General features: G+C 37.5%; 9 protein-coding genes across 10 annotated transcripts in view; 2 read left to right on the forward strand and 7 right to left on the reverse strand.

Moving 5' to 3' along the window:
- Positions 1-2,221, reverse strand: part of LOC105445179 — a 3,523-nt gene extending 1,302 nt beyond the window's left edge. The window contains exons 1-3 of the mRNA XM_030991162.1: positions 2,218-2,221; positions 1,578-1,630; positions 989-1,339 (exon numbers count right to left, since the gene is read on the reverse strand). Coding sequence (XP_030847022.1) covers positions 989-1,339; positions 1,578-1,630; positions 2,218-2,221 — 408 coding nt within the window. The remainder of the gene's footprint in view (positions 1-988; positions 1,340-1,577; positions 1,631-2,217) is intronic.
- A 13,762-nt stretch (positions 2,222-15,983) lies between these two features.
- On the forward strand, positions 15,984-46,724 carry LOC105442119 (mitochondrial sodium/calcium exchanger protein). Its single transcript, XM_030991163.1, has 17 exons — positions 15,984-16,391; positions 17,636-17,788; positions 20,895-20,947; positions 23,106-23,163; positions 26,488-26,599; positions 27,539-27,706; positions 28,961-29,137; positions 31,801-31,947; positions 33,029-33,205; positions 35,165-35,298; positions 37,862-37,994; positions 39,766-39,887; positions 40,836-40,913; positions 42,060-42,135; positions 43,854-43,934; positions 45,188-45,252; positions 46,246-46,724. Exons 1-17 carry the CDS (start codon positions 16,191-16,193, stop codon positions 46,429-46,431), a joined length of 2,121 nt encoding a protein of 706 aa, XP_030847023.1. The 5' UTR covers positions 15,984-16,190; the 3' UTR covers positions 46,432-46,724.
- A 17,580-nt stretch (positions 46,725-64,304) lies between these two features.
- On the reverse strand, positions 64,305-79,372 carry LOC100892190 (mitochondrial sodium/calcium exchanger protein). The gene is made up of 9 exons (XM_030992056.1): positions 79,052-79,372; positions 77,836-77,969; positions 77,027-77,159; positions 74,885-75,006; positions 72,661-72,738; positions 71,165-71,240; positions 70,100-70,180; positions 68,992-69,056; positions 64,305-64,744 (listed from the first exon to the last, which is right to left on the reverse strand). Exons 1-9 carry the CDS (start codon positions 79,176-79,178, stop codon positions 64,553-64,555), a joined length of 1,008 nt encoding a protein of 335 aa, XP_030847916.1. The 5' UTR covers positions 79,179-79,372; the 3' UTR covers positions 64,305-64,552.
- Positions 79,373-80,203: 831 nt separating this feature from the next.
- On the reverse strand, positions 80,204-88,936 carry LOC115926775. The gene is made up of 4 exons (XM_030992058.1): positions 88,831-88,936; positions 86,553-86,720; positions 85,989-86,129; positions 80,204-80,346 (listed from the first exon to the last, which is right to left on the reverse strand). Exons 2-4 carry the CDS (start codon positions 86,656-86,658, stop codon positions 80,213-80,215), a joined length of 381 nt encoding a protein of 126 aa, XP_030847918.1. The 5' UTR covers positions 86,659-86,720; positions 88,831-88,936; the 3' UTR covers positions 80,204-80,212.
- Positions 88,937-95,621: 6,685 nt separating this feature from the next.
- On the reverse strand, positions 95,622-111,687 carry LOC115926447 (mitochondrial sodium/calcium exchanger protein-like). The gene is made up of 4 exons (XM_030991164.1): positions 111,493-111,687; positions 110,947-111,099; positions 107,965-108,017; positions 95,622-96,021 (listed from the first exon to the last, which is right to left on the reverse strand). Exons 1-4 carry the CDS (start codon positions 111,685-111,687, stop codon positions 95,946-95,948), a joined length of 477 nt encoding a protein of 158 aa, XP_030847024.1. The 3' UTR covers positions 95,622-95,945.
- LOC115926774 lies at positions 96,976-107,091 on the forward strand. 2 transcript variants are annotated; one of them, XR_004065259.1, is made up of 2 exons: positions 96,976-105,795; positions 106,770-107,091. XR_004065259.1 is itself a non-coding variant. In XM_030992057.1 (2 exons), the coding sequence occupies exon 2, from the start codon at positions 98,731-98,733 to the stop codon at positions 104,716-104,718; it is 5,988 nt and encodes a 1,995-aa protein (XP_030847917.1). In that variant the 5' UTR covers positions 96,976-97,149; positions 98,124-98,730; the 3' UTR covers positions 104,719-107,091. The 2 variants fall into 2 exon arrangements, 1 of the variants encoding a protein (XP_030847917.1); XM_030992057.1 differs by having other exon boundaries at positions 96,976-97,149; positions 98,124-107,091.
- Positions 111,688-116,191: 4,504 nt separating the features above from the next.
- Positions 116,192-127,149, reverse strand: LOC756370 (uncharacterized protein CXorf65 homolog). Its single transcript, XM_001194759.4, has 5 exons — positions 125,960-127,149; positions 122,857-122,946; positions 119,541-119,663; positions 118,698-118,775; positions 116,192-117,988 (listed from the first exon to the last, which is right to left on the reverse strand). Exons 1-5 carry the CDS (start codon positions 126,003-126,005, stop codon positions 117,843-117,845), a joined length of 483 nt encoding a protein of 160 aa, XP_001194759.2. The 5' UTR covers positions 126,006-127,149; the 3' UTR covers positions 116,192-117,842.
- A 4,443-nt stretch (positions 127,150-131,592) lies between these two features.
- On the reverse strand, positions 131,593-132,470 carry LOC115926448 (vegetative cell wall protein gp1-like). Its single transcript, XM_030991165.1, has 2 exons — positions 132,244-132,470; positions 131,593-132,211 (listed from the first exon to the last, which is right to left on the reverse strand). The coding sequence occupies exons 1-2, from the start codon at positions 132,468-132,470 to the stop codon at positions 131,593-131,595; spliced, it is 846 nt and encodes a 281-aa protein (XP_030847025.1).
- Positions 132,471-136,823: 4,353 nt separating this feature from the next.
- LOC585680 (interstitial collagenase) overlaps positions 136,824-144,179 on the reverse strand; it is an 18,512-nt gene continuing 11,156 nt past the window's right edge. Inside the window, exons 5-9 of the mRNA XM_003726184.3 lie at positions 140,887-141,045; positions 139,717-139,854; positions 138,760-138,923; positions 137,995-138,166; positions 136,824-137,227 (exon numbers count right to left, since the gene is read on the reverse strand). Of these exons, the coding sequence (XP_003726232.2) occupies positions 136,995-137,227; positions 137,995-138,166; positions 138,760-138,923; positions 139,717-139,854; positions 140,887-141,045 (866 nt within the window). The 3' untranslated portion in view covers positions 136,824-136,994. The remainder of the gene's footprint in view (positions 137,228-137,994; positions 138,167-138,759; positions 138,924-139,716; positions 139,855-140,886; positions 141,046-144,179) is intronic.

The raw sequence follows: 144,179 nt of genomic DNA on the forward strand, positions 1-144,179 counted from the left end.
CCCTTTGGACGAGGGAAAGCATTATGTCGTCATATCTAATTAACGCTTGTCAGAATGCGCAGCCTTTGGGTGCAGGAGATCATTGTGATGTCACATTTTTAAAACGCCTGTAAAGATAGCTCTTCGCTCTGTAGGCAATAGCGCCGTTTTTTATTTTTCTAGAGGGGGGGGGGGGGGGGCTGCAGGTGGGACTAATGGGGCGGGTTTGGACAGTTCATGCTTCTGACTGAAAAAAAAACTGTTTTTAATGCTGGTAAAGATAAAGCATTTCCAGATCACTAGGGGAGGGGGGGAGGTGTGTTGGCATTGTGGAGATTTGAAATGATAAAGATTACAACATGCATGTGCGCTCCTTAACTCGCTTAGATATTGCATTCGGATAGAGCAGAATGAGCCGAATAAGTTTCATTTGGTGACCGATTTGGTCTTTAGCAAAGCGCCATCTTATTAGATCATCATGGCTTGATCTGGTAGCCAGGCCCAGTTTGGCCTTCTCACTTCTTTAAAGTGCACTGTAGCAAAGATGGGCCGCAGATCATGTAGTCCCTTTGAAATAAATCAACGTGATCAAGGCACAAAAAATACAACCAGAGCGAAAAATCTTAAAGAGTGCGACGTCCAAACAGTATCTGCTATTTCATAGATTTACAGCAGGCAATATTCGTTTTTATTAAGTCATTTTTAGATAGGCTACAATTACGTCATTTTACATACGCCTGTCCGGCATGCAACATCAGCGGATGGTTATTTCCCATCAATATCTATAACTGGTTTGAATACCGTCGTATTGTCATTGTGTTTCGTGATTACCATCGTGTAGAACTTTTTTTTTGTTTTTTTGTTTTTCATTCTCTTATCAGGAGAGGAGAGTAAAAACATTCTTCTCTTACACTTGAGACTACAAAAATTCAAGAGAATAAATGAACGAACACACAAGCCTTTTGTCATTCTCAAGTCACTTTTTATTTCTTTATTCAGGAAATCATACGATTTCGTAAAGCAACTGCTCGAGGAGCATTTGGGCGATGGTATAATTATCAACACCGTCGTCATCCACTGCGCAGAACGACAAGTCCATTGTGCTGACGTTGGTCTCTTCGAAGAGATCCCACGTAAAGTTCGATAGTTCAGAGACTGTGGTAAAACTCGACATATCGTCATCATCGTCGCTCTCATCGAATAGCGAAGACCAGTCAGAGATTGAACTCAAGTTGTCGTCATCATCACCGTCATCATCAGACACGGCTGAAGGAACGACCAATTGTGGTTTGGTGTCAATATTGCAATTCTCTTCAACTTTAGTAATTTCGTAGTTGGATGCTCCACTAACAAGGTGGAACTGCAAGATAAAAAAAGGGAAAGAGAGTGAAGAGCTGAATTATGCTTGAGAATGAACCACTTGATTTCCAGTCAAAATAGCAAAGGGAACTCAAAAGTCATCTCTAGTCTAGAATCAACACCCCCAAAATGTGCAGTTTGTTCTGTCTATTAAATACACTACTAGGCGTGGCATTGATTATTGATACAATTTTAGAAGAGGATTCGACTTTTGTTATTGTTTGAAGCGATTTACTTACCAATGCAATATCATCAACTGTCACTGCGACTGGACGTTCGTCATCAATAGATGCTGTAAACAATAATGAGAATATAGTAATGTCAATCTGTTAGCCGCACATCGCTTTTCGCTCATTCTTTTGTTTTCGTACAAAATCATCGTTTCTTGGTTTTAAAATGACAAGACCTCCATCTCGTTTGAGTGGGTATATACTTACAAGCTTTCGTTAAACACCGATTCCACCCGCCCCCCCCCCCCCCCATTATTTGTTGAGAATACATCTTTATATTTTAGAATGCCATCTATCCCCTCTAACTCATTCTTTTATTTACCTCGAACGCAGCAGCATAATTTTCGAAAACCTTTGGTCACTGTCTTTCTGAATCGACCAAAGAATCGACGCCTTCTCATAGATTGATTTGGCATTGTGAAGCAAGCAAGATGTACAGACATCTGGATGCGAGGGGAGTTCAATAAAGAATGAAGCATTAGCAACACATTTTCTTGAAATGTAAACATACCGGCGCGCAACGCATTATGATGTCACGCGAGTCCAGAGATTGCTTGGTTACTGCGCGCTGATTGGATCAAAGTTTGCGCGGCGCGCCAGTATCATTGTGAAGTCACATCTTTAATGCTTGGACAGTTTACGCATTGACCCATATTAGTGGGGGCGCGGCCCTTTGGACGAGGGAAAGCATTATGTCGTCATATCTAATTAACGCTTGTCAGAATGCGCATCCTTTGGGTGCAGGAGATCATTGTGATGTCACATTTTTTAAAACGCCTGTAAAGATAGCTCTTCGCTCTGTAGGCAATAGCGCCGTTTTTTATTTTTCTAGAGGGGGGGGGGGGCTGCAGGTGGGACTAATGGGGGCGGGTTTGGACAGTTCATGCTTCTGACTGAAAAAAAAACTGTTTTTAATGCTGGTAAAGATAAAGCATTTCCAGATCACTAGGGGAGGGGGGGAGGTGTGTTGGCATTGTGGAGATTTGAAATGATAAAGATTACAACATGCATGTGCGCTCCTTAACTCGCTTAGATATTGCATTCGGATAGAGCAGAATGAGCCGAATAAGTTTCATTTGGTGACCGATTTGGTCTTTAGCAAAGCGCCATCTTATTAGATCATCATGGCTGATCTGGTAGCCAGGCCCAGTTTGGCCTTCTCACTTCTTTAAAGTGCACTGTAGCAAAGATGGGCCGCAGATCATGTAGTCCCTTTGAAATAAATCAACGTGATCAAGGCACAAAAAATACAACCAGAGCGAAAAATCTTAAAGAGTGCGACGTCCAAACAGTATCTGCTATTTCATAGATTTACAGCAGGCAATATTCTTTTTATTAAGTCATTTTTAGATAGGCTACAATTACGTCATTTTACATACGCCTGTCCGGCATGCAACATCAGCGGATGGTTATTTCCATCAATATCTATAACTGGTTTGAATACCGTCGTATTGTCATTGTGTTTCGTGATTATCATCGTGTAGAACTTTTTTTTTTTTTTTTTTTTTTCATTCTCTTATCAGGAGAGGAGAGTAAAAACATTCTTCTCTTACACTTGAGACTACAATGATTCAAGAGAATAAATGAACGAACACACGAGCCTTTTGTCATTCTCAAGTCACTTTTTATTTCTTTATTCAGGAAATCATACGATTTCGTAAAGCAACTGCTCGAGGAGCATTTGGGCGATGGTATAATTATCAACACCGTCGTCATCCACTGCGCAGAACGACAAGTCCTTTGTGCTGACGTTGGTCTCTTCGAAGAGATCCCACGTAAAGTTCGATAGTTCAGAGACTGTGGTAAAACTCGACATATCGTCATCATCGTCGCTCTCATCGAATAGCGAAGACCAGTCAGAGATTGAACTCAAGTTGTCGTCATCATCACCGTCATCATCAGACACGGCTGAAGGAACGACCAATTGTGGTTTGGTGTCAATGTTGCAATTCTCTTCAACTTTAGTAATTTCGTAGTTGGATGCTCCACTAACAAGGTGGAACTGCAAGATAAAAAAAGGGAAAGAGAGTGAAGAGCTGAATTATGCTTGAGAATGAACCACTTGATTTCCAGTCAAAATAGCAAAGGGAACTCAAAAGTCATCTCTAGTCTAGAATCAACACCTCCCAAAATGTGCAGTTTGTTCTGTCTATTAAATACACTACTAGGCGTGGCATTGATTATTGATACAATTTTAGAAGAGGATTCGACTTTTGTTATTGTTTGAAGCGATTTACTTACCAATGCAATATCATCAACTGTCACTGCGACTGGACGTTCGTCATCAATAGATGCTGTAAACAATAATGAGAATATAGTAATGTCAATCTGTTAGCCGCACATCGCTTTTCGCTCATTCTTTTGTTTTCGTACAAAATCATCGTTTCTTGGTTTTAAAATGACAAGACCTCCATCTCGTTTGAGTGGGTATATACTTACAAGCTTTCGTTAAACACCGATTCCACCCGCCCCCCCCCCCTATTATTTGTTGAGAATACATCTTTATATTTTAGAATGCCATCTATCCCCTCTAACTCATTCTTTTATTTACCTCGAACGCAGCAGCATAATTTTCGAAAACCTTTGGTCACTGTCTTTCTGAATCGACCAAAGAATCGACGCCTTCTCATAGATTGATTTGGCATTGTGAAGCAAGCAAGATGTACAGACATCTGGATGCGAGGGGAGTTCAATAAAGAATGAAGCATTAGCAACACATTTTCTTGAAATGTAAACATACCGGCGCGCAACGCATTATGATGTCACGCGAGTCCAGAGATTGCTTGGTTACTGCGCGCTGATTGGATCAAAGTTTGCGCGGCGCGCCAGTATCATTGTGAAGTCACATCTTTAATGCTTGGACAGTTTACGCATTGACCCATATTAGTGGGGGCGCGGCCCTTTGGACGAGGGAAAGCATTATGTCGTCATATCTAATTAACGCTTGTCAGAATGCGCATCCTTTGGGTGCAGGAGATCATTGTGATGTCACATTTTTTAAAACGCCTGTAAAGATAGCTCTTCGCTCTGTAGGCAATAGCGCCGTTTTTTTTTTTCTAGAGGGGGGGGGGGGCTGCAGGTGGGACTAATGGGGGCGGGTTTGGACAGTTCATGCTTCTGACTGAAAAAAAAAACTGTTTTTAATGCTGGTAAAGATAAAGCATTTCCAGATCACTAGGGGAGGGGGGGAGGTGTGTTGGCATTGTGGAGATTTGAAATGATAAAGATTACAACATGCATGTGCGCTCCTTAACTCGCTTAGATATTGCATTCGGATAGAGCAGAATGAGCCGAATAAGTTTCATTTGGTGACCGATTTGGTCTTTAGCAAAGCGCCATCTTATTAGATCATCATGGCTTGATCTGGTAGCCAGGCCCAGTTTGGCCTTCTCACTTCTTTAAAGTGCACTGTAGCAAAGATGGGCCGCAGATCATGTAGTCCCTTTGAAATAAATCAACGTGATCAAGGCACAAAAAATACAACCAGAGCGAAAAATCTTAAAGAGTGCGACGTCCAAACAGTATCTGCTATTTCATAGATTTACAGCAGGCAATATTCGTTTTTATTAAGTCATTTTTAGATAGGCTACAATTACGTCATTTTACATACGCCTGTCCGGCATGCAACATCAGCGGATGGTTATTTCCCATCAATATCTATAACTGGTTTGAATACCGTCGTATTGTCATTGTGTTTCGTGATTACCATCGTGTAGAACTTTTTTTTTTTTTTTTTTTTTTTCATTCTCTTATCAGGAGAGGAGAGTAAAAACATTCTTCTCTTACACTTGAGACTACAATGATTCAAGAGAATAAATGAACGAACACACAAGCCTTTTGTCATTCTCAAGTCACTTTTTATTTCTTTATTCAGGAAATCATACGATTTCGTAAAGCAACTGCTCGAGGAGCATTTGGGCGATGGTATAATTATCAACACCGTCGTCATCCACTGCGCAGAACGACAAGTCCTTTGTGCTGACGTTGGTCTCTTCGAAGAGATCCCACGTAAAGTTCGATAGTTCAGAGACTGTGGTAAAACTCGACATATCGTCATCATCGTCGCTCTCATCGAATAGCGAAGACCAGTCAGAGATTGAACTCAAGTTGTCGTCATCATCACCGTCATCATCAGACACGGCTGAAGGAACGACCAATTGTGGTTTGGTGTCAATATTGCAATTCTCTTCAACTTTAGTAATTTCGTAGTTGGATGCTCCACTAACAAGGTGGAACTGCAAGATAAAAAAAGGGAAAGAGAGTGAAGAGCTGAATTATGCTTGAGAATGAACCACTTGATTTCCAGTCAAAATAGCAAAGGGAACTCAAAAGTCATCTCTAGTCTAGAATCAACACCTCCCAAAATGTGCAGTTTGTTCTGTCTATTAAATACACTACTAGGCGTGGCATTGATTATTGATACAATTTTAGAAGAGGATTCGACTTTTGTTATTGTTTGAAGCGATTTACTTACCAATGCAATATCATCAACTGTCACTGCGACTGGACGTTCGTCATCAATAGATGCTGTAAACAATAATGAGAATATAGTAATGTCAATCTGTTAGCCGCACATCGCTTTTCGCTCATTCTTTTGTTTTCGTACAAAATCATCGTTTCTTGGTTTTAAAATGACAAGACCTCCATCTCGTTTGAGTGGGTATATACTTACAAGCTTTCGTTAAACACCGATTCCACCCGCCCCCCCCCCTATTATTTGTTGAGAATACATCTTTATATTTTAGAATGCCATCTATCCCCTCTAACTCATTCTTTTATTTACCTCGAACGCAGCAGCATAATTTTCGAAAACCTTTGGTCACTGTCTTTCTGAATCGACCAAAGAATCGACGCCTTCTCATAGATTGATTTGGCATTGTGAAGCAAGCAAGATGTACAGACATCTGGATGCGAGGGGAGTTCAATAAAGAATGAAGCATTAGCAACACATTTTCTTGAAATGTAAACATACCGGCGCGCAACGCATTATGATGTCACGCGCGTCCAGAGATTGCTTGGTTACTGCGCGCTGATTGGATCAAAGTTTGCGCGGCGCGCCAGTATCATTGTGAAGTCACATCTTTAATGCTTGGACAGTTTACGCATTGACCCATATTAGTGGGGGCGCGGCCCTTTGGACGAGGGAAAGCATTATGTCGTCATATCTAATTAACGCTTGTCAGAATGCGCATCCTTTGGGTGCAGGAGATCATTGTGATGTCACATTTTTTAAAACGCCTGTAAAGATAGCTCTTCGCTCTGTAGGCAATAGCGCTGTTTTTTATTTTTCTAGAGGGGGGGGGGGGGCTGCAGGTGGGACTAATGGGGGCGGGTTTGGACAGTTCATGCTTCTGACTGAAAAAAAAACTGTTTTTAATGCTGGTAAAGATAAAGCATTTCCAGATCACTAGGGGGGGGGGGGGGAGGTGTGTTGGCATTGTGGAGATTTGAAATGATAAAGATTACAACATGCATGTGCGCTCCTTAACTCGCTTAGATATTGCATTCGGATAGAGCAGAATGAGCCGAATAAGTTTCATTTGGTGACCGATTTGGTCTTTAGCAAAGCGCCATCTTATTAGATCATCATGGCTTGATCTGGTAGCCAGGCCCAGTTTGGCCTTCTCACTTCTTTAAAGTGCACTGTAGCAAAGATGGGCCGCAGATCATGTAGTCCCTTTGAAATAAATCAACGTGATCAAGGCACAAAAAATACAACCAGAGCGAAAAATCTTAAAGAGTGCGACGTCCAAACAGTATCTGCTATTTCATAGATTTACAGCAGGCAATATTCGTTTTTATTAAGTCATTTTTAGATAGGCTACAATTACGTCATTTTACATACGCCTGTCCGGCATGCAACATCAGCGGATGGTTATTTCCATCAATATCTATAACTGGTTTGAATACCGTCGTATTGTCATTGTGTTTCGTGATTATCATCGTGTAGAACTTTTTTTTTTTTTTTTTTTTTTCATTCTCTTATCAGGAGAGGAGAGTAAAAACATTCTTCTCTTACACTTGAGACTACAATGATTCAAGAGAATAAATGAACGAACACACAAGCCTTTTGTCATTCTCAAGTCACTTTTTATTTCTTTATTCAGGAAATCATACGATTTCGTAAAGCAACTGCTCGAGGAGCATTTGGGCGATGGTATAATTATCAACACCGTCGTCATCCACTGCGCAGAACGACAAGTCCTTTGTGCTGACGTTGGTCTCTTCGAAGAGATCCCACGTAAAGTTCGATAGTTCAGAGACTGTGGTAAAACTCGACATATCGTCATCATCGTCGCTCTCATCGAATAGCGAAGACCAGTCAGAGATTGAACTCAAGTTGTCGTCATCATCACCGTCATCATCAGACACGGCTGAAGGAACGACCAATTGTGGTTTGGTGTCAATATTGCAATTCTCTTCAACTTTAGTAATTTCGTAGTTGGATGCTCCACTAACAAGGTGGAACTGCAAGATAAAAAAAGGGAAAGAGAGTGAAGAGCTGAATTATGCTTGAGAATGAACCACTTGATTTCCAGTCAAAATAGCAAAGGGAACTCAAAAGTCATCTCTAGTCTAGAATCAACACCTCCCAAAATGTGCAGTTTGTTCTGTTTATTAAATACACTACTAGGCGTGGCATTGATTATTGATACAATTTTAGAAGAGGATTCGACTTTTGTTATTGTTTGAAGCGATTTACTTACCAATGCAATATCATCAACTGTCACTGCGACTGGACGTTCGTCATCAATAGATGCTGTAAACAATAATGAGAATATAGTAATGTCAATCTGTTAGCCGCACATCGCTTTTCGCTCATTCTTTTGTTTTCGTACAAAATCATCGTTTCTTGGTTTTAAAATGACAAGACCTCCATCTCGTTTGAGTGGGTATATACTTACAAGCTTTCGTTAAACACCGATTCCACCCGCCCCCCCCCTATTATTTGTTGAGAATACATCTTTATATTTTAGAATGCCATCTATCCCCTCTAACTCATTCTTTTATTTACCTCGAACGCAGCAGCATAATTTTCGAAAACCTTTGGTCACTGTCTTTCTGAATCGACCAAAGAATCGACGCCTTCTCATAGATTGATTTGGCATTGTGAAGCAAGCAAGATGTACAGACATCTGGATGCGAGGGGAGTTCAATAAAGAATGAAGCATTAGCAACACATTTTCTTGAAATGTAAACATACCGGCGCGCACAACGCATTATGATGTCACGCGCGTCCAGAGATTGCTTGGTTACTGCGCGCTGATTGGATCAAAGTTTGCGCGGCGCGCCAGTATCATTGTGAAGTCACATCTTTAATGCTTGGACAGTTTACGCATTGACCCATATTAGTGGGGGCGCGGCCCTTTGGACGAGGGAAAGCATTATGTCGTCATATCTAATTAACGCTTGTCAGAATGCGCATCCTTTGGGTGCAGGAGATCATTGTGATGTCACATTTTTTAAAACGCCTGTAAAGATAGCTCTTCGCTCTGTAGGCAATAGCGCCGTTTTTTTATTTTTCTAGAGGGGGGGGGGGGGGCTGCAGGTGGGACTAATGGGGGCGGGTTTGGACAGTTCATGCTTCTGACTGAAAAAAAAAACTGTTTTTAATGCTGGTAAAGATAAAGCATTTCCAGATGACTAGGGGAGGGGGGGGGGGGGGAGGTGTGTTGGCATTGTGGAGATTTGAAATGATAAAGATTATACTACATGCATGTGCGCTCCTTAACTCGCTTAGATATTGCATTCGGATAGAGCAGAATGAGCCGAATAAGTTTCATTTGGTGACCGATTTGGTCTTTAGCAAAGCGCCATCTTATTAGATCATCATGGCTCGATCTGGTAGCCAGGCCCAGTTTGGCCTTCTCACTTCTTTAAAGTGCACTGTAGCAAAGATGGGCCGCAGATCATGTAGTCCCTTTGAAATAAATCAACGTGATCAAGGCACAAAAAATACAACCAGAGCGAAAAATCTTAAAGAGTGCGACGTCCAAACAGTATCTGCTATTTCATAGATTTACAGCAGGCAATATTCGTTTTTATTAAGTCATTTTTAGATAGGCTACAATTACGTCATTTTACATACGCCTGTCCGGCATGCAACATCAGCGGATGGTTATTTCCATCAATATCTATAACTGGTTTGAATACCGTCGTATTGTCATTGTGTTTCGTGATTATCATCGTGTAGAACTTTTTTTTTTTTTTTTTTTTTTCATTCTCTTATCAGGAGAGGAGAGTAAAAACATTCTTCTCTTACACTTGAGACTACAATGATTCAAGAGAATAAATGAACGAACACACAAGCCTTTTGTCATTCTCAAGTCACTTTTTATTTCTTTATTCAGGAAATCATACGATTTCGTAAAGCAACTGCTCGAGGAGCATTTGGGCGATGGTATAATTATCAACACCGTCGTCATCCACTGCGCAGAACGACAAGTCCTTTGTGCTGACGTTGGTCTCTTCGAAGAGATCCCACGTAAAGTTCGATAGTTCAGAGACTGTGGTAAAACTCGACATATCGTCATCATCGTCGCTCTCATCGAATAGCGAAGACCAGTCAGAGATTGAACTCAAGTTGTCGTCATCATCACCGTCATCATCAGACACGGCTGAAGGAACGACCAATTGTGGTTTGGTGTCAATATTGCAATTCTCTTCAACTTTAGTAATTTCGTAGTTGGATGCTCCACTAACAAGGTGGAACTGCAAGATAAAAAAAGGGAAAGAGAGTGAAGAGCTGAATTATGCTTGAGAATGAACCACTTGATTTCCAGTCAAAATAGCAAAGGGAACTCAAAAGTCATCTCTAGTCTAGAATCAACACCTCCCAAAATGTGCAGTTTGTTCTGTTTATTAAATACACTACTAGGCGTGGCATTGATTATTGATACAATTTTAGAAGAGGATTCGACTTTTGTTATTGTTTGAAGCGATTTACTTACCAATGCAATATCATCAACTGTCACTGCGACTGGACGTTCGTCATCAATAGATGCTGTAAACAATAATGAGAATATAGTAATGTCAATCTGTTAGCCGCACATCGCTTTTCGCTCATTCTTTTGCTTTCGTACAAAATCATCGTTTCTTGGTTTTAAAATGACAAGACCTCCATCTCGTTTGAGTGGGTATATACTTACAAGCTTTCGTTAAACACCGATTCCACCCGCCCCCCCCCCCCTATTATTTGTTGAGAATACATCTTTATATTTTAGAATGCCATCTATCCCCTCTAACTCATTCTTTTATTTACCTCGAACGCAGCAGCATAATTTTCGAAAACCTTTGGTCACTGTCTTTCTGAATCGACCAAAGAATCGACGCCTTCTCATAGATTGATTTGGCATTGTGAAGCAAGCAAGATGTACAGACATCTGGATGCGAGGGGAGTTCAATAAAGAATGAAGCATTAGCAACACATTTTCTTGAAATGTAAACATACCGGCGCACAACGCATTATGATGTCACGCGCGTCCAGAGATTGCTTGGTTACTGCGCGCTGATTGGATCAAAGTTTGCGCGGCGCGCCAGTATCATTGTGAAGTCACATCTTTAATGCTTGGACAGTTTACGCATTGACCCATATTAGTGGGGGCGCGGCCCTTTGGACGAGGGAAAGCATTATGTCGTCATATCTAATTAACGCTTGTCAGAATGCGCATCCTTTGGGTGCAGGAGATCATTGTGATGTCACATTTTTTAAAACGCCTGTAAACATAGCTCTTCGCTCTGTAGGCAATAGCGCCGTTTTTTTATTTTTCTAGAGGGGGGGGGGGCTGCAGGTGGGACTAATGGGGGCGGGTTTGGACAGTTCATGATTCTGACTGAAAAAAAAAACTGTTTTTAATGCTGGTAAAGATAAAGCATTTCCAGATGACTAGGGGAGGGGGGGGGGGGGGGGAGGTGTGTTGGCATTGTGGAGATTTGAAATGATAAAGATTATACTACATGCATGTGCGCTCCTTAACTCGCTTAGATATTGCATTCGGATAGAGCAGAATGAGCCGAATAAGTTTCATTTGGTGACCGATTTGGTCTTTAGCAAAGCGCCATCTTATTAGATCATCATGGCTCGATCTGGTAGCCAGGCCCAGTTTGGCCTTCTCACTTCTTTAAAGTGCACTGTAGCAAAGATGGGCCGCAGATCATGTAGTCCCTTTGAAATAAATCAACGTGATCAAGGCACAAAAAATACAACCAGAGCGAAAAATCTTAAAGAGTGCGACGTCCAAACAGTATCTGCTATTTCATAGATTTACAGCAGGCAATATTCGTTTTTATTAAGTCATTTTTAGATAGGCTACAATTACGTCATTTTACATACGCCTGTCCGGCATGCAACATCAGCGGATGGTTATTTCCCATCAATATCTATAACTGGTTTGAATACCGTCGTATTGTCATTGTGTTTCGTGATTACCATCGTGTAGAACTTTTTTTTTTTTTTTTTTTTTTTCATTCTCTTATCAGGAGAGGAGAGTAAAAACATTCTTCTCTTACACTTGAGACTACAATGATTCAAGAGAATAAATGAACGAACACACAAGCCTTTTGTCATTCTCAAGTCACTTTTTATTTCTTTATTCAGGAAATCATACGATTTCGTAAAGCAACTGCTCGAGGAGCATTTGGGCGATGGTATAATTATCAACACCGTCGTCATCCACTGCGCAGAACGACAAGTCCTTTGTGCTGACGTTGGTCTCTTCGAAGAGATCCCACGTAAAGTTCGATAGTTCAGAGACTGTGGTAAAACTCGACATATCGTCATCATCGTCGCTCTCATCGAATAGCGAAGACCAGTCAGAGATTGAACTCAAGTTGTCGTCATCATCACCGTCATCATCAGACACGGCTGAAGGAACGACCAATTGTGGTTTGGTGTCAATATTGCAATTCTCTTCAACTTTAGTAATTTCGTAGTTGGATGCTCCACTAACAAGGTGGAACTGCAAGATAAAAAAAAGGGAAAGAGAGTGAAGAGCTGAATTATGCTTGAGAATGAACCACTTGATTTCCAGTCAAAATAGCAAAGGGAACTCAAAAGTCATCTCTAGTCTAGAATCAACACCTCCCAAAATGTGCAGTTTGTTCTGTTTATTAAATACACTACTAGGCGTGGCATTGATTATTGATACAATTTTAGAAGAGGATTCGACTTTTGTTATTGTTTGAAGCGATTTACTTACCAATGCAATATCATCAACTGTCACTGCGACTGGACGTTCGTCATCAATAGATGCTGTAAACAATAATGAGAATATAGTAATGTCAATCTGTTAGCCGCACATCGCTTTTCGCTCATTCTTTTGCTTTCGTACAAAATCATCGTTTCTTGGTTTTAAAATGACAAGACCTCCATCTCGTTTGAGTGGGTATATACTTACAAGCTTTCGTTAAACACCGATTCCACCCGCCCCCCCCCTATTATTTGTTGAGAATACATCTTTATATTTTAGAATGCCATCTATCCCCTCTAACTCATTCTTTTATTTACCTCGAACGCAGCAGCATAATTTTCGAAAACCTTTGGTCACTGTCTTTCTGAATCGACCAAAGAATCGACGCCTTCTCATAGATTGATTTGGCATTGTGAAGCAAGCAAGATGTACAGACATCTGGATGCGAGGGGAGTTCAATAAAGAATGAAGCATTAGCAACACATTTTCTTGAAATGTAAACATACCGGCGCACAACGCATTATGATGTCACGCGCGTCCAGAGATTGCTTGGTTACTGCGCGCTGATTGGATCAAAGTTTGCGCGGCGCGCCAGTATCATTGTGAAGTCACATCTTTAATGCTTGGACAGTTTACGCATTGACCCATATTAGTGGGGGCGCGGCCCTTTGGACGAGGGAAAGCATTATGTCGTCATATCTAATTAACGCTTGTCAGAATGCGCATCCTTTGGGTGCAGGAGATCATTGTGATGTCACATTTTTTAAAACGCCTGTAAACATAGCTCTTCGCTCTGTAGGCAATAGCGCCGTTTTTTTATTTTTCTAGAGGGGGGGGGGGGGGGGGGGCTGCAGGTGGGACTAATGGGGGCGGGTTTGGACAGTTCATGATTCTGACTGAAAAAAAAAACTGTTTTTAATGCTGGTAAAGATAAAGCATTTCCAGATGACTAGGGGAGGGGGGGGGGGGGGAGGTGTGTTGGCATTGTGGAGATTTGAAATGATAAAGATTATACTACATGCATGTGCGCTCCTTAACTCGCTTAGATATTGCATTCGGATAGAGCAGAATGAGCCGAATAAGTTTCATTTGGTGACCGATTTGGTCTTTAGCAAAGCGCCATCTTATTAGATCATCATGGCTCGATCTGGTAGCCAGGCCCAGTTTGGCCTTCTCACTTCTTTAAAGTGCACTGTAGCAAAGATGGGCCGCAGATCATGTAGTCCCTTTGAAATAAATCAACGTGATCAAGGCACAAAAAATACAACCAGAGCGAAAAATCTTAAAGAGTGCGACGTCCAAACAGTATCTGCTATTTTATAGATTTACAGCAGGCAATATTCTTTTTTATTAAGTCATTTTTAGATAGGCTACAATTACGTCATTTTACATACGCCTGTCCGGCATGCAACATCAGCGGATGGTTATTTCTCATCAATATCTATAACTGGTTTGAATACCGTCGTATTGTCATTGTGTTTCGTGATTATCATCGTGTAGAACTTTTTTTGTTTTTTTGTTTTTCATTCTCTTATCAGGAGAGGAGAGTAAAAACATTCTTCTCTTACACTTGAGACTACAATGATTCAAGAGAATAAATGAACGAACACACAAGCCTTTTGTCATTCTCAAGTCACTTTTTATTTCTTTATTCAGGAAATCATACGATTTCGTAAAGCAACTGCTCGAGGAGCATTTGGGCGATGGTATAATTATCAACACCGTCGTCATCCACTGCGCAGAACGACAAGTCCTTTGTACTGACGTTGGTCTCTTCGAAGAGATCCCACGTGAATTACGATAATTTAGATCTAGGCCTATAGGAGAAAAACATATTAATTACCAACACTCCCGGTCAGTGGCGTACGCAGGATATTTTCAAGGGGGGGGGGGGGTTTAAAATCGGGTCCAAAATTTCGCAACGCCTCAGGAAAATTTGAAAATCGCGCCGGCCAAAATGTCGGTCAGTGGGGGGGGGGGGGGGGGGGGGGGGGGGGGGGTGGGTAAGCGGACTCTTTTTCTTTTCTTTTTTGGGAGCCCAAAAAAAATCGCAACGACTCAGCCAGCCGAAAAGTCGCTCAGTGGGGGGGGGGTAAGCGGACACTTTTTTTTTTTTTTATGTCTCAAAAAAATCGCAACGACTCTACCGACCGCTGAATAAGCGGGGGGGGGGGGGTGTAAGAGGACACTTTTTTTTTTTTTTTGTCTCAAAATTTGAAAATTTGACATTTTGCTCCTTTGGGGGGGGGGGGTAAGGTCAACTTTCTTAGGTCAGCCATGGGGATAATTATTATTATTTTTTTATATTTTTTTTTAATAATTTAAAAAAAAAAAAATCCAAAGGGGGGGGGGGTTTAGGGATTTAAGGCTTGTTCAATAATGGCGCGGTAGAATGTCGTGTTTTTTTTTCGTGTAAAAATATGAACGAATTTTGAGCTTTATCTGAACGAGCTGTATTCCCAGCACGTCCAGCGACGTGAACGTTTCACACGGTTTCATGGTTTGAGTTTGAGTTTGATATTCCTTAGTTTTATTACTTTTGTTTTATTTTGATAAAGTGTGAAGGTTCAACTCCCACTATATCGGAAAATACAGAAAGATCTTTTCACATCTTTTCTTTGCTCCTTTAAAAAATATTACAATCACTACAATTTATCCAGCAACTGTGTCCCCGAATCCTTACCTAGGGTCATATATTTTGTTGATGAGCTCTCAACAATTCTGTTCAACAGAATTATTGCTTGTCTTCAGAAATGATTATGTTCAACAGAACAGTTAGAACTCATCTTATTTCAGAAATATTCACAGTGATCAAACATTAAAACATTAAACTTTACATTCATATTTGTTTTTTTGTAAAGCACTCATCATTCCAGAATAATGTTGAATTCCATAATGTTTAAAAGAATAAAGCAGTTCTTATATTTCGTTGGTTCCTACGTCCTAACTGAATAAAGTTTCCACCAAACATATGTTTGGTGGATATAATCTCAATGGAAGATTTGGTGAATTGAATTATTCATATTCGATAGAGCAAAGCAAGTGGGTTTAGAAAAAAATGTCGTAGGCCTATTTTTTTAATTGAAAAAAGCAGCTCTACTTTTTTGGGTAAATCGTATATTTTGCCGGCATTTTCATTGACATGTGTTTGTTCTACCAATGAAGTTTCAAATCTACCGACAACTCCCCACGCATGCCGCTAATGTGCATCAGCTTTCCATACTAGTGTGTGGCACCCCATAACTTACACAATAATACCGGTGTTCACAACTCTTCAAAATAGATCAGATTATGATGCCGGGAAGTCATTCTCAGTTTCAGATAATAAAAGCAAGTCATTACATTGGCATGGAAAAAGTCAAGTGCTGCAAATATTCTGAAAGACTAGCTCGTGCAAAGGAGCATATCAGATAAGAGAAACAGTTTTTGTGCGATGAACCACCGACTCGTTTTACTGTTCGCATTTCTGGGCGGTGTGCTCAGCTCTCCTACCGGAGAAGTTCAGGGAGACTTGAGCGAAGACGTCTCGTTCCTTTTTCCGAGTTCGCGTATTGCAGGGGATTCTCGATTGACCGGTCTCCAGTTCAATGTGACGACACCTGTACCTGATGCTGCTCCTGGCCATAATACGCCTGTAAGATTCATTTTATGTTCGTTTGAAATTTGGTTATTCGAGCTAGATCTATTTACCATAATGTATAATTGAAAATAGAATTATTAAATAGTCAAAAGGAACAAACAAAAAAGTTACAAACACTCACACCAAAAAAAAATGAAAGTGACAAGTCAAAAGACAATAAGCAACAAAATATTCGGATAAAACAAAAACAGCATAATGATACAAACATTTCAACAATGTTACCCACGATTTATTCAATAAACATATCAAAGTAAATTATAGCTTCTTAAAAGTATGTTGTTTTATTGCTCTAGACTCTACTGAATGTTAATAGTAGATTTGAAGTTTGAATAAAGAGAGCAGTTCTCTGTAGTGTTTAAAAAATAGACTCAATATTTCAGGTGGGGGGGATGGCCTGTACAATCATCCCCCCCAATAATTCACCATCACAAAAAACAAAAAAAATTAATGATGAGAGCCCGATGAGAGTACATGTAATAGTTATTATACTCGTCTTTGTCTTCTTTCTCTAATAATTCAATGAAACATCAAAGCTTTCGCGCGGAGGAAGGGGAACTTGATTCAAACAAGGATTAATAGTCGAGAACGGTACAATGAATCGTCTTCTTTCTCTCATAATTTAATGAAACGTCAGAGCTTCCGCGCTTCGAGCGGGAGGGGGGGGGGGGAACTGAATTCAGACAAGGATTAAGAGTCGAGAATGGTACAACGAATCGTCTTCTTTCTTTGATAATTTAATGAAACGTCAGAGCTTCCGCACTATGCGCGGAGAAAGGGGAACTTGATTCAAACAAGGATTAATAGTCGAGAACGGTACAACGAATCGTCTTCTTTCTCTCATAATTTAATGAAACGTCAGAGCTTCCGCGCTTCGAGCGGGAGGGGGGGGGGAACTGAATTCAGACAAGGATTAAGAGTCGAGAATGGTACAACGAATCGTCATCTTTCTTTAATAATTTAATGAATTGTCAGAGCTCACTACCACCCCCTAAAATAAAATCCTGGTAATTACGCGCTTGAGAGGATAATGAAATCTTTATTGAGGGTGACTTGAAAAAGTTAATAACTTGGTAGGGAGGGGTGCAACCTGCCACACGCTTCTACCTCTTGGTTGCTTTGATCTATTGCTGAAAATATTTTGGCCCCTTTCATCCCCCCCAACCACGGATACAAATCGACACCCTGAATAGACTCGAACTCGGATGGCAATGAATAATTTTTATATTTTTATTCTGTAGTGTGAGGATTACCACAAACTCAATTCTTCAGCGGAGAAATGTGACTTCATCCGGACAGCTGATGATTGTCAGAACTCAGATGGTTTTATCAACTACCTCAAGGTGATCTACTGCTCCTTCCCAAATGTACGACCTCTTGGATTTGTTTGCCTGGTAAGTTTCTAAATGATAGCTGGGGCGTGTTTCACAAAGATCCTAAGTTGAACTTATCTCCAAGTTGCACTTAATAATTATGGAAAGCCGTTAGCATCCTTGAAAATATTTTGTAAAAGTTATTCTAAAAGCTTAGGCATATTACATGTTGATTCAAATCATTCATATTTTCTATTATCTTGGGAAATTTCATGTTCTTGATGTGGAATTTATCAATAGTTTTAAATACTTGAATTTTTGCTTTTGAATATATTTCATTATAAGGCTACAATTGGCTCTCCATAATATTTAAGTCCCACTAAGAGTTAAGTTCGGCTTAGAATCTTTGTGAAATACCCCACTGTATGGTATTCTGAGATTCATTTTATTTTTAGTAAAAATCTGTCATTTTATCTCGGTGAGATATCTTAGCCTTTGAAGTTATAAATCAGTATTCTGAGATTCATAGCAATATTTTATCTCATCTAAGACACACCCACACGAATTCCTCTGAAAGAAAGCAGAACAAAATCACTGAAATAGATCTGGAAGTTTTAATGATATATGCTAAACAATTAAAAAGTTTTGATTATACAGAAATGTAATATAATGTCACTGTGACATGTTGCATAAATATCCATTTTGATCATACTAACAAATTTACTAATTTACCTCTTTTCTAAGTTTTATTGTGCACATGCCAGTTTGAGCATAATCTCAACAACAAAAAATATAGTTTTCCTATTTTAATGATCCATTATTTTCTACCAACTTTCACCAAATTTGTCTCTGCTTTGCCAACTTTTATGCAATTCAATTTATTACAATCCCTTTTTTTTCTTCCTCCAACTTCATCTAATTACCACATCATCTATTTAAAGACCTCTGCTCAAATGAAGAAAAAAAATTGTTTACATGTATGTCAACGAACTGGAACTGAATGGTCAACACGATAGCAAACAATAACTACGTAAAAGCTGATTATCAAATTTCTTAGCTTTTTAGCAATCTTAGTGACCAGTAGAAGAAGAAGAGGAAAATAAAGAGAAGATATACATGTACTGTATGTGCGAAAAGTTAAGATTAGAGAGAGTGAAATTTTTTTATGTGGGGGGGGGGGGGGGGGGGGGAGGGGGAGAAGGGGGAGGGGGGATCAAATGATTTTGTAGGTCAAACGTAAAACTGCTGGCTTCTGAACTCATTGATTACCGAATCTTGTCATTCCCATAGGCTTAATTAACCCTGGTACCACTCGGTACCTGTAGGCAATGAGTTAAAACTTGAACATGATAGAATTAGTTACTGGATACATAAAAGTTTGTAATCAAACGTTTTCCTGATTTGTATACAAATATACATGTACCGTATGTATGTGAGTCATAATTTTTGAGAATTTATTGCCCAATGAACTGCGAAAGGCCTACATTGTTGCCGTCACATGCCTTGTTGTGGAAGAATTGCTAATTTGCTATGGAGTCCTGAGTTATATAAATAGACCTGTGTTGACACAGTGCTGTACCAGTGCAGTAGTAATAATGCTGGACTCTGGTATTGTAAGTAACCAAATAAGAGAGAGAGAGAGAGAGAGAGAGAGAGAGAGAGAGAGATAACGACAGAAGCAGACAAAGACACACAGAGAGAGGGGGAGACAGGGAGAGAGAGAGAGAGAGGGGGGGGCGAGGCAGAGGGAGAGAGAGACAGACAGAGAGAGACAGAGACAGAGAGACAGAGAGACAGAGAGATACATACAGAGGCAGACAGAGAGTGAGAGGGAGGGGAATACAGGGAGAGAGAGGGGAAAGGCAGAGGGAGAGAGAGAGAGAGAGAGAGAGAGAGAGAGAGAGAGAGATGTGGAGAGAATGAGGAACACACAGATTTATAGAAGAGCTGGGAGAGACAGATCCAGAGAGTAGATCATGTAAAACATTTAAAAGGGACAACAAATCCATTCAAACAAACATAGCATCTTCTGCATTGCTTGAAACAACAATGTACAATGCTTAAAATGATGCTCACATTTTCATTGTGGTAGCATCCATTTATAGTGTCAGTATTCAGACTGCCAGCATTTGATCTAGGATATATTGTAATATAATTTTTTATTCTAATTCAGTTAATTCAAAGAAAAGGAGGTGTAATATTTAATATGCAGAGTTTGCAGACATAAAATAAACTTCTTTTGTTTGGTTTGTCTGATTTTCTGCATCTATTGAAAGTAAGTTATTTTTGGAGTGGACTTGTACTTTAAGGGTTGAATACTTGATGAACTTGAGACCACAATTTTCATGTTTAAGTACTTGTCTGATTTTCTGCTTCTATTGAAAGTAAGTTATTTTTGGAGTAGACTTGTACTTTAAGGGTTGAATACTTGATGAACTTGAGACCACAATTTTCATGTTTGAGTACTTGTCTGATTTTCTGCTTCAGTTGAAAGTAAGTTATTTTTGGAGTAGACTTGTACTTTAAGGGTTGAATACTTGATGAACTTGAGACCACAATTTTCATGTTTGCGTACTTGTGTAAGAAATTGTATAATTTGTTGTGATTTCAGCCATTTATATTGTTATTCACATTATTCTTTACATTACTATCTATAGTTAATACTCTGTTATTCCTCTTATTATTTTTGTCTCCATTGAAATTGAAAGCAAATAAAGTTATCTGGCTTTGTTTAAAAACTACATATATTGTTGATACTCGGTTATTTCTTATATTATTTTTACCTCCATTGAAATTAAAAGCAAATGAAGTAACTGAATCTGGCTTCTTCTAAAAACTACATGCCAGAATAATCTGTGGTTAGCACTTCCTTACTGTTTTCCGTAACATTACAATGTTGCAAAAAACCTGAGAATGGATCAAGAACTTCCTTGATATTCTAAATCTAAGAGGTAGTTGATTATCATAATTTGTGCCTAACCTAAAAATGAAACCTAAACTCCATCCCTTTATTCTTGAATTTCCTGTTCCAAAAATAACATAAATAAAGTTTTTGTATAAAGTTTTGAATGTATACTTAAAAATCAAGACGGCTATTAGTAAAATCTTCTTTATTATTAAAAAAAATAATGTAATGTACTATTTATATATGTAATTGATATTGAGTTGTTTTATTTTCTTCACAAAGGGGCTCTGGTTGATCTATCTCTTGATTACCCTAGGAGTAACTGCAGAAGACTTGTAAGTGTTATCTTTTATTTCTTTTATCTTTACAGGGGGGCAGGTAGTAAATAAAGTTCTTACATAATTGTTTACATTCAATCCTACATGTTCATGATGTGGGAGTATGATAAAGGACTCGCTAGATATTCTAGGTATTTTCAGTAAAAAACATTCCATTGAAATTTTAAATATAATTTAAATTGTGGACAAATTTAGATAATTTCAATGTAGTAGAGATTCATGTAATGTTAAAGCCCCACTGTACTACTTGTAGCTACTTGCTCCCTCTATATATAAAACAAATCCTAAGCGGTGCCCATTGGTCCCCCATGATCCTCTTTTTCTTATGTTAATTAAGAGCTGAGTTGATGAGAATTCCACCTGTCAGTGACCATGCTGGGTGGTCTAATCCCTTCTGGCCAAACTAGTACAGACGGGCTTTAAGAGATACAAACAGTAACAAAGAGACATTTTAAATATTTTAGAGGGAATTGAAAGAATTGAAAGAATATATCATGGTTATATTTTTGAAAAATTTGCCCTTTACTATAAACCTCAAATTACTTGACTTCAAAATAAACTTGTTGAAAATACAAAACTAATCTGTAGCCCCTCCTCTTTTGATAGTTCTAAATATATATGTACACAAATATGAACAGATTTAAGTACTATTAAAGAACAATACTGCCCTACCAAATGAAATAGCGAGTTTGTACTGTTGTAGTTCTCCGAAAATGATATATATTAAGATTTAAAAAACATTAAAGCACATAAAAGTTTTGGTGTGACCACTGCCCACTTATACTTTATTTTCTTCAGTCAGATTTCACTGCTAGTTGATAATAGCAAGAATCAATATTAAGGTTTTCTTGTATAACCTTCCTCACAAATGATTTGTTTTGTTTTTTATTTAAGCGGCCCTGGAAAAATGAAATATTCTATGTGTAAAATCACTTAAATGAATGTCAATCAGGGATGAAAGAAATGTAGCTGTACACAATATAAACCCCTAATTATTTTGTATTTTGTAGGTTGATTTGCACTTTTTAGTTTTGTTTAATATGTAATTGTATATCAGTCTATTTTGTGTGTTAAAGCGCTTAGAGACTTCGGTGGTAAGCGCTTTATAAGTAACGTTTTTATTATTATTATTATTATTTATTGTGTAAACATGCTTATAAGATACAGAAATGTGAAGAACGCTTGGCTTCTTTTATTCTTTCTGCCGTGGCCTTTTATCTTTTAAGTGGGTTATCCAAGTCATGTGTGAATGATGTTTAGGTCTGTAAATGATGTAATAAGTATTTCTACTTCTGGTTTTATCTTTTATTTTATCTGCCGTGGCCTTTTATTTTTTAAGTGGGTTTTCCAAGTCATGTGTATATGATGTTTAGGTCTATAAATGATGTAATTTTCTATTTATACTCACATGTCGTAATATATTGCATGTTTATTAATAATTATCTCATACTGCCTTCAATAGGTATTCATATTTCATACATACTGCACTGAGTGCACTCATATTTAGGTTTCATTTATAGGGACAATAATTGTTGTGGATCTATCAGAATATCAGGATATATACATGGTTATTTTTTCCACCATATAGACAGTAATTATGATAAATCTTTTTGATTGTTGAACTGTTTGTGGTTTATGTTTGTCTTTTTTAATTTTATTATCATAATGATAATGAGTCAAACTAATAATAATAACAATACAATTAATAATAATAATAATAGTAATAGTCATATTGATAATGATAATAGTAATAATAATTACAATGTTATATTGTTTTGGTAATTATTCTGGATACATGAACAAATATTGAATATAATGTAAGTTCAGAGAAAATATCTATATAATGTGAATGTTAAGGTGCTATATGTTTATTCTCTCTATATACTCGTTTTATGTTGTATGTATCATGTCACATGTACATTTATTTATTTTTCTCTGTGAACAATGCATAACGAAACGAATTTCCTTTTGGACCAATAAACTTGAATTGAATTGAATTGAATAAGTAGTTCTACTTCTGGTTACGATTGTGAAGTGTAGAATGATACTTATCTCCATCTGTGAGTACCCAGTAGTACGTACATGTTATACCATCAAGATATGTTTGTTTTGACTATCTTTGTTCTTCCTATGTTTTTTCCCTTTTTTATTACAGCTTTTGTCCTAATCTGGATGTGATGGCTAGGACACTGAAACTGAGTCAAAACATCGCAATATCCTTGTCTAAATAATTCATGATAGAAACTTGTTTTTCTTAATGCATCTTGGTTTCTTATCATGTACACATATATACATGTAGATTAGACAGTATAGATATTAAAAATGAATCTAGAGATAAAGTTGTATATCAGTTGTGTTGATTTAAAGTTTAGAAAATCTTTTCTTAAAAATAATCTTGTTAGATCTTGAGGAAAATGCTCCAGTTTTATGCTCTGTTAAGGTTTTAGGTCCTGAATTGTTACAAGAAATTATTATTTGATTTATCTGTGCAGTAAATGATATTATATTTCCATTATTAATTCCTTCAACGAAAACACACAAAAAAGGAAATAAAAGAAGAGAAGAAGAACCACAAGCTTGTGGCTGAGGATTACAAAGAAGAAAGAAAAACAAATCTTTAGGCTAGATAATATATATAACGTTGTATATTAATGCTTTAAAACATTAAAGAACAGTGTGCAAACTAACTATCCCAGCCCAGGTAGCAGGTTTAAATTCAACATTAATCTGAAATAATGCCAAAATAATGCATATACGGTAGTACTGTGTGTATGGGAAGTATAATTTTATTCATCTGCTGCTACATGTAGTGCTCTATGCAGTTGACTCAGTAAGATTCTTTTATCAATTGCGTATAAAATGTCACCTACATAAGTCCTACAGAGTACTCATTTCCATTACATCAATGATTGAATGGATGGGTTTTTTTCTCATTTTTTTTAGAATGAAAGAAATTAGAAATAGCACCCATAATTTATGAGTTTTACAACGCCAGTGGTTGATTGGATTTTTCCTTCCTTCCTTCCTTCCTTCCTTTCCTGGATTATTGGTGACAGGTTTTACATGTGTGATAGAACAAAATCAAGTGATTGAAACTCTTTATTATGATAAAAAAAAACACATTGGGAATAATGCTTAAGAAATGCAAATATTCACAAATCAAGATGAAAAATCAAGAAGAACCAAATCATCAGGTCGTCGGGTCGGTCGGGTGGTCGTGGTACATGTACCTGACCTTTTGTGAAACATGCCCCTTTATTCACAAAGTGTTGGGGTTATAATTGTCAATAAACCCCCTCTCATCTACAAATGGTCCAGTTCAATTTAACCAACACTTTGTGAAAATTATACCGCAAAATCGCAAATATATGAAAGATATGAGAGGTTGTGTAACGCGACCACCAGACATCACGCGACCACCCAATGTTTTGAAGTAAACCTTCAATTTGATGTCATCAGAAGTAAGAAGGAAAGGGAGAGAGGAATGGAGAGAAAGAAAGAAAGAACAAGATACAGATAGAGAAAGAAAGAAAGAGGAAATAGAGAGGAAAGATGAGAAAATAGAGCAAGAGGAGACAGGTGAATACTTGTGCTTGTGTGTATTTACATTTCCTAAAATATTTGACCCTGCCAAGAGCTCTTGAAGTTTGAAATATTCTTGAGCTTAAAGGTAAAGACCAGTATTGGAAACGCCCCAATTTCAAAAAATGAAATGGAAGCTCTTATTACCAATCATGTGAAAGAATATGTTTTGACTATTAAATACATGATGATAAAAATTTTGTCGGGAAACCGCCTACTAATTGATATATTTGGTAAATTAGTTTATCTATTGGTCTGTGAGAGATAAACGCACATGTCACGCACGTGTGCGTATAGTCCCATATACATCTTTCTGTGTACAGTGCTTGTAACTTTACGAAGACTGGGTCAAATTTCTTATCATTTTGATGATTCCGGAACCTTGCAGTACACACCAATACTTATATGCTAGATGATCAACCTTTTCTGAACCATTCCACAACGTTTCTTTCACAATGCAATCGCATGACCATAACAGGTCTTTACCTTTTTAGCAAATAATTGGCATTGAATGAACAATACAAAAACTTTAACAAAAATAGAGGGAAAAAAATGAAAGACATATCATGGGATGGAAAAACACCTGTAAATTAATCATGCTTTGCATTACAAAACAGGAATGCTAAAATAAGTTCGGAAGCAATGTAATATAATCAATGTTATATATCACTTAACATTTTGCCAGTCAAAACAATAGCCGTAGATTGTGATTTGAAGGGGAGGATATCCTAGACCAGTTACTTTTATCACAACTTAATTGTAAACACTTGATATCTTATCTTGTGGAATTCAAATTACACCCTAGTTTGATATTAACCCATAAGCATTTGGTTGTAATGCAAATTACTTGTAGTATTAAGGTGGCTTTAATAGTTAAATGCACAATATTATTGCTTCAATAGTTTGAATAATCTTATCATAAAAAGATGAAGAAACTCTGAAGTCAAGGGCTGGTCCCATTAGACTAATAGTTGTAACTATGATTAATTGTATTGTTCCAAATGACATATTTCCCAATAAAATATGTGTTCAAAGTAATGAAAACCAAATGTTGCTTTCTTAAGTATATGAATATCTATTTTCAAACTTCCTCTAGCCCAATACCTTAAGCAAGCTGTAATTGTTATGAATGTTTTAATTATGATTTGCTGGCTATAACAACTGTTATTTGATTCCATGGTGATTATTTTAATTACCTTTAATTATTTATTATACATATATTTCTACCCATACGGTGATGTGAAACTGTTCTAGCTAATACCCTGCCATCAATATGATCTGCATATAAAACTAAAAGCAGTCTGATAATGCTGGAATTGAATAGTGTTTAAGTTTTATCATAAACACAATCTTTTAATTGTGGTTTTAATGTGTTCACTTTCAATTTTATTTTTTAATTAATAAACAAAAGTGTTCTGAACACAGTTTAACCGTTCTACTTCTTAACAGGATATGTACTATAAGCTAATAAAAAAATTGGACGGGAAACACTTTATATGACAAATATACACGTTTTTATATATATATATAAATATATATAATATGTATTTATTGTGTTTTTGTGTGGGTGTGTTTGTACTTAAGATGCAGATCCAGCATGTGTATGATCATAAAATTACTGATAACAGTGTTTTTGTACAAGATTTAACTTCGTAGTTATGTTAATCTTTTCCAAGTAATTTGTTTTTAGTGTGAAAAGAATCAGATGCATAAATTCCAATGTTGAAAGCCTCTTGAAATACCCTATGAGAATCAGGGAAAAAATTATTAAACTTTTCAAGCTTGCTTGCATGAAAATAACACTCTTTAATTTGTTTTTGCATCGAACTCTATGCAAATTCTGGGGGCTCTTTTATGACTTTCGGGGGCTCTTTTGGCATTTCGGGGGATTATTGCCCCGAGCCCCCATGTATTTTTTTCCCTGATGAGAATCCTTAACTCCCTATTATTGATACGGAGTGACACTGTTAGCATTTGGCAATGGAGCACCAGATATCTTTAGTGCCATAGCAGCAATCACAAACTCAAGAAATGGAGAGGCAGGCCTTGCAATCGGAGCTTTATTTGGTAAGTTATTTTTCTTCAGAAATGTATAACATGCATCTTGGTTGGTGTTCCATACATTGATTGGCAAAGTATTTTAAAGGGCAAGTCCACTCCAAAAATGACTTATTTTCAGAAGCAGAAAATCAGACAAACTAACTAAAAAAAAGTTTGAGCAAAATTTCATATCTAATATTAGAAAGTTATGAACTTTTAATGACATGAAAAACTTTGTAAATACAAGACAAATTGGCAACTTACTCATGAGTCTGTGATGTCATTCCCTCACTATCCAATAATTGTTTTCTTTAAATTGATAATATACATTTCCAATTTTCTCCGTAAAAATCTGATTTCTTTACACCAGTATCCAAGATATATCGATAGGAATATGTTTTTGTGTGGATGCACTATTAATATAGAGATTTTTTTTCTTTAGTTAAATCATGAAAAACTCCGAATTTTGATAAACTATTTATATAAAAATCAATGATTATGAATACATAATATTCAGAAAATAGTATAAATTCTTCAAAGTTCATAACAAATTTTGTGAAATGTAATGCACGCAATACAATACAAATCATATAAAATGGGCAAAGGCATGGGGAAATTAAGTTTCTGGGGATAAAAAGGGAAATTAATGGGATCAAAATAAATAAAGCAATTGATAAATAGTGAGGCAATGACATCACAAACTGATAACCAAATTGGCAATTTGTGTAGTTATTTTATAAGTTCCATAGTTGTTCATGCTTTTAAATAAATTTGTAACTTCCTTATAAATTATTCTATGATTTTGCTCAATTTTTTTTGGCTTGTCAGTACCCTTTTAAATGATGTCCAGATTACTCAATACAAGTAGTTCATTGTCAATGTCATAAGGTGATTCACAGGACTATTGTAATTGCCTTTCGTTGATTTTTTAAAGAAGTCATTGATATCATTTTTTCTATACATCAGGAGCTGGTATATTTGTGACGACGGTGGTGGCTGGATCCATTGCCATGTCTAGACCATTTAAGATGGTTGAGCGTCCTTTCTTAAGGGATGCTATCTTCTACCTGGTAGCAGCCTTCTGGACCTTCTATATCCTCTATAAAGGCAGCATTGTATTCCTGGAAGCCGTAGGTGAGTCCTGTTAAGCTATGGTCACAACTCAGAGCGGTGACCAACCGCTTGGTAGCCTGCTCGGTCGCCACTGGAATTTAGGCATCGCCCAACGATTTTTTGGAGAAGTCGAGCAGGCTGTAGATGCCTGGGCGATGCCCTGTCGAATTTTCCTGTTGATCGCCGGTCGATTTCAGGTCAAAACTGGGCAAAATCGGGGAGCTTCTCCTTGCGGCATTCCAGCAGTGACCACCTGATGACCTACCGATTCCAGAGCGGTCTCCCACCAAGCGTATTTTGGGCGGAAAGTGAATAGTGAGCAGCACCGCCGAATTTGAACTCTGCTAAAACTTTAGCGGCGACCGAGGGATGCCCTAAAAACAAGCGTTGCCGGGCGAAATTGGCTAAAAACTCGCCGCCCGGCCGCCGAGCAGGCTACTTTGGGGGGTTGTGACCATGGCTTTACTCTGTACCCCTGCACAGTCCAACACCTCAGTCACACCGCCAGACTGTCTCAACTCTGTGCATTCCTCTCACAAAATAATCATTTTGTTTAAAATGCGGAGAGAGAAGGATCTGCAAAAGTTATTATTTTCTACCTGTCTGGGTAATGGGTGCATCTAATTAAGTTGTCAGCATATTGTTAGACCTATAATTGGGATTATAGAGCAGGTAAAAATAAATAACATATTGTGTACTAGGTGTTCTGCTGCTCAATATATCCAGCAATGGACACATAGGGCTTTACAAAATGAGAAAACCTGAAACCTTTGATGATAGAGAAAGTCTGTGAAGACAAACTACGAAAGGATGTAATTTATCAAAATTTATAAACAAGCTATGCCAGAAAGGAAGTACTTCATCCAAATGCATAAACTGATTATGAAAGAATGTACTTTATCTGAATGTATAAACTGATTATGAAAGAATGTACTTTATCCAAATGTATAAACAAATAATGAATGGAAATACTTCATCCAAATTCATGAACAAATTATGAAATTATGTACTTTATCCAAATTTATAAACAAGCTAGGAAAGGATGTACTTTATCCAAATATTGATTACAATCATGACAATGTAGGGTACATACAATTGTCTATTTTTTTCTTCTTTTTGACTTTGAAGTTACCCTTAGTAGGTATCATGTTTAAGGTAGGGATCGAGGGAGGTAGAGGAGAGAGAGAGAGAGAGAGAGAGAGCATGAATAAGATGAAAACGTTTGAAAGGTAGTTGTTGTTTAATAATAAATGATTGGATTGCTTTTGTCCACAGGTTACATAATGCTGTATCTCTTGTATGTGAGTGTGGTGATCGTGGGACGCAGAATATACCAACATCAGAAACGTAGAAGACAGGAGCAGGAACAAGCTGTAGAAACATACACTCCTGAAACTCAGGAACGTATCCAAGCACCAGGAGGTATGGTATCAGAAAGAATGAAAAGAGATTAGAAAGAGAGTACAGAGACATTGTCATAGGCAAACAGAGGAGAGGAGAGGGAGGGAGGGAGGGAGGGAGGGAGGGAGGGAGGGAGGGAGGGAGGGAGGGAGGGAGGGAGGGAGGGAGGGAGCGAGCAAGGGAGGGAGGGAGAGAGGGAGGGAGGGAGGGAGGGGGAGGGAGGGAGGGAGGGAGGGAGGGAGGGAGGGAGGGAGGGAGGGAGCGAGGGAGCGAGCGAGCGAGGGAGGGAGGGAGAGAGGGAGGGAGGGAGAGGGAGGGAGGGAGGGGGAGCGAGGGAGGGAGGGAGCGAGCGAGGGAGGGAGGGAGGAGGGAGGGAGGGAGGGAGGGAGGGAGGGAGAGAGGGAGGGAAGGGGAAAGAGATCAAGAAGAAGATCACACAGATTCAAGATGGTTTCCTTCCTTTGTACAGAGATATATACAAACAGAGGAGAGGAGAGGAGATGGGAGGAGAAGAGAATCAAAGAGAGAGGGAGGAAGGGGGAGAGAGTAGGAGATGAAGATCACAAATATTTGAGATGTTTTCATGGAATAGAGGTTGTATGATCTTCTCTTCTGTCCCCCCCCCCCTGTGTACAAAGACATAAACAAACAGAGGAGAGGGGGAGGGAGGGAGAGAGGGAGGGAGGGGGAAGATAATGAGAGAAGGAGATGAAGATCAATAAGCTTCAAGATATTTTGAAGTCTTAGAGGATATACTCCTCTCTGTGTTCCTCCTTTCCTTGAATTCTTCCTCTTGTTTGCATACATGTATAGACTTCATATCATATTTGTGATTTTGTAATTCATGAATTAGTAATCTTATTTCCTGTGTGTGTTTGAAAATAGCCTTAGTTGCAATACTCTGCTTGTCAGACCTTGCTCCTTTTCACCCCCTCAGCAGCCTCTCACTACTTCTTGTTTTTAATACATACTTGTTTTTCTCTTATAAAAGTGATCCCTTTAGAATTGTATTCTTCCTAAGCAATAGAATAAGTTCACATTCAAATTTGTATACTTTACTAATGATAGGTTTGCTAACATATTCAAATGTATGGATGTTTCTTTCCTGTGGACCTAGTGACAAGATATTCCTTTATTTAACCTGTTATTAATGAATGAACTACAATATTCTGAATCCACCACCGGTGTGCATAATATTACCTGCTGCTATGCTTTGGGGTTTTCGAGAACAATCTCTCTCTCTCTCTCTCTCTCCCTCCCTCTCCCCCCCTCCCCCCCCCCCCCCCCCCTCTCCCTCTCCCTCTCTTTCCAAAAAGTATGCATACAATTTGAATATGTTAGTAAACCTGTCTATCGAATAGCGAGGAGAAATGGGAAATTTTACAGCACAAAATGACAATTTTCTCCATATCACTATTTTAATTTGCTTCTCAGAATGTTATCATTACTGTTAAACCAAAGTGTTTTTGTTTGTTTTTTGTTTTGCAGTGAATATCCATTATTTCACATAGTGTTAATGAAAGATTTAATCTTGATAGTCGCCATACTAATACGCCATACTTATACTTATTATGATCTGTAGTTATAAAATGACATTAAGAAGTCATTCTGTTACTGCAGTAAATCAAAACTGTAACAAATATGGCAGCCATTGAAATATAATCTTTAGTGGATAGTTGACTTGTTCATTTACTTGCTATTGAGTTCATTTTTCCCAGTATCTGACAAAATAATTACAGGAAGATGGCATCTCAAGTTGCTCTCCAAACAATGCAAAACATCAAGCAACAATTCAAATGATCAGCATCACAAAAAAGAGTTGATGTTAGGATCACTTTCTAGGTTTCTATTGCCCTCGTAATCCAAAATATTGGTCGTTATAATGATTCAGTCACTAAGCCAAGGAATCGGTTCTGTTTTGTTTTCATTTTTGTTTATATCCACTCATTGCTATTTATAAAAGTTGATGTTAGGATAATTTTTTAGGTTTCTATTGCCCTCGTAATCCAAAATATTGATCTTTATAATGATTAAGTCACTAAGCCAAGGAATCGGTTCTGTTTTGTTTTCATTTTCGTTTATATCTACTCACTGCTATTTATAAAAGTTGATGTTAGGATCATTTTTTAGGCCTTTATTATCCACGTAATCCAAAAGGGTTGTTTTTATGATTCAGACACTGAGCCAAGGAATCGGTTTTGTTTTGTTTTCATTTTTGTGTATATCCACTCACAGTTGGTGATAAAAGCTGATGTTAGGATCACGTTCTAGATTTTTATTACCCTCGTAATCCAAAAGGGTTGTTTAATGATTCAGTCACCAAGCCACGGTATAGTTCTGGGGGGTGTTTCACAAAGATCCTAAGTTGAACTTAACTCTAACTTGGACTTAAATATTATGGAGAGCCATTTGTAGCCTTATAATGAATTATATTCAAAAGCAAAAATTCAAGTATTTTAGACTTTTCATAAATTCACATCAAGAACTTGAAATCTGCCATGATAATAGGAAATATGAATGATTTATATCAACATTTTATGCCTTTTAAAATGACTCGTACAAAATATTTTTGAAGATACTAATGGCTTTCCATAACTATTAAGTTACTTAGAGATAAGATCAACTTAGGATCTTTGTGAAACACCCACCTGTTTTGTTTTCATTTTCGTTTGTATATCCCCTCACTCTGTTACTGTTGTTTTCACACCTCGTAGTTCCTACCACTGCTCTTCATCCAAGCATCAATTCTTCACTTCACTTCCCTAGTCTCGGTACAAGCATAAATTCCACCCATGTTGTACCTAGTATTAACAGTCACCTCGACGATGTAGTTCCCGTCAATGGTGCTATTCTCAGGAGAGGTTTGTACCCCCCAAATATCAATGTCTATCATGTTGCAATAATAACGTTTTATTTATAAAGCGTCTTTTCAGGAGAAAAATAGAGGATACAGAGAATATACTTGGAAATAAAGCAAAAAATGTTAACATATGAAGCTTGCATTGACTACATTGATAGACAACATAGCACAGCCTCAACCAATTCTATATTGAATTCAATATTTTGTGCATTATTTGGTTTACCATTTACATGATAGTAACTCATACTATCATGTAAGTGGTTTGATTGTTTGAATGTGTTATTTGATGGCTTAATTAGTTTTTATAATATTTTTAAAGCATGTATAGAACCTGGTAGAATTTATTCATTTGATTTCTTTCATTGATTGGCACACCCAGCAATATTATATTGACCATACAAGATCCATTGACTGTAATGAGATGTATGTATGTAGATGTATATAATGTTCTTTGTTTCCTCCTCATAAAAAGTCCCTGTTTCATTTGTTACATCATGTGAATATTCCAAAGTGTTGTAAAAAATCCCATTGAACATTTATATTACATGAAACTGCTTCTTTCTCAAGTGTGTCATGGAAAATTTATAGACACAAGAAACTATTCTCCCAAAGTTTGATAAGGAGAACAGAATACCAAACTCCATGCTCGTTGAGAGTTACTAAACAGACAGAGAAACTAGGATCAGGCAAAGTAGTGTTAAAGCAGCATGAATATGTTTTCTCCTATTTTGCGTAATTTTAACCATATATTTGCCGCCTGCTGTACTGTAGTCTGAAACTTGATATGCTTTAAGAGATCTTGAAAGTATGATTCCAATTTCGGGGATTGTGAAAAAAATACCAATCAGAATCATTTGGGAAATAAAGATAACCAATAGAAAATTCCAAAATATGATACTTGTAAATAATTTGACATTTTCTCCTCATTGCATATAAATGAAATGATGAGACAGCTATAACAAAAAAAATATTTAAAAAAATACTAAAGAGGCAAATTTCTGTTTGAATTTAATGTGGACGATCTTTTTTAATTGAATTTTTTTATTGCAGTTTATTGTAGATCTGTGCATGATTTGATTCAGTTGATAGTGCCATTGTAATTCTTATTATCGGTGAATTCCTACTTTCATGCATGACAGGCGACCTTTCTGCCACGGAGAGGTTAGCTGTGGCTAGTATACTAGGAGTAGACGGAGACGTTGTTCGTAGCATCACACCTCTACCTCATCATACCAGTGACCATGATAGTAATGATTATGGTAGGTGCTTCTTTGTATCTAGACTGTCTCCTAGATAGGTGCGCTCTAGTAGCAGCTAAAAATAAGTGTTGTAACCTACTTTAAAGGTAATACAAAGTTTTGGTATGGGGTCATGAATTCAGTTCCAATGAACGTATTGGAAGCATATGCGACTTTACAATATTCAATGATCGTTGTCGCGGTTAAAAGTCAAGTCTAAAGTGATGAAATTGTAAATAATAAACTCTTTAAGTTGTATAGCTCCCTCTCAGGACTGATATTACTTTACCGGTAGCTTTAAAACAATGTTTGTTGACTACAAATGACCGATTAGCTATTCCTGTTTGGAAATTATATATCAGAACTGCATATTCTGAGATTTTCATGGTCCCAGCTACCATGGAATATCCTTAGGTGCTATTTAAAATATTTCAAATTAATGATTACTGGTATTCAGTTTTCTCAAAAGCAGAGTGTTTTAGGGGCTAAATTTTCTAGTGCTTTTAAAGATAAAGACCAGTTCTGGTCATGCGAGTGCATTGTGAAAGAAACGTTTTGGAATTGATTAGAAAAGGTTGATCATCTAGCATATAAGTATTGGTGTGTACTACAAGGTTCTGGAATCATCAAAATGATAAGAAATTTGGCCCAGTCTTCGTAAAGTTACAAGCACTGTATACAGAAAGATGTATATGGGACTACGCACCTGTGCACGACACGTGCGTTTATCTCTCACAGTCCAATAGATAAACTAATTTACCAAATATATCAATTAGTAGGCGGTTTCCCAGCAAAATTTTTATCATCATGTATTAGTCAAAACATATTCTTTCACATGATTCGTAATAAGAGCTTCCATTTCATTTTTTGAAATTGGGGCGTTTCCAATACTGGTCTTTACCTTTAATACATCCACAGGGGCATCCGATTATATCAAAATTTGCAAGAATTACTATCCATCCTAATTTCAAAATTTCCCAAAACTTTGCATTACCTGACTCGTACAGTTATGACACAGCAAAACCGAGTTGGTTTGTTATGCTGATGTTCAGTGTATTACGCTTCACCTTTCTGAATCTTATAACACAAAACTCGAGTTCTTTGTTGCCGGCAGTTGGCATTCATTTTACAAGCTTAACAAAAAATTGCAGCATTTTTGTTTGTTGTTTTTAGAAATTGATACCAAAATATGATGCAATGATCCAAATGTAAGGGATATTATTTTGTTTATACTTTCATTTCTCTCGGTATTCACCTATTTTTCTTGGCTTAAACAAATCTTTTAGGATAAGTGGTTCATTACAAAAACACTAAAGCTATTTTTATACTGTTATTACTACAATCCACTCATATGCTAATTCATTAGCACCAACTATCCTTGTATAGCCTGCAGGATAAGATCAAATAGAAAAAGCAAAACTATGAAATGATTTAAGATTTCAGATTAAACTGGTTTAAGGCAGTTCGTTGAGATTTGAAATGTTCTTATTTTGTATGAAACATTTCAAGAGATAACACATGCAGAATTACTACTCACTGGATTATTGGACAAGTGCTTTTTCTCACTATTATGAACAACATATTTAAAAAAATGTATATACCTTACAGCGTCATTAGACGGATATATGTAGTGAAAAATGAGTCATTAAGTAGACATGGTCATTAGCAGGACATTTTCATGTCCTGTTAACGATGGAACAGTAGAATTAATGTGCCGTTTAGGGTTATATATAGATGTCCTGTTAATACAGCATGTAATGTTATATATGTATTTATATATATATAAATATATATTTATATAAATAAAATTGTAAAGTACAGCTATGTCACACGCTCTTAGACCATTTTCTTCACGCCTACATATTCTGGCACACCCGTTGTCATGTCAGAGTTGAGAATTCTCGCACTTTTATATTTATATATATGTATATATCATTTTTGTTATTGAAACCTATCTTCCAATTTTGTTCACTGTTGCAGAGTCTCAACCCCTCGTGAGAAGTGAAGCCCCTCCCCCTGGTCAAGTGAAGGAATTCTTTATTGGTCTTTGTCCTGTCGATCTGAAGGAATGGAAGGAGCTTGCCTGCTATTTAAAGATATGGGAGCTAATAAAGGTATGGTAAATATTTGTTAATGATGGATATTCTTCGTTTGGAATAGTAGTTTTAAAGCCCCACTGTCCTACTTGTAGCTACTTGCTCCCTCTATATAGAAAACTTACCCAACCGGTGCCTGTTGGTCCCCCATGATCTTCTTTTTCTTATGTTAGTTGAGAGCTGAGTTAATGAGATAGCCACCTGTCAGTGACCTCGCTGTGTGGTCTAATCCCTTCTGGCCCAGTAGTATTGACGGTCTTTAAATGACGTTTATTTTTAGGTTATAGTAATGATAATAATAGCTAAATTTGTTATTGCATACATATCCATCCCAGGGGATGCTCAAGGGTCCTACAAAGTACAATCATTACCTAGTTGCCCTAATGTGCTAAAAGTATTTCAGGAATTAATTCCTACCACGTATCCATTTACTACACCTGGATGGAGGGTGGCAAATGTGGATTAATGTCCTGCAAATGGACATTAGTGCCATGGGGGGACTTCAACCATGTGATCCACAGTCTGATGATGTATCACCTAGACCACAACACCTTTACCTCTCTGGCCGGGTGTAGAGATTTCATCAATGCATATATAAATCATCATTAAAGGAATTTGATTTGTTTTATCATTTTTTCTTTTATAGATTAAAGCTAATCTTGAGCTCTGGTATGGGAATTGTATTTTGAGAGAAAATTGCTCTGATTTATTTTGGATTGTTTATTCTGCAGTAGACTGGTTGTTTGAACCAGTGAAATAAAAACAAATGCACAAAAATAACTGGGAATTATCTTTGATAAAAATCACAGCTCCTATTAGCACAAAGTGACCTGTGTAAAGCACATGGTACGTGTCGGGCGCACTTACCAAGATTTCCTCATCATTCTCTGCTCATTACTCGGCCACTATACATTTTCTACCAAAATTGTTTGGCACAAGTCATTTATTTGTAATCTTGAACATTCAGTGTTAGTTTCGTTGTATTCTGTGAGAATTTATTTTCTATATCTACAAGAACTCAAGTTTATCTTTAAAGGGATAGTTGAGTTCTGTTTTCAGAAGTTTTCATGCCTTTCAAAGTGCATGGTTATTGCTCTTATTCATATCTATGACATTTCGAGTGCCCTTTTAGAACCTAAAATTGCTATGAGGGTAACTTTAGACCCCAAAATATGTGAAATTTAGCCAATACGATCATACCAATTCAGCTCCACTTTGAAAAAATATGGTGACCGTTAATTAATTATTTAATTAAAAGTAACAATACATGGGCTTGCTAGTTGTGCATAATATAACCAACATGAAAATGCCTACAAAAAAGTGCCCCTTCATTATTTCGTTTTTTCAATGTTTTTTTCTTCAAATTATCTAATATTTGTGGTGGTACACAAGTATTAGAAATCGTTATATTTATGGATATTTCAGCTGTCTCTGAACCGTTTTTTATCAAACAAAGATGATTTTGTCATTTAAATTGTATGTTCTTTCAAACTTGACACTCAGTTTTTCATTATCTCACAAAAAATTATTTTGTGTAGTGCCCTCTGCAACAGAACTCAACTATCCCTTTAAGATTGTGACATGCTCATAATATATGATTCCATAATTTTAGTTGAAGAATTAAAACTGTACAATTCTCCTCATATTTCTTCTGTCTCTTCGCATTTCTTCTTTCTCTTCTTCTCATAATTTCTTTTATCAATTTAATTACTGGATGTTTTACTTTCATATTTGCCTATTTTATATTGTACTATTTGCATGTATGTTATATGTTGCAGTTTTATTTGCTGATTCAACATGTGTCAGCTTTTGGCTGGGGCTTTAAATGTTTATAAATAACCTTTTCAATTTAATCTAATCTCTTATACTAAATTTGTTCAAATATTTATTGCATAACCTTTCATGAAAGATTTGTAATTTCAAATCAGTATTTTGTTACAGCAATTTTACTTTCCAGTTCCATGCATTTAGTTTTCGCATTTTGATTTGCATTTTGATTTGCATTTTGATTTGCATGAAACATTTTATGCAGTAGGCTTACGGTTGCACTATGTGAGAGAGGGGGAGCATTGAGGAGTCCTGAAAAGGACTGTCACTGAAAAGGACCGTCGGTAATCTTTCTTTCTTGAGAGTGTGTGTGGTGCTGAAAAGGAGACCCCAGCCCAGACGGAAACGTAGCTCACCCACGTCCGCAACCCGGTGACCCAAGCCCACACAGACACAAAGCACGCCCACATCTGCAACCCGGTGACTTGAGCCCCCGCACGCCAGCTATTCCCCACTCCTGACGACGGATAGTCAACCTGTTTGAAACGTTGAGCCTCTCCAACTACCTAACCGCTCCAACCGGCGCTATAGTTCTGTTTAGAACTATAAGCTCAAAGATAGATTACCAACAGTCCTTTTTAGGACTATAGACACACACTCAAGAAAGAAAGATTGCTGACAGTCATTTTCAGGACTTCCCAATCCTCCCCTCTCTCTCACATGCTGCAACCGTCAGCCTACTGTATATCTACATCATGATGCAAGCAGATACTTATAAGCAGCATGAAACATTTTGTTTTTCCCATCTTTTCAGTGCCCCATGCTATTATGTTTAAAAGCGACGGTTCCAGTGGTGGACTACAACGAACCAAAGCATAACTGGAATAGATTATTAAACACTCTTAATCTTTTCTTAGCACCAGTATTCTGTGCGTTTGTTACCAAAGGTAGGTGCATATTTTCCCCACTCTTATATTACGTTAAAGGCATCGTTCTCAATGTTAAATCTGAGATGCACGGCCCTACATGTTATCAGTGTCTATGATATGGTGTAATATTGAAGCCCTAAAAAAATTGCGACTCTAAATGTTCAAGAAGTGCCTCAAAAAAGTAAAAATCTTTGAGTGACCGGTTTACCTCACTCGTTTTCCCCAATACACCAGTGTAATGAAAACCGCAAAATTTGGTTTCGATTTCCAATCATAAATATCTTGATAATCAGACAGGGGATCGTCTTGTAAAAGTAATGGGGTTCCTGATTGACCTAAAGGTTTATAGTTATCATTGCAGCATGAGCTAAATCCAGGATTTTGTTTCAGAATCTGAGACAAAGATACCCAATCCCTTTAACAGGGAATTTAATGTCTCCAAACCCTCCCTGTACATTTCTGTGAATAGCAATTATGAAATTGACATCGTAGTAAAAAATTGCCAAAGTTGTTGGAAACAAGTATGTGTGCTTGCCCAAAATTTGATTTTACTATCTAATATTACAACCATCAAGCTACGTGTATCTGTGCCAAAGTTTTCAGTTGGAACATAACTTAGCATTTGACCTATATTATAAAATACCGGTACATATATATACCGCATGTAACATATCTAGCGTCCCTTCTGTATTTAGGTAGATTGTTTGTGGGTGTATGAGACAGTTGTACTGTTTTACTGCTTTAACCTGTACAGATCCATTGCCTGCTTGTCATTTATCGATGCTACTGTTCACATGTTGGAGAACCAACCCAAAAAATATTAATAACTTTACAAATTGTATACTAATAGAATGTCTTTTTCTGCAGGTGATAAACACTTACCTCGTTTTGTAGAACATTTTTTCCACATTCTATATTGATCAATTCTGCCATATTATTGTTGCCATATTTTTACAATTAAACATGTGAAAGTCTTTTTGATGGAGAAATTCATTGTGTAAATACCCGGTACATTGATTGTAATAAAGACTGGAAAAGTGTGGAAACAAGAAAGTTAGATTCTGAGAAGAAAAAAAAAGAAACAGGATAAGGATGTTATTCATTTTTAAAGTTGCATTTTGATGACACAAAAATTGTGAACATTTGTAATGTGGCTCATGGTTACTACTCTCGTTTGCTTGCAATTGAAAATTCCATTAGTTTCAAATTTCATGTTTTTTGGTGAAGAAAATGATAATTCTCGTGGAAATGATGTGTAAGAACGTGTGTCCCAGCATTACTTACATGTATCTTGGAGACAGAACCCTGTATAATGAAATATTTTCTGACATGACAACAACAAAAATTGAAATTTTTAGTTGAGAACAAATGAAAGAGGTGCCAGGTACATGTATGTCAATGAGTTACAAATGTATATTTGATCGATAACAAATTAATTATTTTTTCTATCCCTCTTCAAATTTTCCCCAAACTTCCATTGATCTGTTTCTTTATATATAAAACCAACTTATTTGAAGGATAGACTTTCCTTTTAGAGCAGACATACTGCATATTGAAATAGGGAATATGTAAAATGTGTAGACAATGAGATCATAAATTTATTGTTGATTTGACGATACCTTTTCCTTTCTTACTTTCTCATTCTTCCTCTATCCCTCCCTCTCTCTCTGTCTCTCTCTGTCTCTCTCCCTCTCCCTCCCCTCTCTCTCTCTCTCTCTCTCTCCCTCTCTCTTTCTCCCTCCCTCTCTCTCTCTCTCTCTCTCTCTCTCTATTTCACCTTATACTCCAGGTTTAACCCAAACTATAACTGGTGGTTTTGTGGTATGGTACCTTGTTCTGCCTATATCATTCTTGTTAGCCGCTGCAGTATTCTTGACATCTAAACCAAAGAAACAGCCAGTCTATCACGCAGTAAGTAGACACAAAGATTTGATTTTTATTTGAAACCATCAAGCAATTCAAAATAAGAAAGATTTCCTATTTGAAAAACCACCCAAAGTCAGGGGAAACCAGTATGTTATGCCCACACCTCTAACCAGAGAAACGAATTCACAATACACTTTGTTATGCTAGGCTCCCTAATATGTAATACTTTTCACATTTTTTTGTATTCTACTACCGGTATGCAATGTGACAAGCTTCTTGAGTGGAAGAAAATGTTTGAATATAGATATAACTTGTTAGAAATTATGAATTACTTGCCATTGGTGGCGGAGGCATAATGCTTTGGGATTGTTTGTCCGTCTGCCCCGCTTTTCGTTACTGGGATTACTTGAGAAACCATATTGCAGATTTTAACCAAATTTTGATGAAGTATGTATGAGCATGCAAGGATGAGTGATTAGATTTTGGGTGGGAGAGGTCACGGGTCAAAGGTTGCAGGTTCACAAAAGTGTTTAAAATACCAGATAAAAATCTTTTTACTACAATAACTTACAATGAAACCCATCAAATCAAACCTGGTTATTGTATGTATGAGTATGTACATTGTAATAAAGAGCTATTGAGAATGAATTGATACATGAAGGTGTAAGAGATTTAAGGATTATGAATCCTAGAAAATATTGTAATACTGTGATAACTCAACAAAAATTGAACCATTTTATACCAAACTGGGCTTAAGTTTGTTTGAGTACTAAAAGATTAAGTAAAAATGACTTTGGGTTCCATGAGATCAGATGACTTACTGGTAGATGTTAAAGAGTTGTCGATCAATTAACAGACTACAAGGCGATTGCATATTGGAGACGCAGTCGCATTCATTCTATTTGTATTTGGGTTATGTACCATTTTTCTTGTGGGTGTATATTGTCTATGTAAAACATAGATATATACTTTAATTTTTTTTTTACTCCTCAGGTATTTTCATATGTAGGTTTCGTTGTAGCTGTGCTATGGATTTATTCTACTGCAAATGAAATTGTCAACATTCTACAGGTTGGTAATGTTTTCTTTGATAAAATAGAAAATAGTTATTCTATTAGTAGCCATACATACATTTTTATTTTATGGATGTAAAAACTTCTGATTTGATGAATAAATACATTGGTAATAATGATATGACTTTGCCGTATATGCCAACAGAGGGCGTTTTTAGTCTACTGTAAAACCTGAAAGTTTCACATTCATTACATTTTCATAAAAGCTTCATGCTGTGGAATAATTAGCTAACGGCATGACGTGCATTCAAATTTTGCAATTTGAGAAAGCTTTTTGCATTGAAAAGGTCCATTACAATAGGTCATTTTTGTAATTAATCAAATGTAATGCACAAATCTTTGTAAAAGGCCTTGTTACAAATTATTTCATTCAACTGTTACAAATAATTGCATTTTAATAGTCGGAATTCAAATTCATACCTTGCATGTTTTGGGGTAGGACAAACCATAATGTTTGTAACATCTAGCAACAATAGGTCAAATGTGTCTCATTCCCTAAATGAAATAAGTTTTGGGGCTTTTGATTTTGCTTAAAACTATCTTAAATAACCCAACTTGTTGCTCTGGAATTGACTAGCAACCAAAAATATTTAAATTCTGTAGATAACTGAGCTCATTCAGTCTTTAGATATATGCCCAGGCGCATACGCAGGGGGGGGGGGGGGTTTGGGGGTCGAACCCCCCCCCCCCCTCAATTTTTTTTTATGTATGTGTTTTGGAGGAAAACCCCCTCCCCCTTATTGTTTTTAATAACGAAATTAAAAAATTAAAAATTAAAAAAAAATGTGCTAAAGGGTGACCAGAATATGATGACCTTACCCCATCCTCCCCCCCCCCTCCCCAACTGAACGAAATATCAGTCGGCCAAATTTTCGGGACAAAAATTTTTGTTGCGAAATTTTTCAACAAATTCTGGACCCCCCCCCCCCCCCTAAAAAAATCCTGCGTTCGCCACTGTATATGCCAAAGGGCACAGAACATCAGTTGTGAAATAGGTTTCAGGACTTTTTATTTTCACCTACTTAGGTCTTATTTTTAATAAGTAATTGCCAACTATGGATAAAAGATTGCTTGCTACTACATAAAAGAAACCATTATGGTTTAAAGGATGTGCTACTAATGTGTTTCTATCAATACGTTATAGATGTTTGGTGTGGAATTCTTCATCAATGATGCTATCCTTGGTCTTACGGTCCTAGCTTGGGGAAACAGCATTGGAGGTATGTCAAAACTGTGTGTTAGATATACAGTGCGTCGCAGAAGAAACAAAACCGAGAATTATCGATGTTTTATCATAACTCAATTACAATTATAATTAATTAATGACACATATTTGTAAAGCTTAGATCATCCACTTTAATTTGCTGCAACTCATATGATGCATATTTCACGCATGAGTGATTGAAATCTATTTGAAGAAAGGGTACTAAAATGTCATGGACGAAAGACTTCATGCATGGCTGATTGTCAACGAAACGGAGTTAAATCTGTTGTCAATTCTGTTTGTTGCTACGGCTGTACAGCAGGCAGCCGGTGAAAACCAATTTGTTTAATAAACTGATTGAAATGCAAGCATTTCTTTAAACAAACAGAACTTTGTTTTTCCTAGCTCATTTTTCCTGATTGAGGTGTCATATGAAAGGGCAGAAAATGAACTTTCTAGAAATGTGATTTTCTCTTTGAAATTCAGATACCGTCCGCCAAATGAATTTTTGGTACCCTTTCTTCAATTTAATTTTAATCACTCATGCATGAAATATGCATCATATGAGTTGCATCAAATGAAAGAGGAGGATCTAAGCTTAACAAATATGTGTCATTTATGAATTATAATCATAAGTTATGATAAAACATGGAAAATTCTCGGTTTCGTTTCTTCTGGGAAGCACTGTATAGAGGCTCTTAATTGCAGATAAATATCTAACATCAGTAAAAGTGTCTCATTGAATTTATCCTTTTTGACACATGAAGAAGTTTTTCTTCTTTTCTGTCTTCTTCTTTTCCTCCTTTATCTTCTCCTCTTTCTTTTCCTTCTTCTCTTTCTCCTTCTTCTTCTTCTCCTCTTTCTCATTCTTCTCCTTCTTCTCCTCCTTCTTCTTCTACTTCTTCTTCTTCTTCTTCTTCTTCTTCTTCTTCTTCTTCTTCCTCTTCTTCTTCTTCTTCTTCTTCTTCTTCTTCTTCTTCTTCTTCTTCTTCTTCTTCTTCTCCTTCTTCTCCTCCTTCTTCTTCTTCTCCTCCCCCTTCTTCTTCTTCTCCTTTTTGTAGTTCAGAGTCAAGAGTTTGTAGATAGCCCTGTGCACTGGACTGGGAAATCAGGATGAGAGGAGGGATAGGCTATGTGTTCAAGACCTTGTGATACATTTTGACATTCAGAGGAGAAACTAGTCATTCTCCTGGGAAGCTAGGCTTAGTGTGATAAAAAAAAAGTTGTCTACAAATCCTATCTTGGGCGCTAGGTACATTGAGGGTTCATGCCTTATTCTTAGCTGGGCAATTTTTGCTTTGATGTGGCTCTTCACTTTGACCACATGGACCTAGTGGTAGATTAGCCTTGTTGCTAAACAAGTTATCCAATAGAGTCTACTACTACTACTACTACTACTACTACTACTACTACTACTACTACTACTACTACTGCTACTACTACTACTACTACTACTACTACCTCTACCACTAATACCACTACAACTACTACCACTACTACCACTACTACTACCACCTCTACTACTACTACTACTACTACTACTACTTCTACTACTACCACTACTACTACTTCTACTTCTACCACTACTACCACCACCACTAAGGTTGGATTGCTCTTTAACCTTCCATTCGATTTTGCAAAGACGATGTCTGAATATCTGGAGAATTTGGGGTTCAGCACTCATTTGTGATAATATATGCAATGTTATTAATCCTTACATTTCTCTGTTTTCAGATCTAGTAGCTGATGTTGCAATGGCCAGGCAAGGATTCCCCACAATGGGCATGTCAGCTTGCTTTGGAGGACCTATGTTCAGTATCTTTTACAAATTTTATTCATAGACCTGGTGGGTGTTTCACAAAGACTAAGATCAACTTTAAGTTGGACTCGACTATTGCACGCCGTTCATGCCACTATTTGCTCTCACCATTTACTGGCATTGGTCTCTCAAGAGACGTACAAATCATGGTCACATAACTACAGAATTTACATTTTTTGACAATTCAGTATTGAAGGAAAAAATATTATTTAAAAATAATAATGGGCAGAGCAAACAGTGGCTTGAACAGCGTGCCATAGTTAAGTCCAAGTTAAAGTCCATCTTAGTCTTTGTGAGACACCCCCAGTTCGCGGTTAGCACATGTCCAAAATGACCCCGAATATCCACAGATCTTCAAAACATGAAGAGGTCCCACTTTGTACATTTTGAAATAAACAGCGATGGAGGTGCTACATAAATAGCCTTTGTTTCCCCTTTTCAAAGAATACTTCCATCTGTGGATAATGGAGTGCACTGCTTGTGAATAAATTATTAATGATAAAAAAACTTTCATGAGCACCTATATCCAGTATTTTGTCTCTGTGTATTTCACAATTTGTTCTGCAATGACCTTTATCTGCTCATGCTCGGAGTGCAACCGTGAACTGGCTTATTCATGACATAAGAGAGATTATTCAAGACAGTTTTAAACAAATTTAAGAGTTTTTAAAACATATTTCACTCAGTGATTCAGACACATTTGACTATCAGTCTCATACATATACAAATTCAGAGTATTCCACCGAATATTTCAAAAGAAAATAAATTTAGGCCCGAATTCACAAAGGAGATTTAAATTAAACCCATGATTTAAACCCCTCATTTACATAAATGAAGATTTAAACCATGGGTTAAATTTAAACCTCCTTTGTGAATTCGGGCCATAGTGACTGTTAAAACGGACATGACACCGAATGAACAAGGAAATAATATTTGTTGAGTGATTGCCAAATTTATGATTTTGGGCTAGTGAACATTTTCCATGGGATTGGCCATGTCTACTCCTAACCGTTATGAAGACAGTTTCTTTGTATAACATCTGTTGAAGTAGTTTTTGAAGGTTTATTTGTTAGAATGGTATTCTTTATCAATATATTGTTATTATATTGTGAATTGCTTCTTTTCTTTTTCTAAGTTTCAAGGTGATTTAATATATATTCATTATAGGAAATATATGTGATGGGCCTCTAAAAAATATGAAATGCCTTGCTTGATTTCAGTTTCTTTCTTAACCCTTTGCGCTGCCCAGATATGCTGCTAGGTATTGGTATATCATGTACCATTGTCACAGTCCGAGATGGGGGGACATTTGTGGTAAGTCGTCTTTAAGGCATCGTTTTTACAATGTTAAATCTGAGATGCACGGCCCTAGGTACATGTTATTAGTGTTTGTGATATGGTGTAAGACTGAAGCGCTTTAAAAATTGCGCTTCAAAATATCAAAAAATGCCTCAAAAAAGTAAAAATCTTTGAGTGACGGGTTTTAACATACTCGTTTTCCCCAATAGACTGCAGTGTTATGAAAACCGTTAATTTCCAATCATAAATATCTTGATAATCAGACAGGCGATCGGCTTGTAAAAGTCATGGGGTTCCTGACTGACCTAAAGGTTTATCATTATCATTGCAGCTTGAGCTAAATCCAGGATTTTGTTTCAGAATCTGAGACAAAGATCCCTTTAATTGTGGTCGGGGTGCATTCTCGACATGCAATCTTTCAAATTGTTGTTGTTGTCTTCCCTCCATTCATAATTATGACATTGATACATTTTTTATACTCCAAGGCCCCATCTTATAAAGAGTTGAAATTATTTGCAACCTATTTGCAATTGATATCAATCGATAACACGCAATGATAATGGTTGTTGTCAGTATTAGGTTAGGACTTGAAAGAAATATTCTCTGTTCTTGGAGACTGGGCAATAAAATGTGATAAAAACAGAATGTAGGATTGTAGCTGTATTTGGGGTCCTCTAATTATGAGCCTTACTGCTCCAAATTGGATGTTCATCCATTCTGAATATATTCCTGCACGATACAAATTGTTTCATTTACCTGTTAAGAATAATTGTATTTCAATGGTCAGAATGTAAATTACATATATTGTGTGTTGCTAGGTAGGGCATGCCATAATGATTTTCCTACTTAGCAACAAATAATGAATGCAATTTGAATTCTGGCTATTGAAATACATTTATTCGGAACAGGTGAATTCAATAATTTATATGAGGTGCTTCACAAAGGCATATGCATAAATTTGGTTTAATACATTACTAAAAAGCCCTATTGCCATGTTTTTTTTAACAGCTCCACACAGACCATGTCCAGTTAGTTCTTGCCCTGGGTTTAGCGGTGAGTCTTCTATCGTCCATGTTCATCATGGTGATCACCAGGTTCCAAGCTGCGAGGTTTTATGGTATCTATCTCTATATCCTCTATGGAGTAATACTGGTTGTAGCTCTATTAATAGAGCTTCAAGTGATACCATGGTGATGACCAGGTTTCAAGCTGCGAGGTTTTATAGTTTCTATCTTTTTATCCTCTATGTTACAATTTATGTTGAAGCTCTATTAAAGGGACTTGGTAACATTGTTCAGATGAGAGAAAATGGTGCTTAGGTAGTGACTACGTTGCTTGATGTACAATTAAAGATAGTCTGAAAGTTTGAGTGAAAACAGACCATTATTGATTTTTTTTTTGAAAAACTGAAGTTATCAATTCTTTAATTCTCCTAACTATATTATTGCAATTTAATTACATTTTATGTGAATGTAAATCGTCACAAAGCAGTGAATTGGCTCTATATACCATTCCAGACATTTTAGTGTTAAAAGATTTTTTAAAAGCCTGTCACGTGTCTTATTTTCATGGAAAAACGGTTGGGAAAATTCAAAAATGGTTGGGAGAATTTACTGTAAGATGGTGTCGCACAGTGACACCTTAAAAAAATATGTGGTTTGAGAATTTTTCAGGATTTTTAGCATGTTAGAGGGTTACTACAGTAAAAGGAATATAATAAGTAAAATTTTATACAAAAATTCTGTTTTTTTCATCAACCTTCAACAATGCTTTTTTCAAGGCAGGGGGGGGGGGGGGGGGGGGTGGGCGGTGTTCAAAGGGAAAATGGCAAATATTCTAATTGAAATTCCATAAGACCTGCTATTAAATACTACCTACATGTAGAATAGCATTTGACATAATTTTCAGAAAGCTTAGATTGGCAACAAACTGTAGGTTTTCATCTTGTGAGAAGAAGAATCATGTCTTTATTCAAAGCTATTTTTTGACGTTTGAGACTTGGAGTACTCATTAATGTTTCAGTGACGTGATCACATATTGCTTCTTTTCTCATGAAGACTTGTATGAACATATTTCATGATGTATGTTTATTAATCAGATGTCTTGATATGGGATTGATCATCAGGTATGAATGTATTGGAAACTAATGTCCCCCTTCCCCCCCCCCCCCCCCCCCTCCCCCCATCCAGAAACATGAACCACAAATCCTCACTTCTTTGCTGCAAAAAATGCCACCAGGTAAAAAAAAATATACCTCTTTCTTTTTACGGTGTTACAATATCTGTAGGTTTAAAAACTATGCATTTTGTAAAGGTGAGTCAATTTGTATGCATCTTGGTGGGAAGGAATGCATAGTTCTATCACTTGAGTGTTATTCTAGAATCAATATTTTGAAAATGCCTTCTTGGTGAAAAAATTTTGTGCCATGAACACCAGTTACAGTCAAACCTGCTTTAGTGACCACCTGTATAGAAAGACCACCTGTCTACAAAGACCACATTTTGGTTTCCCTTGATAATGGTTTCTCATTGAAACATGTACTAAAAGAACCTGTACTTAAAGACAACCTGCCCATAAAGACCACTTTTCTTTTCTCCCCTGGGTGGTCTTTATAGACAGGTCTCACTGTATTTATGAACCAAGTGAGACATTTCCTGTGCATTTTCATTTGAACTTTATGTAATCAGGCATATTTGTTAATGCACCTTTTATGTTTACCAGTACTTATAGAGTTTGATAAATGGGCATTCATTCAAAGGCCATTTTTCTTTGTGAAAAAAGGACCAAAGGATTATTCAGCAATACTCAAGCTGTTGTGTGTATGAGAAAGTGAAAAGTGAGAAAAAGAGATTGAGAGAGAGAGAGAGAGAGATAGAGAGAGAGAGGGAGAAAGAGAAAGATATAGAGATATAGATAGAGAATCAGAGAGAGAGATAGAGAAACAGAGAAAGAGAACGAGAGAAAGAGAGAAAAAGAGAGAAAGTGAGAATGGAAAAAATATGATTTATTACAAAATGATGAATTTTTGAAATTGTTGGGGCAATACAAGTTCATGAGGAATTTATAATATTGAAAAACATGATGTTTACTGTATTGTTACACTCAGTACTTGATTTTGTAACTTCATTCTAGATGCAATCTTGAACATCACATATATTGTGAAGAATTCAAAACAGTATACCGGTTAATGTGATAAAGTGTGTGCCTAGATATATATGTGAATACTTAAAGTAAAGCTATATATTTTGTAAGACGGTACATGTATATATACAAGCAAATATTATATTTTCTTTCTGTTATATGACCTCTTGCAAGAAAAAAGAATAAAATTGTATATGCTAGCACCTTATGATAAGGGCAATGATGATTATTTCTATGTTCGTTGTTCTTTATTGAATCACTACACAAACCTTGTTTGTAAGTGTATATGTTCATGTGTGATTTTGAATGGATTAAAGGGAATTCCACGCTGATAATAAGTTGGTATTAACAAAAGTAGCATAATTAGACAAACAGGTCAGTGAAAATTTAGTGAGCAATATCCAATTAAAAACAGTTACCATCTTGAATGGTAATTTTGTATTTTCAAGTATTTGTCAAAATTCGATTGGCAGTTTCAAAGCCAGGTAAAAACAACTTACCTAATACTAAATGTTTGTTTGTTTGATTGTTTGCATTTATTCATCTTCCATGCAAAATTATCAAAACATAATACATTTTACAAATTTGTTTTTAGAGTGATATGGAAATAAATAATCCTGAATCCTAGTAATTTATGACTTGAAAAAGTGTTCTGTAAATCATGAAATACGGAAATGAAAATTGAACCTACTTAAGAGGCTAGGCTTGTTGCATGTAATAGTTTCGCTGATTTAAACTTCAGACCACATTATACAGAAGAAAAAACAAACAGAATACACATGCACTAGACTGAAAGAAAACTAGAATTAAAGGTAAAGACCAGTTATGGTCATGCGATTGCATTGTGAAAGAAACGTTGTGGAATCAATCAGAAAAGGTTGATCATCTAGCATCTGCAAGGTTCTGGAATCATCAAAATGATAAGAAATTTGGCCCATCCTTCGTAAAGTTACAAGCACTATACACAGAAAGATGTATATGGGACTATCCTATATCTCTCACAGACCATGAGAGAAACAAATTTACCAAATATATGAATTAGTAGGCGGTTTTCCCGGCAAATTTTTTATCATCATGTATTGGTCAAAACATATTCTTTCACATGATTGGTAATGAGAGCTTCCATTTCATTTTTTGAAATTGGGGTGTTTCCAATACTGGTCTTTACCTTTAAACAAAATACAACCTGGTACGGCATAAAGTGAAAGCGAGAGAGAGGGAGAGGGAGTGAGAGAGAAAGCGAGAGAGAGAGAGAGAGAGAGAGAGAGAGAGAGAGAGAGAGAGAGAGAGAGAGAGAGATAGAAGCTGTAGAACTCGACTCGTTTTGAATAGGAGACTAAAATATTATTTTCTAATGGTTACATGAAAGCTAAGCTATTCATTACTAAATGCAAACACTAACAGAAAGCTACATTTTGCTAATACGTGTAAGTTTTGTTCATGAAATAAAGAATAGGTTAATTCTTGATCATTTCGGTAGTAGAACATCCTTGGTATCTTTCATACAAGGTTATCGCTTCCCTTTAAGTATGCATCCATTCTTTGACAAATCAAGAAAAGTGTAATATATATATCATATTTATTTTCATAACCTTTATGTACAGACAGATCCATTTGTCAAAAATAATGCTAAAAAATATCAAACCTTTAAATAACCTAAGGATGATAATGAACTACGAAAGAACTTTAGATGAAAAGTAGCAAAATATTGTATAGTTGAGAAAATATGTGATTTCTATGCGTCAATTATATTTGTTCTCACAACTTTATTTTGATGTTGGATGGTAAATTAACACGTCATTAGAGGCACAGCAAAAAATAATTTCAGTGCAAGCTGTTCTTGGAGGATTTCATCCAAATCTGAGCATTTTGACACAGGCATGTTGTATAAAGGTCGAGAGATTACAAATATATACACCAGAATACTTTTAATTTGCATCATTATTTTGAATGCAATGTCACTTGATACAGTGATATAGGAGGTAGCACTTTGGAGAGCACTTTAAAGTGTGAATTTTGGCCGGGTTGCGGTATGAGTGACCTATGTAAAAAAAAAAATTATCAACAGAGAGAAGTAACACAAGGTTTATTCAGTATAATCCGACTATCACATCTTTTAAAAAAATATTCAATTTTTTTTTTAAAATACCAGCAAATTTGAACTATACAATATATAATCAGAATACGCATTTAATTTAGACCTACATGTACATTGCAGCTCACACTGGATCAAGAGAAGAATGATTACGTATTCCCTCTGAGATTAAAGCCCCCATATATTTTCCTAATGTAGTGGAGCCGACAGTTCACTAATAGATGGAGTCTCATGATGACAGGCAAAATCAAATGTTTACTCAGCTAGTAAAAGTTTAACCGAACGGTAGTTGGATGTGTTCTTTATACAATCGGTACATCATCTTTTCCCCTTGCCAGATGCATTTCTTGGTGACTTGCCCAAGTTGAGGGACGATTTGGTTTTGTTGAGTTTCTTGCGGACGTTGGTCCAAGATTCCTTGCCTTTGGGCATAGAGGGCGGACGAGATAAGTCTTTCAGGCGACCTGTCAGAGTTGATCAAACGATATGCATCAGAAAAGGGGTTCAATAATACGACAAATTGGAAAACAATACATAACATTGATTCAATAATGGTCATTTTGTAAGCAAGTAATGGGCAACCAAAAGGCAGATTTATTCGGTCGTATTCGACTTTACGCATTTAATGTATACATGTATACATATGACAACAAATTTGAATATACTTTTAAAACAAAGGTTGCCCTGCTGCGAGCCTCCACGTTTAAGTCGCAATACGCCATTTTTGTAATGTAACCAAAATTATACTTCGTAAGCGCCTCGTTACGAATGATTTTATTAACCTGTTAAGAATTATTGTATTTAAATAATCAAAATGCATATTGCATATATTACGTGTTGTTAGGTAGGGCAAGCCATAATGTTTGTTCTACCTAGCAACAACTTATGCCTAATGAGATACATTTATCCGTAACCTGTGATTGAAATAATACGTATCGAGGCACTTCACAATGGCATATGCATAAATTTGATTCTTTACAAAATGGTCTATTACTCGTAATATATTCTGTCCTTATAAGCTGATTCAAATACTACGCTTATTAAACATAAAACAAATCGAATCAACATACTTTGTAGTTCTGGACAGGTTTCTTCTGGGTTACTGATAAGGAGTGAATACACGGTGGGTTCTAGGTTGGTTGCGCCTTCTGTAAGGAATGAAGAATAATTGAAACAATGAATGGTGTTCAGTTGAGTCATTCAGATTAGTAAAGGATGGTACTTCCGAAAAATTGCTCAGAAGGCGGAATGGAAAATGGGGTAAGCGGACACTATTTTTTTTTTTTGGTCTCGAAATTTGAAAATTTGACATTTTTCTTTGTTAGGGGGGGTGAGGTCACCTTTTTTAGGTCAGTAATGGGCATAATTTTTTTTTTTTATATAATTAAAAAAAATAAAAAAATAAAAAAAAAACAAAGGGGGAAGGGGGGTTTAATGGGGGTTGTAAGAGGGTTTACACACATAAAAATACCAAAGGGGGGGGTTAACCCCACCCCCCCCCCCCCCCCTGCGTACGCCCCTGCGTCTCACGCCCCTCCAAAACTGTTGGCATACGACCGTGGTTGTTAGCAGAATGAAGGTTCTTCACGTTTCCTGAACCGTCCGACAGATCGAGTGTATAGTCGAATATAGGATCGAATACATCTGCCTTTTGGCTGCCCATTGCTTACAAAATGACCCATAATTGATGTATTCCACTTTATCGTATTATTGGGCCCTATTTTCTGATGCATATTATTGTTTTATCAACTCTGACAGGTCGCCTGAAAGACTTATCTCGCCCGCCCTCTAAGCCAAAGGGCAAGGAATCTTGGACCAACGTCCGCAAGAAACTCAACAAAACCAAATCGTCCTTCAGTTTGGGCAAGTCACCAAGAAATGCATCTGGCAAGGGGAAAAGATGATGTACCGTTATATCATGAACACATCCAAACGCCGTTTGGTTAAACTTTTACTAGCTGAGTAATCATTTGATTTTGCCTGTCATCATGAGCCTAATATGTCTCCATCTATTATGCTGAACTGTCGGCTCCATTATATATCTGGAAAATAAATGGACGCTCTTATCTTTAGAGGGAATGCGTAATCATTATCCTCTTGATCCAGTGTGAGCTGCAATGTAGGCCTAAATTAAAAGCGTATTCAAATTACATTTAAGAGTATAGTTTCTTCTTTTTAAATTTGCTTTTAAGTAAATAAGTAAGGGGGGGGGGGGTAAGAGGTCACTTTTTTTTCTTTTTTTTTTGTCTCGAAATTTGAAAATTTGACATTTTGCTCCGTTGGGGGGAGGGGGGTAAGCTCAGCTTTTTTAGGTCAACCATTGGATTTTTTTTTTTTTTTTTTTAAATCCAAAAGGGGGGGGGGGGTTTTAGAGAAATTTAGGGTTTTTTTTCACACATAAAATTACCAAAGGGGGGGTTTAACCCCCCAAACACCCCCCCTGTGTACGCGCCTGGTCGGTTTACTTAATGAGTTAGTTAGACTGAATAAACCTTGTGTTACTTTATATTCGTTGATAATTTTGGTATCATTTAGTATAGGTCACTCATACCGCAACCCGACCAAATTTCATACTTCAAAGTGCTCTCCAAACCGTTACCTCCTCAATCAGTCGCTCATGTAATTGTATGCAAGTGACATCCGTTCTGTCATTTCCAGTTTATGTTTTGCCTCATCTTTACATTGCATTCCAATTATGCAAATTAAAAGTATTCTGGTGTATATTTCAAAAATGGCAAGTCCATTCCAAAAATAACTTACTTTCAATAGAAGCAGAAAAAGCAGACAAACCAATCGGAAAAAAAGTTTGAGCAAAATCGGATAACTAATAAGAAAGTTATGAATTTTTAATGACATGAAAAACTTTGAAAATCACAAGACAAATTGGCAATTCACTCATGAGTCTGTGACGTCATTGTCTTACTATCCACTAATTGTTTTCTTTATATTAATACTACAAATTTCAAATTTTCCCCCAAAAAATCATCGACTGTATTTATCAAAATTCACATTTAGTTCATTATTTAACTGAGAAAATAATGACTCTATATTAATGCATCCACACAAAAACATATTACAATCATTGTAATATGTTTTTGTGTAGATGCACTAATATAGAGTAATTATTTTTCAGTTAGATCATGAAAAATGTGAATTTCGATAAACTTTTTATGTAAAAAATCGGATTTTGAATATACAATATTCAGAAAATAGTATCGAAGTCACAAGATTTTGTGAAATGTCATGCACGCAATATGATACAAATCATATAACCTGGGCAAAGGCATGGGGAAATCAAGTTCTGGGGATAAAAAGGGAAATTAATGGGATAAAAAATATATAAAGCAATTGATCAATAGCGAGGCAATGACGTCACAAACTGATAACCAATTTGTGTAGTGATTCTCGGCTTGTGGACTTGTGAAGTTCCATAGTTTTTCTTACTTAAAAAAAAGAAGATCAGAACTTCTTTATTGGTCATCCGATTTTACTCATTTTTTGTCCTTCTCTGTTTCTCTTGTTTTCTGCATCTATTAAGAGCAAATTATTTTGGGATTAGACTTAGCCTTTAATCTCTCGGTCTATATACAACATGCCTGTGGCAAAATGTTCAGATTTGGATGAAATCCATTATTTTTTTTGTTTTTGTGTGCCTCTAATGAGGTGTTTATTTACATTCAAACATCAAAATAAAGTTGTGAGAACAACATAATTGACGTACAATATTATCAATAGAAATCATATATTTTCTCAACTACACAATATTTTGCTACTTTTCATCTTAAGTGCTTTTAACAGTTCTTTCGTAGTTCATTATCATCCTTAGGTTATTCAAATGTTAGAAATTTGTTAGCATTATTTTTGACGTACAAATGGCTCTGTCTGTACATAAAGGTTATGACAATGAATATGATATATATAATCCACTTTTATTGATTTGTTGAAGAATCGATGCATACTTAAAGGGAAGCATCACCTTGTATCAAAGTCACCAATAATGTTCTGTGTCATCTACTACTGAAATGATCAAGAATTAACACATTCTTCATTTTGAGAACAAAACATGTATTAGTAGGTATAGCACACCAAAAATAATTACAACAAACACATGTTATTTGATGGTTGTAAATGATCAAGCTTTATGAAAGCTTCAAAAAACAAAAAACAGAATTGAAATCGGTCAATGCGTTGTGATTTTATACCATTTTTTTGATATCGCAAAATTACCGAAAAACCTGCCAGAAATGGTCAAATTGGCAAAAATGGCATAATTCGACAAAGTTGACAACTTAATTCATCACTTTCTTGGACACAAATAATAAATTAAATTATCAGACACTAAAATATCATCTTTGTGGTAAAAAATACAAAAAAGAAAATTCATATATCTATTTCCGTTTTGAAAACAGAAGCCAACACAATAAGTCATTTTTGCCATTTTTGCGAATCTGCAGATATAAAAAGGTTGTGAAAATAACTCCGCCTAATTAATATGCGCATATGTAATCGAATCAAAACCGAACATGATACATCAGTGAAACCTATGTATATCAGACAGGTATGGAAATATATTTCATTTGAAGAAAAAAAATTCGCGCACTCATTATGCAAATTAGGAAAGTCAAACTGTTCATTTTTGGGGGCATTTTTTAAATCATATATTCATAGATCATATTTACACAAAATATTAACCTTAAATTCCAAATATTTTTGCAATGCCAATAAAATATGGCGATGGAAATTACTTGGATCACCATCACAGCTTTTTCCTCATGTGTTTCACAAATTATTCAGAAAAACCGATCATATGATAAGAATTTGTAGACTTTCAGCTACATTACAGTATATTTGCCTATTTAAAAGATGTCAGATTTGAGGATTTATGACGATTTTCCGAGAAACCATTCAACAGGCCATAACATTCTACAGGGAGTGAATTTCAGAGTAGCAAAAACTTTGGTGATCCCAGTACAGCTGTGGCTACCTTGAGTGTAAATAACAAATTGATTTAATGAGTGAAACACATGAGGATATTGCATTTTTGTAGGGGAGTTTTATACATTGAGGTGCATTTTTTCACCACGCAGAATAGCAGCGCGAGTCAATGGGCGATCAGCGGGCCATGTCCCACATGGCTGAAAAGACAATATTCTAATTAAATAATTAACATATTTTCCACATGTCTATAACAATGAAACTACATAGAATTGTAGTTAAAGGTAAGCTTGAAATATATGTGAAATAAAAATTTAAAAATGTTGTTTAGTTTTTTTTAAATACATTTACAAAAATTGCTATTTCTACCAACTGACTGCTGTTGTGTGTGTGTGTGTGTGTGTGTGTGTGTGTGTGCGTGTGCGTGTGTGTGTGTTCGCGGGGCAGACTGTTTGCACAGGCAGTGTGATCACCCTAGTATTAGCAAAATGTAGTTTTCTGTTAGTGTTTGCATGTAATACATGGTAATGAATAGTTAAGCTTTCATGTAAACATTACAAAATAATATTTTAGTCTCCTATTCTGAACGAGTCGAGTTCTACAGCTTATTTCTCTTTCTATCTGCCTCTCTTTCGCTCTGCATGTATCTCTCTCCTCTCTCTTTCACTTTATGCCCTACTGTGTTGTATTTTGTTTATTTCTAGTTTTCTCTCAGTTTAGTATATGTGTATTCTGTTTGTTTTTTCTTCTTCTATATATTTTTTTCAAAGTTTAATTTAATGAACCTATACACGCAACAAGCCTAGCCTAGGTTCAATTTTCATTTCCGTATTTCATGATTTACAGAACATTTTTTCATGTCATTATTTACCAGGATTCAGGATTATTTATTTCCATATTTTTTTTAATGTTAATTTTTTGTAAAATGTATTATGTTTTGATAATTTTACATGGAATATGAATAAATGCAACCAATCAAACAAACAAACACATTTAGTATTTAGCAAGTTGTATTTTTCTGGCTTTGAAACTGCCAATAAAATGTTGACAAATACTTAAAAATACAAAATTACTATTCAAGATGGTAACTGCCCTTTCTGGGTTTCTTGTGTAGGAGGGGGGAGGGGGGGGGGGTGCACAAGAATGAACCTGGACCGGATGATCCATATTTGTAGGTATTATTCACAAGGCCCTGATATAGTTATTTAACCGAAAGCAGTGGCGTAATGAGCAAAAACGTTTGGGGGGGGGGGGGCTGACAAAAAAAAATCTGAATCACCCCACTACAACATGCAGGCCCCGCTGAATGTACTCAAAGTGGGGTCTTGGGGCAAAGCCCCGGCGGGGTTCAAGGGGCGAAGCCCCCGGAGTTCAAGGGGTATGGGTATCAGTGGCGGATCCAGGAATTTCTTACCGGGGGGGGGCACAACATGGCATGAGGTGAAATATATGTAAAACGATGAAGCCGACAGAACGAGGCTTTAACGGCGAGGGAGCGGAGCGACCAAGCAGGGGGTGGGTTTGGGAGGGGGTTCTGGCCCCCTCCCAGAGTAAGAAGCATTTGCAATTTTAGAACCAAATTAGACGCGATTTCAGGCACTTCCTGGAGTAATATGACGTAAAATTGCTTTCTCCTACCCCTTCCAAGAGTAGGGATCTTTTGCAATTTGAGAACCACATTTGGCGCATTAATGTCCACCGGCACTTCATGAAAAAAAAGAGACCTTCTGATTGGTTAGAAGTTAGAGAAAAGTGATCTGTCACGTCGTGAGACGTTGTATAAATTATGCTTTGATGCCGCACAATGCACAAAGACGGTGGTCCGGTACTTCACCAGTAGTACTTGCAAAAATTATCTCGAGTGTATAAACTGTGTCGTTATCAGGGGCGTCGCTAGATCTTTTTCAGTGGGGGGGGGGGGGGGGTAGAGGCCACCGATTACCGACAAAACGAGCCACAAATATTATTACCGACAAATATAAAAATGTCAATATCCAAATGTCTACTAATTGAACCTTATAAACCCGGGGCCAGGAACTAAGTTATTTTTCAGTTTTTCCCTTCATTAAATTATTAGAGAAAGAAGACGATCCGTTGTACTGTTCGATCGACTCTTAAAGCTTGTTTCGCCCCTCCCGCGCAAAGCGCGGAAGCTATGACGTTTCATTTAATTATTCAAGAAAGAAGACGATTCATTGTACCGGTCCCGACTCTTAATCCTTGTCTGAATTCAGTCCCCCCCCCCCCTTCCGCGCTAAGCGCGGAAGTTTGACATTTCAATACATTATTACTCTTAATCCTTGTCTGAATTCAATTCCGCTCATCCCGCGCGAAGCGCTGAAGCTTTCACGTTTCATTAAATTATTAGAGAAAGAAGACGTTTCGTTGTATCGTGTTCTTGTCTGAATTCAGTTTCCCCCCCTCCCGCGCGAAGCGCGGAAGCTTTGACGTTTCATTTAATTATTAGAGAAAGAAGACGATTCATTGTACCGGTCTCGACTCTCAATCCTTGTCTGAATTCAGTCCCCCTCCCCCGCCCGCGCGAAATGTGGAAGCTTTGACGTTTCAATAAATTATTACTCTTAACCCTTGTCTGAATTCACTCCCCCCCCCCCCCTGCGCGAAGCGCGGAAGCTTTCACGTTTCATTAAATGTAAAGAGAAAGAAGACGATTCATTGTACCGTTGAACCGTTCTTGACTCTTAATCCTTGTCTGAATTCCGCCCCCCCCCCTTTCGCGCAAAGCGCGGAAGCTTTGACGTTTCAATAAATGATTACTATTAATCCTTGTCTGAATTCATTTTCGCCCATATCCCACGCGAAACGCGGAAGCTTTAAAGTTTCATTAAACTATTAGAGAAAGAAGACGAATCGTTTTATTGTGTCTTTGTCTGAAGTCAGTTCCCCCCTTCCACGCGAAGCGCGGAAGCTTTGTCGTTTCATTTAATTATTACTCTTAATCCTCGTCTGAAATCATTTTCGCGTTTCATTAATTATTAGAGAAAGATTAAGACGATTCGTTGTTCCGTTCTCGACTCTTAATCCTAGTCTGAAAGTAGTTGCCCACCCCCCCCCCCCTCCCGCGCGAAGCGTTGAAGCTTTGCCGTTTCATTAAATTATTAGAGAAAGAACACGATTCGTTGTACCGTTCTCTACTCTTAATCTTGTCTGAATTCAATTTCCCCCACTGGGTCCCTTAACGGTAAATGTGCAGTGTTACATGATGTAAGTATAGAACGCTCGTTCGCAAATCTGTGCATGCTCAGCCCGAGCGGTGGGTAGCATGTTATCTCCCGGCAGTGCTTTGCACAGTAGCTTCTGGAAAGGAATTAGTGTTACTGTTTGTGGCCACTATAAGGCCCTTAGTGACTATAAAAAAACATATGCTCTTCCTGGCTATTTGGGAATGGGTCAGTTTGCAAGAAATAATGGAGAAACTAGCATTTTGTTGAAAATCATGTGATATCACGAACATTTATACATTACTTGTGAAAATAAGTCATGGTTCAATTTTATTTGGGGGGGGGGGGGGCTGGCGCCCCCCCCCCCCACCAGTACGCCAGTGACCGAAAGTTCTGTTAATGAACCTGCTTTTCAAGAGAAACTTCAAACAATTCTGACTGGTAAGTGTATTGATACAGACAGAATAATATGAAGAAAATCGACAAAATTTCTGAAAATCACATTCCAAAGAACAATAGCCATTATATAACATTTGTTATCTAAATGTTTTGGCATTTATCAATTATAGAAGTCTTGTAAATTCAGTATCTGTTTCTTTTGATTCTGTCCGAATTTATCACTCAACACTCAAAAAGCAAGATTGCATTCAAAGATAGTTTTTATGTTTTTAAAGGGATGTCCACCCTGATATGAAGTTGGTTCTAATAGAAGCAAACATAATGAGGTCAGGTCAGTGGAAGTTTGAGCAAAACCCGATTTAAAATAAGAAAGTTATGTATTTTGGAAGTTTCGATCAGTCAAACACATATTGGCTACTCGATCTGTGACGTATCTTTAGGGGGCTATTCCCATTTGCTATGTTTAAGAAAATTTAGAACTTTCTATTTTCTCACTATAATAATAATAATAATAATAATAACGTTTTATTTACCCAGGGTAGCCACTTCAGTTATGAAACTGCTCTTCCAGATGGCCCTGCATAACATGATATGTTATTACTACCCTTCTCCAATCTAATATGCTGAGCGCCAAGCTAGAAGGCAGAAGGTCCCATTGTTTTAACTCTTTGGTATGACTCGGCCGGGGTTCGATCCCACGACCTCCAGTTCATGAGGCGGGCGCTCTAACCACTGAGCCATCATGCCCGGTCTGAAAATTCAATCGTGAATGCACCATTATTATAATTATTGTATATATGTTTTCATACAACCGACGTATGAAACAAATCTACTCCATCATTAATACCTAAGAAAATGTTATGATATATTCTGTACAGAGCAAACTGGAGAGGACCTCGCAAGATACGTCAGTATTGGCAATTGTTTTTCACTGATAACATCTTCAACAATTCATAACTTTCCTATTTTTAACCCTGCCCCCCCCCCCCTCCACGATTTTTCCGATGGCTCGGGAACGCATATGGATGGTGCCCCGCCGCGCCGCTCGCTGACTTTTTTCTTTCGAGTCTTGCGCAACTTTCAATTTTGTTGTTGTTGAATCGGACCTACAGTTACAAGGTCACGTGACCTTTTGTCTTTGCATGTCAGCCCGAAAATCGCTCATTTTTGTGTTTTGTGTACAAAACAAATGGAAATGTCATTTTTCCTAAAAAATTGGTTATTGGGTCTTGTTTAAAGTTAAGGTGGTTGTTTTGGGAGTCAAAATAGTTGAATTGTAGTAAGAAATGAAATAAAACAACTAAAACAATAAAATACATAAGTTAAAAAAACAATGAAATACGTAAGAAATTATAAAAACGGAACAAGGAACAAGGAACAAGCTGGCTCTTTCAATTTTTTTTTGTCGTATTTTTATTCCAAATGGTCTAATGAATATATGTAGTGAAAAAGAATGCTTAAATATGAATAATATATGATTTATGGGTAAAAATGTGATTTTATGACCTTATTTGCATAAATTACCATAAATATGCAAATAAGTGAATTTTTCAAAAGATTGAAATTATCATATTATTCATTACACTTTTCGCGGAGATCGGCCTCTTCATGGCCAAGATCTTAACGAGGGGGGATAATGCCCCCCCCCCCCCCCCGGCCGTACTAAGACCTCAAATAGCCGGTCTTTTTAGGGTTAATTGGATATTGCTCAAACTTTTACTGACCCGTTTTTCTAATTATGCTGCTTCTATTAATACCAGCTAATTATCAGCGTGGAATTCCCCTGAAATCCATTCAAAAACACATTGATACACATGAACATATACACTTACAAACAAGGTTCGTGTAGTGATTCAATAAAGGACAACAAACAGACATAATCATCATTGCCCTTATCATAAGGTGCTAGAATATACAATTTTATTCTTTTTTTCTTGAAATAGGTCAAATAACATAAAGAAAATATAATATCTGCTTATATATATATATATATATATATATATATATATATATATATATATATATATATATATACATGTACCGTCTTACAAAATATATAGCTTTACTTTAAGTTTCCAGATATATTACTCACCAGTAGACACACACTTTATCACATTAACCGGTGTACTGTTTTGAATTATTCACAATATACACTGTCGCTCATAAAGGTGGAATATTTTCTGAACGGCCATGCATTATGGCTCAAGGCATGGGCACACAGAAGATTTTGTTTATGTTGGGAACCGAGGTAAAATGCAATAAATTATTGAAAATTTATTGCATTTTCTGTTTTTTTTTAATTTATGAAAACTGCCCCCTACCCTAGCCCCCGCTGCGTACAGTCATGGTTCAGTGACAAAGCAATAGCCTCGTAACTGTGAGGCCCCAGGATCAAAACCGTGTCGATGTGGTATATTAGTGCCCTTTTGTGGGGCATTAATCCGCATTACTGTCATTTATGACTTAAGGGCGTAGGTCCCCTAGTTGATAAGCATAGTAGCATACACATGCTTTAGAAGTCACGCAAAACAAACATTGGCAAATTGTCATTCAATAAAATCTGAGTATGTATACTATTATCTAGATCTATTATTTTAAAATTATTTTTAAAATAATTCCATAAATTGGGGTAAAAAAAAAATTCCACCTTTATGAGCGACAGTGTATGTGATGTTCAAGATTGCATCTGGAACGAAGTTACAAAATCAAGTACTAAGTGCAATGATACAGTAAACATCATCATTATAAATTATTATAAAATATTATAAATTTCTCTTGAAGTATTGCCACAACAATTTTCGAAAATGTATTATTTTGTAATAAATCCAAAATTTTTCACTTTCTCATACACACAACAGCTTGACTATTGCTGAATAATCCTTTGGTCCTTTGGTCCTTTTCACAAAGAAAGATGATCTTTGAATGAATGCCCATTTATCAAACTCTAATAGTACTGGTTAACATAAAAGGTGCATTAACAAATATGCCTGATTACATGAAGTTCAAATGAAAATGCACAGGAAATATCTCACTTGGTTCATAAATACAGTGAAACCTGTCTACAAAGACCACCCAGGGGAGACAAGAAAAGTGGTCTTCATAAACAGGTGGTCTTTATGTACAGGTTCTTTTAGTACATGTTTCAATGAGAAACCATTATCAAGGGAAACAAAAATGTGGTCTTTGAAGACAGGTGGTCTTTCTATACAGGTGGTCAATAAAGCAGGTTTGACTGCAATTGGTGTTCATGGCACCATAAGTTTTCACAAGGAGGCATTTTCAAAATATTGATGCTTGAATAACCCTCGAGTGATAGTACCATGCATTCTTTCCCATCAAGATGCAAACAAATTGACTCACAATTGCACAATACACAATGCACAGTTTGTAAACCTGCAGATATTGTAACACCGTAAAAAGAATGAGGTATATTTTTTGTAAGTGGTTGAATTTTTTACAGCAAAGAAGTGACATTTTTTGGTTCATGTTTCTGAATGGGGGGGGGGGGGGGACATTAGCTTCCAATACATTCATACTCAATGATGAATCCCATATCAAGATTTAATATCACAAGATGATAATCAATATGTCGTCAATCAAAGCTTTCTGAAAATTATGTTACGTGCTATTCTAAAAGAAGGTACTATATCATAGCAGCTCTTATCGACATTCAATTAGAATATTTGACATTTTTCCTTTGAACACCCCCCCCCCCCCATGCCCCGAAAAAAGGAGGTATATTTATGCGCATATAATTGATGCTCTTAAAGGGAAAGTCCACTCCCAAAATAAGTTTGTTTCGATAGAGGCAGAATAATAAGAAAATCAGGTGAGTGAAAGTTTGAGCAAATTCTGAATGAAAATAAGAAAGTTATGAATTATTGAAGTTGTGATCAATCAAATACAAATTGGCAACTCTGTGACTTATTATACGAGCTCTCTTTCATTTGCTTTGTGCATAATATTCCATAAAATCATGTTTTCTTCGTTATTGATGACGGAATATATATTTGTTCCTTGCAGGGGGAGTATAGAAACATATTTGCAATTATTATATTTAGGGTGCATGTATGGTTGAAATTTTTCTTGAGGGAAAATGAAAATTTTAGATTTTTTTAGTACTGAGCAAATGGAAGTTGAGCTCGCATGATACGTCATAGAGTTGCCAATTTGTGTTTGATTGATCACAACTTCAAAAATCCTAACTTCCTTATTTTTAATCGGAATTTGCTCAAACTTTCACTGACTTGTTTCTCTCATTTTTCTACTCCTATTAAAACTAACTTAATTTCAGGGTGGACTTCCCCTTTAAAGTAAATGTGCGCTGTTACACTCTTTCTGTATATTCATGAAATATATAGTGTATTAAGACGTAATAAATCTACATCAGATCAAGTAATTAGTTTGACATTCCTGCATTCTGAGAGCTGCTCAGAAAAACAATGTTCCTTATGATAGACCTTAACAGGAGGCGAAGAATAAGACAGATCAAGTAATCCTCCACAAATGACAAACTATCACTTCTCACTCCATACTGACATTGTATCAGGTAGGCATTATGTCACTGTACTCTTTCCAGCTTTACACCTGATATTATTATTTATGTGTACTTAGTATCGGATCGCTTTGACATATCTAACCTAATTAATATTGTATCTATTCATTACCGTTTATTTTTAAATTTGTGTATTCAAGTTCATTAACCTCTATTAATAGAGAGCTACAACATAAATCACAACATGGAGTATAAAAAGATAGATACCATAATATCTAGTAGCTTGTAACCTGGTAATCACCATGGTATCACATTAAGCTCTATCAAAGGGACTCTGTAACATTGCATCAGATTCTGAAACAAAATCCTGGATTAAGCTTGTGCTGCAATCATAATTATTAACCTTTAGGTCAGTCAGGAATCCAACGACTTTTACAAGCGGATTGCCTGTATGATTATCAAGATGTTTATGAGTGGAAATCGGTTTTTATAACACTGCAGTCTTTGGGGGAAATGAGTATGGTAAATCCTGTCACTCAAAGACTTTTACTTTTTTGAGCCACTTCATGATCATTTTGAAGGGGGGGGGGGGGGGGGGGGTAAGAGGACACTTTTTTTTTGTTTTTTTTTTTGTTTTGGGGGGGGGGTCTCGAAATTTGAAACCTTGACATTTTACTCCGTAGGGGGGGTAAGGTCACTTTTTTTTTAGGTAAGTCATTGGCATAGTTTTTTTTTAGTTTTTTTTTTAATTAATAAAAAAATAAAATAAATAAAATAAAAAATCCGCCAAAGGGGAGTGTTTTGCTCAAAAATACACACATAACAAAAAGTAAAGGGGGGGGGGGTTAACCCCAAAACCCCCTGCGTACGCACCTGGCTTCAATAGAGCTACAACATACATCACGATACAGAGTATAAAGAGATAGAAACCATATTACAGCTTGGAACCTGGTCATCACCATGGTATCACTATCACTTGAAGCTCTATCAATAGAGCTACAACCAGTATTACGCCATAGAGAATAAAGAGATAGATACCATAAAACCTCGCAGCTTGGAACCTGGTCATCACCATGGTATCACTATCACTTGACGCTCTATTAATAGAGCTACAACCAGTATTACTCCATAGAGAATAAAGAGATAGATACCATAAAACCTCGCAGCTTGGAACCTGGTAACCACCATGATGAACATGGAAGAAAGAAGACTCACTGCTAAACCCAGGGCAAGAACTAACTGGACATCGTCCGTGTGGAGCTGTTAACAAAAAACACGGCAATAGGCCATTTTCGTAATGTAACCAAATTTATGCATATGCCTCTGTGAAGCTCCTCATACAAATTATTTAATTCACCTGTTTCGAATAAATGCATTTCAATAGCCAGAATTCAAATTGCATACATTATTCGTCGCTAAGTAGGAAAAACATTATGGCATGCCCTACCTAACAACACGTAATATATGTAATTTGCACTCTGACTATTGAAATACAATCATTATTATTCATAACAGGTAAATAACACAATTCATATCAAGTATAAATTTGGTTACATTACAAAAAAAATATCCCATTCAAGGTTTGAATCACAAATTGGAATTGATTAAGAATGGATGAACATCCAATTTAAAGCAGTGAGGCTCATAATTAGAGGACCACAAATACAGCTACGATCCTATATTCTGTATTCATCACATGGTCTATCCAGTGGCGGGTCCAGGGGGCCCCGGGGGGGGGGGCCCGGCCCCCCCCCCCCCTGGAAAAAAGGGAAAAAAAGAAGGGAAAAAAGAAGGGAAAACAGAAGGACAAAAATAAGGAAGGACAAAAAAGAAGGACAAAAAAAAGGGGAAAAAGGGGGAAAAAGAGTGAGTGAAAGAGAGTGAAAGAGAGAGTGAAAGAGAGAGAAGGAGAGAGAGAGAAAGAGAGAGAGAAGGAAAAGAAGGGAAAGAGGAGAGAAAGGGAAAGAAAGAAGAGGAAGAAGAAAAGAAAAGGGGAAGAAGGAGATCGGGGGGCCTTACCTCCTAGGCTGTTGCCTCCCCCCCCCCCCCCCCCCCCCCCCCCATCCAATCACAAAAATAAGAGAGAAGGAAGGAAATGGAAAGAAAAAAGGAAAAGAGGAGATAAAGGGAAGGAAATTGGGGAAGAAGAAAAGAAAAGAAGGGGTATTAGTTGCAATTTTCCCGCCAACAAGTTGTGGATCGGGGTGGGGGTGGGGCAAAAGGCCCTTGCCTTCCCCGCCCCCGCTAAAAAAGAGAGAAGGAAGGAAAAGGAAAAAAGGAGAGCTAAAAGGGACCGAAAAAGAGGAAGAGAAAAAAAGGGTGAAAAGAAGGGGAAATAGATCTTTTGCGATTTCCCCCCCAACAAAGTGTAGATCGGGGGAGGGGGGGGGGGGGGCTCGGGGAAAATAAAAATTAATCGTGATATATTTCTAATTCCATAATTGTGGTTTACACATAATGCTGAAATGACATAATTTTCCGAGATTTTTTCTCATTTTTTAGTAAATTATATTTTTTATGCGTTTGGTGTAAAATGACAAATTCCTAAATTTACAGCCAGGCGAGAAATATGCCTCTTGAGATGCCTACATGTCAGGGCCCGCGGAACGGCGGTGATCGGGAGCTTCCAGCTCCCCCCCCCCCCCCCCCCCCCCCCCCCCCCCCCCCCCCCCGAATTTTTTGGAAAATAATATTAAAGAGAAATAGAAAGAAAGAGAGCAAGAAAGAAAGAATAGTTAACTGCCAGTGTCACAACAAAATAAGGTATAAAAAATGTTCATCTGACCGTAATTAAACGCCTAAAACCCCTGAGCTTACGGGGGCTCTGCCCCCGGGACCCAACCAAGGACCCTAAGGCGGGCCCCTTGATACTCATCTGACCGTAATTTAGTGCCTAAAACCCTTGACCTTATGGGGGCTCCGCCCGCTGGACCTCACGCCAATCAGTGTCCTGCCAGTGTCACAAATAAGGTATAAAAATATGTTTATCTGACCGTAATCAAATGCCTGAAACCCCTGAGATTCCGGGGTTTCCGCACCCTCGACCCCACCAGGGGCCCTAAGACGGGACCCTGAATGCTTATCTGACCGTAATGTATTGCCTTAAACCCCTGAGTTTCTAGGGGCGGACAAGGTAGCCAGGGGCGGTGGGGCCCCCCCCCCCAAGAAAAAAAAAGCCGGCCAAAAAAAGAGAGGATAGAAAAGGACGAGGACGTAGGAAGAACTTGAAAAAAGCAGACAAAAAACATTTTAGAAATTCAGACAAGGATTAAGAATCGAAAAAGGTACAACGATCGTCTTCTTTCTCTAATAATTTAATGAAATGTCAAAGCCATCGCGCAGGAGGGGGGGGGGGGAACTGAATCGAGACAAGGGTTAAGAGTCGAGAATGGTAATACAAATCGTCTTCTTTCTCTAATAATTTAATGAAACGTAAAAGCTTCCAAGAACAGAGGACATTTCTTTGAAGCCCTAACCTAATACTGACAACAACCATAATCATTGTTAGTTAAATATTGATGAGCTGAATTTTTGGATGGCACAGGGGTGATATAGTGAGCACTAAAAAAGGTTGTTTTTTTCACTCAACCACGCCCACCCTTGAGTAAAAACTAGATGGAACTTCGACTGCGCGCAGACGAAAGTGATGCCTCCGTCATAGAGCAATTTTACAAACCAAAACGGAAGAAATTTTTCAAATTCAAGTCCGGTTGTAATCCATTAACAGGCTCTCAGAATATCGTGATTACAAGCTATTTCTCATATACATGTATGACCCTTTGATCTTTGACCTCATGACCCCAAATGCAAGATACACACATGTCTTGAGTTTGATGGTAATCCATCCATCAGTTCTAATGATAATGCAATCACAAGCTATTTTTGCATACATAATGAGCCCCATGACCTTTGACCTTGACCTCATGACCCCAAAATCTAATCAGTTCATTGCCTCAGCAAGATACATACATGTCCTGAGTTTTATGGTAATCTGTCCATCTGTTCTATTAATAATGTGATCACAAGCTAATTTTGCATACATAATGGGCGCTGTGACCTTTGACCTATGACCTCATGACCCCAAAATCTAATAAATTCATTGGCTCTGCAAGATACATACATGACCTAAGTTTGGCAGGAATCCATCAATCGGTTCTTGAGATAACGCGATCATAAGCAATATTTTTGCATACATAATGAGCCCTGTGACCTTTGACCCCAAAATCTAATAAATTCATTGGCTCTGCCAGTTGTATACATGACCAAAGTTTGGTAGGAATCCATTAGTCGGTTCTCGAGATAACGCGATCATAAGCTATTTTTGCATACATAATGAGCCCTGTGACCTTTGACCCAAAATCTAATCAATTCATTGGCTCTGCCAGTTGTATACATGACCAAAGTTTGGTAGGAATCCATTAGTCGGTTCTTGAGATAACGCGATCACAAGCTATTTTTGCATACATAATGAGCCCTGTGACCTTTGACCTCGTGACCCCAAAATCTAATCAATTCATTGGCTCTGCAAGTTACATACATGACCAAAGTTTGGTAGGAATCCATCAGTCGGTTCTTGAGATAACGCGATCACAAGAACGGGACGTACGGACGTACGTACGGACGGACAACCCGAAAACATAATGCCTCCGGATACTTCGTAACGGAGGCATAAAAAAGAGGATTCGGTGGGGGAAAATGGCATCTAACAACATTCCCCCTTTTGAGGAAGAAAGTTGGGAAAAAAATAGGGAAAAATAGGGAAGAATAGAGATAATAGAGATAATAAGGGAAAAATCAGGAAAATATGGATAAAATGGGGGGGAAAAAAGAAGATAAACCCATTAAAACTCATTATTATAACGACACACGTAGGCAGACAATGCTCCACTGAAGAAGACAGGATTGTAATATTGATTCGTTCTCCAAATTTCAGAACAGATTTATGAAATACATATGAGTTACAAAGAGTTACGATTGATCTGAATCAATCGTAAGACCTCCAATCAATCGCAAGTCTGCAGTCCCCTATCACTTATAATAGTTGCAATTGATATCAACTCTTTATCAGACGGGGCCCAGGGGGGTGTTTCACAAAGATCCTAAGTTGAACTTATCTCTAAGTTGGACTTAAAAAATATGGAAAGCCATTAGCATCTTTGAAAATATTTTGTAAAAGTTATTTTGAAAGGCATTCATTGTTTATTGAAATCATTCATATTTTCTATCATCAAGGAGATTTCATGTTCTGGATGTGGAATTAATAAAAAGTCAAAAATACTTGAATTTCTGCTTTTGAATATATTTCATTTAAAGACTCCAATGGCTGTCCATAAATTTTAAGTCCAACTTAGAGTTAAGTTCTACTTAGGACCTTTGTGAAACACTCCCCTGGAGTATAAAAAATGTGTCAATATCATAATTACGAATGGAGGGAATACATCAAAAACAACTTGAAGGATTGCTTTTCGAAAAAGCATCCCGACCGCGTAGCAATAAAGACGACTTACCACAAATGTGCCCCCATCTCTGACTGTGACAATGGTACATGATATACCAATACCTAGCAGCATATCTGGGCAGCGCAAAGGGTTAAGAAAGAAACTGAAATCAAGCGAGGCATTTGATATTTTTTAGAGGCCAATCACATCTATTTCCTATAATGAATAGATATTAAATCACCTTGCTATCTGAAATAAAGTTATTATCAAATGGCTTGTGTGTAACTGCTTGATATTTTTTTTTTCATTACTGAACTTTACCATTGATCAAGAAAATTAGAAAAAGAAAGAAGAAACTCACAATTCTGTTGTTTAAGAATACCATTCTAACAAATAAACTACTTCAACGGACGTTATGCAGAGAAACTGTCTTCATAATGACATGGGCAATTCAATAGAAAATGTTCACTAGCCCAAAATCATAAATTTGGCAATAACTCCAGAACTATAAGTGACACTTTCAGTAGAAAATTTGATATAAAAAAGAGCACAACAAGCTCTTTATTTTGAGTGGTATATCCGTAGGAATTAAGTGCATTTACCGGTTTTCACACTTCTTCAAAATTCTCACTATTAAGGCAAAATGTGTTAACATTTTTAGGAAAAGCATCCGATACGATTAGTACATTATGATGAAGTTATCACAAATTACTGACAAGAGCCTTACATGACACATTAAACATGTTTAATAAAGCAAAGATAGAGGGGTTTATAAAAGCTGACAAAAGTGTCATGTACGTTATGCTTAATCTGTCATGTCCATTACCAGGGGCGTACGCATGATTTTTTCAAGGGGGGGGGGGGTTAAAATCGGGCCCAAAATATTTTGCTCCTGGATATTTGAAAATCGCGCCATTCTGTGTCATGTCGTTAAAAGGACAAAGAGTTTATTTTCTCTTGAATTATTCAGTGGAATACAGTGGAATTTTTCTATGTATGTGACTGACAGTCAAATGTGTCTGAATCACTGACTGAAATATATTTTTAGGACTCTTAATATAAGAAAATGGGGACCATGGGGGTCCAATGGTCACCCCTTAGGCATTGTTTGCTATATAGACGGCGCAAGTAGCTATAAGTAGTGCAGTGGGGCATTAATAAAAGTTGTAAAAGATACTGAACATAGGTCCTCCAAAGCAAGCTGACATGCCCATGGTTGGGAATCCTTGCTTGGCCATTGCAACATCAGCTACTAGATCTGAAAATAAGGAAATCTAAGGGTTATTAACATTGCATGAATTACCATACAAGAGTGTTGAACCCCAAATTCTCCAAATATTAAGACATTGTCTTTTTAAAATGGAATGGAAGATAATTTTGGATTAAAGAGCGATCCAACTCTTGTAATAAGTTCATTTTTTAAGAAAGAAGAAAAACAAGATAAACCGAATGGCAAAAGTTTGAAATAAATCGGACCAATAATATAAAAGTTATGAATGTTTGAAATATGAGATCGCTAAGTCTATGAAAATCTCATATTGGCAGTTTGATTAGTGGATTATAATGTAGTCGCTGATGACTCTCCTTTTGCCATGTACTACATATCATTAATTCTTGTTTATCTCCTATCGATAAGGTGCCTTCTCCCTCGGGGCACTACTCAAAATATGTTATGGATAGAGTATCAGCATAGGACGTCTTCAGAGAAAGGACATTCCTGAGTCAAACATTTTAGAAAAACTGAAATTTTAGTCATTTTGTGTGTTGGTGGTTGTGGTAGTGGTGGTGGTATTGGTAGTAGTAGTAGTAGTAGTAGTAGTAGTAGTAGTAGTAGTGGAAGTAGTAGTAGTAGTGGTGGTAGTAGTAAGGAGAAGGAAGAGGAGAAGAACGAGAAGACGAATGAGAAGAAGATGGAGGAGCAGAAGGAGGAGAAGAAGAAGAAGAAGAAGAAGAAGAAGAAGAAGAAGGAGAAGATAAAGAAGAAGAATGAGAAGAAGAAGATGGAGGAGGAGGAGAAGAAGGACAAGAAGGAGAAGAGGAAGAAGACAAAGAAGGAGGAGAAGATGAACGAGGAGAAGGAGAAGATAAAGAAGAAGATGGAAGAGGAGAAGAAGAAGAAGAAGAAGAAAAACTTCTTCTTGTGTAAAAAAAAATGATAAATTCGAAGAGACACTTTGACTGATGTTAGATATTTATCAGCAATTAAGAGCCTCTATACATCTATCACACAATTTTGACATACCTCCAATACTGTTTCCCCAGGCTAGGACCGTAAGACCAAGGATCGCATCATTGATGGAGAACTCCACACCAAACATCTATTATGTAAGATAGAAACACATTAGTTACACGTCATTTAAACCATAATGATTTCTTTTATGTAGTGGCAAGCAATCTTCTATTCATAGTTGACAATTACTTTACGAAAATAAGACCTTTAACCCTAATAAGGCCGGGGGGGGCCATTATGGCCCCCCCCCTCCACAATTTTTCCGATTGCTCGGGAACGTATATGGATGGCGCCCCGCCGCTCGCTGACTTTTTTCTTTCGAGTCTTGCGCAACTTTTAAAATAATTTTTTTGAAAATCGGACCTACGGTTACAAGGTCACGTGACCTTTTGTCTTCGCATGTCAGCCTGAAAATCGCTCATTTTCGTGATTTGTGTACAAAACGTATGGTAAAGTCATTTTTCCTAAAAAACAGATCAAACATGGGTTATTGGGTCTTGTTTAAAGTTTAGGTGGTTGTTTTGGGAGTCAAAATAGTTGAATTGTAGTAAAAGATGAAATAAAACAACAAAAACAATGAAATACATAAGTTAAAAAAACAATGAAATACATAAGAAATTATCAAAACAAGGGATAACATAAGAAATAAGCTGGATCTTCCAATTTTTTTTTCGTATTATTATTCAGAATGGTCTAATGAATATATCTAGTGAAAAAGAATGCTTAAATATGAATAATATATGATTTATTGGTAAAAATGTGATTTTTATGACTTTATTTGCATAAATTACCATAAATATGCAAATGAGTGAATTTAAAAAAAATTTGAAATTATCATATTATTCTTTACACTTCACTTGACATGCGTGCAAATTTTCGCGGCAAACGGCCGCTTCGCGGCCGAGATCTTGAGGGGGGGGGGGCCATAATGGCCCCCCCGGCCCTACTAAGACTTCAAATAGCCCGGCCTTATTAGGGTTAAAACTATACATTTTAAGTAAATCAAAGCAGCATTTTTTTTAAGTAGGTGATGAAATGATGTTTTGTGTCCTTTGGCATATCTAAAGACTGACTAAGCTTAGTTTTCTACAGAATTTAATAACTTTTGATCAAAGAGCGTTTTGAGCGCTTTTGTTTTAGTACCAAATTTGAGCGTAGTCATGAAAGCTCAAATACATTTGGAATCATTGCAAATATTTTTATTTTGGGCACGTGAACATTTTCCTTGGCATTGCCCTACTGTAAAACATTAAATTATCTAACATGAGACTACCATGATATGGAATAGAGCAGCAAGGAGCTTTGTCAAATGGCAAAACTTGCATGCTGGTCATGCCATTAGCCAATTATTCCATAGCATAAAACTTTTATGAAAATATGATGAATGTGAAAGTTTCAGGTTTTGCAAGACACTGAAATGCCCTCTGTCGGCGATTAAAGGCAAGGCCATATCATTAATACCAATGCATTAAACTTGTTTCTATTTTATCAAAGAAAACATTACCAACCTGTAAAATGTTGACAATTTCATTTACCGTAGAATAAATCCATAACACAGCTACAACGAAACCTACATATGAAAATAACTGAGGAGTAAAATAAGATTAAAATATATATACTGTTGGTCATAATGGTGGAATATTTATTTTTACCCCAGTTTAGGGAAGGATTTTTAAAAATTATTTATTTCTAATAGATCTAGATAATGGCATACATTCTCACATTTTATTGAATATTAATTTGCGAGTGTTTGTTTTGCGTGACTGCTTAATCATATGTGTGCTACTATGCTAATCAGCTGGGACCTACGTCCTTAAGTCATAATTGACAGTAATAAGGATTAATGCCTCACAAAAGAGCACTAATATATAGCTGATTGACACGATTTTTATCCTGGGGCCTCACAGTAACAAGGCCATTGCTTAGCCCCTGAATCATGACTGTACGCAGTGTTTGCCAGGGTACGCGGCCCCTTCCACAAATCCCCCAAAACGAAGAAAATGCAATAAATTATCAATAATTCATTGCATTTCCCCCCGGCCCCCAACAGGAAAAATTCCTCTGTAGGGCCATGCATTATGGTTCAAGGCATGGCCACAAAGAGGAATTTTTTCTGTTGGGGGCCGGGGGGGAAATGCAATGTATTATTGATAATTTATTGCATTTTCTTCGTTTTGGGGGATTTGTGGAAGGGGCCGCGTACCCTAGCAAACACTGCGTACAGTCATGATTCAGGGGCTAAGCAATGGCCTCATTACTGTGAGGCCCCAGGATAAAAATCGTGTCGATCAGCTATATTAGTGCCCCTTTTTGAGGCATTAATCCTCATTATGTCAATTATGATTTAAGGACGTAGGTTCCCTAGCTGATTAGCATAGGAGCACACATATGATTTAGGAGTCACGCAGAACAAACACTCGCAAATTAATATTCAATAAAATCTGAGAATGTATGCCATTATCTAGATCTATTAGAAATAAATAATTTTTTTAAATCCTTCCCTTAACTGGGGTAAAAATAATTATTCCACCATTATGACCAACAGTGTATATATGTGTTACATAGACAATATACACCCACAAGAAAAATGGTACATAACCCAAACACAAATAAAATGAATGCGACTGCGTCTCCAATATGCAATCGCCTTGTAGTCTGTTAATTGATCGACAACTCTTTAACATCTACCAGTAAGTCATCTGATCTCATGGGACCCAAAGTCATTTTTACTTAATCTTTTAGTACTCAAACAAACTTAAGCCCAGTTTGGTATAAAATGGTTCAATTTTTGTTGAGTTATCACAGTATTACAATATTTTCTAGGATTTATAATCCTTTGATCTTTTACACCTTCATGTAATTTATTTGAATGTAATTGTAATTAAGGAACCTTTACATAACTATCTTGATCTAAGGAGACACGAACGAACGAACCTTCATGTATCAATTCAATCTCAATAGCTCTTTTCTACAATGTTCATGCTCATACACACAATAATCAGGTTTAATTGAAGGGGTTCGTTGTAAGTTATTGTGGTAACCAGATTTTTTTTCTGGTATTTTTAAAAATTTTCATGACCCTGCAACCTTTGACCAGTGACCTCTCCCACCTAAAATCGTATCAATTTATCCTTGCATACACATACATACTTCACCTAAATCTGGTTAAAATTTGTTGGTCCTCAAGCTATCCTGGTAAAGAAAAGTGAGACAGACGGACGGACAACCCCAAAACATAACGCCTCCGCCACCAATGGCAAGTAATTCATAATTTCTAACAAGTTACATCTGTATTCAAACATTTTTCTTCCACTCGAGAAGCTTGTCAATCTATACAATGGTATACCGGTAGTAGAATACCCAAAATAATTTTTATGTGAAAATTATTACATATTAGGAAGCCTTGCACAATGTTGTGTACTGTGAATTTGTGCCTCTGGTTAGAGGTGTGGGTATAAAAACATGGCTTCCCTTAAAGGTAATACAAAGTTTTGGTATGGAGTCATGAATTTCGTTTAAATGAACATATTGGAAGAATATGCGACCCTACAATATTCAGTGATCGTTGTCAAAATTGTCAAAATTGTTTAGAATCACTATCCACCAAATTGTCAAAATTTCCCAAAACTTTGTATTACCTTTAAGTTGAAGTTGTTTTTTTCAAATAGGAAATCTTTCTTATTTTGAATTGCTTGATAGTTTCAAAGAGAAGAGAATCTTTGTGTAACTTACTGCGTGATAGACCGGCTGTTCCTTTGGTTTAGATGTCAAGAAGACTGAAGCTGCGAACAAGAATGATATAGGCAGAACAAGGTACCATACCACAAAACCATCCGTTATAGTTTGGGTTAAACCTGGAGTATACGGAAGAGAGAGAGGGGAGAGAGAGAGAGGAGAGAGGGAGAGAGAGAGAGAGAGGGGAGAGAGAAGGAGAGAGAGAGAGAGAGAGACAGAGACAGAGGGAGAAAGAGAAAGTAAAAAGGTATTGTCATAATCAACAATATATTTATACTCTCATTGTCTATACATTGTACATATTCCCTATTTCAATTTGCAGTCTATCTGCTCTAAAAAGAAAGTCCATCCGTAAAATAAGTTGGTTTTATGTATAAGGCCCCAAAATAAGAGAAACAGATCAATGGAAGTTTGGGGAAAATTTGGAGAAGGATAGAAAAAATTAGTAATTTCTTATCGATCAAATACAGTCACGTTTGCAACTTATTGACATACATGTACATGTACCTGTTAAGCATTTCTTTCATTTGTTCTCAACTAAAGATTTCATAAATTTCTTCTTTTTTTTTTGCTGTAAGAAAACTGTCCCCATGATACATGTAATATTATGATATGACATAGGACACACGTTCTTACGCATCCTTTCCATGAGAAATATCATTTTCTTCACCCAAAAACATGAAATTTGAAATTAATGGAATGTTCAATGGCACTAAAATGAAAGTGGTAACCACAAGCTACATTACAAATAGCAACTTTAGAAATGAATAACATCCTTATCCTGTTTCTTTTTTTTTCTTTTCAGTAATCTAACTTTCCTGTTTTCACGCTTTTCCTGTCTTCATTAAAATCAATGTACCGGGTATTTCCACAATGAATATCCCCATCAAAAAGACTTTCACATCTTTAATTGTGAAAAAATGGTTACAATAATTACAGCAGAATTGATCAATACAAAATATGAACAAATTATTTACAAAAATAAGTGTTCATTACCTGCAGAAAAAGAAATTTTTATTATAAATATCCTTTTTAAAGTCATAAATATTCTTTGGGCTTGGTTCTCCAACATGTGAACAGTAGCATAAATAAATGACAGACAGGCAATGGTACAGTAAAGGTTAAAGCAGTTACTGTCTCATACACCCACAAACAATCTACCTATAATACAGAAATGACGCTACATTATGTTACATATCATATCCGGGCACCTACCCCCCCCCTAGGATAGTTGTCCGGGGGGTTGTTGTCCTAGAGGATGGTTGTCGTAGGGAGTAGTTGTCTGGGGGTAGTTGTCCTAGAGGTTAGTTGTCCTAGAGGGTAGTTGTCCGGGGGTAGTTGTCCTAGAGGTTAGTTGTCCTAGAGGGTAGTTGTCCGGGGGTAGTTGTCAGGGGGTAAGTATTCCTGGGGAGGGTAGTCGTCCTAGAGGGTGGTTGCCCTTGGGGGTAGTGGTCCTAGGGGTTGGTTATCCTAGGGGTGGTTATGGGGGTGGTTATTCAGGGGGTAGATGTCCTAGAACCGTTACATATATATGTATTTTAAAATACAGGTCAAAAGCCAAGTTATGTTCCTACAGAAAACTTTCGCACAGATACACGTAGCTTAATGGTTGTAATATTTGATTGTAAAATAAAATTTGGGGCAAGCACACGTTCTTGTTTCCAGCAACTTTGGCAATTTGTCATTACGATGTGAATTTCATCATTGCCATTCATAGAAATGTATGGGGAGAGGGTTTGGAGACATTAAATTCCCTTTTTAAAGGTATCAACCAGTTTTGGAAATGCCTCCCTCTCAAAAAATGATATGGAAGCTCTTATTACCAATCATGTGAAAAAATATGTTTTGCCTACTAATTGATATATTTGGTAAATTATCATATCGATCCGGCCTGAATAGATATCGCGTAGTCCCATATACATCTTTCTGTGTACAGTGCTTGTAACTTTACCAAGACTGGGCCAAATTTCTTATAATTTTGATGATTCCAGAACCTTGCAGTACACACCAATGCTTATATGCTAGATGATCAACCTTTCCTGATCGATTCCACAACGTTTCTTCCACAATGCAGTCGCATGACCAGAACTGGTCTATACCTTCAATGTAATATGAGAACGGGGAAAAATATGCACCTACCTTTGGTAACAAACGCACAGAATACTGGTGCTAAGAAAAGATTAAGAGTGTTTAATAATCTATTCCAGTTATGCTTTGGTTCGTTGTAGTCCACCACTGGAACCGTCGCTTTTAAACATAATAGCATGGGGCACTGAAAAGATGGAAAACAAAATGCTTCATACTACTTATAAGTATCGGCTTGCATGGTGATGTAGCTAAACAGTAGGCTTACGGTTTCACAGACTCTCCAAGAAAGAAAGATTACTGACAGTTCTTTTCAGGACTCCCCAATCCTCCCCCCCCCCCTCCCTCTTTCACATGGTGCAACAGTACATCAAAATGCGAAACTAAATGCATGGAAATGGAAAGTAAAATTGCTGTAACAAAATACTGATTTGAAATTACAAATCGTTCATGAAAGCTATATTGCAATAAATATTTGCTGTTGAAACCTATCTTCTAACAAGGCTATTTATATATATTAAAAGCCCCAGCTAAAAGCTGACACATATTGAATCAGCAAATAAAACTGCAACATTTAAAATACATGCAGAATACAAGGAAACTATCACTGAATGTTCAAAGTTACAAATAAATAAATAAATGACATGTGCCAAACAATTTTTGAAGAAAATGTATAGTGGCTGAGTAATGAGCAGAGAAGGATAAGGAAATCTGGTTAAGTACGCCAGACATGTACCATGTATATATTTATGTGCAATAACAAATTTAGCTATTATTATCATTACTATAACCTAAATATAAACATCATTTAAAACTACTATTCCAAATGAAGAATATCCATCATTAAACAATGTTTACCATACCTTTATTAGCTGCCATATCTTTAAATAGCAGGCAAGCTCCGCCCATTCCTTCAGATCTACAGGACAAAGACCAAGAAAGAATTCCTTCAATTGACCAGGGGGAGGGGTTTCACCTCTCAGAAGGGGTTGAGACTCTGCAACAGTGAACAAATTAGAAGATAGGTTTCAATAACAAACAAATATATATAGATATATCAATTATTTTTGATATTTTGTTCACAATAATGAGAAAAAGCACTGGTCCAATATTAAACACAATGCAATAGTAGTTCTACTTGTGTTATCGCTTGAATTTTTTCATACGAAATAAGTGGGGTCTTAGTTTAAAAGTTTTTTTTTTTTTTTTTTTTTTACTTTTGAATAACCGTGTCTGGAGGAAAGACTACGCTCGATTCTCATGTTATTCCACAGGAAAAGGATTATGGGGTCTTAGATTTGATGATTTTATTTTTTTTTTAAATAACCGGGTCTGGAGTAAACACTGCGCGCTATACCCATGCTTTATTACAGGGTTTTAGTTTTGAACAAATTCGACAAAATATCACTTCAAATTTATTACATTTGTGGGTAAAGTCATTATTACATTTGTGGGTGATTCGAAATTATTACATTTGTGGGTAAAGTGGTTATTACATTTGTGGGTGAAATTATTACATTTGTGGGTAAAGTGTTATTACATTTGTTGGTGTTTTTACATTTGTGGGTAAAGTGTTATTACATTTGTGGGCGTTATTACATTTGTGGGCGTTATTACATTTGTGGGTGTAACATCCCCATTTGTGGTTGATTAAAAATTATTACATTTGTGGGTAAAGTGGTTATTACATCTGTGGGTGAAATTATTACATTTGTCGGTAAAGTGTTATTACATTTGTGGGTGTTATTACATTTGTGGGTAAAGTGTTATTACATTTGTGGGTAAAGTGGTTATTACATTTGTGGGTGAAATTATTACATTTGTGGGTAAAGTGTTATTACATTTGTTGGTGTTTTTACATTTGTGGGTAAAGTGTTATTACATTTGTGGGCGTTATTACATTTGTGGGTGTAACATCCCCATTTGTGGTTGATTAAAAATTATTACATTTGTGGGTAAAGTGGTTATTACATCTGTGGGTGAAATTATTACATTTGTCGGTAAAGTGTTATTACATTTGTGGGCGTTATTCCATTTGTGGGTGTAACAGACCCACAGAGACAGCCTAGATGCACCTACCATTATCATTACTATCATGGTCACTGGTATGATGAGGTAGAGGCGTGATGCTACGAACAACCTCTTCATCTACTCCTAGTATACTGGCCACAGCTAACCTCTCTGTGGCAGAAAGCTCGCCTGCCATGAATGAGAGGAAGACATTTGAGGAATTCACTGATAATTAGAATTACAATGGCACTATCAACTGAATCAAATCATGCACAGATCTACAATAAACTGCAACAAAAAGTTTCAATTAAAAAAAAAATCACCCCATGTTGAATTCAAACAGAAATTTGCCTCCTTAGTATTGTTTGTGTTCTTTTTTCCTTTTTCATTCTTTTTCATTTCATTTAGCCTACCGGTATATGCAATTAGTAGAAAATGTCAAATTACTTACAAGCATCATATTTTGGAGAAGTCTGGAGCTAGTGTTAATTTTGTATTGGTTATCTTGATTGCCCAAACAATTCAGATGCGTATTTTTTTCACATTCCCCAAAATGCGGAATCGAAACTTTAACATTTCCTAAAAAGTTTTGAAATAACCGGGTCTGGAAGAAAAACTACGCTCTAACCCCATGCTTTATTACCGGGTCTTAGTTTGGAAGATGGTGGGGTCTTAGTTTAAAAGTTTTTTTTTTTTTTTTTTTCTTTTACTTTTGAATAACCGTGTCTGGAGGAAAGACTACGCTCGATTCTCATGTTATTCCGCAGGAAAAGGATTATGGGGTCTTAGATTTGAAGATTTTAATTTTTTTTTAAATAACCGGTTTTGGAGTAAACACTGCGCGCTATACCCATGCTTTATTACAGGGTTTTAGTTTTGAACAAATTCGACAAAATATCACCTCAAATTTATTACATTTGTGGGTAAAGTCATTATTACATTTGTGGGTGATTCGAAATTATTACATTTGTGGGTAAAGTGTTATTACATTTGTGGGCGTTATTACATTTGTGGGCGTTATTACATTTGTGGGTGTAACACCCCCATTTGTGGTTGATTCAAAATTATTACATTTGTGGGTAAAGTGGTAATTACATCTGTGGGTGAAATTATTACATTTGTCGGTAAAGTGTTATTACATTTGTGGGTGTTATTACATTTGTGGGTAAAGTATTATTACATTTGTGGGCGTTATTCCATTTGTGGGTGTAACAGACCCACAGAGACAGCCTAGATGCACCTACCATTATCAATACTATCATGGTCACTGGTATGATGAGGTAGAGGCGTGATGCTACGAACAACCTCTTCATCTACTCCTAGTATACTGGCCACAGCTAACCTCTCTGTGGCAGAAAGCTCGCCTGCCATGAATGAGAGGAAGACATTTGAGGAATTCACTGATAATTAGAATTACAATGGCACTATCAACTGAATCAAATCATGCCCAGATCTACAATAAACTGCAACAAAAAGTTTCAATTAAAAAAAATCACCCCCTGTTGAATTCAAACAGAAGTTTGCCTCCTTAGTATTGTTTGTGTTCTTTTTTTTCTTATTCATTCTTTTTCATTTCATTTAGCCTTCCGGTATATGCAATTAGTAGAAAATGTCAAATTACTTACAAGCATCATATTTTGGAAAAGTCTGGAGCTAGTGTTAATTTTGTATTGGTTATCTTGATTTCCCAAACAATTCGGATGTGTATTTTTTTTCACATTCCCCAAAATGCGGATTCGAAACTTTAACATTTCCTAAAGCATATCAAGACTACAGTACAGCAGCGGCAAATATATGGTTAAAATTATGCAAAAACATGTTCATGCTGCTTCATCACTGCTTTGCCTGATTCTAGTTTTTCTGTGTGTTTAGTAACTCTAAATGGGCATGGAATTTGGTACTCTGCTCCTTATGAAACTTTGGGAGAATGTAGCTGTAAGCTGTATCATGTAGTATAAATGTTCAATGGGATTTTTTACAACACTTTGGATTATTTACATGATGTAACAAATGAAACAAGGAAATCTCAGTTATGAGGAGGAAACAAAGAACATAATAGACGTCTACATACATTTATCTCAATACAGTCAATGGATCTGGTATGGTCAATATAATATTGCTGGGTGTGCCAATCAATGAAAGAAATCAAATGAATACCAGGATCTATACATGCTTTAAAAATATTATCAAAACTAGAGCCATCAAATAACACATTCAAACAATTAAACTACTTACATGATAGTATGAGTTAATATGTAAATAGTCAACAAAATAAGGCACAAAATATAGAATTCTATATAGATTGGGTTGAGGCTGTAATCAATGCAAGCTTCATATGTTAACGTTTTTTGCTTTGTTTCCAAGTATATTCTTTGTATCCTCTATGTTTCTCCTGAAAAGACGCTTTATAAATGAAACGTTCTTATTACAACATCAAAGACATTGATATTTACTATTTAACTACATCGTCGAGGTGACTGTTAATACTAGGTACATGTGTGGAATTTATGCTTGTACCGAGACTAGGGAAGTGAAGTGAAGCATTGATGCTGGGATGAAGAGCGGTGGTGGGAGCTACAAGAAGGTGTGAAAACAACACTAACAGAGTGAGGGGATATACAAACGAAAATGAAAACAAAACAGGTGGGTGTTTCACAAAGGTCCTAAGTTGAACTTATCTCTAAGTTGGACTTAACAATTATGGAAAGCCATTAGCATTCTTGAAAATACTTTGTACATGTTATTTTAAAAGGCATAAAATGTTGATTCAAATCATTCATATTTTCTATTATCATGGCAGATTTCAAGTTCTTGATGTGGAATTTATGAAAAGTCTAAAATACTTGAATGTAATTCATTATAAGGCTACAATATATAATATAATATTCAAGTCCAACTTAGAGTTAAGTTCAACTTAGGATCTTTGTGAAACACCCCCCCCCCCCCCCAGAACTATACCGTGGCTTAGTGACTGAATCATTAAACAACCCTTTTGGATTACGAGGGTAATAGAAATCTAGAAAGTGATCCTAACATCAGCTTTTATCTACGACAGTGAGTGGATATAAACGAAAATGAAAACAAAACAGAACTGATTCCTTGGCTTGGTGACTGAATCATTAAACAACCCTTTTGGATTACGAGGGTAATAGAAATCTAGAAAGTGATCCTAACATCAGCTTTTATCAACAACAATGAGTGGATATAAACGAAAATGAAAACAAAACAGAACTGATTCCTTGGCTTAGTGACTGAATCATTATAACGACCAATATTTTGGATCACGAGGATAAAAGAGGCCTAAAAAATGATCCAAACATCAGCTTTTATAAATAACAGTGAGTGGATATAAACGAAAATGAAAATGAAACAGAACCGATTCCTTGGCTTGGTGACTGAATCATAAAAACAACCCTTTTGGATCACGAGGATAATAGAGGCCTAAAAAATGATCCTAACATCAGCTTTTATAAATAACAGTGAGTGGATATAAACGAAAATGAAAACAAAACAGAACCGATTCCTTGGCTTAGTGACTGAATCATGGTGACTGAAACATAATTACGAGGGTATAGAAACCTAGAAAGCGATCCTAACATCAACTCTTTTTGTGATGCTGATCATTTGAATTGTTGCTTGAAGTTTCGCATTGTTTGGAGAGCAACTTGAGATGCCATCTTCCTGTAATTATTTTGTCAGATACTGGTAAAATTAACTCAATAGCAAGTAAATGAACAAGTCAAGTATCCATGAAAGAATTTATTTCAATGGCTGCCATATTTGTTACAGTTTTGATTAACTGCAGTAACAGAAAGACTTCTTAATGTCATTTTGTAAGTACAGATCATAATGGGTTTAAGTGTGGAGACTATATCAAGATTGAATCTTTCAATAACACTAGGTGAGCTAATGGATATTTACTGCAAAACAAAACACACTTTGGTTTAATAGTAATGATAACATTCCGAGAAGCAAATTAAAATGGTTATATGGAGAAATTTGTCATTTTGTGCTGTAAAATTTCCCATTTCTCCTCCCTATTCAATAGACAGGTTTACTAACATATTCAAATTGTATGCTCACTTTTTGAAATGAGGTTGTTCTTGACAGCCCAAAAGCATTAGCGACAGGTAATAGTATGCACACCGGTACGGGATATGGAATATTGTAGTTCATTCATTAATAACAGGTTAAATAAAGGAATAACTTGTCACTAGGTCCCCAGGGGAGAAACATCCATACATTTGAATATATTTTATTAAACCTATCTATTAGTAAAGTATACACATTTGAATGTGAACTTATCTATTGCTCAGCAAGAATACAATTCTAAATGGATCACTTTGATCAAGAGAAAAAACAAGTATGTACTAAAAACAAGAAATAGTGAAAGGCTGCTGAGGGGGTGAAAAGGAGCAAGGTCCGACAAGCAGAGTATTACAACTGGGGCTATTTTCAAACACATTTAAACACACAGGAAATAAGATTACTAATTCATGAATTACAAAATCACAAATATGATACAGTCCATACATGTATGCAAACAAGAGGAAGAATTTAAGGAAAGGAGGAAAACAGAGAACCGGGCATGGTGGCTCAGTCGTTTGAGCGCCCGCCTCATGAACGGGAGGTCGTGGGTTCGAACCCCGGCCGAGTCATACCAAAGACTTATAACAATGGGACCTTCTGCCTTCTAGCTAGGCGCTCAGCATATTAGATTGGAGAAGGGTAGTAATAACATATTATGTTATGCAGGGCCCGCTGGAAGAACAGTTTCATAACTGAAGTGGCTACCCTGGGTAAATAAAAGTTATTATTAGGTGATACGTACGTAGACGTATCACCTTTTGATTTCGTCAAGATTTTCTTTATTATTTTTATTATTCTGCCATGAATTTGTTCGCAGAATATCTCAAGAATGAAAAAAGCCATAATCATGAATCTTTCAATGATGATAGATCTTAGTCTAACTTAGAACTGCGTGACTTTTCAAAGACTCAAAGTCATCGTGACGTCATCCAGGCGCCATTTTGTGAAAATCAACTCATGATCATATCTTCATAACAGAAAGCCATTTCTCATTCATATTTATCACGATCAAGGTCAATATCTGTCCCGTCAATTTCAGGTCAATAAATGCGTTAAAAAATGCGCGTACGCGTACGTGCGCGCGTTAATGCGCGCGTAAAATTTTATATTGCTCAAAATCGTCCTAATTTTTTTTTGCATACGTTTCAGGCCATTATAAGCATTCATAAAAAATCGCGCAAAACACGCATTTTTGCGCGTTTTCGTTCGTCACGGCCGAACGAAAAATAATTCCTCCGCAAAAACTTTTGACAGGATATTCCTCATAATTTTCCGAACAATTTGATACCAAGTTTATCTCTTTATCACTATTAATAACGGAATGAGCGTCCGTTCAAGATAACCGTCCGCACGCGCGATTTTTGTAATACATAGCATATACGGGCAAAAACATGCCTATAAAAAGTCCATTGGGATGAATAAGGATTGCCAATTTTTTTTCATATTTAGATAGAGTATGAGTCGAAGGTATGATTTCATATCTCATTTGGCCATCAAGTACATCTTGACGTCATCATAATGGCCTTGGAAGTCAAAAATACAAAAATGCATATTATGACGTCATTATGTTTATGGAAAATTTAGTGTATTTCTCTTAATATTCATCGATTCTCTTCTAGATTTTAATATGTTGTAGTCGAGGCAATCGTCTTTGAGATCAGTCTACACCAATTTTCATTTAAATGATGTCATCATAGCACAAAATTCAATTAAAGGCCACATGTCAGAATTTTCGTCATTTGCGTGTTATGTCTATGGAAGGTAAATTTTGTTCACAATTTGAATCTTCATGACATTGATCTTTGAGCACTATCTAGCTTACGAGTACTCTATGTTCTCCCAAATTTTGATACGGTGTAGCTTATAAATTATCTTCAATATTGACGTACATCATTTATCATTTTGATGACATCATCTTAGTGAAAATTTCAATTAAAGGCGACATGTCAGAATTTTCTTAGTTAGCGTGTTAGGCGACTTTTTCTGAAATCCTGATTCTACAAATCTCTATCGAATACCTGAAGTGGGCGCTATACCACTCTTAATCATGGTCTTTATCGTATTTATGATCATTATCATTAGATCATCATCGGCACAATTTCATGATAACAAAATAGCACGTATCACCTAATTCGTCAAAGTGACGAATTAAAGTCTAGTTATTATTATTATTATTATTATATCCTCTAATACTTCAAAATATCTTGAAACTTTGTGATCTTCATCTCCTTCTCTCATTATCTTCCCCTCCCCCCCCCTCTCCTCCGTTTGTTTATGTCTTTGTACACAGGGGGGGGGGGGGGCAGAAGGATCATACAACCTCTATTCCATGAAAATATTTCAAATATTTGTGATCTTCATCTCCTTCTCTCTCCCTCCCTCCCTCCCTCCCTCTCTCTCTCTCTCTTCTCTTCTCTTCCCTTTTCTCATCCCATCTCCTCTCCTGTTTGTATATATCTCTGTACAAAGGAGGAAAACCATCTTGAATCTGTGTGATCTTTGTGATCTTCTTCTTGATCTCTTTCCCCTCCCTCCCTCCCTCCCTCCCTCCCTACTTCCCTCTCCTCTCCTCTGTTTGTATATATCTCTGTACAAAGGAGGGAAACCATCTTGAATCTATGTGATCTTTGTGATCTTCTTCTTGATCTCTTTTCCCTTCCTTCCTTCCTTCCTTCCTTCCTTCCTTCCTTCCCTCCCTCCCTCCCTCCTTCCCTCTCCTCTCCTCTGTTTGTATATATCTCTGTACAAAGGAGGGAAACCATCTTGAATCTGTGTGATCTTTGTGATCTTCTTCTTGATCTCTTTCCCCTTCCTTCCTTCCCTCCCTCCTTCCCTTCCTCTCCTCTCCTCTGTTTGCCTATGACAATGTCTCTGTACACTCTTTCTAAATCTCTTTTCATTCTTTGTGATACTATACCTCCTGGTGCTTGTTCCTGAGTTTCAGGAGTGTATGTTTCTACAGCTTGTTCCTGCTCCTGTCTCCTCCGTTTCTGATGTTGGTATATTTTGCGTCCCACGATCACCACGCTCACATACAAGAGATACAGCAATATGTAACCTGTGGAAAAAAGCAATTCAACAAATTTACTATTAAACAACAACTACCTTTCAAAGATTTTCATCTTGTTCACTCCCTCTCTCTCTTTCCTCTTCCTCCCTCGATCTCTACCTTAAACATGATACCTACAAAAGGTAACCTCAAAGTCAAGAAAAACAATGGTATGTACCCTACATTGTCATGATTGTAATCAATATTTGGATAAAGTACATCCTTTCATAGTTTGTTTATAAATTTGGATAAAGTACATAATTTCGTAAATTGTTTATGAATTTGGATGAAGTGAGCACATGTAGTGAGCACATTTTTTTTTTTTTTTGGCCCTCAAAAATTTGAAAAATCAGTTTGGAATTGGAGTTGAGTCGGTGTGGCAGTGTGATTGAGGTGTTAGACTGTGCAGGGCTACAGAGTGACAGGACTCACCTATGGCTTCCAGGAATACAATGCTGCCTTTGTAGAGGATATAGAAGGTCCAGAAGGCTGCTACCAGGTAGAAGATAGCATCCCTTAAGAAAGGACGCTCAACCATCTTAAATGGTCTAGATATGGCGATGGATCCAGCCACCACCGTTGTCACAAATATACCGGCTCCTGATGTATAGAAAAAACATTAACAATGACTTTTTTTTTTAATAAACCAAAGGGAATTACAATAGTCCTCTGAATCACTTTGAGACATTGACAATTAACTACATGTATTGAGTAATCTGGCCATCATTCACAGAATTGCCCTTGATTTGACATCTTGAAAGTCATTGTGACCATATTATAGAGATATAGCGACTGCTTTGAGAGGCCTGGCTGTTTTATATGCTCAAGGGAACACGCACAGATCCTGCCATTACCCTGAGGCGCGCCGAGGCCGAGGGGTCATGGCAGGATGTGCTAGTTCCTGAGAGCATATTAAGCAGCCAGACCTTGAATATTAAAGCAGTCGATATGTCTTTTATATGTCGAATTGAAACAAAAATCTACCAAGAATTCTTACCCTATCTTTTTATTGAGTAAATATTGGTTAAAACATCACAAAAAATCTGAGACACTGTCTGTGAAAAACTGAAAGTTTCAATCATTTTGGAATCGCAGACAAAAAGAACTGTATGGTGTCCGCGCTCGCACAAAGACAATTTTAACACGTGAACCAATGGATATCGCAGCAAATTTTACTATTTTCATGTTAACCAGAATTTTGAGGGATCTCACTCTTGGACTATATTTACCGTTATTGGCATTTTACGTTTCTTTACGGGAATGGCTAAAATCACGACTCCAATTACGACCAATCAGATGGCTGGATTTCTAAAGTGAGGTATATAATAAGAGATACTGACTAGAATGAAACTATGTAATAGGGCATGGTCAGCTATGAAAGCAGGAATGGAGAAAGATTAGACTTCTTGTGACAAGTAAGAAATCATTCCTACAGGACTGGAGAACTGGAAATGCTGCATATTACGTGTACAATTCATTTGATTAACAACACAGGTTTAAGATTCATTCCAAGGAAGAACCCATTTCATTCATTTTCACATCCGTATCTATGAAATGCATTAAACAAGTCACAGGACATTAAGAGAAATATGGGGTGATAATACTACATGACACCCACGCATACATGTTCACTGATTAATTGTTTATAACATGTTTTAAATTTGAAACTCCCAGGCACAAACTATGTTTCCTTCCTTAAAGGCTAAGTCCGCGCTAAGTCCACTCCAAAATTAATTTGCTTTTAATAAATGCAGAAAAACAAGAGAAACAGAGCAAACGAAATTTGAATAAAATTGGATAACTAATAAGGAAGTTATGAATTTTTTAAATAGTATGAAAAACTATGGAACTTATAAATAACTACAATTGCCAATTTGGTTATCGGTTTGTGATGTCATTGCCGCACTATTTATCATTTTTTTTTATCCCATTAATTTCCCTTTTTTTGTGTGCATTACATTTCACAAAATCTTTTATGAACCTTGAAGAATTGATACTGCTTTCTGCATATTGTATATTCATAATCATTGATTTATATATAAATAGTTTATCAAAAATCACATTTTTCATGATTTTACTAAAAAATATTACTCTATATTAATTAGTGCATCCACATGAAAACAAATTACTATAAATATATCTTGGATGCTGGTGTGAGGAAATAAGATTTTTACGGGGAAAATTGAAAATTTATATTACCAATATAAAGAAAACAATAAGTGAATAGTGAGGCAATGACGTCACAGTCTTATGAGTGAGTTGCCAATTTGTCTTGTGATTTTCAAAGTTTTTCATGTCATTAAAAATTCATCACTTTCTTATTAAATATGCGATTTTGCTCAAACTTTTTTTTTATTGGTTTTTCTGCACCAGTTTACGGTTGTGTGCGCCATTTTAAACAAAGCCAATGACCTAGAGGTCATGTATTTATGCGTAAATTAAGATTGCGCCCATGCAAATTATGATGATATCACTGCCTACGCGCTGCATTGTGCGCGCACATCATCATTTGCATGGGCGCAATCTTAATTTACGCATAAATACCAATGACCCGAGGTCAACTGTTTGCGCATGCGAACTGATACAACCGTAAACTGGTGTATTGAAAGTAAGTTATTTTTGGAGTGGACTGCCCTTTAAAATACTTTGCCAATGTATGGAACACCAACCAAGATGCATGTCATACATTACTGAAGAGTAAAAAACTTACCAAATAAAGCTCCAATTGCCAGCCCTGCTTCTCCATTTTTTGATTTTGTGATTGCTGCTATGACACTAAAGATATCTGGTGCTCCATTGCCAAATGCTAACAGTGTCACTCCGTATCAATAATAGGGAGTTAAGGATTCTTAAGGGGGTATTTCAAGAGGATTTTAACATTGAAATTTAGGCATTGATTAATTTCACACTAAAACAACTTACTTGGAAAAATTAACATATCCACCAAGTTAAATCATTATTTTCTACCAAAAAAATGAATTGTATAACAAAACCAGGGGTAATAGTGAGCACTAAAAAAAAAAAGTTGTTTTGTTTTCCCCTCAACCAAGCCCCCCTTGAGTAAAAAAAAAAGAAGAGGATTCGCGGGGAAAAAATGGCATCTAACAACATTCCCCCCTTTCGAGTAAGAAACTGGGAAAATAGGGCAAAACAGGGAAGAATAGAGGAAATAAGGGGGAAAAAAAATTAAAAATCGGGAAACCGATTTAAATCGGGTTTTTATCAGGCCTGCAAAACACTGTTATAAGTAACTTTTATGATCATACAAATGCTGGATCTGCATCTTAAGTACAAACACACCCACACACAAACACAATAAATACATATTATATATATTTATATATATATATATATATATACAAACATATATATTTGTCATATAAAGTGTTTGCCGTCCAATTTTGTATAAGCTTATAATACATACCCTGTTCAGAAGTAGAACAGTTAAACTGTGTTCAGAACACTTTTGTTTATTAATTAAAAATAAAATTGAAAGTGACACATTCAAACCACAATTAAAAGATATTTGTGTTAAAGATAAATCTGAAACATTATTCAATTCCAACATTGTCAAACTGCTTTTAGTTTTATATCCAGATCATATTAAATTTGGTAGAACAGTTTCACATCACTGTAGGAGCAGAAATAGGTATATAATTAAAGGTAATTAAATTAATCACCATGGAATCAATTAACAGTCGTTATAGCCAGCAAATCATAATTAAAACATTTATTTTAACAAGTCAACGCAGAGCGTAGCATCCCCTCGCAGGGTACAAATGGCCTAAATACGTCAGAACAAGTTACCTCCATTGGACTATACTATTATATTACTAGGCAAGGAAGTTAACCACATTTTCACATATATAATTAGGTGTTTTTGCAAATTTAATGAGCTATGACCTTTCACCTTTGACCTACATACTCGGAAATTGAACTTAGGCTGTGTTTTGATACCATGTACCTTCATATCAAATTTCATTAAAATTTATCCAACATTACTCAAGTTATCGAATGGAAACCAGATTCGCATATTTAATGAGCTATGACCTTTGACCTACATACTCCGAAATCGAACTTGGGCTGTGTTTTGATACCATGAACCTTCATATCAAATTTCATTATAATCAATTTAATTATAATTTCATTATAATACTAAGTTATCAATTGAAAACCAGATGTGTATTTTTAAGCATATTTAATGAGCTATGACCTTTGACCTTTGACCTACGTACTCCAAAATCGAACTTAGCCTGTATTTTGATATCATGTACCTTCATATCAAATTTAATTAAAATCCGTCAAACATTACTGAAGTTATCGATCGGAAACCAAATTTGTTACGAACGGACGGACGCACGCACGGCAGCGTTATTATATCCCCTCCGACTTCGTCGGTGAGGGGATAATTAAAGCTTGCTAAATGTTATATTGGGCAGGAGTAATTTTTTAAAAATAGATATTCATATACTTACGGAGGCAACATTTGGTTATCAATTTACAATTAATCATAGTTACAACTATTAATCTAATGGAATGAGCACTTGACTTCAGAGTTTCTTCATCTTTTTATAACATGATTCTTCATACTATTGAAGCAATAATATTATACATTTAATTGAGCTACCTTATACTACAAGTGCTTTTGCATTTACAATTTTTTTTACTCACTATCAAACTATGGTGTAATTTGAATTCCACAAGATAAGATATCTAGTATTTACATTTAGGTTGTGATAAAAGTAATTGGTCTAGGATATTCTCCCCTTTAAAGGTGAAATTCAAAGAAAATCACAAATATGTCAACTAATGTATCACGAGAAACTGGTAAGCTAACAGATGGCCATCGTACAAGTTTTAGGTCAACTACATATCGGGTGATTTATAAAAATACAAATACAACCACCTCCATAGCAGCTGGGATATACGAGAAATTCGCCAGAAAACAAACGATGTTGTAATGACGTCACAATATAGACCAATACTGCCTAAGCAGACGACATCCCATAAAGAATGAACATAATTGCAAAGCTATTATTTGTCAAATTATAATGAGTTTAGTGTATATATACATGTAAATGTAATGGCATGTCAAACCATTCAAAAGGGGATATGACCCGATTCTGATAACTAAAATATTTTGCTTGTAAATAAAAAGGATAGGGGTTAATTAACAATCAAATATACCAGACGTTCAAATCAGGGTTGGCATATTTCCTGCTTCGGAGGCTTATATCCCGGATGCCGGGAAATAAGCAGTATTTACTGCTTTTTACTGGTATCTACCGCTTTTTACCGGGAGATACCGGGAAATATATTTTTCCACTCACTTGTTCATAGGGATTGTCCAATTTTGAAAATAATAACAATGGTGGTGAGTATGGTTACTCTGGTGTGTACTATTTGTGTGTGTGGGTGTGTGTGTGTGCGTGTGTGTTTGTTTGTGTCTGTTATTATGAAATGCTGGATAAAAATACAGGGAAAAGATCCCAAATATACTCCTTATCTAGAAATGATGTTCTTAATTAAGTCAGTTGCTAATTACTATATTCATGAGGAGTGTCGTGGTCGAATGGTTTAAGGCGCTTGACTGGAGATGCGAAGGTCGAGGGTTCGAATCCTGACACGGCACTAATATCCTTTGGCAAGATATTAACCTGCACTTGCTACCATCCATCCAGGTGTTAAATGGGTACCCGGTTGGATGCGACCGTCATTGTTGGTCAAATAGTTTTTGAGCGTCAAGTAACGCCTGGCTGGAATGCTCCCCAAGGAGTGGAGATTGTGCACACAGTGTGTGCGGGCAAGCACAGAATCCAATGACCGGGGTAATAGTATATTTTATTAAGCGCTTAGAGACATTTGTGATAAGCGCTATATAAAACCTAAATATTATTATTATTATTATTAAAAAAACATAATGTGAGCTTGTGTAATTATTTTGGCTATAAAAAGATTTCTTTTTTCTGTAAACATTTATCAAAAGTTCAAAACCAGCAACCACTAGTACACATGTATACAAAATCATTGATACACTATTGTTACAAAAAAAACTTTCATACAGTAGAATATAATTCATATTCTGAGCTTTATTCACAATTGAAAACAAAAATCATATTGTAATGAGATACATGTAATTTTAGTTAGTGTATATTGTGTGTTGCACATGTATGTGTGTTTGGGTGTGTACATGTATGCAGTGTGGATTTTATAAATCTGTTTGTGTGTTTCTACTATGAGTGTTGTGCTGCTAATTATTTCAGAACAATATTTTCAGTTGTTGAGGCTAAAAATAAGTAAAATTATAAAACAAGGGAAACGCTCTCGGCGGTCTCGCCTGCATTACGCAATTCGATATGATGAAAAATTGAGGTTGGAACATTATTTATAGGCAGGGTGGCCCATTAGCAGGCTCCCAAAAATGAAATCCTCTGAATATAATCACATTTTGAAGTGAATATTGACTAAGAATCATCAGAAGAATTATTTACTATTAATTGAACCACGATCGTTAACTTGAATGAAATATGAACAAATTAATAATTTTTTTAAAAATTAATTCTCATATTAAGTTGTGAAAACATAATCCAAGTCTACTGACCTTTGACCTTGTGACCTGGAATTTGTGTCATATGATTTGTGATACTTGATAACCCTTGGGTACAAGTTTTATGGAATTTGAACAAACAATTTTGAAAATATGCTAAAAATTCAAAATCTTGATGTTGATGCCACAACACAGTCTAAGTTTGTTGACCTAAAATGACATTTGACCTTAACTTAGTTACCTGAAATACTACTCACATGATTTGGGATACTTGATAACCCTATAGTCCAAGTTTCATTGACTAAGAACTTATACTTTCAAAATTATATCAAAAATTCAAAAACTTAACCTTAGGTTAAGTTTTCGTTGATGATGCCACAACATAGTCCAAGTCTGTTGACCTGAAATGACCTTTGACCTTGACTTTGTGACCTGACATTCTACTCACATGATTGGGGATAATTGATAACCCTATAGTCCAAGTTTCATTGACTAAGAACTTATACTTTCAAAATTATATCAAAAATTCAAAAACTTAACCTAATTGATGTTGACGCCGTCGCCGTCGCCGTCACCGGAAAAGTGGCGCCTATGTCTTGCTTTTTGCTACGCAGGCGAGACAAAAAAAAAGAATTAAAATCATATTTCCTGTTTTTATGCATATTTACTGAACGCCCATCTTTTTTACTGGATGGTATTTACCGCCGATAATTACCGCCACCGGTATTTACCGCCCAACCCTGGTTCAAATTGAAAAACCCACGGAATGATATTAAGGACGGCACTTGTTCCCTCTTGAAACGCCGAACATACTGCAATGTGTGCAGCTGATATTCAACGGCGTCTTATTTGTTTACAAGCGACAGATACCTTTATTTTCGTATCGCTGCATTTGTCATCAAAATAAAACCATGCGCGGGGTTTAGAGTGAGGCAATAGATTATACATTTAGCCTGATGGTAGTGAAGTAAGAGAAAGAACTCAAGAGAAGATGAAAACACAGGCACTGAAAATGTGTAAAATGTCATGGGACATCGTCTACTTGTGCAAATCATGTCCATACTGTGATCTCACACATCTCAGCAGCGTTCGGAGAGCTCTTCAGGTGCTAAGCCGGGGCTGTATTTAAGCGTTTTGTAATGAATAATAATCATTACGTCGAATGTTTCCTAGCATTGAACTTTGATAACCTTGTTGAATCAAGGTTTCAACTTTGCAATAATGAAAATAAAGTTTTTAAAATCAATGAATATCTACTTTAAAATATCTCAATCTAAGGCTCAATTGTTTTGACTAGCAAACTGTTCAGTAATGTATAACTGTAACATGATTTTATAACATTGCTTCTGAATTTCTTTTATCTTTACTGTTTTTTTAAATGCGTTAAAGCAACTCTTAATAATTTATAGTGTTTTTCCATCCCATGATATGTCTTTCCCTTTTTCCTTCTTTTTGTCAAGCTATTGTATTGTTCATTCAATGCCAATTACTTGCTTAATTTCAAGCATATTTCAAACTTCAGGTGCACTTCGCAGGGTTCTAATATTTTTCAGAATGTAAATATATTATACAAAACTGAATAATATGAGTATATGAGTCTTCTGCCTCCTGCTCTCTCTCTCTCTCTCTCTCTCTCTCTCTTTCTTTCACCCTTACTTTCTTTCTATGGTTATATCTTATTCTTTCTCTTCATTCCTCTCTCCCTTTTCTCCATATCTACATTATGTACATGTACATGCTCCCCTTTTCTTCTTTTTCCTCTTACTTCTGTCTGATGACATCAAATTGAAGGCTTACTTTAAATCATTTGGTCGTTGCGTCTGGTTGGGTAGTCACGGGACCACCCGACCCGACCCGAGCACCTGATGATTCAGGGTGAGCCAAATTCAACGCTTATAATGAAAGTTGTAATATTCAAGGATCTATTCAGCGTAATTGTGTATGATTGATGTACTATAATAGTTTAATTTCTACATAACGATCGATTCTTGGTTCTTTTTGATTTCCATCTTGATTTGTATATATATCAGTGGCGGATCCAGGGGGTGGCCCGGGGGGTCTGCCCCCCCCCCCCCCTTGAGAAAAAAAATCATGTAAAATCACGTGATTTTTACCTTTTTGGGGGTTGGGCCCCCCCCCCCTGGCGCTCAAGGGGGGGGGGGGTGCAAATTGAAAAAAAAATTGAGGACCAAAAAAAAAATGTGCTCACTACTACCCCCCCCCCCCCCCAACCCCCCCTCTGAGCAACTTTTCGGCCGGCGCGATTTTTCAAATTTTCGGGAGCAAAAAAACAAAAAAGTTGGGCCCCCTCCCCTAAGAAATCCTGGATCCGCGCCTGATATATATAATATATATATATATAAATTCTGTATATTTTATTTCATTTTTGAATATTTGCAGCTCTTGGTCTGCATGTCCAATGTTTTTGTATCCTAATAAAGAGTTTAAATCACCTGATTGTATTCTAAAACACATGTAAAACCAGTCACCAATAATACAGGAAAGAAGGAAGGAAGGAAGGAAAAATCCAATCAAAAGCTGGTGTTGTAAAACTCATAAATTATAGGCTGCTATTTCTAATTTCTTCCATTCTAAAAAAAATGAAAGAAAACCCCATTCATTCAATTATTGATGAAATGGAAATAGGACTTACATGTACAGCACATGTAGGTGACATTTTATACGTAACTAAGAAAGAAAAAATCTTACTGAGTCAAAAACCTAGAGCACTACATGTAGCAGCAGATGAAGAAAATTATACTTCCCATATACACATTGCAGGATACGCATTATTTTGGTGTAATTTCAGATTAATGTTGAATTTAAACCTGGTACCTGGGCTGGGATAAGTTTGTTTGCACACTGTTCTTTAGTATATCAAAGCATTAATATGAAACATATCTAGCTGGCAGTAAATTTATTTTCTTTGTATTCGTCAGACACAAGCTGGTGGATTTTCTTCTCTTCTTTTATTTACATTTTTTGTGTGTTTTTCGTTGTAAGAATGAATAATGGAAATATATTTACTGTACAGATAAATCAAAAAATAATGTATCAGTACAGGAACTAAAACCTAAAGCAAGCACAAAACTGGAGCTTTTTCCTAAAAATCTAACAAGATTATTTTAAGAAAAGATTTTCTAAACTTTAAATCAACACATCTGATATAAAACGTTATCTCTAGATACATTTTTAATATCTATACTGTCTAATCTACATGTACATGTGTACATGATAAGACACCAAGATGCATTAAGAAAAACGAGTTCTATCATGAATTATTTCGACAAGGATATGGCGATGTTTTGACTCAGTTTCAGTGTCCTAGCCATCACATCCAGATTAGGACAAAAGCTGTAAAAAAAAATAATAAAGGGTAAAAACATAGGAAGAACAGTAAGTGGATCTAATAGTAAACAGAAATAGACCTACTTAACATCATTTCCAAACCTAAAAATTGTTCACACGTGTAACCCCCATAAAAATGGTAGTTACTAAAATCATATTTTGTTATTTATTCTTTTTCTATCTCTATCTCTCTCTCTCTCTCTCTCTTTCTCTCTCTTATCTCTCTCTCTCTCTCTCTCTCTCTTTCTTGGAATTCTTTTCATCTCATACTTCCATTCTAAGAAACAAACTCTGCTTTGTGCTCCTTATGCAGTTTAGTGCAATATAGGTTTGTTCTCACCCAGATTATTTTCTTCTCCCAGTTTAAGAACTCTTGCTGGTAGATAACTTATTTGCTAGAGCTTTGACCATCAATAACACTGGACACAGTGTTTGGGATTATATTGTCTCCCACAGAATTCGGTGCCCTTTCCCCTTTGTCTATTCCCTTTAATAGGACCCTCTTTACTTAAGTGGTGTTTGCAGGTAGATTGTGTCCCTTCAGGATGTTGCTACTGTTAATCTCTGTATTCAGGAGAAGTATAGTTTTAAGTGGTTGTACTAAGAAAAGATCTAGACGAGCTTTTAGACCATGCTGTAGAGAGCTGGCTTGGAGTATTGGGTTTAAGACAAAGGATGGGTCGTTTTAGTTAAGGATGCAAGCTTGGTCCTATCACATGATGTTAGGTAACCAATAAGAAGTCTAGTTGGAAGGAAGGGTAATGTGGGTCTGGACAGTTTAATAAAACTTTGAAACTTTAAGTTTCCAGCTCATTCTCTGCCCAGCTGCCATTGCTTCGAACACTGCCCTGTATATATTCAATCTCCATGTTGGAGCATGTGCTACTAAATATATCTGTAGCCTCTACCTGATTTTCTTCTTCAAAATATATATATATATATATATATATATATGTGTATATATACAAAACATATATATCAACTTTACCTTCTTCAAGTTTCTCTAAGTTTTGAGAGAGTTTCCTGTATTATATTTGATTGGGCATTCCATCCAACTTCAACCTTTATGAGTTGCATGGTTATCATCCCAGTTCCTGATTTTATGTTGCAAGCAAGTGTTGGCTCTTTTACTAGGTAAGAACACTATATTTTGCTATGTATGTTTTCATTACTCTGTTGTATGAAGTGTGTGTATATCATGATGATATCTATATTTTGCTTGTATGACTCTGAGTGTAGTTTGAGACTGTAGCATACATTCTATAACTTTTTAATTCAGATGTGTGTTATACAAGATTGATTCTTTCTGCTGATCAAACAATTCAGTTAAATGAGAAGAAAAGATTATTATGGGAGATTATTTTGCAGTTATTATACTGCATAGCATGCGAGCCCTAAAATAGCCCATGCTGAAAGATAATTGGCTTTTATTTAGGGTAATGGCAACTCGTGCTAGAGGTCATTGAACTCTCACTAAATTTGGTGGTTTGAGATACTTGGTTGTAGATAAGATTTACTAACCTTATCTACTGATTTACTGGTAATGTGTACTTGCTGTTCATTATGGTTATGCGCAGCGTGGAGCATTATTATGCATATTCAATTGCTGGACTTTTCCATTAATTGTAAAAGTCAAATGTTATTTTGGCAAATTCTAAATCAAGCGATATGGTCAGGTCAATCAGATAGATCGAGCTATCTATCTGTGGCATCCCTATCGCATTCATTATAGCTCATAATGATATGAATGAAAACTCTACTGAACAGTTGGTGCATTATGCTATCTTCATTGCATGCAATTATTGTGATGTATACGTATTTTATTTATATTTACTAACGTGGTATAAGTACTATTTTGAAAAGGATTGTATCATGTTAATCATGAATTAAACTAAGTTATAAGTATAACTGAGTAAATTAAGTTGAAAGAATCGCATTGATTCTTCCAAAGTTAATTAGATAAATCAAGAGGCAAACTCTCATTCTTTTCTTAATTTAATCTATTGAGGGACGAGCTTGTTATATATATATATATATATATATTAATCTTTCCCTCTCTTAAGGAATGTTTTATTAGAAGAGTTCTGTTTATTATGCTCTTTTACTAGGGTCTTTTAATTGATGAATCTCATCGAGCTTCAAGCTATCGTTCGACCTGTTCTTGTTTTCTGCGTGCTGCGACGTCCTCTTCGACGACACAGAGACGCCGGATATTGATCGACCGCGTATCGCGAGCGAGCTTATGAACATTTAATAATTTGGTCACTTAAATATTTAGATAACAGCTGTTCTAGTTATAAGTTATAATACCTTATAATGTTATAGTTGTAGGATGTGGAAGTTTTGTTTATTTCAATGTTTACTTGATTTGCAGTTGTTATTGACAACGAGCTAATAAAGGCATTGCCAGGTTATTTTGTTAAAACGTAACCTCAAGTGTGATTTCTTTATTTATGGACCTGGGAAATTGTGACATTCGGGTTACATAAATTGGGGGCTTGTCCGGGAGCTAAATTTGCATATATGCATAATTAATATTACTTATTTGATAGATATTTTTATAATTACCTTGTAATTAATTAATATCCTCCGTATATTAAGTTTTAATTGCTACTGTGAGCAATTAGCATTATACTATGTTGAAGGCATTGTAATTATCTTCGTCATTATAGTTAAGAGTTTAAGAGCCAACACTTGCACAAGTTAGTAGAAGCAATGGCAGCGAACAGTTTGAAAGAATTTGGGCAGGAGTGGTGCAAGGAGGAGGGAATAACGGCAGATAATGCCCTCCTACTTGTAACACCAACAACGGCAATGCCTGATGAGGTATTTGCCCTGGCGATTTCTGATCGGTTTCCCACGTTAAGTGGTATACTAAGAAAGAATGAGCCAACTAATAATGAAACATTGATACTCTGTATGTTTGAGGGAGCCACTCCCATTGTAGGTGTGGGGAGGGAAATACATATATCGGTAGATGGAGACACTGTGTGCCAGGTAGTTAGGTTAGAAGAGAGGGACCCATCGAATGGAGGTAGGATAACCATTAAGGCCCTGAAGGATAGTGGGTTGGTAGATGAATGGATGAAAGCTAAGGGGGCCACATTGCTTAAAGAAGAGGTTTCCAAGAAAGAAAATGTTTCCCCTAGCCATAGCCCAGCCACAAATAACTCAGATCGGGAAGTCCCTTCATTGTCTGCGTCATTATCAAAATGTGCGCTTACAATAAATTACAGACAATTGCGCTGTTTCTCAGGAGCGAGGAACCCCGCGCGCGATGAGGACACATATCCTTTGTGGATAGAGCACGTTGAGGGCCAGATGGATGAGTGGTGGGATCTTGGAGACGGCGAGCGCCGAAAGCGCATTCGCGAGGCGCTGCGCCCTCCTGCGTCGAGCATCATTACTGACCTCCGTCGTGAGTTTCCCCAAGCAGACTCATATGAGTACCTCAAGGCTTTAGATTTGGCCTACGGGGATACAAACACTGATGGTGAGCTGTTCGTCAAATTCCATAACACCACACAGCTCGAGGGCGAGCGACCCTCTGAGTATCTTTCTCGCCTGCAGGAGATACTGAGACAGGTAGTGAGGCGTGGAGTAATCAAGCCGGCAGATTCCAATCGGGTAAGATTGAAACGGTTTATTAGGGGCGTCTTGTATAATGAGATGCTCCTGGTCAAGTTACATCTCCGGGATAAATTAATCCACCCTCCTTCATTTCTGCAGTTATTATCCTCTGTAAGGAAGCAGGAGCAAGAAGACTCCATGAAGGCCAGCCTCACTCGGCCGAAACAAACAGTAGACCAAGGTAAGCGTGCCGCTGCACATAACTGTGTGGAGGCCCCAGTTCAAATTTACCAAGCTTCTACCCCCTCTGAATCCACCCCTCCCAAGCAGACTCCTCCCAGGTCGCACGGCAACACATCTGAGGTCATTTGCTTCAAGTGTGGGGAGGTAGGGCATATTAGTAAAATATGCAACAGCCCAGCTGCCCCTGAAATTATCAGCAAGAAGTTAATCCAGTTCATTTCTAGGCAAGCAGGGAAACGCCAAAGGACGCCAGGTAAGGAGAGACCAGGAGTCCACCTAAGTACTGCACCCCAACAAGTATGCGATGTTCCTCCAGGACTGGTTGGGGACAGTATCACCCAGAAGTGCTGGGTGGATGGGATAGAGACTACTTCCCTCATAGATAGCGGCTCTCAGGTCACACTCATTCAAAAGAGCTTATTTGCTAAGCTAGATCGAGAGTTGCATCCCATGAGGGATCTAGTGCTCTATCATGGCGGTGACGGAACTCTACCTTACTTAGGCTATGCCTATGTTAATATTGGATTTGAGAAGACCTTTAGCGGGACAGGAACCCAGTTCAGTACTCTAGCCCTAGTAGTGCCGGATGCTCAGCATCAAAGAACCCATTCAGTGGTTATAGGGACAAATTCCGGTCTTTTCCGAAATTGCTTTGAGTCCTGTAAGAGGTTAGCTGGGGTTCGATTTGCACAAACTTTGCAAATCAGTCCTGTGTGTAAGGATATCTATTCTTCTCTCTCTAAGAAACAGACACTCCCCGCCGACGGTAAACTCGGCACCATCAGATCAAGAAAGAAACATGAAATTCATATTCCACCTCATAGCAGTCATACCATAATAGGTCAATGTAGAAACACACTCCGGGCACCAGCGACTGCGGTCATTGAGTCCCATTCCCCAACTAGGTTAGCAAAGGGCTTAGAAGTGATACCCTCGGTAGTTGAAGTCCCTGGGGAAGCCTTTTGTAAGGTCGAAGTTCTACTTGTCAATAAGAGCTCAAAGCAAATCACCATCCCTGGGAACTGCCCACTGGCTGATCTATTCATCCCAGAGTGGTGCCGCCAACCTCCCAATCAGGGCTCTACTAATGCCATCCATGCATCATCTTCTGCTACCAGCGCAGAAATGGACACCACCATTCCACATGATATTGATGTTGCGGACCTCCCTATCAGTTGGGGCCCCATAACCCCTGAATGGAAGGAACGCCTTCTACATCAGTGTAGGCGGAGGAAAACTGTGTTCTCCAGGCATGACTTTGACCTGGGATGTTCTGCCTATGCTGAGCATCAGATCAACGTCAATGACAGCACTCCATTCAGGGAGAGATCTAGGAGGGTAGCCCCTTCAGACTTGAAGGATCTGCAACAGCATCTGCAGCAGCTACTTGATCACAAGGTAATCAAAGAGTCGCGAAGCCCATACGCTTCTCCAATTGTTCTTGTTCGCAAGAAGAATGGGAGTTTGAGAATGTGCGTAGACTACCGCACCCTCAATTCGCGCACGATTCCTGACCAGTATGCAGTTCCTCTGATTCAGGAGGCAATTGACTGCCTAAATGGAAATAAATGGTTCTCGGTGATAGACCTGAAGTCAGGATTTTATCAGATCCCCATGCGTGAAGAGGACAAAGAAAAGACAGCTTTCATCTGTCCTCTGGGCTTCTACCAGTTCGAGCGCATGCCCCAGGGTGTAAAAGGGGCACCGGCCACTTTCCAACGTTTGATGGAGAAGTGCATGTCAGGTTTAAACATGATGGAGGTACTTGTGTACATGGACGACCTCATTATTTTCTCTAAGACGCTGGAAGAGATGGAGGAGCGCCTGGGTAGAGTGCTTGATCGGATGCATGAATTTGGATTGAAGGCATCCCCTGAGAAGTGTCAATTCTGTTGTGAGTCGGTCAAGTATCTAGGTCATGTAGTCTCGGCAGAGGGAGTGCAGACAGACCCAGACAAGGTAGCAGACCTCGCAACGTGGCCTAGACCAGAAACTATCAGGCAAGTAAAGTCTTTCTTAGGATTTGCAGGATACTATCGGCGATTCATCAAGGACTACTCCAAGATATCACGCCCACTGAATGCTCTCACTATTGGGTGTGTATACCCAAAGAAGAGAGGGCAGCCACCTCCCAAGAGGCAGCCTGACCCTAATGCTAGACGAGCTAATGATTCCATTAGTGACCTCTGGACAAGTGAGTGTGAGGATGCGTTCCAAACACTCAAGAAACTACTTGTTTCTGCCCCAGTGCTTGCCTTCGCAGACCTGTCACAACCCTTTGTTTTGCATGTTGATGCAAGTCGTGATGGTCTGGGTGGTGTCCTATACCAGGAGCATGAAGGCAAGCTCCGCCCGGTTGCATACGGCAGCCGGGGATTATCAGCAAGTGAGAAGAACTATCCAGCCCACAAGCTGGAGTTCTTAGCCCTTAAGTGGGCAGTTACAGACAAGTTCCGTGATTATCTGTATGGAGCTAAGGGTACGCGGATTATGACAGATAATAATCCGCTAACATATATACTAAGCTCAGCCAAACTCGACGCCACAGGCCATCGGTGGTTGGCTGCACTCTCATGTTTCGATTTCTCTATCCACTATAAGCCAGGTAAGGCAAATATTGAAGCCGACGCACTGTCTCGCAAGCCTCAAAACCCTGCCTTAGACGAGGAATACGAACAGCGCCAAAAGTGGAAGCTGAGTGACCTGGAGGCACGGCTCAGGGATGACGCCGATGTAATCTGCCCCCAGGAAGCCATCAGTGCCCTGTACCAGCGATACGAGGCTCTTCCCAAGACGGAAGTATGTACCACGCCTCGGGTCACCCATAAGCATGGACCTATGATAGAGACCCTTTGTGCTAGTGCCGAGTCCATTCCCAGTCTGTATGCAAAAGGCTCAGACCTGAACAAGGTAGACTGGTCTCAGGCACAAAAAGCAGACCAAATCGTGAACCTGGTCCGGAGTCATGTGGAGCAAGGTAAGAAGCCTTCATCGTTGGATGGTGTACATCATGATGCTAAGCTCATGCTCCGTGAATTTGATAGGCTCGTGCTGAGGCAAGGCATCCTCTATAGGTCTTTCTTAGATTCTCTCGGGAAGACTCATTACCAGCTCGTCTTGCCCTCAAGTAGCCGGAGGCAAGCTATGAGAGGCATTCATGATGAGGTGGGTCATCTCGGCATCGAGAGGTCGATAGCCTTTGCTAGGGACAGGTTCTACTGGCCCAAGATGAGTGCCGAAATAACAGAGTGGGTGAAGCACTGTCCCCGTTGCGTGGCAAGAAAATCACATCAGCACCCATCAGCACCACTGGTTAGTATCAAGACAACGAGTCCGTTGGAGCTGGTCTGCATGGACTTTCTGTCCTTAGAGCCAGACCGCTCTAACAAAAAGTCAATACTAGTGGTAACTGACCACTACACTCGCTATGCGCAAGCTTTCCCAACAAAAGACCAAACCGCTAAGACTGTGGCTAAGGTCTTATGGGAGAACTTTTTCGTACATTATGGCCTGCCTCAACGCCTTCACTCCGATCAAGGCAGAGACTTTGAGAGCAAAGTCATATATGAACTGACCAGGCTCCTTGGAGTCCAAAAGTCAAGGACCACCCCATATCATCCTCAAGGTGACCCCCAACCCGAAAGGTTCAACCGAACTTTACTAGGTATGCTAGGGACCCTTGAGGAAGAGAAGAAACAAAACTGGAGCAAGTACGTAAGTGCATTAGTGCATGCGTACAATTGCTCAAAGCATGATAGCACTGGTTTTTCCCCATACCTGTTGATGTTTGGTAGGGAAGCTAGACTGCCTGTTGATTTGCGCTTTGGCACGAGTCCGGACAACCATAGTGGCACGGATCACGTTCAGTATGTCCAGGGACTTCGTGAACAACTCGCTCGTGCTTACAAGCTTGCATCTGAGGCGTCAGACAAGTCGGCCGAGGCCAACAAGAGAAGGTACGATGCTAAGGTGCGAGAAAATGATCTCCAGACAGGAGACAGAGTGCTTGTGAGAAATGTCGGTCTGACTGGCAAGCACAAGCTAGCCGACAAGTGGTTTCGAGAGCCACAAATTGTTGTACGGCGTATCAATCCAGACATGCCTGTTTATAAGGTGAAGCCGGAGAATGGAGAAGGTCGAGAACGAACCCTCCATAGAAATCTCCTCCTACCAATTGAGTATTTTAATGAGACCGTTTCCCCCATTGTGCAAAGAGTCCGTAAAGGTCCATCACATCGGACTAGATCCAAACAGGTTCTAGCCGCCGAACCGAGTCACTCAAGTGATGAATCTGCCTCGGATGATGAGAGTGTCGCTCTACTTTTCCCAGAGATGCCAAACTCCCAAGCCCATACCCTACCTGCCCCTGGCCTCCGTGTGGATGCCCCTGAGTTTGTCCCAGATAGGGTAAGGCCTATTCCTGAGATCCCATCTCCAATTATAGTGGAAGATGGAAGTGATGAAGGAAGTATCCAAGATGGCAGTCCTGCAGTAAGTATGATCGAAAGTGATGAAGAAGTCTTATTTCCCTTGAATGAAGCTCCTGAACTGATAGAGCCCCAGCAGAGGGCCGAAGAGGTAGGTTACGGGGACCAGATTCTGAGGAGGGAGAATACTGATGGCGAAGAAATGGGTGCTGATCCCGTCGACCAAATAGGTAATGTATCTCTTGAGAATACTTTTGTTTCTAGCGATGTACCTGGTGTCTTACCAGGCACCGAACCTAGTGCTACAGACGCAGATTCTGAGCCGCAATCCATCCGACGCTCAACTCGCTCTTCCAAGCCGCCGCAGCGCATGGTATATCATGATTTGGGCGATCCTACGACACGATCGGCTACCTCCTCTGGGTTATTTGCTAGGTTAAGGCTGAAGATTTTTGGATTTTAATTGGACTAACTTTTACCTTTTAGTTATGTTCACGGAGTGAACAGGGTTTGAGGAGGGAGGATGTAACCCCCATAAAAATGGTAGTTACTAAAATCATATTTTGTTATTTATTCTTTTTCTATCTCTATCTCTCTCTCTCTCTCTCTCTTTCTCTCTCTTATCTCTCTCTCTCTCTCTCTCTCTCTTTCTTGGAATTCTTTTCATCTCATACTTCCATTCTAAGAAACAAACTCTGCTTTGTGCTCCTTATGCAGTTTAGTGCAATATAGGTTTGTTCTCACCCAGATTATTTTCTTCTCCCAGTTTAAGAACTCTTGCTGGTAGATAACTTATTTGCTAGAGCTTTGACCATCAATAACACTGGACACAGTGTTTGGGATTATATTGTCTCCCACAGAATTCGGTGCCCTTTCCCCTTTGTCTATTCCCTTTAATAGGACCCTCTTTACTTAAGTGGTGTTTGCAGGTAGATTGTGTCCCTTCAGGATGTTGCTACTGTTAATCTCTGTATTCAGGAGAAGTATAGTTTTAAGTGGTTGTACTAAGAAAAGATCTAGACGAGCTTTTAGACCATGCTGTAGAGAGCTGGCTTGGAGTATTGGGTTTAAGACAAAGGATGGGTCGTTTTAGTTAAGGATGCAAGCTTGGTCCTATCACATGATGTTAGGTAACCAATAAGAAGTCTAGTTGGAAGGAAGGGTAATGTGGGTCTGGACAGTTTAATAAAACTTTGAAACTTTAAGTTTCCAGCTCATTCTCTGCCCAGCTGCCATTGCTTCGAACACTGCCCTGTATATATTCAATCTCCATGTTGGAGCATGTGCTACTAAATATATCTGTAGCCTCTACCTGATTTTCTTCTTCAAAATATATATATATATATATATATATATATATGTGTATATATACAAAACATATATATCAACTTTACCTTCTTCAAGTTTCTCTAAGTTTTGAGAGAGTTTCCTGTATTATATTTGATTGGGCATTCCATCCAACTTCAACCTTTATGAGTTGCATGGTTATCATCCCAGTTCCTGATTTTATGTTGCAAGCAAGTGTTGGCTCTTTTACTAGGTAAGAACACTATATTTTGCTATGTATGTTTTCATTACTCTGTTGTATGAAGTGTGTGTATATCATGATGATATCTATATTTTGCTTGTATGACTCTGAGTGTAGTTTGAGACTGTAGCATACATTCTATAACTTTTTAATTCAGATGTGTGTTATACAAGATTGATTCTTTCTGCTGATCAAACAATTCAGTTAAATGAGAAGAAAAGATTATTATGGGAGATTATTTTGCAGTTATTATACTGCATAGCATGCGAGCCCTAAAATAGCCCATGCTGAAAGATAATTGGCTTTTATTTAGGGTAATGGCAACTCGTGCTAGAGGTCATTGAACTCTCACTAAATTTGGTGGTTTGAGATACTTGGTTGTAGATAAGATTTACTAACCTTATCTACTGATTTACTGGTAATGTGTACTTGCTGTTCATTATGGTTATGCGCAGCGTGGAGCATTATTATGCATATTCAATTGCTGGACTTTTCCATTAATTGTAAAAGTCAAATGTTATTTTGGCAAATTCTAAATCAAGCGATATGGTCAGGTCAATCAGATAGATCGAGCTATCTATCTGTGGCATCCCTATCGCATTCATTATAGCTCATAATGATATGAATGAAAACTCTACTGAACAGTTGGTGCATTATGCTATCTTCATTGCATGCAATTATTGTGATGTATACGTATTTTATTTATATTTACTAACGTGGTATAAGTACTATTTTGAAAAGGATTGTATCATGTTAATCATGAATTAAACTAAGTTATAAGTATAACTGAGTAAATTAAGTTGAAAGAATCGCATTGATTCTTCCAAAGTTAATTAGATAAATCAAGAGGCAAACTCTCATTCTTTTCTTAATTTAATCTATTGAGGGACGAGCTTGTTATATATATATATATATATATATTAATCTTTCCCTCTCTTAAGGAATGTTTTATTAGAAGAGTTCTGTTTATTATGCTCTTTTACTAGGGTCTTTTAATTGATGAATCTCATCGAGCTTCAAGCTATCGTTCGACCTGTTCTTGTTTTCTGCGTGCTGCGACGTCCTCTTCGACGACACAGAGACGCCGGATATTGATCGACCGCGTATCGCGAGCGAGCTTATGAACATTTAATAATTTGGTCACTTAAATATTTAGATAACAGCTGTTCTAGTTATAAGTTATAATACCTTATAATGTTATAGTTGTAGGATGTGGAAGTTTTGTTTATTTCAATGTTTACTTGATTTGCAGTTGTTATTGACAACGAGCTAATAAAGGCATTGCCAGGTTATTTTGTTAAAACGTAACCTCAAGTGTGATTTCTTTATTTATGGACCTGGGAAATTGTGACATTCGGGTTACACACGTGACTTGGAAAACCCACTTAAAAGATAAAAGGCCATGGCAGATAAAATAAAAGAAGCCAAGTGTTCTTTACATTTCTGTATCTAATAAGCATGTTTACATAATCAGGGGTTTATATTGTGTATAGCTACATTTCTTTCATCTCTGAAGGTTATACAAGGAAACCTTACTATTGAATCTTGCTATTAATAGGGACTTTTAGATTTACGTGGACTGATACGTGTGACGTCCATTCAAGGCAGTGCTTTAAAAGGACGTCGATCGTAGCAATCCACGTTGTCGTTATGCAAATCTAAAAGTCCCTATTAACTAGTAGTGAAATCTGACTGAAGAAAATAAAGTATATGTGGGCAGTGGTCACACCAAAACTTTTATGTGCTTTAATGTTTTTTAATCTTAATATATATCATTTTCAGAGAACTACAACAGTACAAACTCACTATTTCATTTGGTAAGGCGGTATTGTTCTTTAATGGTACTTAAATCTGTTCATATTTGTGTACATATATATTTAGAACTATCAAAAGAGGAGAGGCTACAGATTAGTTTTGTATTTCAACCAGTCTATTTTGAAGTCAGGTAATTCGAGGTTGGTAAAATGCAAAATTACCCCAAATCTAACCATTATATTTTCTTTGAATTCTTTCAATTCCCTCTAAAATATCCCAAATTTCTCTTTGTTACTGTTAGAATCTCATACGATTACATGCATCTCTACATCATGAACATGTAGGATTGAATGTAAACAATTGTGTAAGAACTTTATTGATTACCTGCCCCTTGTAAAGATAAAAGAAATAAAAGATAACACTTACAAGTCTTCTGCAGTTACTCCTAGGGTAATCAAGAGATAGATCAACCAGAGCCCCTTTGTGAAGAAAATAAAACAACTCAATTATCAATTACATAGCACATTACATTATTTTGATAATAAAGAAGATTTCACAAATAGCCTTCTGGCTTTTTAAGTATCAATCAAAACGTGTTCAATACCCAAAAACTTCATTCATATTATGTTCGGAACAGGAAATTCTAGAATAAAGGGATGGAGTTTAGGTTTCATTTTTAGGTTAGGCACAATTTATGATAATCAACTACCTCTTAGATTTAGAAATCAAGGAAGTTCTTGATCCATTCTCGGGTTTTGGCAACATTGAAATGTTACAGAAAACAGTAAGGAAGTGCTAACCACAGATTGTTGGGCATGTATTTTTTAGAAGAAGCCGGATCACCTGATTTACTTTCAATTTCAATGGAGGCAAAAATAATATAAAAAATAACCGATTATCAACGATAATAATTATGTAAAGAATAATGTAAAGAATAAAATTAATGGCTGAAGTCACACAATTTTGTCTTCAAATTTCTTAAACAAGTATTCAACCATGAAAATTGTGGTCTAAAGGTCATCAAGTATTTAACCCTTAACTTTTTTTGGGGGGGGGGGGCAGGGGGCATGTTAACCATTGCCCCATCCCATCATGACTGAACTAGACTTTACTACATGGATGCCACACAGTTTGTTGGCATCACAGGAAGAAGATAACACAATGGTTCCTTTTTTCTCCCTGAGTGTATTGATAATGGAACATTAGGCATGCAGTCTATGAGATCAACCTCTACAATTTAGAATTTCAGAAAATAGAATACAATCTTCTTAATCAAAATATAGACCAATAATCACAAGTGTTGGATTAGCTACCTACTGAGCAGAAAACGTGAATATATATGGCATCCGCATAAAGCTCATCCTGTTATATTACAGTCACTCTCTTCATCTTTAGATATTGACACTATATCGAAATTATTTCAACTTTCTGCTATGTACAAGTGTAGTTGTATTACGTCTACGAACTCTGCATATTAAATATAACACCTTCTTTTCTTTGAATTAATTGATTTAAAATTCAAATTATATATTCTAGATCGAATGCTAACAATAATGGGTGCTATCACAATGAAAAGATGAGCATCATTTTAAGCATTCTACATTCTATATCCATGTTTCAAATAATGCAAAAGATGCTATGTTTGTATGGATTTGTTGTCCCTTTTAAATGTTTTACACAATTTACTCTCCCAGCTCTTTCTATAGATCTGTGTGCCTTTTATTCTCTCTTTCTTTCTTTTTTCTTTCTTTCTCTCTCTCTGTCTCTTTGTCTCTCTCCTTCTCTAGCTGTCTCCCCCCTCTCTCTCTCTGCCTCTATCTATCAGTCTGTCTGTCTCTCTCTCTCTCTCTCTCTCTTGATTGATTACATACAATTCAAGAGTCCATTGCAGTTTAGCATTATCACCACTGCACTGATACAGCACTGAGTCACGGGTCTATTTAAAACTCAAGACTTCATGGCAATGAATTTTTCCACAACAAGGCACGTGACGGCAACAATGTAGGCCTTTCGCTGTTCATTGGGCAATAAATTCTCAAAAAATTATGACTCACATACATACGATACATGTATATTTGTATACAAATCAGGAAAATGTTTGATTACAAACTTTTATGTATCCAGTAATTAATTCTATCATGTTCAAGTTTTAACTCATTGTCTACAGGTACTGAGTGGTCCCAGGGTTAATTAAGCCTATGGGAATGACAGGATTCAGTAATCAATGAGTTTTAAGAAGCCAGCAGTTTTACAATATTTGACCTACAAAATTATTTGATCCCTCCCCTTTCCCCTCCCCCCCCCCAAAAAAAAAAAAAAAATCTCACTCTCTCTCTCTCTCTAAACATGTACATGTATCTTAACTTTTCACATATTTTCTTTATTTTCCTCTTCTTCTACTGGTCACTAAGATTGGTAAAAAGCTAAAAAAAAATTGATAATCAGCTTTTACATAGTTATTGTTTGCTATTGTGTTATTCAGTTCCATTCATTTAATAATCTTTGTTGACATACATGTAACATATATATTTTTTTTATTTGAGCAGAGGTCTTTAAAAAAAATGATGTGGTAATAAGATGACGTTGAAAGACAAAAGAAACCAAGTGTTTGTATTAAATTGAATTGCATAAAAGTTGAAAATGCAGAGAAAAATCTGGTGAAAGTTGGTAGAAAATAATGGGACATTAAAATAGGAAGCTTATATTTGTTGTTGTTGAGATTATGAAATCTGTGTGATGCTCAAACTGGCATGTGCAGAATAAAACCTAGAAAAGAGGTAAATTAGTGATTTTGTTAGTATGATCAAATTGGACATTATATTACATTTCCATGTAATCAAAACTTTTTCATTGGTCAGCATATATTATTAAAACTTCCACATCTATTTCAGTGATTTTGTTCTGCTTTCTTTCAGAGGAATTTGTGTGGGTGTGTCTTAGATGAGATAAATATTGCTACGATTCTCAGAATACTGATTTATAACTTCAAAGGCTAAGATATCTCACTGAGATGAAATGACAGATTTTACTAAAAATAAATTGAATCTCAGAATACCATACCAGTGGGATATTTCACAAAGATTCTAAGCCGATCTTAAGTCTAAGTTGGACTTCAACATTATGGAGAGCCTATTATTGTAGCCTTATAATGAAGTATATATTCAAAAGCAAAAATTCAAGTATTTAAGACTATTGATAAATTCCACATCAAGAACATGAAATCTCCCATGATAATAGAACATATGAATGATTTGAATCGACATGTTATGCCTAAGCTTTTAGAATGACTTTTACAAACTATTTTCAAGGATGCTAACGGCTTTCCATAATTGATAAGTCCAACTTAGAGATAAGTTCAACTTAGGATCTTTGTGAAACACGCCCCAGGTATATCATTTAGGAACTTACAAGGCAAAGAAATCCAAGAGGTCGTACATCTGGGAAGGAGCAGTAGATCACCTTGAGATAGTTGACAAAACCATCTGAATTCTGACAATCATCAGCTTTCCGGATGAAATCACATTTATCCGCTGAAGAAGTGAGTTTGTGGTAATCCTCACACTGCAGAATAAAAACATAACAATTATTCATATTACCATCCGAGTCTATTTATTAAACACTACAGAGAACTGCACTCTTTATTCCAACTATGAATCTACTAACTATAACATTTAGTAGAGCAATAAAACAACATATTTTGAAGAAGCTAACATTTAGTTTGATAAGTTTATTGAATAAAAATTGGGTAACACTGTTGAAATATTTGTATTATTATGCTGTTTTTGTTTTATTCTGGATATTTTGTTGTTTTGTCTTTTGACTTGATCACTTTGTGTTTGTAACTATTTGTGTTTGTTCCTTTTGACTGTTAATTCTATTTTTAATTATAAATTATTAGGTAAATAGATCTAGCTTGAATAACCAAATTCCACGTGAACATAAAATGAATCTTACAGGTGTGTCAAGGCCAGGAGTAGCAGGTACAGGTGTCGTCACATTGAACTGGAGACCGGTCAATTGAGAATCCCCTGCAATACGCGAACTCGGCAAAAGGAAGGAGACGTCTCCTCTCGAGTCACCCTGAACTTCTCCGGTAGGAGAGCTGAGCACTCCGCCCAGAAATGCGAACAGTATAAGTCGGTGGTACATCGCACAAAAACTGTTTCTCTTATCTGATATGCTCCTTTGCACGAGCTAGTCATTCAGAAATATTTGCAGCACATGACTTATTCCATGCCAATGTAATGACTTGCTGTATTATCTGAAACTGAGAATGATTTCCAGGCATTGGTGTCGATCCTGGAGGGGGGGGGGGGGGTGGGGGATATATCCCCCCCCCCCCCGATATTTCAGGTGGGGGGAATGGCCTGTACAATCATCCCCCCTCCCCCCCCCCAATAATTCACCATAAAAAATAAAAAATAAATGAAGAGAAAAATTAATGATGAGAGTCCGATGAGAGTAGTTAATGGTTATTACTCGCAAGATGACAATCAATATACACATTTTGCTATCTCATTTTCATAATACAAACATAGACCCTATATACGAAGTAAATAAGACAACCGTATATGAGACAAGAATAAATTGAATTCTCGCTCACACGGCTTCATCAGGCTTCATCAAAAGCAACGAGCTAAATGTTAAGCGCGAAGCACAAAAGTAGCAATCTGCAATGCACATCAGACAATCCTGGACAGTGTAAACATAGATGAACTCTGTGACGATTTCGTGATGAGATCGGAGACAAGGAGAAATATTTTCGGACATTAGTATGACTTATAAAATAGTTCACTAGTTGTTATGTTGTTTCCGTTCACCCTTTTTAAAATTCACGTCATCGTATCTTTATTTTATTTTTTTCACTCATTTTATTTCCTGATATTTCCTAAAACATTTTTCATTTTTGGAGAAAGATTATTATGTACCAACTTATTTGTGACACAATTTATTTTCAGTGGGGAAACTGAATTCAGACAAGGATTAATATAGAGAACAGTACAACGAATCGTCTTCTTTCTCTAATAATTTAGCGAACAGGGCAAAGCTGTTAGGGGGCAACTGAATTCAGACGTGGATTAAGAGTAATAATCAAATGAAACGTCAAAGTACACGATACAACTAATCGTCTTCTTTTACTTATAAGTTAAGGAAACGTGAAAGCTTCCGCGCTACGCGCGGAATGGGCGAAAATGAATACAGACAAGGATTAAGAGTAATAATTTATTGAAACATTAAAGCTTCCGGGGAGAAACTGAATTCATGAAGGACACGATACAACAAATCGTCTCCTTTCTCTAATAATGTAATAAAATGTGAAAGCTTCCGCGCTTCGCGCAGGAATGGGCAAAAATGAATTCAGACAAGGATTAAGAGTCGAGAATGGTACATAGAATCGTCTTCTTTCATTAATAATCTAATGAAACGTCAGAGCCAAGGGGAATTTGAGAGGAAGGGGAAGGGAAGGGAAGGGGAATTTGATTCAAACAAGGATTAAGAGTCGAGAACGGTCCAACGAATCGTCTTCTTTCTCTAATAATTTAGTGAAACGTCAAAGCTTCCGCGCTTTGCGCGGGGGGGGGGGGGGGGACTCCCCCTCCCTGCACCCAACCCCCTAGGAACCGCGCTTCGCGTGCTCACTACCGCCCCCTAAAATTAAATCCTGGCTACGCGCTTGGGAGGGGTGCAACTTGCCACACGCTTCTACCACTTTGGTTGCTTTGATCCATTGCCGAAAATATTTTGGCACCTATCATTCCCCCCCCCCCCCCCCCCCCCCAACCACGGATACAAATCGACACCCTTGTTCCAATTCCAGGCATCATAATCTGATCTGTTTTGAGGACTTGTGAACACCGGTACTATTGACCGGCGTGAAGTTGGTTGGATATTCGATATTCACATTCAAATTGTGAAGTTGGATTGATATTCGACATTCATATTCAAACATTCAATATTTGTTATTCAATTAGTCTGACGGCTTTAGCGGGGCAAGCAGCTAGCCCAAAAGGTCAAGTAATATCCGGGCAACCCAGAAATCCTTCGCTTGCCCTGGCCCATGAAGGTTAAGGATGTCTAAATTAAGGCTATTCACGGGCAAGCAATTCCAACAATTTTGAAATGTACTCCATGGGTATAGAGGGCTATAGAAAATGCCTCACGGCTTTAGCGGGGTGGGCAACTAGCCCAAAAGGTCAAAGAGTATCCGGGCAACCTAGAAATACTCCGCTTGCCCTGGCCCATGAAGGTTAAGAATGTCTAAATCAAGGCTATTCACGGGCAAGAATTCCAACAATTTTGAAATGTACTCCATGGGTATAGAGGGCTATAGAAAATGCCTCACGGCTTTAGCGGGGCAGGCAACTAGCCCAAAGGGTCAAGTAGTATCCGGGCAACCCAGAATTACTTCGCTTGCCCTGGCCCATAAAGATTAAGGATGTCTAAATTCAAGCTTTTCACGGGCAAGCATTTCAAGAATTTCTGAAATGTACTCCATGGGTATAGAGGGCTATAGAAAATGCCTCATGGCTTTAGCGGGGCAGGCAACTAGCCCAAAGGGTCAAGAAGTATCCGGGCAACCTAGAAATACTTCGCTTGCTCTCGCCCGTGAAGGTTAAGGATGTCTAAATCAAGGCTATTCACGGGCAAGCAATTCCAACAATTTTGAAATATACTCCATGAGTATAGAGGGCTAGAGAAATGCCTCACGGCTTTAGCGGGACAGGCGGCTTGCCCGAAGGGTTGGATAATATCCGGGCAACCAAGAAATACCTCACTTGTTCTGGCCCATGGAGAATAAGGATGTCCAAATCAAGATTATAAACGGGCAAGCAATTCCAACAATTTTGAAATATACTCCATGAGTATAGAGGGCTAGAGAAAATTCCTCAAGGCTTTAGCGGGGCAGACAGCTTGCTTAAAGGTTCAAGTAATGTCCGGGCAACTCAGAATTACCTCATTTGCCCTAGGCCATGGGGATTAATGGTGTCCAAATTAAGATTATAAACGGGCAAGCAATTCCAATAATTTTTAAATATACTCCATGAGTAAAGAGGGCTATAAAAAATGCCTCACGGCATCAGCGGGGCAGGCTGCTAGCCCAAAACGTCGAGTAGTAACCTGCCCATAAAGACCATTTTTCTTGACTCCCTTGGGTGGTCTTTGTAGACAGGTCTCACTTTATTTATGAACCAAGTGTGATATTTCCTGTGCATTTTCATTTGAGCTTCATGTAATCAGGCATATTTGTTAATGCACCTTTTATGTTTACCAGTACTTTGATAAATGGGCATTCATTCAAAGACCATTTTGCTTTGTGAAAACGGCCAAAGGATTATTCAGCAATACTAATGCTGTTGTTTGTATGACCAAGTGAGAAGTGAGAAAAGGAGACTGAGAGAGAGAGAGAGAGAGAGAGATAGAGAGAGAGAGAGAGGGAGAAAGAGAAAGATATAGAGATATAGATAGAGAATCAGAGAGAGAGATAGAGAAACAGAGAAAGAGAACCAGAACGAGAAAAAAGAGAGAGTAAGAAAGAAAGTGAGAATAGAACAAATATGATTTATTACAAAATGATGAATTTTTGAAATTGTTGGGGCAATACTTCATGAGGAATTTACAATGTTTTATAATAATTTATAATGATGATGTTTACTGTATTGTTGCACTCAGTACTTTATTTTGTAACTTTGTTCCAGATGCAATCCTGAACATCACATATATTGTGAAGAATTCAAAACAGTATACCGGTTAATGTGATAAAGTGTGTGCCTACTTGTGAGTAATATATGTGGAAACTTAAAGTAAAGCTATATTTTTTGTAAGACGGTACATATATATATATATATATATACAAGCAAATATTATATTTTCTTTATTTTATTTGACCTCTTGCAAGAAAAAAGAATAAAATTTGATATGCTAGCACCTTATAAGGGCAATGATGATTATGTCTATGTTTGTTGTCCTTTATTGAATCACTACACAAACAAGCACAAACCTTGTTCATGTGTGATTTTGAATGGATTTAAGGGGAATTCCACTCTGATAATAAGTTGGTATGAATAAAAGCAGCAAAATCAGAAAAACGGGTCACTGAAAGTTTGAGCAATTTTGAATTAAAAATAGGAAAGTTATGAATTGTTGAAGTTGTTATCAGTGAAACACAATTGGAAACACTGTGACGTATCTTGCAAGGTCCTCTCCAGTTTGTACAGAAAATGTCATAACATTTCCTTAGGTATTAATGATGGAGATGATTTGTTTCATACATCGGTTGTATGAAAACATTTCTACAATAATTATAATTAGGGTGCATTTATGATTTAAAATATCTGTAGTGAGAAAATAGAAAGTTCTGAATTTTCTTAATACAGAGCAAATTGGAAGTGACCACGTAAGATACATCGCAGAGTTGCCAATTTGTGTTTAACTGATCGCAACTTCCAAAATACATAACTTTCTTATTTTTAATCGGATTTTGCTCACACTTTCGCTGTCCTGTTCTCATTTTTGTTTTGCTTCTATTAAAACCAACTTCATATCAGGGTGGACTTCCCTTTAAAAACATGAAAACTATCTCTGAGTTTGAATGTAATGTTGCTTTTTGAGTGTTGAGTGATAAATTCGGACAGAAACAAAAATAAAATGGTACTGAAAGTTCAAGACTTATATAATTGATAAATTCCCAAATAGTTGGATAACTCATTTTATATGACTACTGTTCTTTTGTGAATGTGACTTTCAGAAAGTCGTGGATTTTCTTCATATTATTCTGTCTTTTTCAATACACTTACCAGTCAGAATGTTTTAAAGTTTTTTTTTAAAGCAGCTTCATCATTAACAGAACTCTCGGTTAAATAGCTACATCAGGGTCTAGTGAATATGACCTTCAAATATGGCTCATCTGGTCCAGGTCCATTCTTATGCCCCCCCCCCCTTTCCCACACAAAAACCCCAGAAAGGTCATTCACCATCTTGAATAGTAATTTTGTATTTGCCAAGATTTGATTGGCAGTTTCAAAGCCAGGTAAATTAACTTCCTAAATACTAAATATTTGTTTGTTTGATTGGTTGCATTTATACATATTCCATGTAAAATTATCAAAACATAATACATTTTACAAGAATAATATTTTTTAAAGTAATTGGAAATAAATAATCTTGAATAGTAGTAACTAATGACTTGAAAGAATGTTCTGCAAATCATGAAATACGGAAATGAAAATTGAACCAACTTAAAAAGCTAGGCTTGTTGCATGTAATAGTTTCGCTGGATTAAACTTCAGAGTTCAGACCTCATATACAGAAGAAGAAAAAACAAACAGAACTCGACTCGTTCCGATTAGAAGACTAAAATATCATTTTCTTATGTTTACATGAAAGGTTCACTATTCATTACCATGTATTACATGCAAACACTACATACACAGAACATCCTTGGTATCTTTCTTACAATGTGATGCTTCCCCTTAAGTATGCAACGATTCTTTAACAAATCAATAAACGTGTATTATATATATCATATTTATTTTCATAACCTTTATGTACAGACAAATCCTTTAGTCAAAAATAATGCTACAAAATATCAAACACTATAAGGATGATAATGAACTACAAAGATTTCAGCGCAAACTGTTCTTGGAGGATTCCATTCAAATCTGAACATTTTGACACAGGCATGTTGTATAATAGATCGAGAGATTACAAATATACACCAGCATACTTTTAATTTGCATCATTTAAATGCAATGTAAAGATGAGGCAAAAAAGCTGGAAATAACATAACGGATGTCACTTGCACACCATTGCATCATGAGCGAGTGATATAGGAGGTAACGGTTTGGAGAGCACTTTAAAGTGTGAATTTTGGCCGGGTTGCGGTATGAGTGACCTATACTAAATGATACCAATTATCAAAATTATCAACAGAGAGAAGTAACAAAAGGTTTATTCAGTCTAACTAACTCGGTATGTAATCCGACTACTATCACATCTTAAAAATAAGAAAAACTTAAAAGCAAATATTTATTAAAAAAAACTATACTCTTAAATGTAATTTGAATACGCTTTTAATTTAGGCCTATACATTGCAGCTCACATTGGATCAAGAGGAGAATGATTACGCATTCCCTCTGAAGATAAGAGCGTCCATTTATTTTCCAGATATATAATGGAGCCGACAGTTCAGCATAATAGATGGAGACATATTAGGCTCATGATGACAGGCAAAATCAAATATTTACTCAGCTAGTAAAATTTCAACCGAACGGTATTTGGATATGTTCTTTGTATAATCGTATACATCATCTTTTCCCCTTGCCAGAAGCATTTCTTGGTGACTTGCCCAAGTTGAGGGACGATTTGGTTTTGTTGAGTTTCTTGCGGACGTTGGTCCAAGATTCCTTGCCTTTGGGCATAGAGGGCGGACGAGATAAGTCTTTCAGGCGACCTGTCAGAGTTGATAAAACAATAGGCATCAGGAATAGGGGTTCAATGATACGATAAAGTGGAATACATCACACAATATTGATTCAATAATAGGTCATCTTGTAAGCTATAAATGGGCAGCCAAAAGGCAGATTTATTCGGTCGTATTCGACTTTACGCATTTAATGTATTACACATGCCACTTGTTCTCATTACATATGACAACAAATTTTGAATATACTTTTAAAACAAAGGTTGCCCTGCTGCGAGCTCCCACGATAAAACTGCAATGTGCCATTTTTGTTATGTAACCAAAATTATGATTTCATTCACCTGTTACGAATAATTGTATTTCACTAGTCAAAATGCATATTGCATATACATGTAGTTATGTATATAGGGCAGGCCATAATGTTTGTCCTACCTAGCAACAACAAAATGTATGCAATTTTAGTTCTGACTATTGAGATACCTTTATTTGTAACAGGTGGATAAAATAATGCGCATCGAGGCACTTCACAGAGGCATATGTAAAAATGTTGTTACTTTATGAAAAATGGCCTGTTTAACCCATTGCTTACTGGAACCTGGTGGTCTCTGTGTTAAGTATATGGGAATTACATAATTCAGTAGTCTTAATACTCGTAATAATTATATTCTTCTTTATTTCTTCCTTGTAGCTGATTCAAATACTATGTTTATTAAACATAAAACAAATCGAATCAACATACTTTGTAGTTCTGGACAGGTTTCTTCTGGGTTACTGATAAGGAGTGAATACACGGTGGGTTCTAGGTTGGTTGCGCCTTCTGTAAGGAATGAAGAATATTTGAAACAATGAATGGTGTTCAATTGAGTCATTCAAATTAGTAAAGGATGTTACTTCCGAATAATAATATTTCTCAGAAGGCGGAATGGAAAGAATATGGATTTGGAAGTGGATAGATGTCCTATGTCTAAACAATGTAACTGTGCGTTTCCGATTGGCTTAAATCAAACCACGAACAAACAATTTTGCAGTCTTTATACTTTAGCAATGCTTAATGGTTCAATAATGAATACAACAAATTATTGGGGGAAACGTCTGGTTATAGCATTTTCATTTCAAAGCCTGTCATCAAATTCTTTGATATCTGTACTAATCACTACATGCAGATAATGATCCAAACGGGGCGGAGGAGATGCACACGACGGATAATGACACTTTTAAAGCATACATTTATGAAATGAAAACGCCTCCTTTCTCTTCTTTTTTCTTCTTTTCTTCTCCTTCTCTTCATTTTTTTTTCTTCTTTTTTTCTTCTTTTCTTTCTCCTCCTTTTCTTCTTTGTAATTCTTCTTCTTCTCCTCCTTCTTGTTCCCCTTTCCCTTCTTCTTCTTCTATTTACTATTCTTCTTCTTCTCCTTCTTGTTCCCCTCGTTCTTCTTCTTCTTCTATTTACTATTCTTCTTCTGCTGGTGCTTCTAATTCTCTTTCTTACTCTTTATATCCCTCTTTTCCTCCCCTATATACATCTTCTGTGTCCATTAGTTTCCCTCCCACATGCAAGCCCCTTCGTATATCTTGTACTCACTTTCTACTTTGATGAGCCAGTACGTCTCACGACCCTCCAAGAAACTGTTGGCATACGACTGAAGGTTGTCGGCAGAATGAAGGTTCTTCACGTTACCCGACCCGTCCGAAAGATCTAGGGTAGCTGTTCAAAAACAAGGAAAAGAAAATTAACAAATGATAGCATTTCCTCCTTCTTTTTAATTTCCAGAGCACCTAATTCATTCGAGAGAAAAAAATCGTATAAGTTATTTTTAAAAAGAGTGTTCAATTCTTTATTTCCATAACAATATTTACAAAGTTGAAATGATCAGTATGTAAAAATAGCTGATAGCCAATTTCAGTGACTGTCAGTGCCTCTTGCACTTTGCATGGCCGGATCCGTTGTTAGCAACGCTGTCATGATTATGTGAGGAAGGATTCACAATCTCTCATTTGTTTTGTACCTAAATTTCTCGATTATTATCATTATTTTTTTTTGTGTGAGGACAGACATGATTGTATCATGGGCGAAAAGTATATTCCATTATCAAAAGAGTATTCCTTATAGAATACTTTAATACAATTCAATTCAATACATTTGGCATCATAAAATATACAAATATACAAATCACATAATGCATTACGCAGGTCCTGTTATTTTTAAAGAGCTCTTTTTGGATAACAGCAAACATCATGACCGTTTTGCAAACTAAAGATTATTAATCTTATAACTTTCAGATATCATTTTATTTCTTTCTCCGATTTTCTCATTATTTTCATTAATCCGTTACTCTGATAATTTTACGTTTTTGTGAACCCTACATCACTTTTTGACGGGTACTTGAACATGCTGGGTACTGTTTAAACCCGGTTGTTTTCTGAATAGTGTACAGCATCGAAGTAGGGAGCTGTGACTTTTACACAACTCCACGAGAAAGCTTTCTCCCCCACGTTGGGGGCACGCTTCTCAGGGATTGCTATAATTTAATAATTTATTTCAATCAAGTGGGACCACAGTCAACATGGCACTTTAAGTGAACATGAAAAGCATCTGTATAAACAGAAAGGGAAGGGTTCTGATGCATTTTCAGTTTCTATCTTCTGAATAGTACTCATATCCATCTTTTCTTTGCACTGTTCCCTTCTTCGCATGCCAACGTCTGGTGTATTAATATATTGATTCCCATGCTGTTGACTCTCTTGCTGCATGCTTCCATCATATCCTAGCTAGCTGCCGTTCCATTCTTTCTTTTCATCGTTATACATGAAGTCCTTTCTTTCTTTGGTAATAGAAAACATGCCAGGGAAAAGAGAGAGAACGAATCACAACTAATTATTTAGCGAACACCTGCCAAGTATATAGGAGGAGTTATTAATTAAACATCGGTACAGTGAGTCTACTGGAAATGCTGCTTTATTGATCGCAATGTGAAGTGAGGTATGCCTAATTCAACTCGAATGCCTGGTCTGTTATTGTTCTGTAAAGTCTTCGTCTAGTCTCCTTCCTTGCTTGGTAGCGTTTTGTCTCTGTTACTTTCTGGTACACGTACCTCATTGTACTGTGTTGAGTCTTCCTTGACGATTTAAAGACATAGCCCCGAATTCACAAAGGAGGTTTGTCGACAAACCTAGGTTTATGTGCGTCATATGACGCGCTTCGACGCGAAACGCACAAAAAAACCTTGGTTTGAAACGCGTCGAAATTTTGTGTTTAGAGCTTGTATTTAAAGTGATATGTCCACACACGTACATGTAAATACAATTATTGTACTATACTTCATCGTGTGCAAAAAGTGTATGTTATAGGAATCGTCGCTATCGAGTTTCATTCTCAAGAAATTGATAAACAAGGGGCGGGTTCCATATGGGCGTCATATATTTGGGCAGCCTCGTGTTTTGTACACACTGCACTAGTCTTTGTCACAAACATTTTCCAAGGGAACTACAAACAGTGCCTTGGACAAAACACATAAATGCACAAAACAAATAAATGTGTCTCTTTTGAAAGGAAAATAATCATTGATGACCGTTTACATGCTCGTTCTTCTGCTACGTGATTTATCGATTACCGTTAATTATCGATTTCGAAGCACACTGATGAATACACTGCATCAAGGTTACTACAACATAATGAAGACGGCCTAGCTTTTGAATGTTCAGTTTATGCTGCTTTTTCGATACCATTATAATAAGCCTTGTTATCTAAATCTTCTTGATATTACATTCCCAGCATTACATTTCAGGTTTTCAGTATTACTGTTACCCATACAATTTCTTATTTTCTCTGTATCATTTCCCTGCATGTAAAATGCCACCCGTATTTGTACATTACGTAAACAGAAACATAGACGGTATCCAGCTATATTACATCACGAGTAGATGAATACATGAATACACGTATTTAGACGTTCCTCGCAGGGCAGTCATTGATTTATTGTTAACTTGTTTTAATTTTATATTACATAATGGAAGGACTGATTGCATTACACGTTTTTGTAGAAGAAAAAAAAACGAAGATATATTTTGGCCACATCAAAATGAATATCTAGGGGGGGGGGTTAAGAGAAGGAGACTATAAGGCAAGCCATAAAACCAGATGAAAAGAAAATATAAGAGGATATCAACTGAAAACGGAGTACACGATGGTGAATTGAGAGGAAAGTGACGACAACATAACATATCTAGCAATCAATTTTCGAGCCATGAGATGATACAGAAGAAAGATAAATCCAAAACAGGAAATTTATTGCAGTTAGGATTTTATAAGTGAACCTCACGCTCTATAACCTATTATATGCCCTACAATATTCCCTCTCATTCTTCCATCCTACTTTTATTTTCTTCCTCACCTCACCCTCTTTCTTTCATTCAGACTATTTTTTCTATCTTCTCTTTGTTTTCTACTAATGGTACTAGACCAAGCATGTAAGCTGCTTACTCTGTGACGTCACAATGATGTTGTAGGTTACCAATAGGTTGTTTTTTACTGCAGCATTGCACTATTGTTTCGACATTTGTGAAACAGCAAGCTGAATAGATTCGCATTATGCATTACATTTTGATTACATTACGAAAATTGCCTATTGAACAAAGTGTTGGCTCCCTTTAAAGGTCGGATGACATCCAAATATAAGTTGAATCCTGTTGATGTGCAAAGCTGCATACAACTCATATTTTGTTATTAAAACTTTTAAATATATATCATAGATCTTTAAATCAACAGGATTCAACTTATATTTGGATTTCAACCAATCTTTAAAAGTTACACAGATACTGCCGGAATCTTGGAACTCGCTGGTAACCAATAAACCAGACCACAGCTAAATTCCGGCCATTTTTTCAATACTTTCTCTCACCTCCATCCTCTGACGAATGACACTGCTTGCGTATACTCTCAAGCAGATTCATGCTGGTGCAGAAGGGATTGAAGAGCTGCTGTTGGTTATCTGTGATACAAAAAAAATAGTCAAACAAATATGAGGAAATTGTCGATAAGAGAAAAATAGTTATTTTGTGATGTCAGTTTCTGTTCGGTAATTTCTTGGATGTTTTTGGTGAATTTTGGCAGCAGCAGATCTTTGATTAGATGGAAAAATGTCATTATGAATTATCACAGTCATTTACGATACATGTCACGACGATTCAGCTTATTTCGATATTGATTCAAGGGATGTCAATGATATCTTAGTTTCGTATAATTTCATTTTTTATTAAATGTTATAATGCCGACATTAATGGATGCCTAAATCTTGAATTTGTGTATAGATTTAAATCAATGAATTTCACTGGACACGCCCCTTGTTGCTACAACCAATCACACTCTTAAGCACATTACTTTATTTAGTTTTTGTTTTGTATTTTTAAAATTTTATTTCCACTGTTTATTTCTAATCGTAAAATCTACCCCTTTCCCTAATAATGATTTACTAAAGGAAGACAATTTGGATAGTCGGTTGTTGGAAATAAAAGTCTACTGATACGGGCCTAAAACTCATAGTAGTTTAAAAGGTTGGAGCCAGTGTTTTCAAACACCATGTTATAATTTCAGGGGTAGATATGGAAATGTAAACAGTCATCATCTTCCTTATTTAGGTTGTTAATGATAATCAGAATTCTTACAACTGGAATTATAGTGCATTGAAGCATTCTTGTCAGAATAAAAGCGGAATCGGCATTAAATCGTAAACGATCACACTGCTGGTATGACGTCACTACGACTCCGAGCCGATTTAGCTATTCCTCATCCAAGGAATAAAGCTTAAAATCCATCGGAATTAAGATGTTATTAATCATATGATTATTCAGATTACTCAGATCATTAAGATTTAAGAACTTGAATGTTCACATCAAATGCTGTATCGCAAATTTTTCCAAAATCGGATCCGTAGAAAGATCGTAGAGTGTGCGATGGGCTTTACACCGCACCTGCACAAACTGCTGGTACTGTATCAACGTTTCACCGAGATCCTATATTATGCATAGATAAGAGTTGCTCAAGTTCTTTGGAGAGTTGCTCCACTGTTTCCGAAATTACATCAATAAGTTCACTGTTTACTCCACTTCACCCCTCTCACACCGTCTTAAAGTACCTCAAGAGGATCCTATGCTAACCCCTGGGGGTAAATAACATCTCCGAGACATACAAAGCCGTCTTTAATCTTGCTTTGCAAATAAAAATGGATTGCGTCACCCTCCCCCCCCCCCCCTATTTTGTAAATTTAGAAAGACAAAACGTTCAGTTCTCTTATACAATTTGTAGGAAATTGAAATTATTTTCGTCCGTTTACTTTCTCCTTTTTCCCTACTATTCTGGAGCAATATTTGTCTCTGCTCCGTAAACTTAGTATGATCTTTTAGGTCCTTCCCAGGCTACTCTATCCGTCTTTTCATTCAATAAAAAAAATCCTACAGATTTTCTTTTATACACCAAACAGTTGTCTCATTCTATAAATCGTCATAGCATCTCAAACTTAATATAAACACTCATTGATCACGTTGATATATTAATTTTATGTCATGTCATTTGAACCTTGAACTATTTATTACAATCTTTTTCAAAATAATTACTCTTTGAATTCGTATTAAAACAACAGAAATGTGCATTGGGTGGTGTGTATTAAAGGTGATGAACGTCTTACACAATCACAGCTCGAGAAATTTAGTGTATTTTGTGGACATGACAGTTTGGTATCCAAAACAAATCTCTAATGAAGATTGTAGTCCTTTCAGTAGATTTTGTTCTTTTCATAGATGTAACACTGTCGCATCTCTATGTACATTGTTTGTATATAAATCAGAGATGCCTGATATATAGATTCAATATAAAAATATCTTCATAATATCATGTTTTTGTTACTTCGACGCCTGCCAAATCACGCAGTTTGTTCAATTTTTTTGCTTTATCAAAGCGCACAAAATCTGCGAGCAATTTTTCTTTAAAGACAAATTCCTGCATGCGATTCCCCTGTGATCTACAGGGTCATAAGGCTATCATTAATATCCTCATTACATGCAGTCATAACGTTTACCAATATTTGCAAATGAGATAACGTGTATAGCAATTCTCTTCTTCAAGTCCTGCAATCAAAGAGTGCAAATAGGAAATAGGAAACAATAGACGCCTTTTATTTGAAAAGGAAAATGTAATATTCATGGCAGCAAGACACTGCGAATAATCACTTGGCTTGAGAAAGCCCACAGAAGTGGACAAAAGCTTGCCCTCTAAAGGTTGGTCGAGGCTTAAATTATACACGTTAATATTCACCCCCTTTAAAAAATCGATATGAAAAATAGATTTCTAACACCTCTTATGAAGGGAACCAATATATATAAACCGATTATTTCTCTTGACATTTGGATTAAGTGATAATTGAAGGCGGTTCCATTCTTAATACAGGTTGGTCTATGTATTATGGATATACTCTGAATGGTCGTCAAGATAATGGCAGACGTTTTAACGACAGCTTTAAATCGATTTGTCGTTCTCGCTTTGTTCAATAAAAGGAACATGTGAAAGAAGCGAGATGTACTTACAAGTTACAATTCAATTCCCTCTTAGAAACGAAAAAGGGGTCTCTGCTTGACATGTTTAAAATATGGTCCATGGGTTTTTTTAGAATACAGTTTACACAATGAATTTTTTTTTCTTCTCAAACAGCCAAATCAATTTTAGGCCACCTAAATTAGGAAGAAAAATAATTCTTAAAAAAAAAAAAAAAAATCATTTTCGCTTATGCACGGCCGCATGATAGGTAAAAGTACGTATTAGTTGATGCCAGGCCACGGTTGTACAAATTGTGCAATAAAGATGAGAGAATTACATTGCATGATCTGTCAAAGACATGTCAAAGACATTAATGAACTGAACTGATAAACAATGGTTTGTAATTGTGTTTAATTAACCAGTGTGTCGCGAGATCATTACGTAATGTCAGAGCTATTTAATTAAGATCAACTTACCTCCATATTTCACTGTTATGAACACCATCTTCTTTTGATGACACATCAAATTATTTTTCCAGAAATTTAACTTGGTAATAAATGACTATTCAATAAATCAAGAATTCATGAAGAAAAGTCTTATTTGCTTGACAGATTGGAGTTATTCCGTTCCAAGGTAACGATCCTCTCTCTCATATCAGTGTCATAGCTTTTAGATATCACCCGTCAAAAGTTACACAGTCGAATTCACACAAAATAATTTACGTCTGCCTCGATCATTGCCAGTGCGAATCAATTATTGAAAGGTCTTTCAACTACTGCATTTGTCAATCTGACGAATATGAAGAATAAATCGCACATTAAGATTTACGTATTGCTGGACTGTGTTTTCATCCAGTATGAAAATGAACGATTGGTAAAATGCAGTCATGTACGAGCGTGAATTGGTCTGCTGACTGGTGAGCAAGTTCTTGCATGCGACAGATTTTCTTCAAGGCTCTTTATAGCTCGATCCTGCTCATTTTTTTCCTCCAATCAATCAGTTTTTATTTTTATTAACAGGGATGCTCATTCGACGTAAATATGTAATACTTGACATTGAAGTTGACACAATCCAAGAAGTAAGAAGCAGCTCCTCCTTTTTGTATGTTCAGACTGCACGGTAAAACTTCTAAATAACCGCACATTTCTTCCTCATAATTGCATGGCCCATCGACCGGAGCTGTATACGAGCCCCTGTAAACGTAATGTCTCAGTCTGTCAGCACTCGTATGTCATGACAGTCAGAAAAGTTTTAATCACTCACTGTTCCATCAGCTTTATCCTAAAACTCAAGATTATGCCAAACTCAGAGGAAATGCTCAAACGCTGGCAGATTAAATTTGTGCGGTATTATGCACGATTCCCGTCTGGCAAACCTAACGATTTTTGTCTATAGATGATATTAGTTCACTTTGAGAATATCTGTTACGCGGTTTGGTTCTACAAATCCCCCTTGCTCTAGTTAGTTGTAAACACACATTCACACAATAATGATGGTATATCAAGACAGTTGCCTCAATGAACTATAAATATATATCCAAAAGTAACCTTTGACTCTGCCCGCCGTCCGTTAGGGGGTATTTCACACCAGTTCGAAGTTACGTTAATATTGTTTAGTTTGATTCTATGCATGTATAAGCCACTCGAGTCCTCAAGTGCCACTTACATGAAATGAAACAGAGCAAATAAAGAGAAAAGCGTGGGATAGCGGGCCGGGTAAAGAAAAATCGATAAAATAAAGCATTTGTGACCATTCACTTGTCGAGTAAAACATGCCTGACAAGATACATGTATAATTCGTCGCTCTCACCACGAACTGTCCTCTCTAGCAAAATTTGCTGTTTTTTTTCTTCAATTTTCTTTTTTTTTTAAATATAACAAAACTGACTATAGGCTATAAAGCTTGAGATGAGATCTGTTCGGAATGATCTTCTGTGGTGAGGACATTCGAGAAATCTGGGGAGAAAAAAGGGTGAGAACTGAAGGATGAGAGGGGAAAAGAGACAGACAGATGAGGTGGAAAGAAGAGAAGGAAATGGAAAGAGCAAGAGAGACAGACGGAGTCATAGTAATATTGAGATTGTGATATAATTAAAGAGAGAAAAAGAAAAAGAAAAAGATAGAGAGAGAGAGAGAAAGACAAACGGGGGGATAGAACGACTGAGATAAAGAGAGAAAGAGAGAGAGAGAGAGAGAGAGACATTATAAAGAGAGCAAGAGAGAAGGACGGAGGCATAGAAAGATTGAGATTTAGAGAGAGAGATTTAGAGAGAGAGTGAGAGAGAAAGGGGAATAGGGATGAACGAAGTTATCAGTTTTTTCTCTTTCTCTCTCTCTCTCTCTCTCTCTCTCTTTCTTTTTCTTTTTCTCTCTATATATCACAATCTCAATATCACTATGCCTCCGTCCGTTTATTCTCTTTTTCTCTCTCTCTCTCTCTCCCCCCCTCTCTCTCTCTCTCTCTCTCCCCCCCCCCTTTCCTACATTCTTTCTTCCTTTCTTTCTCTAGATCTTTTCCTATCTCTCTTTCCCCTATGTTCCCGTCATTTCTCGATTTCATTCCAGGTATTGCAGTATTTTCTCTACCACCCTTTTCTCTGGGTCTTATATCTATCCAACCGTTAGGAAGGGGCCAGACAAATGCCATTACTATGGCTACTCCGAACAAAAAAAATCATTAACGTTTGTCCGCCTCTCTCATCTTTAACAAGACATCAAATCGATCAATATTATTCAGGGGAGGATGTCGTATCGACCCCTATTCTTTTGTACATTATAAAAGGGAAAGAACACAATCGAACCATGCAGAATACAGCTAACTCCGTCTAAACTATTATGAAAAAAGTGCATCGATTTTCAATTTATCTTTTTTTCTTTTTCTTCTTCTTTTATCTACATTATGTAGTACACACATTAGCGTGGAGAAGAAAAAAAGAATAATCATAATAAAGAAATATAGTGAAATTTGTATAAATGGTTCTGGATTGTACTTTATGAAAGAGATGAAATCAGAAATTATACCCACACATTAGTTAATATATAGACTTTCCATGTATTTCATAATAATACACATGATCTGATACATTTTGTTTATAAAAACCCTTGAAGGGCAATCTAACTCTTGTAATAAGTTCATATTAATGAAAGCAAAAAAATAAGAGAAACAGAATGACGAAAGGTTGAAATGAATCGGAGCAATAATAAGAAAGTTATAAATGTATGAAATATGAGATCACTACAGCAATGCAAATATAAAGTTGACAATTTTGTCGGTGGATTGTGACGTAGTGACGGATAGCTGTTCCGTTTCTCGTGTACCAAAATATCACTAATTTCTGTTTTTGCAACAACGTGCTTTCGACCCTTGTGGCATTTCTCAAAACATAGTATGGAGAGTATCATTAAAGGCCCTCTAAATAGAAGAGACCATCCCGAGTAATACATTTTTGAAAAATTGACATTTTAGTAATTTTGTGTGTTCAACAAATGGCTAAGTTTTCCGTCGGTAGATCACAGAGACATTACCGACTATTATTACCTATAGTGATTGCAAATTTTAAAAATTAAATATTTTCTCATTCTTTGTCCGATTTTATTCAAACTTTTACCTATATGAAAGTTCCTCAGTTTTCTGCCTTCTTCAAGGGGAGCTGCTCTCTATGTTGGAATTCCCTTTAAATTCCATACACTTTATACAAGTTATATAGCACATACTATTAAACTATCCTTATCAAGTATCGAGCACTTTTTAAGCGAGGAACAAAAAGGACGGGGAAGGAGGAAGAGAGAGAGAGAGAGAGAGAGAGAGAGAGAGAGAGAGAGAGAGAGAGAGGGGGGGGGGTCTCCAAATAATGGGTGTGTCATTGTGTTTCACCATTCTCAGGAGAGGTCCATCATGGCCATCTCGCCTCATACGAATGTGGTTGGGAGGGGGAGGGGGAGGGGGGGGGGAGGGGGCATGTCAACTTCAAGAGATTTACCCCGAAACGTTTAAAACTCTACTGTCAGTCTGCATGATCTAACACTGCTTTTTCCCTTTCCTCCCTGCCACGCCATGAACACAAGTATTATATTATGCACCAACGATGTTATAGATAAGTTGTATCAAATATATTTCTTTTCTTTTCGTTTTTACCCTTCCTCTTACCAGCATTAAGTATTTGTTGAATTCAACAACAAAAAATCTCCTTAATATAAACAGTGCTTCGGCTGACATGGATGAAAAGAAGAAACTCTAAATAATTTTATAGTGTCAACTGCCAGCCACAACATTTTCATTGCTAACTTTATGACAATTTATTGGACTACAACTTGTTCAACGTTGATTTCGTTCTCATAGTTTGCATTGTAATGCATACATTTTGTAAATTATATTTTAGTATGTTTTCTATAATCGTGAAATATGCCTTTCATTGTTTTTCCAGATAATATCAAGTCTTGGTCAGATGCGTGTGAATAAATCGAACAACAATATTAAAACTTTAAATATAGTTATCGTTCTTAATCGCACTATTTTGTGTCATATATTGACCGATGAAAAATCAAGGAAATTCCGATAATCTGATGAAGCTCACACAAGCTGGTCAGTTGGTCATTATAAATCCGACCGGATGTTGAGGATTAGATTAAGAAACACATGTCCTTAATCAATGATAGCTTTTGTTTCTTTTATATATTTTTTAATGTGATTTTATTAATCATAACTTTATCATCATTGACAGGACATGACACGTGTGAGTATAAGTTATATGAATCAAACATTGATGAGAAAATCTAAAGATACAACATCGGAAAACAAAAATTGATAATGGATAGAATTTTCTTTTCGATTTCATATCCTTAATCTCAACCAAGAAAGATAGGCCCTGTGAAAAAAATTTCTATTGCGTTTGTGATTCAATCGAAGCAGAAAACTGCCTTTTCTTTCACTTCTCTATCTGAAGTTCATGGCTATCATCATTTGGAAACATATAAATATGGGTGAGCCATAAAGGGCTATAGTCATTGATGTTCCTCATCGGAACTGAACAGCACATTGACCAACCAGTTAGAAAGTAAAAGTAAGTAGAACTGTTTCCTTTAGCTTATGTTGGTGTAATTCATTCTTTAATTTATTATAATGCAATGAAAATCAACTAGCTATAGATGAGAGAGTGTTATTTATTTTTCCTTTCAAAAGAATCACGAAATTTTAAGACCAAGACTATTCATTTTGATTCGTTATCCATTGTTATAAGACAAATTGGAGATAACTGTTGAAACGTAGGTCATTAATTAAAAGCAGAACCTTATTTTGGAGAAAAAAATATTTTATGTAGCCAATAATGAAGCTGCTAGCCTATCCTCGTCATAGATTTATGTGCTTTGATTTGCAGCTTGGGGGTAATAATGGGTTCATGTATATTGTTTTCCAATTGCATGTTATCTAAATTGATGAAAACATAGTATTACTGAGTCGTAGTTACTGCAATTAATTCGGCTGTTCAATTTTCATTTGAATATTAGGACACGTAGCCACAACCATGGGGCAACTGTGGCTTTCTCTAGCCATCATCGTGCTCCTGGCAGCGATGACCACCGCAACACCAGGTGAGAATCAAAACCTATAATTCTCTTATCTAATCGCATTTTAGCAACCTTTAAAATCTTAAAAAATAACCAGATGGCAGTAATATACAGTAAAACCTGTCTTGATGGCCACCTGTTTATAAAGGTTACCAATTTTGACTCCCTCTAAAAGGGAGTGTGTGTAGGAAAACCTGTTTAGAGGGGCAGCCTGTCTCCAGTGGCCCTTTTTGTGTTTCCTGTGAACAGGTTTGACTGTATGTGAAATGTTACGTGTATCATTTTGACTAATAAATTGAGAACATAATAATTTTATGACAGATTATTAAGAATAACAATTCAACAAACAAAACCATTATAGTAAACCCAGTGAAGTCTACCGACTGAATATTATGAATTTTATTTATTCATTGTCCACAATAAACACAAACGTTTGGTTACTACTTCAATGCCATCAAACAACAAAAATCTTAACATTGATAATTTATGTAAAAACAAGAACAGCAACAGCATACGATTGAATTAATTGTGTATGCCTTGCTTTATTAGCTCAGAGGTACAGAAGAAGCAGCAGCAGCAGCAGCAGCAGCGAAGAGGATGGTGGTGATGGTGGTGATGGAGGTGATGCAGATTGCGGTGGAGACGGAGGGGGAAACTGCGGTGGAGATTGCGGAGGAGATGGTGGAGGAGACTGCGGTGGAGATTGTGGTGGGGATGGTGGTGGAGGGGATGGAGGTTGTGACGCTGGTGGTGGCTGCGATGGGGGTTGTGATGGCGGAGGTGATGGCGGCGGTGATGGGGGAGACGGTGGTTGCGATGCGGGCTGTGGTGGTGGCGGTGGTGATGGCGGATGTGGCGGCGGCGACGGTGGTTGCGATGGCGGCGATGGCGGCGATGGCGGTGATGGCGGTGATGGCGGTGGTGGGGATTGCGGTGGAGACTGCGGTGGTGGCGGCGACGGTGGTGGAGGAAATGGTGGAGGCTGTGATGGAGGCGGCTGTGATACGAACGATGGCTGCGGTGGTGGCGGTGATTGTGGAGATGGAGGAGATGGCGGAGACGGTGGATGCGACGGTGGTTGTGACGGCGGCGATGGAGGCGATTGTGGTGATGGAGGTGACGGAGGTGACTGCGGGGACGGCGGTGATGGCGGAGGCTCGAGTTCTGATTCATCCAGCAGTGAAGAGGATGGAGGCGATGGTGGCGATGGTGGTGATGGTGGTGACGGTGGTGACGGTGGTGATGGCGGTGGTGACGGCGGCGGTGGAGGTGGAGGTGGTGACGGTGGTGGAGACGGTGGTGGTGACGGAGGAGGGGACGGAGGAGGAGATGGAGGAGGAGATGCAGGTGGAGGAGGCGGCGATGGTGGTGGAGGTGATGGTGGTGGAGGTGATGGCGGTGGCGAGGCAGAAGTCGAAGTCATCTATATTCCAGTTCCCGTACCTGCTCCATCTGACGACGGTGATGACGGAGATGGTGGTGATGAGGGTGGTGACGGAGATGGCGATGGTGATGGCGGCGATGAAGGTGACGGTGACAGTGGCGAGGACGGTGATGGAGGAGATGGGGGAGACGGAGGAGGTGGAGGAGGTGGAGGAGACGGAGGAGGTGGAGGAGGTGGAGTATGTGATCTTGCTGCTGGCGATATTGGTTGTGAACCACTCAGCGAAGCGTCAACTCTTGAAGACAGACCAGGTAGGTTTAGAACACTACATGATAATATTTTGTAGAGAGGAAGAAAACGACTACTTCACGTCGCGTCAAGTAGGACTGTATCTCATACAATTTCAAGTTGATTTGATTCTGCGTGCTAACTCTTGCAATGGTATTACTTGACAAAATACGAGGGACTGGTTAAACAGTTCAAATGCAAGGAAATATTATTCATCCTCACATTCGTAATGCTTCCCACACCTCCTCCCCTCCTCACCCCCTTCCCTAACCCACTCTCTCCCTTCTGTTTCCCCATTTTTTAAATTAATTGACTCATTTTCTTCATTTAATCTCGATTCTATCATATTCTGCTTGGTTGTAGGAGGTATCCTTGGTCCAATCTGTTCACCATGCCCATCTTTCATCTCACGTGATCAAGTAGTCTGTGCATCAGACGGTATCACGTATGGCAACTTATGTCAGCTAAGAAAATCCGCTTGTGACCATGGCAACAGCAACCTCAAGCTGGTAGCAGATGGCGCCTGCGCAAAGACATAAACTTTAATAGTAGTGGCGTAGGAGAGAGTAGCGGATCATAAGCATTGATCCATCTCAGGTGCATGGTAAGGAGGGACGAGCTCTCCGGGTGGACAGGATCTCAAGACGCGCGAAGAGAGAGACGAGAGAGAGAGAGAGAGGGTGAGAGAGAGAAAGAGAGTGAGAGAGAGAGAGAGAGAGAGAGAGGGGGGGGGGGGAATAAAGGACATTTTCGGAGGAATTAATGGGGTTTCTTAATTCTTCAAATTGGCTGAATCCTTAATGTCTCTTTGATGTAGTGGCGGAAAACCTTCCCATTTGTTCCAACAACACACGAAGTAATTTAACTTTCATTCCCCTCCCCCTAAAATGTATGACTCAGGAGGGTCCTTTCTCCATGGAGGACCTATGATAATATGCCACTCATAATATATTTTGAGTACCCCAAAGGAAGAAGGTACTTAGGAAGAAATAAGAACATTATGATATTTTATTACACGAACAAACGGGAGAGTAATCCGCGACTACGTCACAATCCATTGACCAAACTGTCAATTTTAGATTCGCATTGACAATAAAACGATTTCATATTTCAAACATTCATAACTTTCTTATTATATTGGTCCGATTTATATCATACTTTCGCCGTTCCTTTTAACCTATCTTCTACTTTCGTTAAAAATGAACTTATTACAAAGGTGGGATTGCTTTTTAATCTTAATTATTTTGAGTGCTTGTCATGAGCAACGTTTTCTGGGAGAGATCACTTATAAACGATGTATCGTATGATTTGTTTGTATAATCTTTCTTATATTACTTATTATTATCATATTGAGTACTGTAATTACTTTTGTATAGGTTAGTATTGCATTGTATTCTTTCAGGTCATGAATTCTCTTCTACTGGTATTTTATATCGTTATTTATTTATTTGTTATCATGTTTTGATAAAATGATGTACAGTATGTGTAATTACAAACATGTTCAATCTTATGATATTCCTTTCATTCTTCTTATCATTTCATTTACTTGTTTGTTTATCAATTTGTTCTGTCTGAAAGACAGGATATGGATAGAGAAATGTACGAGGGACGAAGAGAAGAAGAGAAGGGGGAAGTGCTAAGAGGACTGAGGAGATGCAGAGAGAGAGTGCAAACTGATAGAGAGAAAGGGGAGAGACAGGGAGGGGTAGAAAGAGAGAGAGAGAGAGAGAGAGAGAGAGAAGACGAGACGGAGAGAGAGAGGGGAGAGAGAGAGAGGGAAATAGAGAGAGAGAGAGAGAAGATGAGACGGGAGAACGAGAGAGAGAGAGAGAGAGAGAGAGAAGACGAGAGGGAGCGATAAGGGGGAGGGAGGGAAAGAGAGATATATATATTATTAAATATACCAACTTTATGGGCAACAGTATAGAATAAATTAAAAAGACTCAAATGACACTATAACTCCATTATTTCATAACCCAATGTTATATAAAGATTGTCCAAGCTCTTGAGAATTTATTTCTCAAACTTCGGATCACGCAGTGCTCTCAATTTGACCTTTCCTAATCTTAACCGGAAAGCTCAGATTTAGATTATGTTAGGAAATGAAACGGATTAAATCGGGATATTGTTTAAGCCGTGGCCGTGGTGTACATCTTGTGAATGAGTATGTCGTCACTGTACTGCGATATCTTTTTTGAAGGGTAAAAGAAAGCAAAACATTTGAGCATATATATGAAATTATTTTTCATATGATTTGGAGGTCATTTGCAATTTAATAAAAGCTCAGATTTCTTAGAATGGAATCAGGTGAAATGGAAGCAAGTGAAATGAAATGAAATGTAATCAAGCGAAATCAAATGGAAGCAAGTGAAATTAGTGGGAGGCAAGTGAAATTAAATGGAATTAAATGAAATCAAATGGAATTAAATGAAATCAAATGGAATTAAATGAAATCAAATGGAATCAAATGAAATCCAAAGGAATCATTGAGTGAATACGAATGGAAGCAAGTAAAATAAAGTAAAATCAAATAGAATCAAATGAAATGAAATATAATCAATTGAAAACGAATTGAAGTGAGTGAAATCACTATCATATCTATTTGAAGTTGAGTGGTTAATAGTTCAACTGATTTTCTTATGTGTGAATTATGATTATTTTGTTTCGAATCATGAAAATGTCAATTTCCCTCCCCTCTGTTCGTCTTTCATTTTTCTCTGCTCTGTTTCTTTATTCCCACTCTTACCCCCACATCCCGTATTCCCCTTCTCACTCTTTTTCTTCAACGAAATTCTTCACCTCCTCTAACTTTTTTCTTAACTTGTTCATTTCCCTGTTCTCAATTTCATTTCATTTTTTTTTCTTGCCCTCTCTCTCTTTCTCTCTCTCTCTCTGCCTTTCCTTCATCTTTTCATTCTTTTTCTTTCTCACCCCTCCCTCCTCTTCTTTCTTTCCTCTCCTCCCATACCTCTCTCTATCTCTCTCTCTCTCTCTCTCTCTCTCTCTCTTTCTCTCTCTCTCTCTCTTTCTCTCTCTCTCTCTCTCTCTCTTTCTCTCTCTCTGCCTTTCCTTCATCTTTTCATTCTTTCTCTTTCTCACCCCTCCCTCCTCTTCTTTCTTTCCTCTCCTCCCATACCTCTCTCTATCTCTCTCTCTCTCTCTCTCTCTCTCTTTCTCTCTCTCTCTCTTTCTCTCTCTCTCTCCCTCTCTCTCTCTCTCTCTCTCTCTCTTTCCCTCTCTCTCTTTCTCTCTCTCCCGTCCCCCCTCTCTCCCTCTCTCTCACGCACACACAACCGCTCACATACCCTTGCCATTATGAAAATACAGGTTAAAAAAGGGTTAATAAATGGACATTTATTCTGCATACATGATTAAGTATGGTATATATAAATCTCGAATGAAACTTGAAGATGAAAACTAAATAAGCATTCACGAAAAATGCTACTAAATTCATTATTGTGTACAGCTCATGCATTTTCTCCAAAAATTCATACATAATCGTTTACAAAGAATGTATGAATAAACAAATAATTAGTGAGGGTAATTGGATGGGTACCAGCCCCATTAATGACTTCTCATCTCCCTGAATAATAAACATAAAATACAATGATAGGCAAAACAATCCAATATATCTATGATTTCAACTCCTTATATACATCTAAAAAGTTGAAAGCAGCAAGAAAAGCAGGATATCTGATAACCTACATGTATAATTAGTCATTACCATAAACAAGACAACAAAGGTCCAGCCTTCGCATTGCAACAATTTAACATCAGAAACCTCGAATACATTTTTCTGTGTTTTTATGTTTCTTATCATTTCAAATAGCAAAATGTTTTATAGAAAATACAACTACAATATTCATATTTAATTATTCTTTTATGATAAGTTTCAGTCTAATATCAATATTTACAATACCATTTCTCAATTTTACTATTCATACTCATTAGAACAATAATCTTTCGTGTGATTATGGTATATGATAAATTAAACACACACATGGTAATTTTTCATCTATCCAAGGTGCACATCAGGGGCCTGTTTCATAAAACTTGTATCTATAACAACTTCTAAATTTCTATGACAAATTTGCTCTCAGCCAATCAGATGCCATGATTTCAGTAGCTTATAACAGTAGCTTGGAACTTGTTATTGATAACAAATTTTATGAAACAGGCCCCTTGTCATTATATCTAAGGCATTAATTTTGGTAGGTACGTTGCTTGCAGTCTTGGGACTGGAGTGGCCTGCACTGCTCACCATACAGCTAGAGCTCACGCGTTACAGCTGAACCAGTCTTGCACAGCAGGTTTGGGAAAGTAAGTACTGATATTGAAGGTCCAAGGAGATACCTGGTAGTATAAACCACCTTCCATGAAGAAATAGAGGTAGTTATCTGCTCCTTGGATCATAGAGACCACTTTGCCCACGAGGTTAGGGAAGATGTCCGTGACGAGGTACGACCCTCGGAAGACCTTCTCCCAGCCATAGAGGTAGATTTGATTGTCTGGAAGAGAGAAAGTGAATATACGTGGATGAGGGTTAAAGATAAAGTTGAGTTCTGGTCATGCGATTGCATTGTGAAAGAAACGTTGTTGAATCGATCATAAAGGTCTAGCATATAAGTATTGGTTTGCACTGCAAGGTTCTGGAATCATCAAAATGACAAGAAATTTGGCCCATTCTTGGTAAAGTTACAAGCACTGTACACAGAAAGATGTATATGGGACTACACGAACAAGCGGCATAAAAATCTGTCCCGATTTGTATGATGTTACATGCCATATTTAAAATATTAAGGCATTTGAAGAGCCATGCTTTTCAGGGAACATGTTTTATCCGATGTTCTTCCACACTTGCATAATTCAGTGATAACGCTCACAAATTATTTTTCACCTCTTCACAGAACCTAACTTTCTCTCTAAGTGCTGTAATTTATTGTGTTACCCTTCCATCAATTAGATGACGAATGCTGACCTTTAGACACACCCTTAAACATAAGTGTAAAGGGAAGCTTTTTTTAAACTTTACTTATACCAAAAGGAGGGGGAATTAGAGAAAGACAGAGGAGAAAATAGAATGAAAATAAAGAGGAGAGGAAGGAAAGAAAGAAAAAGAATGCGGTGGAGAAGAAGAAAGATATTGAAGACAAAGGAAGAAAGATAGGAGAAAGAGAAGAAGAAAAGAAGAAGAAGAAGAAGAAGAAGAAGAAAGGAAGAACAAGAAGGACAATTGAGGAGAAAAGGAGGAGGAAGGAAGAGATAAAATATTTACCCATGACGAAGATGGTTTCTCCATTCCCGCTGATTTCTGCTACGCCTTGCACGGATACGATTGGACTGCTGGGCCTGAAATCAGGAAACACAGTCTCGAGGGCTTTAGGGTAACCGGGTTCTAAAATGTTTGCAGAGCTGTATTTCCATACTGCAACACTCCCTGATATAGTCTGTTGGGGGAAAAGGAATATTATATTAGTGTTTGAAATTATTATGTACTCTTTAATGAACACCAACCTTGTAACAACAACCAAGACAACAATATTAGGCGTAGTAATAGTAGTAGTAGTAATAATAATAATAGTATTATTTATAGTAGTATTAGTAGTAGTAGTAGTAAGTAGAAGAAGGAGTAGTAGTAGTAGTAGTAGTAGTAGTAGTAGTAGTATTAGTAGTAGAAGGAGGAGTAGTAGTAGTAGTAGTAGTAGTAGTAGTAGTAGTAGTAGTAGTAGTAGTAGTAGTAGCAGAAGTAGTCAGGCCTGAAAGTAGTAGTAGTAGTAGTAGTAGCAGTAGTAGTAGTAGTAGTAGTAGTAGTAGTAGTAGTAGTAGTAGTAGTAATATAGTGGCAGTAGTAACAGCAACAACTACACAAGATATATCACCCTTTCCAAAAGTAATGCTAAGAACATCAAGAACAAAGAAAAATAATAATCTGAAATTTCAGGAGTGTCCTAAATATCGCTTAAAAGAAGTAATTGTATTGATAACATTCATTCTCCATTTTATTATTAGACTAATCATTTAATGACATGTATACTCGTACCTTAAAGAAGTATGTCTTTCCTACGTCATCACTCCCCCATACTCGTGGGTTTTTCATTGAGAAGGATGCAGAGAGGTTGCTTTGTAGCCCTGGCCAGTTGTTCGAGATAAGCTTGGGGAACCCCGGCACAACCTGGCCTTGCTCTAACATCCAATAAAAACTGTCTGCAATTGAAAAAAGGGGTAAGGTAGTAAGACCTTCTTCAGTCTTCAGTTCTGCGATACATAATATAATTAGAAGGATCTGAACACCCATCCTCTCAGATCACTACATGGCATTGCAATCTGCACCAATGAATCCTTTCACTAGGGATGCATGTAGTAGAAAGTAAACAAATGGTAAAGTGTTTATCTATCCCAAAAAAACTCTGAAAATATAGTACCGGATGTTTTTCAAATGATCAATACCCGTCTATTCCTTAATAAATTAATCTCCCTAGTGAGCGATTGAAATTGGAGGTAGCGGTCTTAAAATCTGTTTATAACTTTTGAAAAAAGATTAGCCAATTTCAGTCATGTAAGCAGATGACCATTATCATGACGTCAGCCCGTGAGACCGACAGTGCAAGCGTCGGTCACGTTGGCTGTCGGTCTATCCCACCTTAATTTGTATTATTCTCAAAAACCTCGTCATATAATAGACGCTTTTAACATAATCCCTTTCTAACCACAACCACCATCATGAGCATCATTATTGACATTATCATGATTATTACATATTTGCCCTCCCTCATAAGACTACTGGACTCAGAGCCATCCATACACAGAGTTTAATTGGCCAACTTGGTTTCACTGGGTCACAACATGGCGTATATTCTTTTGTTTTGTGCTTGCCCAACAAAGCAGAAGTCGCCATATTGTGTACAACTCGAACCGGCTTTGGCGGCTTTGGCCAAACTCTGTGTCTAGATGGCTCTGACGAGACTCATGCCTACACCCATCTTCCTCTCCAAGTTACCTTTGAAAGCATACATATTTCCTCCAGCAGTCAATGTGATGGTGTCAGGATGCGCCATGCATAGATTGGGTATGTTGGGATTGTTGGGTCCCTGGGGGGAGCTGGTTGGAAGTACAAGTTCTGCTCCAGGTCGAGCACCTGGTAAGAAAATATGATTCAATAATAGGTGTTCTTAAAGGCCCACTGCACTACTGGTAGCTACTTGCGCCCTCTATATAACAAACAATGCAGAATCGGTGACCATTGGTCCGCCATGATCCTCTTTTTCTTATGTTAACTGAGAGATGAGTTGATGAGATAACCACATGTCCAGTGACCTTGCAGAGCGGTCTAATCCCTCCTGTAAACTACGACAGATAAGCTTTAATACTTGATACTTGAATATACAGTTACAACCATAATTAATATATCGATACTTAGAGAGGAAAGGACAAATGTAGACATGTAGAGATAGATGGAGGATATTAGAATAGAAAGAGATGAAGGATAGATAGTACTAGACTATGAAATAGAAACACAGATATAGATGAAGGATAGATAGAGACTCTGAAATAGATAAACAGATATAGATGGGGGATAGATAGAGATGGAGGATAGACGAATAGAAAGAGATGAAGGATAGATAGAGACTCTGATAAACAGATATAGATGGAGGATAGATAGAAATGGATGGCTGATAGATAAATAGAGATAGATGGAAGATAATTAAATAGAAATCGATGGATGATACATAAATAGAGATTGATAAATGTATGCAGATAACAAAATGACATCGGGCCATTTGATCTATAATACCACTGATTAGGGTTCTAGGACACCTACCCCCCTGGACAACCACCCCTCGGATAACCACCCCTATAGGATAACCACCCTCTAGGACATCTACCCCCTAGGACAACTACTCCCTAGGGCAACCACCCCTCGGATAACCACCCCTAGGATAACTACCCCCAGACAACTACCCCCTACGACAACCATCCTCTATGACAACTACCCCCGGACACTATCATAGGGGGAAGTTGCCTGGGGGTAGTTGTCCTAGGGGGTAGTTGTCCTAGAGGGTGGTTATCCTAGGGGTACGGTTGTCCAAGAGGGTGGTTATCCTAGGGTGGTTGTCCAGGGGGTAGGTGTCCGGATACGGAGACGAAGACGATGTAGACACTGACTCACCATACAAGAACTGGACGCCTTCGATATCGTCTCGATCGAGCGTAAAGCTTGGATTATAGCTCGGATACCAAGGATACATGAGGGCGGGCAAGACCCGGGAATGACTCAGTCCAATAGCATGACCTATCTCATGACCAACTGTCAACCACAGATTCTTTCCTGTACGTGGAAGATTCGGAAAAGAGAAATGGAGGAGGTTTGTCAATATGAAGATAATTATAGTCATGATTCAAGGACTATCACACAGCTAAGTAACAGTTACGAATTGTATTAATCAAATCGGTTATCGATTAAAAAAACCCGGCTTCTTGTTAATAGATGTGGAACGATATAACACAGAGATCATTCATTCATTCAATATATAAAACAGTGTTTACCTCAGCGTTATCATCCCCCTTCATCATCTTACTTTTCTAATTCCTTAGACCTGATGCAGTTGATTCAAGTTCATTAACTATAACAGAACTACATTAAGTCATGAATAATGATAATAATAATGATGATAATGATATTTATATAGCGCACATCCTCCATGCATAGTGCTTAATTAGGCGTTCCAACTATTACCCCGGCTCTGCTTGGCAGCCGATTTCGGCGCTAACAGCTTTCAAGGAATTCCTTCCTACCGGTACCCATTTAACACCTGGGTGGAGACTGGCAAATGTAGATCAATATCTTGCCAAAGGACATTAGTGCCGTGGCGGGACTCGAACCGCGGATCCCAGGGGCGGATCTAGCTTTTTGCTAAGGGGGGGGGGGGGTGACCAATAATGACGATGTGGAGCATCGTCCACGAGCCGCGAAGCGGCGAGCCGATTTTTTTTGGGGTGTTTATTTGAACCCCGTAAAGCGTTGGTCACATCCCACCGTGCGTGTTTTTAGTCCGTACGGTTTTTGGGGAGGCCACGGCCGCCACGTTTTCTGAAAACGTAGGGAGGGAGTGGCAAAGGCAGGGAGGGAGTACGGGCAAAGCACGTCACACGCACGGTGTAAGTACGTGGCCCGCACGCCACGCCTGGCCTAGAGCGGTTGCGTGCATCGTACGTTGCGCACGTGGTAAGTGCGTTGTACGTGCTTACTACGTGCTTACAACGTACGGTCTCCGTGCGGTTGCCACGTTATCTTACGGAGGCCGTACTTACACGTACTCCTCACGTACGGTGTCCTTACTCACTCGCACGTTGTAAGTGCGTGCACGTATGAAGAACTTGGTGAGTCGGGGTATGTCGAAGTATATAGGACGACATTCCCATTTTCTCTAGAAGTCCCAGCTGCTGCTGCCTCCTCAAGATGCCGCCCATTCCACCGCAGAGACTCCGGGTTCTGATGCTGCAAGAACACCTTCAAGTGGCAGCGCATGAGCACGACGTGGTATTACTTGCCTTGATACGGGAGAGAGAGAGAGGCAACAGAGATGCCGACGCAGGAGATGGTGGGTTCGCCCATGGATCGAGAGGAGGAGGCTTTTCGGGCAGTACGAAATGTGTTTCAAGAGCTAGAGCGTGAATCGCGGGGGGACTATGTCGGATACATCCGAATGGACCCAACGAATGGGCACACAACAGCATATCCACGTTCGTGCCGGAGGTCTGCACCGCCATCTACAAGGTACATAAGGAGGAGATGTTCAACATGCCCTCCACACAGGACGAGTGCATGGAAAGCCGTCGCCAGCCAGTTTGGAACGCGATGGAACTTTTACCACTGTTATGGGGCGATCGATGGGAAACATATCGCCATCAAGAAGCCCAATAAAAGTGGATCGCTCTATTACAATTATAAGCGCTTCTGTTCTGTGGTGCTCCTGGCCATCGTGGATGCTAACTATTCCTTCTTGTGGTGCAAGGTGGGGGCAAACGGCTCATCCTCAGACGCACGCGTGTTCAACGAGTCCACCCTCCGGGGGGCACTGGAGGACAACATTGGATTCCCAGCACCGGATCCACTTCCAGGCGACGACCGGAACTTTCCCTACTTCATCATAGACGATGATGCTTTTCCCCTGCGAAAGTGGCTCTTGAAGCCATACAGTCGCCGTGCCATGACCCACAAAGAGAGCGTGATGAACTATCGGACCTCTCGGGCCCGTCGGGTTGTGGAGAACGGCTTCGGGATATTGGCTCACCGGTGGCGGTGCCTACTCACCACCCTGCTGTTGGAGCCTGACAGGGTGATTCGCGTTGTGTTGGGCTGCCTCACCCTTCACAATTGGCTGCGAAAGCGCCAGCCCGGACTACAGGACCTTAATTTGGACCACGAGGATGAGGATGGCAACGTGGTCCCCGGGGCCTGGAGGGAGGATGTGCAGATGACCGAACCCAACCAGATGGTCGGCCAACGGGCCTCAAGGGAAGGGAAAACCCTGGGAAACTTATCGAAGAAGACCGGATTGACCGAGAAGAACTCAACCAGGCGCTCCTCCTGTTTCGCCGAGAACGAGCAGTTGGCCTTTTCCATGTCACACCCTTTTCATGTGACCCCTTCTTCGATCCACCAGCAGCACCCTCCTCATGATCAGACGCTTTGGCGTCACCATCTGACTCTTTTTCGCTCCTCCTCCACTCTTCCTCTCTGGCCTCTCATCTTCCGCGGCCCGTTTCTGTTGGGCCTCTCTGGCCTTCTTATCCGCTGCCTTTTGAGCTGCAGATGCAGCTGACCCCTTATTATGTGTCTTCTTCGGCGCCATCTTGGAGACGAAATTTTGGCACTCTTCCGTCGGCTCGGCTTTTGTATACTGCATTAATCAGTGCGCACAACGTGCGTTGTAAGTGCGGAGCACGTGCTTACTCGGTACGGTCCACGTGAGTTCTGCGTGCTCATCAGAAAGTTGAACTGGGGAAGTGGCGAGTAAGCACGGACCACGCGCTTATCACGTGCGCAGCACGCACGTGCTAAGTGCGCCTTCCGTAGAGCAAGTGATCGTGGGAAACAAATTTAAAAACGCACGGAGTCAGTGCGTTGTGCGCTCGTTGGCAGTACCGGGCACGCACGTCACGCGCACTAGGGGTGAATCGGTAGCCCGAACGCAGCGTAAGTTCCTCGTGCACTAAAAGTGCTACGGTGTGTCTGCGTGCTCCCAAATCCGTACGGAGGCGGTACTCACCACGTACCGATACCCAAATTTTGCCCACGTTTTTGCACGTAGACAGCACGCACTTGCAAGTACGGCGGGATGTGACCACCGCATTAGTGATGTTTTCCTGGCATCTATTAACACAATGGAGACCATAAAAAGCAGTGCATGAACACGTCCGTATTACACCCCCATGTATGGTAATTTACCCTGTATGCCA

This window comes from Strongylocentrotus purpuratus, unplaced genomic scaffold, assembly GCF_000002235.5.
Source record: "Strongylocentrotus purpuratus isolate Spur 01 unplaced genomic scaffold, Spur_5.0 spur5_scaffold_2, whole genome shotgun sequence".
Taxonomy (NCBI): domain Eukaryota; kingdom Metazoa; phylum Echinodermata; class Echinoidea; order Camarodonta; family Strongylocentrotidae; genus Strongylocentrotus; species Strongylocentrotus purpuratus.

Coding starts and splice junctions, on each gene's coding strand:
- LOC115926775 (XM_030992058.1), bottom strand. CDS start 86,658: ATGGTTGAGCGTCCTTTCTTAAGGGATGCTATCTTCTACCTGGTAGCA. Junction 86,130..86,552: donor TGTATTCCTGGAAGCCATAG/GTGAGTCCTGTC, acceptor TTTTTTCCACAG/GTTACATATTGCTGTATCTC. Junction 80,347..85,988: donor TCAGGAACAAGCACCAGGAG/GTATAGTATCAC, acceptor CATTCATGGCAG/GCGAGCTTTCTGCCACAGAG.
- LOC756370 (XM_001194759.4), bottom strand. CDS start 126,005: ATGTGTCATCAAAAGAAGATGGTGTTCATAACAGTGAAATATGGAG. Junction 122,947..125,959: donor CATAACAGTGAAATATGGAG/GTAAGTTGATCT, acceptor TTTGTATCACAG/ATAACCAACAGCAGCTCTTC. Junction 119,664..122,856: donor TCATTCGTCAGAGGATGGAG/GTGAGAGAAAGT, acceptor GTTTTTGAACAG/CTACCCTAGATCTTTCGGAC.
- LOC105442119 (XM_030991163.1), top strand. CDS start 16,191: ATGAACCACCGACTCGTTTTACTGTTCGCATTTCTGGGCGGTGTGCTC. Junction 27,707..28,960: donor TGTATTCCTGGAAGCCGTAG/GTGAGTCCTGTT, acceptor TTTTGTCCACAG/GTTACATAATGCTGTATCTC. Junction 29,138..31,800: donor AGAAAGAATGAAAAGAGATT/AGAAAGAGAGTA, acceptor CACACCTCGTAG/TTCCTACCACTGCTCTTCAT.
- LOC115926448 (XM_030991165.1), bottom strand. CDS start 132,470: ATGACTTCGACTTCTGCCTCGCCACCGCCATCACCTCCACCACCATCA. Junction 132,212..132,243: donor TCACCACCATCGCCACCATC/GCCTCCATCCTC, acceptor TGGATGAATCAG/AACTCGAGCCTCCGCCATCA.
- LOC115926447 (XM_030991164.1), bottom strand. CDS start 111,687: ATGTACCACCGACTTATACTGTTCGCATTTCTGGGCGGAGTGCTCAGC. Junction 111,100..111,492: donor CTCCTGGCCTTGACACACCT/GTAAGATTCATT, acceptor TTTATTCTGCAG/TGTGAGGATTACCACAAACT. Junction 108,018..110,946: donor CTCTTGGATTTCTTTGCCTT/GTAAGTTCCTAA, acceptor TTCTTCACAAAG/GGGCTCTGGTTGATCTATCT.
- LOC115926774 (XM_030992057.1), top strand. CDS start 98,731: ATGGCAGCGAACAGTTTGAAAGAATTTGGGCAGGAGTGGTGCAAGGAG.
- LOC100892190 (XM_030992056.1), bottom strand. CDS start 79,178: ATGGCAGGCGAGCTTTCTGCCACAGAGAGGTTAGCTGTGGCCAGTATA. Junction 77,160..77,835: donor AGATATGGCAGCTAATAAAG/GTATGGTAAACA, acceptor CCATCTTTTCAG/TGCCCCATGCTATTATGTTT. Junction 64,745..68,991: donor GAGATGGGGGCACATTTGTG/GTAAGTCGTCTT, acceptor TTTTGTTAACAG/CTCCACACGGACGATGTCCA.